Below are 144,179 nucleotides of genomic sequence, written 5' to 3'. Positions count from 1 at the left end.
TGGCAAATCATCCCTGGCCAGTTTCACCCTCAGGGAAAACAAGTACAAGTCCAGATTCCCTCCAGGCAAACAGCAGATTCAGCACAGGCCAAAGTAAGAAAATGCAGAACTTGGCTGATCTGTGCGATTCAGCTATTCACCGGATAATCTCAATGTGATTGAAAATTAGACGGTTCCTTATTTTAATAATATTTACCTCCATGCCAACGATAATGGCCGTTTTAAAAAGGCTGCTACATTATCCAGCAGTCTTTTGCAATATAACCATGCAGACATCAGGGCATAATCATGGATTACAATCATTAGAGCACAGATTTAAACCCATTTTATTATCGGCAAAGTATTTAGTTTTGATTAAAAACCATGAACTAAAATTTAAAATTAGTTGTAGTTCTTAAAGACATTAAAAAAAAATTGCTAAAAATGAGGCAAACCAAGTCAGTGTGCAAAAATTTGCAGCATAACAGCAGGAAAGTTCTGCTAGCACTGGTCAGAAGAAAGAATTACATTGCTCACAGCTGTTTTCTATTTAAAATGCTAAAGGTTATATTCTTTAGTTTTCTAAAAAGCCTTTAAAATACATTCCAAACTTCAGCTCCCGATGAACTAATTTGGTGCTCAATTAATTGGCATGTCTTTAAAAAAATATCATACTCCATTCTTTTAACGCATAGTCTCAGAACTACCATTTTGATGTTTTAATCTCTGCAAAGTCTTTAAACAAGTCTCAGCTGAACTGTTGTTTGCCACTGAGAAAATATAAAAATGGAAAGATGAATGATCAAAGAGTAAACAAAGAAATTTGAGGTATGAATAATGTTGCATTAATCTCACTTCAGCAAGTTGAGACTGCAATTAAATCCACAATTACCCAATTAGATCGTAAATTCTCAGGAAGCAGCCAATAGAAAAAAAAGAAAATACATTTTTAGAAAGACATGGACAGATAGTCCCGGTCATGTTCCTTATGGTTTGTACCACTGTGCTTTGCAGACATTAAACACCTGGAGTATTGCGTACAGTTTTGGTCTCCTAATCTGAGGAAAGACATTCTTGCCATAGAGGGAGTACAGAGAAGGTTCACCAGACTGATTCCTGGGATGTCAGGACTTCCATATGAAGAAAGACTGGATAGACTCGGCTTGTACTTGCTAGAATTTAGAAGATTGAGGGGGGATCTTATAGAAACTTACAAAATTCTTAAGGGGTTGGACAGGCTAGATGCAGAAAGATTGTTCCCAACGTTGAGGAAGTCCAGAACAACAGGTCACAGTTTAAGGATAAGGGGGAAATGTTTTAGGACCGAGATGAGGAAAACATTTTTCACACAGAGAGTGGTGAATCTCTGGAATTCTCTGCCACAGAAGGTAGTTAAGGCCAGTTCATTGGCTATATTTAAGAGGGTTAGATGTGGCCCTTGTGGCTAAAGGGATCAGGAGGTATGGAGAGAAGGCAGGTACAGGATACTGAGTTGGATGATCAGCCATGATCATATTGAATGGCGGTGCAGGCTCGAAGGGCCGAATGGCCTACTCCTGCACCTATTTTCTATGTTTCTAAAGTTATTATGAGATAGTTATTCTTGCAACATAGCAAACACATTAGGCAAGTTGTGCACAGCAGTTTCCCCACAAACATACATGTGATAACATGATTCTCTGTTGTTGTACAAAGCAGTACACGTTTCTTTTTTGAAAGAGTGCCAAGAAATCTTTCATCTCCACCTGAGGAACAAACATCTGTTTAAAGTCTCATTCAGCAGACACCACCAACAGTGCAGGACTGGATAGTCAGCCTAGATTTTTAGTCCATATTTCTGAACTGGGGATTGAACTCCAAATTGTTTAATTCCGATTTATCGAGCTATACAGCATGGAAACAGGCCCTTCAGTTCAACGTGTCCATGCTGACCAAGTTGCCCATTGGCACTAATCCCATTTGCCTACGTTTGGCCTATATTTCTCTACATTGTTATATACACATAAATAAACAGATAAAGTGCAATCGGCTGTTATAGTTCAGAGTTTGTTTTATGGTGAGTTTAATAGCCCGATGGCTGTGGGGAAGAAGCTGTTCAAGAACCTGGATGTACCAGATTTCAGGCTCCTGTACCTTCTACCTGATGGCAGCGGAGAGATGAGTGTGTGACCAGGATGGTGTGGGACCTTTTAGAGGCAGCGACTGCGATAGATCCCTTCGATTGTGGGGAAATCAGAGCCGATGATGGACTGGGCATTGGTCACAACTTTCTGTATTCTTTTCCGCTCCTGGACGCTCAAGTTGCCGAACCAGTCAGCATGCTCTGGGCGCTGCCAACCCACAGCCGTGACAGTGCGGCCCACAGGGAGAGACGAGGCGGAGGGCGGCGCTGACCCCGGGGGGAGAGTGGGTGCTGTCCCAAGGGATGTGCTCCTTCAGCCACTTATACCTTGGTGCTCTGGTTCAGAGCAAACCTTCCCGCTTTCAATGACAGCACCTACAAATATTTATAGCACAAAAAATGACAATTTTGACGGTTTTTAACAGGTAAGAAGGTACGCGTCCTGTGAGTTAACAGTGTGTGCCCTAAGCTGCCATGTCCTCCACATAGATTGAGCTGCTCCGTGCATCACGCCCTTTGACCGCATTACCTTACGTGCAACCCCCCTATAGCAAGCAACGTGCGTGACCTTGGAGTCCCCCATAAGGTTTTACAGCCGTTTAAGTGCTCTTTGAAGTGTAGTCACTGTTGGAATGCAAGGAAGCTCAACACAATTCAAACAGAACAAAGTGGTAATTAACAGATAATATGCTTCAGCAAAATTAATGCATATAAGCAAGTACAGTGGAGAGAAATTCTCATGTATGAGAAAGCATAATCCACTGAATAAAAACGTCACTCCAAAAGTTGCAATACACCCTGGTGCTACACTGGCAAGATTTTGAGTTGATGTTTCTCTTGTGGACTCAGAAGCAATCATGCTATGCCTAAATTCTAGTTGACAGTGTGCAAGTTGCCAGAGTTGGACACATTTGACCCTTAATAGCCAGCAAGTATAACCATATAACTTTTTGATGAAAGGTCATCCACCTGAAATATTAATTCTCTTCACAGATGACGTCTGATCCATTTCTAGAACCTGTTTTTATGAGAGCATTTATTACAACATGTTGAGGATGCATCGATTCGCAATTTCCTCCCCCCCCCCCCCCCCCCCCCCCCCCCCCCCCCCCCCCCCCCCCCCCCCCCCCCCCCCCCCCCCCCCCCCCCCCCCCCCCCCCCCCCCCCCCACCCCCCCCCCCCCCCCCACCCCCCCCCCCCCCCCCCCCCCCCCCCCCCCCCCCCCCCCCCCCCCCCCCCACCCCCCCCCCCCCCCCCCCCCCCCCCCCAGATTTGCTTCCAGCCCACACCTTCATCCCAGCATTTAGAGAGTAACACTCTGGAAAGAACCAGGCAAAAAAAAAAAACACACTGGCGAATTACTTTAAACAGTCTGAATATGAACTAATTCATTTAAAAGCCATTATCAAAGTAAATTTGGTCTGAAAGGTAGGCTAAAAACAGCAAAATACCACAGAGATTACAGAGTTGCATGCAGGTTAAATAAAAGGTGCAGCAGGAAATCATGAATCTTAAGCTTTCTTTTAGATGTTGAATGGATTTGGTGTTCGGCAATTGATGAAGTATATCCAATACCGATAAACAACGATTCTGAGTAAATGCTCTATGACAAAGGATCTGTATCATTTATAACACTCAGACAAAGAAGAAATAATACTGTTGCCAAATCACACATTAATCTCCAACACAAGAATATAATGTTGCATTAATGATTAAAGTACATCTGTCTGTTCAAGGCGCATCTACTTTCATTCCCCGAGTGGGTGCCCACTTCTCCTCCCAGATGATTACCAAATAAATTATAATAATCTACTTCGCGATTAATCACAAACAGGCAAATTGCTACTTCTGCACTCCCACTTTTGAATTAAAACCTTGAGTATTCAATTTACCAAACACTAAAGATTGTAGTTCACAATTATACCATTAATTTACAGTATACCGAGAAAAACAATTCTATAAGAATGCTTTTTTAAAATGCTTTAATTTTCTTCAATCACATTAAATGCATTTGACAGCAACATTGTAACCAGAGCATTAACAGATGTACTTAATTTATTATCTGTCGCAAAGTAATGTCACTAGTTTTCAACTAACCTTTCCTTGCTGAGACCAAGATTCACCTGCATCTCCTCCAACCTCATCTTCTGCATTTGGTGCTCTCAATTTGCTTCCTCCGTATTTACTAAACACCTGCACTTTGTCGGCTGTGGCCATGTGGATCTCTTGGTTACCAACCGTTTTAATTCCCCTTTCCATTCCCACAATTACTTGTCTGCCCTTGGTCACTCCTCCACTGCTAGAGTGAGGCTAAATACAAGCTTGATGAACAGCAACTCATATTTTGCCTGGAAAGTTTGCAAGCCAATGGCATAAATATTGAATTCTCCACTTGCAGATAGGCTGCACCCCCTCTTCTCTCTCTCCTATCTACCCAGGTCCTCTCACACATCTCCTTCTGCATACAATACCCCACAGCTTCCGATCACCACATTTCTTTCTTTACCAGCCCTGTCAATATCTGCCCACCACCCACAATGGATCCCCCTTCCCCACTGCTCGATCCACCCCTCCCTCTGTTCCCAGCTGCCACCATCACTTTTTACTTGGTTCCTTTCTAAAACTCCATTAGAACAGAACAGTACAGCACTAAACAGGGCCTTGAGCCCACAATGTCCGAGCCGAACATGATGCCAAATTAAATTAATCTCCTCTGCCTGCATGTGATCGATTTCCTTCCATCCACTGCATATCTAAGTGCTTATCCAAAATCCTCTTAAATGCCAATATCGCACCTACTTCCATCAGCACCTCTGGCAGCGCATTCCAATCATCCACCACTCTCTGTGTAACCTGCCATGCACATCATCTTTACATTTTTCTGCTCGTACCTTTAAACTATCCCCTCAGGTCTTTGACATATCTGTTCTAGGGAAAAGGTTCTGACCGCCCATACTATCAAAGTTTCTCATTATGTTATATACTTCCATCAGGCCTCCCCTCAACAATTCAGAGGAAAATAATGCTCCAGATGTTGCAGAACCTGCAGCTTTTTGTTCTTCACCTATCACCTTTCTGCTTCCGTCTCCTCCCTCTCCCATCTAAATGTTATCTCCCAATCAACCCCTCACCAATACCTAACTATCATTTGCTCACTCTTGCCCCATCTCTCTCCACCTCCTCTTTATATTGGCAATATCCCATCTACTCTTGCTCCAGATGAAGGATCTGACTTGACACACGGCTGGCCATTTCCATCCACAGATGCTGCCTGAACAGCCGAGTTCCTCCATCAGCCTCTTTTTATGATCCAGATTCTAGCATCTGAAATCTCTTGCGCTTCAATCAACAAATCAATAACACAATTTACTCCCATGAAATGTTATATATGGACTGGCTAAAAAGCAATAGGGATGGGAACAAATAAAAACAATACCAATACTGTTTTGTATGATTAATATTTCAAATTATTAATGGCAGATAAAGTGATGTGAAGATACAAAATGTAGACTCAAATTATCAGGCATAACATATTTCTGCAGAAATAAAGAACTGTAGATTATAGTTTACACTAAAGACAGACACAAAGTGCTGGAGTAAGTCAGCGGTTCAGACAGCGCCTCTGCAGCAAAAGGATAGGTGACATTTTGGGTCATCCTGAAGAAGGGGCCTGACCCGAAACGACACCCATCCTTTTTCTCCAGAGATGTTTCCTGACCCGCTGAGCTACTCCAGCACTTTGTGCCTATCTGCTATAACATATTTCTGTGTTCCAAATGAAATGATACACATCGACTGTGATGGAATTGTGGAATTTGACAGAATTCCAAGAACTAGCCATATAAAACACCTGCTCCTCTGCTGAAGGTAGACAAAAATGCTGGAGAAACTCATAGGTGAGGCAGCATCTATGGAGAAAGGAAGAGGCGGAGACGGTGGGCTGAGGGAGAGCTGGGAAGGGGAGGAGAAAGCAGGGACTACCTGAAATTGGAGAATCCAATGTTCAGACTGCTGGGGTGCAAACGACAAGCAAAATATGAGGTGCTGCTCCTCCAATTTACAGTGGACCTCACTCAGGCCATGGAGGAGGCACAGGACAGAAAGGTTGCATTCGGAATGGGAGAGGGAGTTGAAGTGCTGAGCCACCGGGAGATCAGGTTGGTTATTGCGAGCTGAGCGATGGTGTTGGGTGAAGCGATCGCCAAGCCTACGCTTGGTCTCACCGATGTAGAGCAGTTGACACCTAGAGCAGCGAATGCAATAGATAAGGTTGGAGGAGGTGCAGGTGAACCTCTGCCAAACCTGGAAAGACTGCTTGGGTCTTTGAATGGAGTCAAGGGGGGAGGTAAAGCGACAAGTGTAGCATTTCCTGCGGTTGCAAGGGAAAGTGCCAAGAGAGGGGGTGGTTTGGGTGGGAAGGGACGAATTGCCAAGGGAGTTACGGAGGGAGCGGTCTCTGCGGAAAGTAGACGGGAGAGGAGATGGGAGGAACTCTGCCCTTGTTACGAGTGGGGGGGATGGGGGGTGAGAGCAGTTACGGGGTATAGACGAGACCCTGGTGAGAGCCTCATATATAGTAGAAGAGGGGAACCCCTGTTACCTGAAGAATGAGGACACCCCCGATGTCGCTGGTGTGGAACACCTCATCCTGGGTGCAAATGCGGTGTAGACTGAGGAATTGGGAGTAGGTGGATGGAGTTCTTACAGGAAGCAGGATGGGAAGAAGTGTAGTACCAGATAGCCTCTGTTGAAGTGAGCAGTGCAAGAGTAGAATGTGTATTGACCAAGGTCTAGGTGTGAGAGTGGGGTAATCACTAATCGGGTTCTTGGTTGATTATTTCCTGTTACTTGGCAAGATTATGAAGCCAATGTTCATGTCTTCATACAATTCAAGGTGAGCTCAAATAAGCAAATACACAGTGATGAAATAAGGATCTGGTCAGTGAATGGCCTGCATGTGAATGAAAAGTAACTCACAAAACATGTTACTTTCTCATCAGCTCCTTTTGCTAGTATGATCCCAGAAACTTTTTTTTTTTTTTTAAATCAAAACATTATTGAGTTTATCATACCTTTCAGTAATTAATCAATTCAGCGTTGAGTATATTTAACCATTTTACAGACATGCCACTGCAGAGATTCCAGCTCAGACTACAATAAACCAACTAAGCAGCATACTCCTGTTTCTTCAGCATAAATCTGTATACCTAGTACCAAAGCTAACCTGTCCCTTTCAGCTCAAGGATACTGGATAGTGGAAAAGATAAGAAAAATGCACAACAGTCACATTAATTTAGGAATAGAAGGAGAGGCTGAAGAAAACAAACCAAAGTCACGGTAATTTGGAAACAGATGAATCTTAGTGTCCATGTGTAAGCATCCCCAAAGACAACAGCAGATGTATAAAGGATGGGGGGTTAAGATGGAAATGATGATGCTCACCTTCATTAGATGCGCCACAAAACATAAAAGCGTGGATATAATTATACATTTATATAAAAACATTTGTGAGGAGCAGCTGAAATAATGTGTACAGCTCTTATTGCCAATCTACAATTGCAGTGAAGAGGGTGCAAAGCAGGTTCAAAGCAGGATGCTGCTTAGGGTGCAATATTTCCGCTATGAGGAGAGATTGGGTAAGTTGTGTTCATTTTCTTTGGAACAGAGGAGGGTGAGGGGTAACCAGATTGAAGTATGGAAAATTATGAGTGATATAGATAAGGGGGTTTAAGATAAGGGGGTATAGATAAGAAAAGTTTAAGCAGGAAGCATTGGTTTAAAATAAGGGATAATAGACTTAGAGAGGATTTGATGAAGAATGTGTTCATCCATTGAGTGGTTGAACCAGGAACTCATTGCCTAAGGGGACAGTGGAGGAAAGTGCTTTCACAACATTTAAAATGTATTTAGGTGAGCACTTTAAACACAATGGCATAGAAGGCTTTGGGCCAGGTATTGGGAAATGAGATTAGTATAAAGAAGTACTTAATGCCCTGCATGGACACAGTAGGCGTATGCTCCTGTCCCACTTAGGAAACCTAAACGGAAACCTCTGGAGACTTTGCGCCCCACCCAAGGTTTCCGTGTGGTTCCCGGAGGTTTTTGTCAGTCTCCCTACCTGCTTCCACTACCTGCAACCTCCGGCAACCACCTGCAACCTCCAGGAACTGCACGGAAACCTTAGGTGGGGCGCAAAGTCTCCAGAGGTTTCCGTTCAGGTTTCCTAAGTGGGACAGGGGCATAAGAAGTCATCTCTGAGTTGCACAACTCTTTTCCAATAGTAATTTACAGCCAGAGAAGAATATGACAAACAACTTCCTCACATACCTCAATAAAGGTAAAGACCACCTGTAGAGATTCCCTTGGAAGATAAACATTCAAGCTAAAATTTCATTGCTACATAGACTGCCTTTGATTAGTCAGCCTCAAATAGCGAGGCATACTCCTCGATATAATTTCATTGTAAATAGTTAAGTGGGAAAAGTTTTCCCTCTATTCTATTCTGTAGCACTTTGTAAAGATAATGGAGACAGTATTGGAAAAAATGCTTCCGAAATATAATGATGCTGCAGGTTTTGTTCAAAGTTGCCTAGGATCTCTCTGTTGCAAAATCACAACCAGAACAATATCAATATTTATTGATGGGCATAACAAAGATGTAAATTCTATTCATCCCTTTCATGAAGAACTTGGTTTATGCAGCACATTTAATGCACATGAATATCCAACATTAATTTTATTTTTAAATACGAATCCAGTCAAAAATTTAAGTGGGATTAACTATTTTAAAATATTTAATCTATATTTTACCTATACAATACTGCGTTGATGACCAAGCATGAAGATATTTTGTTGCAAATAGAATTATTCGCATATTTTTATTTTTTAAAACTTTTAATCAGCATACAATACTTTAAACTACACCTGTTGAACATGCTGTCATATTACACTTGCTCAGTAACTAACAGGAATTGGGATAAGAAAAAAACTCAGTAACTGAAACACATGGAATACCAACAACTAATTAATGAACAGTAACAATATTAATAGCTGCTGGCTCAACTTAGTACCAAGTGGACAGACAGTATATTCCTAATGCAATAAATGCAATGTTATACCAATACCGCAATCCATAATGGAAGGCAATAAGAAACAGAAGATCATTCTTGTTAAGTCCTTTAAATTTCTGAAGCAATATCACCAGAAAAAAAACCCACTTGAAATAATTTATATGGAATTCCTATTATTATCTTATTAACAAAATGCAAAGTTTCCCAACCGTACAGTTCACTAAAGAGCCGAGCTTTACACTGTTTTACATTCAAAGAAAGCTGAAGAATTTGATCTTTGATTCCTTGTGTTTGCTGATACAGGCAGTTTGATGGTACAGAGAAAGGAAAACTTCCTTAAGATATATTTTTCTGTTTGCTAATTGGAATTCCATTTACATCTATGTGAAGGATCATACCATGTGCCTTCTTGGTGTGACCATCATTCAATTTGTCCGGCTTGAATCACTGTATTATATCACACTACAAGAATGAGTAACAAGATTCAGAGTCGTTATTAAAAAGCTATTTTAATGATAAATTAAGTAATGATGTATTATGAATACTTGGGCTGATTCACATATCTAGGTAAGGCTTCTCGATGCTGTTCAGAATTTATAAAAGTTTAGCAACTTTACATATCAATGCTATAATGTATCAATTTCCAAAGTCATTGATTATGTATTATAATCAGTGCATCTGTATTATAATTACCATTTTGATCTGCATTCTGAAAATTATAAAATTAAGTCAATCCATTAATTTGAATTTATTTTATTTTTTTCCATTGCTCAATGTCTTAAAATAGAAAAAAGTAATACTTTGAAAGAATAAAAGGGAATAAGCTATAACTTATAAAATGAAAATGTACCATTCCAACAATTACAGTACAGCCAAGTTGTCACGGTATAATGTTGAAGACTACTTCCTAACTGAATTGATCGCACAAATGCATACCTGTTCACATGTGCTAATATGGAGTCTAATGCGCATTTATTACTTCGGCATGTTAGTCCCACTCGGCACCCATAAAAATGATCGCTTCTTTTAATTCTTAAACTTTAAATAAAATTAATGCTTCGCGATAGATATATTATTTGCAGTAACATACGCTTATAGACACCAACATTGTTCACAATGCGTTTCTAGTTACACGTTAATGGAAGAATTGACAGAACGATATTTTACCTTAAATCTGCAAAGTCGTGATGCTACAAGTAAAGTTTTTTCCCCCCCAATCCGTAAACACGTCTTCAAATCCACGAAACTTAATCGAAGCCTTGCTATTTACAACTTACTAAGATGATCTGCTGTACTCTAGCATGACATAGCAATTTCATGATCAAATTTGCAAGCACGACGGATTGATCTATCCTTGTGCAGTAAAAATATCGCATGCAGTTTATTTTATGGCGACTCCGTAAATAGATAATATTTCTGATCTTTACTTGCCTTGCTTATCTTAAAATCAAACGTTAACAACGGTTACATTAAGAACCGACTAAGTATTTCTTTAGATTTAAAATTAATTATTTCAGACTGGAAATTGTAATGTTACAACCTTCTCGAATTAAGATTTATCCACCCAACGGTTTCATAAAGTAATCCAATAAACCAAATATCCATCTCACAAGGGCTGATTGCACTGATCCTCTCTTCCTACTTGCCGGGTGCATTTCCATTACTTTTAGAAAAAAAGTTAAACTTGCACAAACTGTTTACGTCCTTACACGGAGTACACATGGGAGCCGGGGTTCGGGCACGAATCCCTTAACTTCGGCCCAATTATGAGCTATATAGTAAGAGGCTTGATGGATGGAGCAATCGTTTCACAGCCAGCTCCCAGCTCCCAGCTCAGTGGCTGGGCTTTTTTTTTCTGAAGTTCCTTCACTTACCCCATGAGCCAATCCATCGCTGATCCGATGAAGAGCTCCCGCTGCCTCTTTAGGCTTCCTCCACCCCTTCTCCCTCCACAAAACACTCAAGCACCATCAGATTGGAAGCAGTGTCAAGCAAGCGAGGGTCCCGAGGCATTTAAAGCGCCCAGAGGGTCTGTCAAGGGCGGTTGTGTGCCTGTGAGGGATGGAGCCCAGCTGGCGGAACTGTGAGCCCGTCCGGAGACGCTCACACATTAGCGGCGCTGTGCCGCTGCTTACAGCCCGACCGGAAGTAAACACTCAACACCCTCCCCATTCGGGTCACAGCCCACTTCCGCCGGAAACATCCGCCTGCTGGGATCTGTAGTCCAAACATTGCTATCGGTCACCAGGTGGATTTCTGGCTGGAAAACCTTTTCGCGTTGAGAATAGAAAATGGTTTGCAAGCTAACTGTCAGCGATGCTGGAATTCCGAAACGAACATAAGATGCGGGGAATGCCCAGCATGTCTGGAGGTTTCTCGGGAAAGGAGAACAATTCCAAAGTGGACTCTGTGTGATGCACAAAACCGTTCAGTGGTAAATTTGTGACAAAGGGTAATTGCAAAGAGAGGAAGGATTGAACTCGTATAACTTCTCACCAGGATATGTTTGTAAAATATTTAAACCTGTTTCATGTGGTTAGAATTGGCATGTAAGTAATTAAGGAAAACCACCAGATTGGAGAAAGACAGGTTGGATGTAATCTGCGTTAGGAGATACTAGGTGATCTTGGTGGCACAGTAAGTTACTTAAAATAATGTTTGAATGACAACAACCATCAATGCGGATTCCTTTATTATTATGACGAGTTCTCATTCATCCAAGATTGTTTATCCAAGGGAATTGTGACAGGAGGAGGGACTGTCGATTCTGTAGCTTAAATAGAACAGGGAACATGTATTTAACACCTCTTGTTTTAACATTCATATAGATCTTAGTTGATCTGTGATATGACTCCATATTTGTTCTCTGGAGTATTTCTGGTCTTCAATACTGAATAAAATCTTAACTTTAGCTTTAAGTCATTGCAGTATCCATACCTTTTGAAGTTCCTGTTACCACCATGCATAAAAGTAATGCATCCTGGATTTGTTCCTAACTGGCCAAGCTCCAATTTTTAAATAATGTCTTCTTACTCTGGTACGTCCCAGTAAAATGATCTAGTTTAATTAACCACAACATTCTAGTATAATTTTGTATCTTAATTACATCACCCCATGTTCACATTCTAAACATGAAATCAAGTAACTTTAATGTTACCATATAATTAAATTCTTAATTCTTTGTTACAATGCTAATTACGTACTGATTTGGTTACAATTGCAATGTACCCATTCCAAGGTCAAGATGATTCAACACTTGTAAGTATAGGCAGTGCACAAAACAGGATTGGACACAGTCTGTGTACAACTAAAGCAGTAATTACTAGCAGGCATTTCATTATTGATCGCAAGGCAGTTGAAGATTACTGAATTTGATACAAATAAGCCAGTCCACATGGTTGCTTTATTTTGTTCCTTTTATTACAGTTTTAGAACTGTTAACCAACCAAGATGGGATGCACTACACTAAAACAAGCAATTCAACCCAATGGTTCCATTCTTGTGCCTGTGCTCCTCTCAAGCCTTCTCTCACCATTTTTCATCTAAATGCAGGTGTAATGTTTTATTGAGTGCATGTTCAGCCTCTGCCTAAATCGACCCCGTCTACTCCTATGGTGGTGAATTCCACACTCTTATTGCAGTAGTTCCTTCTGAATCCCCTATTGGATGCTTGGTGACCGATGGTTTCGAATTATGTTCTCCCCCAAAGTAGAAATCTTATTGCTATATCCACTCTATCAAAAACCTTTTTAATCTTAAAAACGTCTGTTGCTCATGTCACTCCCATCTTTCTCAAGAGATGGAGAGGAAATGAAAGCTTCTACCTTGCAAATAGAGGTTTATAAAACACTCATTTTGGGAGAGCTGTTTGCAGTGATTTTATTTGAGTTGGGTGGGAACGTTCTTTTATTACTGCAGTTTGCAAAGTCCAAATCAATTACATAATTGGTGCAACTAAAAATGCCTCATAATTTTCTACTCTTAGAAACAGGCAACAATTTACGGAAATAGGTGAACATAAATCAACTTGCATGAACATAACTTGCGGAGTACCTCAAGGGTCTGTGTTAGGCCCAAAGCTTTTCATAATGTACATTAATGACATATGTAAAGTATCAAATATACTGAAATTGATTATATTTGCCGATGATACGAATATTTTTTGTTCCGGTGACAATTTGAAGCAGCTTTTGGAAGTCATCACATCAGAAATGAATAAATTAAAACAGTGGTTTGATGTCAACAAATTGTCTCTAAATTTAAGCAAATCAAAGATTATGCTATTTGGAAAACATAAAATAAACCCTCAAGTACAATTGAAAATAGATAACATAAGTATAGAAAGAGTATATGAAAATAAATTTCTTGGTGTGATCTTAGACCACAAAATCTGCTGGAACCACATATAAACCACGTCAAAGCAAAACTGGCAAAGTCTATAGCAATATTGGGAAAATCAAGACACATTCTGGACCACAAATCATTACATACTTTGTATAATACACTCATATTGCCATATCTGAGTTACTGTGTGGAGATATGGGGTAACACCTACAAAACCAACCTACAGCCATTATGCACATTACAAAAAAGAGCAATAAAAATTATCAATAACGTTGGATATCTTGAACATACCAATTTATTATTCTTAAAGTCACATACACTGAAGTTCACTGATCTGGTTAAATTTAAGACTACGCAAATCATGTACAAAGCAAGTAATAATTTACTTCCAAGAAATATACAAAAACTGTTTATGGAAAGACAGGGTGGGTATAATTTGAGAGGGGAACATAATTTAAAAAAACTCAATGTCAGAACATCTCTTAAAAGTATGTGCATAGCAATCTGTGGTGTGAATTTGTGGAATGGTCTGGAACAGGAGATAAAACTTAGCACAAGCATAATTCAGTTTAAAAAGATGTACAAAAACACTTGTTTAAAAGGATATTGGGATGAGGATAGGTGATTGTGATATTTGTTATACTGATTGTATTGGGAAGGGTGACTATAGAGTGATGGGTTGTAAATATGACTAAGATACTGTATAGTATATGCGGGTTTTTTATTTTATTTTTATTTTTTTATTTTTTGTATGGCTTTGTAAATATTTGATTAGTGTTCAAATGTAAATAATTTGGTGTACATATAGTGGCTGGTGTACATATGGTGTACATATAGCTGCTAAATTTGTATGAGATAATTACAAGCAGTTGAATAAGGGGTGGGAATTAATAAGCTTTGGCTTCTTCCTGCTCCTTTTCGGACACATATGATTTCATTTATTTATAGATATTGTTTATGACACTTTATAAATATTTTTGTTTTGTTTTTTGTATGCTGTTTCACATTTGACTTTTATTCTTTTATTCTGTCCAAAATAAATAACTAATAAATAAATACATTTCAGACTAGTTGGTTCCTATTTCAAGTACTACATTGCATGTAAAACGTTAATTAAAGATGAGCTCAAAAGTACATTATGTTAGTAATATGGTTGTGAATTCTTAAATTGACAATTTGGGTGATCATTAAAAATTAATTAATAGGGATTCCGCATATTGTTCACTCCAAATCAGTTCAATCCAAAATTACAAAACGGCATAGTTTTGTGCTCAGCAGGTTGCCAAGTGATATAAAGGTTAACTTTCAAGATTTTATTGCCAGCCGTAAACCTTTTTGCATTTGCACGCACATTCTGAAGACAGAGTCCAGTAACCTTTTCCTTCTGAGATAAAACAAAATACTAAAGACATTTTGTTCTCTCAGCATTTAATTTTTAAAATGTTTTAAAACTTTTTCTTACTTCTTTGCTGTTTCCATTGTGTCCAATCCAAGGTTTTTTATGAAAGTTTGAATTGTCCACTGTGACAAAAAATGTTATCAACTTTGTTGATTGTAACTCCACTTTCTCCTCCACAGCTCTTTATAAATCTTTCGAGGCATTAATAACCAATGGCTGCATTTACATATTGCAATGGATTTTGCTCTGTTCAATTTTCACTGGCGATAAGATATTATGTGCAATTATACTTTTAACTCTATATCGTTTCTGCACAGAGATGACAAGTGAAGCAAAACATTTTGTACAAATTTTATCGAACGCTCTTAATTTTTTGACCAGATTATTTATTCGGGTGACCTGAATAAATAATCTGGTCAAAACGTTTTATTCATTCATGATCACATTGCATAGGAATAATTATTTGCAACAGCACATTTTTTTTTGAAAACTTTATTCACATGCAGAATATAAGTACATATGCAAGCGACAGTTGGTTTGATTTCTAGTACATAGGAAAACACTGAGTTGTGCTGCTATATTTTAGTGCATATCTGACACACACCCTTTAGTCTGCGTCCACATTATATACAGCACTCAAATAATAACCATAATGTTAATGAGTTTGCAGGTAATGCTACAACACAGACATGGCTTATTTGTTTTTACCTGCCCATTGATTGATTCTGTTATAGTTTCAAATTGGAAGAAGAGTCATTGAAACTATTCATGTCTAAAATAAATATTTATACATTTGTTTATTCAACTCAATGTATCGTACATCCCAATGTTTGTTACAATTTCCTTTAGCTAATGAAGAATGTTAATATTGAGTAGATATTAATGGATTTTTTTGTCCTTCAAATCTAATATAATAAATCTGAAATCTCAAATGTACTTTATAAAAAATCTCATTTGAATACCCAAGTCACTTGCCTTAACCCAAAATGTTGGAAAGCTTTGGCCATTTCCTTTCTCACAAAGGCATACATCACCATCATTTAATGCCAGCCTATTATTTTAAAAGTAGTATTCTCTTTTAAATTTGTGTGTTGTTTACTATGTATTTGTTGCATAGTTATTGTGAAAGGTCACTTGGTGGATCTTGCTTAATGATGCTTGATATCCATGTACATGCTTCCCATTTAGCGATCATAACTGTGATTTAAGTGTATTCAATCTTTGGTAAATGGATGCATTTCCAGTTATATAATAAGTAGGATAATAAGTCCTTGGATTACTATTAGTGATAAAGTGCACTATTACATGTCTAAAATATTTCCCAGCAGGATTGGAGAAAGTGTGCCCATATTGTCCATAGTTAGAATTTGCTATGAGGGGAAACTAAATGAAAATTCAAAAAAATTAAAATGGGGACAAAAATGAAAATAAACTGGAAAATGTACTTCCCATTGAGTGAGCAATGAATCCTGATGAGACACAAAGAGTGTCGAAACAAGACAATCAAAAGCTCCTTGAGTCAAGACATGGGGACTTTGGCAGTATACCTATGACAGTGGTGACTAAAGCTGAGCGAAGGCAAAACAGTGTCAACAGCATTCCATCTAAACAACAAGGAAGCTAAGCGAGAGCTAGCTGTCTTCGTTAACAACAGGCACTTCTGCTTCCTACAAACACCCACATACCTCAGCGTAAAGCTGGACATGTCTCTTACATTCCGTCAACACCTGGCTGGTCTCCGCGACAAGGTCATGGCATGTAGCGGCCTCAACCGACGCCTGGCAGGAACAAGTTGGGGAGCCAGTCCTTCAACTCTTCGCACCTCTGCCTTAGCTCTTGTGTATGCTCCAGCTGAGTACTGCGCTCCCATATGAAGTAGAAGCAGACATACTAGCCTGGTAGACACGAACCTGAACAGCACCTTGCGAACCATCACTGGATGCCTTCAACATACTCCAGTAGAGCAGCTCCCTATACTTGCAGGCATTCCGTCTGCAGGGATCCGAAGGCAAGCAGCAACTCTAGCACTATCTTGTCGTGCCATGGACCCAGATCACCTCCTCCATCCAGCTATCAGCAGAGAGCAGAGGCCACCCCGACTGAAGTCCCGTTACCTCTTTGCTCCACATGGAAAACAACTCCTAGCATCCGTCCAGCCAACTGAGACAAAAGCATACTGGATAGCCACCAAGTGGTCACAGGAGTGGAAGGCAACCTCATCTCCATTACACAGTTACATCTCTTCACCAAGTAAAAGCTGTCCAGGGTCTGACCTCCCCAGAGGAGCATGGGTGAAGCTCAACAGACTTGGTACTGGAGTTGGGCGTTTCAATGCCAGCATGTGGAGATGGGGGCTCCGCCAGAGCCCAGCCTGTGAATGCGGAGCAGAATAACAGACAGCCAACCAGGTCATCTCTGGGTGCCCGCTCTACCACCCACCAAATGGAGCTCAGGGCCTGCCAGACATTGATGCAGAGACAACAACCTGGCTGCTCAACACCCGGCTTGAGATCTAACTATTCCTTTAGTTTATGTTCCATTCGCAAGAAGAAGAAGCAATTAGATAGATAGATAGATAGATAGATAGATAGATAGATAGCCTTTTATTGTCATTTTATTAACAATATAATACTCTACAATAGCCTTATATTAATCATTTTATTAACAATATAATACTCTACAATAATCATATTAGTATATTTTACAATCTTGGTTTATCTGAATAACCAAGGCAGCTGCAAATCTCAGGCTCATTTAAGGGCTTCTTCGCATTGTAGTGGCCTGGTCAAGGTCAGGAAAAGACCAGACTCCAGGCGGGTTAAAACAGTAGTCTTTTAATCCCAACAGCAAGAGTACACCACACACACACCTCGAGAGCACTAAACCCAGGGTCGTCTGGAAACCCTGTGGCAGACCAACGCCCCTGTCCGTCAATCGGCGAGGGGGATGATCCAAGGCGTGGCCTACCCCCCAGGGACCACCATCCCTTAATAACTTCAACCAAACATTATAACTGATGGAGCACAGGTCTTGTGGAAATTTAGATTAGATTAGAGACACAGCGTGGAAACAGGCCCTTCGGCACACTGACACCGCACCGACCAGCGATCCTCATACACTAGCACTATCCTACACACTAGGGACAATTAACAATCTTTATCATAGCCAATTAACCTACAAGCCTGTACGTCTTTGTAGTGTGGGAGGAAACCTGAGCACCCGGGGAAAACCTTCATGGGGTATACAAACATATATAATACATACACATACAAACTCCGTACAGACAGTTTACCAGCACCTGATGAAACAGTTCTTTTCCCCACATAGTTCCAGATTTATTTTTATTTTCACTTTAAGTCAGTTGCATTTGGTATTTGTAACGAAAGCTAACAAGAACAACTTCTCTCCTATTAACAAACCTCAACCCCCTCTCTTTCACATCTGTCCTATTCTCAACCATCCTGCTTATGCACACCTTTCCTTTTATTCCCCCCCGTCATCGTTCATTGTCAGAAATGTGTTCCTGCATCCTTTCTTGGACCATAACATTCTTTCTAAAGTATGGTGAACAGGATTGGATGCAGTTGGCCTAGATGTTCCCACACCAGGTATAGCCTGCGTTATGTTCAACAAGCAGATTATCCTGTTTAATTGAAGAGGAATTTATCATGTTTGTTGTAACCTGCTGTAGTTTAGCCAGAAAGTCACTGGCAGAGGTTGGTCAGCAAGTTCAAGGCATCCACATTTATATGGAATTCATAAACTGCTCAATGATAGTTGATGTTACATAGATGTAATCATAATGCAAGAGAATGCAGAAAGTGATGGGCTCAACTCGGTGCAGTCCTCCCCACAATCTAAAACATCAACAGGAGGCATTGCCACAAGAAGGCAGCATCTACCATCAATATCGCGACCATCTGAGCAGTGCCCTCCACATTGCTACCATAGGGTAACAAGGCCAGAAGCACAAACTTGGACTCCACCAGGTTGAGGAACAGCTACTTTCCTACAACTGTGAGGTGCTTGAATGACATAACCCTGATTCTGCCATGGCATGGGAATGCTCTTGCACTCTTATGGACTTTTCTAATTGTGATTTGCAATGTCATTTTTCTTTTTACTGTCTTGAAGAATTTATATCTAAGACTACAGATTCTTCCTAAATCAGAGAAACTAGATTTACACAGCAATTCAAAAGCTTGAAAAAGGTGTTGATGGAGTACATATGGAGAAAATGTTTCTTGCAGCAGAGTACATAGATTCAAGGAGATGAGCTAAATCAGCAATACAACAACAGTTTTAACACAATGACTGATAGTCAGGGATAGTGTAATACATTTTGTAAAAAAACATGAATATGACTGAATCTACTGCTTCAAAGAAGTTTGAAGCAAGTTCAATAACAGCATTTGAAATACATCAGATAAATACAGGGGGAAAATGTAACTTTACAGGGAAACTAATTGACAAAATTGCCTACCCTTCAATATTCTATGAGTCTATGGTTTCTGGCAGATGGGGCTCGTCAGCCTGGGAAGGCAGTCTATCTAGGAGAGGGAAAACTCTGATTTAAAACCTCCACTGCCTTGTGGCCATATCCAGTCATGGTAAAGGCTCCAGGAGTAAACCTCAAGAAAATCCAGAGTCGGAGTCCCTAAGGCAGTTTGTCGTTGTCTACAACCTCGCTCTGGCAGCTCCTGCGACGGTGTTGGTGCCAAACTGTAATGGCCCTGCTGTTCCTTTGGATCGATCAGCGACGTGGAGTGGGGGGCGTGCTGCATGAGCAACAGCCTGTCCTCCATATGACATCGCCCCGGCTTACATCCGACCAGGATGCATCACCCATGGGTCAGTCATGACCGAGGGGGTCCTACTACTACTATTGTTTCAAAAATTGGCACACCTGCACCTTCAAGACCATCTCTAAGTGACACATTCTGTTACCTAGCATTGGAGATTTATGTCCTCTCCACGATTATCATTGACTGAAAATCCAGAACAACCCACTGCATTCTGAAGCGCATGCGGTACATCCACAGTATGTCTGTCAAAGGCATTCGCCACCACTTTTCAAAAGAGCATTAAAAAAAGATAGTTATATATGCTAACTATTGCTATTAGAATCATGGAGCAGGACATAAACAGGACCGTTGACCTACCTTGACCACACTGACCAACTTGGCTTGTTGGGCTAGTCCTATTTGCCTGCATTTGGCTCATAGCTCTCTAATGTCTTATTATGTATATATCTGTCCTAACGTGTTTTAAAGGCGCCGAACATCATCTCCCATTCAAACAAGTTCTGTGTTATCCCACTTTTTCATCTGCTCGCTACATATTTCGAGCAATTTAAAGAAGTCAATTAACTTACAAACCCGCATATTTTTAGGATGTGGGAAGAAACTGAATTTATCTCATGAACCAACACAACAGCTTAGGATATTCTTGACTACCTCCTCTATCGCGACTACTCTCATATTCTGTTCTATTCTGCTAAATTTGAAAAAAGTTGTACATGAACTGTATTATCTCATTATGTATTAGATACTTATGTACTACATATCGTACTTCTAATAATAAAAAATAATTTAAAAAAAGGAAGAAACTGAAGTTCCTGGAGGAGGCCTACACAGCTGCAGGAAACATGAAAAATAGGTGCAGGTGTAGGCCATTTGGTTTCTCGAGCCAACACCGCCATGCAATTTGGTGTTCCGTTCTTGCTTTTTCCACATATCCCTTGATTCCGTTAGCCTGAAGAGCTAAATCTAACTCTCTCTTGAAACCATCCAGTGAATTGGCCTCCACTGCCTTCTGCGGCAAATAATTCCACAGATTCACAACTTGCCTGCTCTACCTGCATGCTTCTTTTCAGTGACTGATATACAAGGACACCCAAGTCTCGTTACACCTCCCCCTTTCCTAATCTGACACCATTCAGATAATAATCTGCCTTCTTGTTCTTGCCACCAAAGTAGACAACCTCACAGTCATCCACATTATACTGCATCTGCCATGCTTCTGCCCACTTACCCAACCTATCCAAGTCACCCTGCCGCCTCATATACCATCCTGACACTGCCACCCGGCTTTGTGTCATCTGCAAACTTGGAGATGTTACATTTAATTCCCTCGTCTAAATCGTTAATATTTATTGTAAACTAGACCATGTGCAGACCTGATGAGTCTGCTCCCCCATTGCAAGATTCCACCACTCACCCATTCCCCCAATGCAAGCCGTTCCCCCAACGCAATATTGGACCACTCGTGCATAGCCCCCAACTGCGCAGGCGCGGCTCATTTCTCTTCATCCCCCAGCATTCCCTCCTCCTCTTCTTCACCCTCCCTCTTCAATCTCTAGAGGGAGGCAGGCAGGGGGGGGGGGGGCAGGGAGGGAGGGGGGTAGAGAGAGAGAGGAGCAGAGAGGGAGGGGGGTAGAGGGGGTGGAGAGAGGGTAGATAAGGAGATGGTGAGGGAGGGGGGTAGAGAGGGTGGAAGTGAGGGTAGATAGGGAGGGGGGGGGCATCTCACTCCTCCACCCCTCCCCATCTCCCTCCTCCACACCCACCCCCCCATCTCCCTCTACCACCCCCACTCCCCACCCCATCCCCCTCATTTCCCTCCCCATACTCTCATTCCCTGCCCCAGGACCAACCCAGGTTGTAGAGAATGCCAGGGCCTGGATCTCGGCCTGGTTCTCGAACTCGGCCCGGCCCTGGCTGTAGACTCCATCCGTCAGCTCGGCCGCCACCTGGGCTCCAATGCAGGCCCCGACTTCATCTCCGGGCTCATCCCTGATCCCGGACCCAGGCTTGTCCTTGGTTCCAGCGGCGCTTCTTTCTCGGCCCCGATCACGGTCCCATCCCAAGTCCAGGGCTCGGCCTTCACTCCAGCTCCAGCACCACCCTCCCAGTCCTGCCTTGCGAGTGCATTGTGACGTCACTCGGGTGTTTTTTTTTCCGAAATGGGTGTTTTTGGAGCTGCTTTTAAAATTTAAAGGATTAATAACTTCGGAAATATAGATGGGAATGTGACGGGAAGATATTTATCGCCACGACGGGATAAATGTGAGTGGAATATGTGAAAATGGGAAGGCTGTGACCTAGCGTTTGGAAGAAGAAAGGAAAAGCAGATTGACACATCGTGGACAGACACACACAAACAAGACAAGACTTTTAGTTGGATAACTGGTCCCAGCACTGATCCTTGCGGCACCCCACTAGTCACTGCTTGCCATTCTGAAAAGGACCCGTTAATTCCTATTTTTTGCTTCCTGTCTGCCAACCTGTTCTCTATCTGTGTCAATACCCTACCCCCAATACCACGTGCTCTAATTTTGCAGACTATTCTCTTATGTGGGACCTTGTCTCTTATGTGGGACCATCTTGAAGGTCAAGATACACCACATCGACAGGAAGAATGCAAAAGCCACACAGACATCACGCGAGTTCAGGATATAACCCAGGTCTCCTGTGCTATGAAGACGCAGCTACAGTGGCTGTGCTATAGTGCTGCACTGAAAGTCATAATTGCACCTGCCTCTATGGCTTTTAATCATTCTAACCTATGTTCTAACCATTGTTCCTGAAATGAACTTGAGCTATTTAATTTCCCTGAACTAGATGTGGTATTGGTTCCTCCCTTGAGGGGCTGGAAACGCATGAATCAAGAAATTTCCCTTGCATATATTTATGAATTTATAGCCACCCTCCTCCTTTGACTGGTCATTGTCCTGGTCACAAGATAATTGAAGCCTCCTATCATTAGTGTAGCTATTGCAACTTTATGAATTTTGTTCAACAAACCTTCATCTACAGTATCTCTTTTCCAGTTTTGGGTTGCCTACAGAATGCAACAAACTTGGTTGGTTTCAGAAATGCAACACCATAAATTCTGCTTTTAACCTGTCATATGCATAATTCCTCTCCTTTGTCATAGCAGTTTATTTGATCAATACCGCCATCCCTCCTTCCCCCATTTTAATTGAATACCTTGTAGTCCGAAATAATATTCCCCTTCTTTGAGCCCGATCTCTGTTTTAGCCATTGTATCATGGGTCAGGGTGATAGGAGTCTGATGGTCATCAATCTTACTTACATGCATTCATATATATGAACTCAAGCCCTTGCATTTGCTTGGCAGTTCTGAATAATTGTTTAAGATACTGTTGCATGTCTCTTCCACTCCTTTGATAGAACTACTGAACTATAGGACAGGCACCATGTTTATTGATGCCTCTTTGTAGTTTTTGTAACCTGCATGAACACCTTTTGAGCCAACTTCAGAATAGAGGTGATTAGATAGGTAAATGCACAATCTTTTACCCTGAGTAGGGGATTCAAGAACCAGAGGACAGGGGGGGGGAAGATTTAATAGGAACATGAAGGACAATTTTTTTCACAAAGGGTATAGCGAGGTAAAGATGATTAATGTAAATGGGATCGTTTCTGAGCTACACTTGTCTTTTACACATTCTGTCGCCTTTAGCAAACCTAAAGCATGAACCTTTCTCTCTCGTTTATAATATCATACTATGTTTACGTATTCTGTTGTGCTGCAGCAAGTAAGAATTTAATTGTTCTATCTGGGACATATGACAATAAAACACTCTTGACATTCCAGGCCAACATCCCCAGAATTGCGGTACACACATCTGATCCATTGGACACTTCATAGTGTACAGAATCCCAAACAGACACTCTATTCCAAACTCAATCACACAAAGAAATGATCAGAATCAGACCTAATGTTTCCTTGGTAGGAGTAATAGGGTATGTGTTGAATACATTGTGCACGAACATCATGAATGTTTATTGCATTGCATTCATGCATACAAATGATATAAAACAAGAGTAGAGGCTCGGGTATGCAGCAAATCAGTAGAATTGTTCTGGTGAAAAATCATAAATCTGAGAAATTAACTGTCTCCACAATGTGTAGACAATTTATTGTTAAATAAGTTGTATTGATTTGCACCTCTTATTCTATAGTTTATGTAGTTACAGCATTTTTCAATCTGCTTTTGAACAAAGCACCACATATCGGAACCTTAAATAACATGGAAAGAAGGGGAAAAGGCAAAACAACGTTGAATCAACGGAAATCAATAAATCACCCAGGTGTTTTTCAATTTATATTGTAGGTTATTCCACGTCTGTTGAGGAATTACGCAAGAGTTCGGGGAAAATGCTGTTTCACTGGCAGCTGCATGTTGATGTAAGCAGTGATGTGGAGCATTTGCCACTAAATCAGCTGTGTTGTTAGCAATAAAACTTTCCTCATCTGTCCCCAGCATAACTGAAGTGTGCCTACAGTTCCTGGGTGCAAACATCTATAAATCATTACTAAATGATATCTGGTAATACCTCTTCTGTCGGTAATATTTGAAGGGAAGTTTTTCAATGAAGAATAGATGACAATGATGAAAAGATTAAGCAGCAATTGTTCAGTTCATTGCCACCAGAAAGGTAACAAGGAGGACTAGGGAGCGTTTGGAATATCAAACACAATTTGATCATTGTCAACCAACAAAGATTTAGTACCAGAAGTTGTTTATTATAATACTATTAATTTAGCCAGTTAATATGTAAAACTGAATACACCGTTTAAACTGTGCAGAAACTAAATTTATCATGCTGCCATTTATTGTGAAGGTGACTGTACATGCCAAAAATAACAGCAGAAAGATGTGATTAATTTACATTCATTCCACTCTATTTATAAATGCTGATGGCAGATGCAGGCAATCGTGTTGATGTTAAAAATATGAGACTTATGGACATAGAACCAAAATAGCTGTTGCAGTTTGATCCAAAATTATTTTTCTTTGTCTGATTTTTCCCCACCCCCCCATTTTTTACTTGGCTTATTGTGGACATAAATCATTTGTTGATATCTATCATATTTTTACCATTGTTCCTGTCTATGTCCAATTCTCTTGAAATGTCATCACCTTGTGATCTGTAAATATTTGAGCTTTAATTTACTGTAGGCTATTCAATAAATGATAAGTTTTCGTGACTCTAATTTAATGGAAAGGTAAATTGACAATCAACCTTTAGTTTAGTTTAGAGATGCAGCGCGGAAACAGGCCCTTCGGCCCACCGGGTCCGCGCCGACCAACGATCCCCACATTAACACTATCCTACACACACAATACACCAGGGACAATTTTTACATTTATCAAGCCAATTTTCCTACAAACCTGTACGGCTTTGGAGCGTGGGAGGAAACTGAAGATCTCTGAGAAAACACACGCAGGTCACTGGGAGAACGTACAAACTCCGTACAGACAGCACCCGTAGTCAGGATCAAACCCGGGTCTCCGGCGCTGCATTCGCTGTAAGGCAGCAACTCTACCGCTGCGCCGCCGTGCCGCCCCTTTAAAATCAATACCATATGAAACTGTTAAGCTTGACAAAACCAGCTCGACAAAATCTCTGGCAGCGTAAAGACAGTCTCTTCAGCCTAATAAGTAGGAGTAAAACATTTTCAAATGAAGAAGTCTCTCCTAAATTAAATTCATGATTCGTTAATATGACAGACACATGGTTAAGAAAAAATTAAAATAGTGAAACTCCAAATATATCAATCACTTTGCAGTAAATAGCCGGCAGCTGTCCCTATAATTTCCAATGATACATAATTCAAATATAAATACTGTATACTTCACATAAAAATGAATCGTCAGTGAGACAAACCACAGTTTTGTTTTCTCTGCAATTTCCCTTCTCTCTATATCACCATGGTCTAGACTTCGGATGTATTTGTATTATTTTATAGACATGAAATCAGAGTATGACTTAGTGAATTTGTCACGTGTGTATTGTCTCGGTGCTGAAAGTATAACCGCATCGATTCGGATGCATCCACACAGTTCTGAAGCAACTTTTATGCACGGCGGAGTGTTTCTTTGATCTTAATGGGAATTCACATCATAGTTTACTTTATTATTATTGTCATGTGTACTGAGGTCCAGTGAAAAGCTTTTGTTGTGTGCTATCCAGTCAAAGAAAAGATTATACATGATTACAATCAAGCCTTCCACACTGTACAGATACAGGGTAAAGGGTATAACATTTAGTGCAAGATAATGTCCTACAGTACAAAGTCTGATTAATGATAGCTCAAAGGTCTCCAATGATGTAGATGGGAAGTCAAGACTGTGCCTGTTCAGTTGCCCGATAACAGCTCAGAAGAAACTGTCCCTGAATCTGGAGGAATACATTTTTAAACTTCTGTACCCCTTGCTTGATTGGATATGGGAGAAGGGGACGTGACTGGGGTGAGACTGGTCCTTGAAATGCTGGTGGCATTGCCGAGGCAGTGTGAAGTGTAGATGGAGTCAATGTAAGGGAAGTTGGTTTGCATTTAGGCTACGTTCGTAATTTCTTGCTGTCTTGGATGGGAGCTGTTCCCAAACCACTCTGTGCTGCATCCCGATAAATTGCTTTCTACAGTGCATTTGCAGAAGTTGGTGAGGGTTGTTGGGGACATGCTGAACATAGGCAGTGGGCCGAGCATCAAATATGTGTCTAGAAATCAACTTTCGTGACCCATGTCACGGAACTACATGAAATTTTGCACAGATTTAGATAAAATCTAATTGAGAAGGAAGTCATAACTCATCAGTGCCAAAAGCTGCACATTTAATTACTTAAACTAATTAGAAAATGAGATAAAAAAAGGTAAGCGCCATCTAGTGTCCAATGCCCATATTACACCATGGGGACCCTATTTCCCTGTTGCAGTCGATTTAAACATTATTATGATACCATATATTATGTTATGACTTGAGTCATATGTTATGTTATGAGTTATGACTTCCTTCTCAATTATATTTTATCTAAATCTGTGCAAAATTTCATGTAGTTATATATATATATATATGGCTGTGAATATGACTGTAATCATATATAACTATATTATATAAAGTAATGTGGTTTCATTGCATTTTCCACATAATCATCATAAATCAATAGTCAGTTTGATAAACAATTTTACAATGTCTTATTCTTAAAACAAATAAATTAGTTTTGTTTCAATTAATAATTATTTGTGGCCAGCACAAAAGACAATATATCTTAAATTGAATCATTTGCAATCACATAAACCATTTAACTTTATTTATTTAAGTAATAAATGGTTCTGTAGCTAATGAATGTTACCTAATAATTTAATTAAAACTCTTAAGAAGCACCTCTGCTGTGATCTGGACATGGTAATAGTAGTTACCCTTTGGAGTAGAAATCTCATTACATCACAACCTCTGAGAGCTGGGTAAATAATTTGTAAAGTAACTATTTTGGCCATTTGCTCTGAAACTAAATACATATCTGTTTTCCAAACAGCATTTATTATTTCATGTAGTTTACTTTCTTGAAAGAGAGAATTGCGTGAATTTGCAATTACCTAATGAATTCATGCAAATTGATGCAAATGCAGGACATAGTGATCGATGTCAGGAAGTAAAGCAGAGATGGTTGAAAACTTCAAATTCCTAGACGTCAATATCACCAACAACTTCTCCTGGACCACCCATATTGAAGCAACGACCAAGAAACCATACCAACACCTTTACTTCCTGAGAAGGCTCAGGAAGTTTGCAATGTCCCTTACAACTCTTTCCAACTTCTGCACATGCATCAGAGAAAGCATTTTATCAGGATGCATCATAGCTTGGTTTGGAAACAGCTCCATTCAAGACCGCAAGGAATTCCCGGCAAAGGGACCACCAGCTCCTAGATGTTAAATCTGCAGGCTCCTGCAGTTGGAGCTCCCAAGGTCGATCCCCAGCAAGAGGCCACCATCTCCATAATGTTAGGCCGCAGTGCAGACGGAGATATGATAAGGAAAAAGTCGCATCTCTGTCATGGAAAGAGATTTAAAAAGTTTCCCCCACCCCGCACATCATACAAAACTAAAGATACACTAAAACAGCATTTAACTACAGACTAAAAAACAACAAAGAAAGGACGAGACAGACTTGGCGGGGGAGCCATTGTACGGCGCCACCTGGTGGTTGATAAGAAAACAAGTTCCCAGGTTACACCATCCTGAACAGAGGGCAGATTTTAAAATAACTTGTTTTGGCTGCAGGCCAGGTCTTGGCCAGTGCCAGTCTGCCAAATTCAGATTATTGCAATACTGAGCAGACTGCCCTGCTATTCCAATACTCAACGTAGGATCCAGGTGCAAGTGTAGCAGTCATGCAGTGTAGAAACAGGCCCTTCGGCCCAACATACCCACACCAACCAACATGTTCCATCTACACTGTCCCCTTTTGATTTCCTTCTTAGGTTTGCTCCGTAGTTCCGAAACTCCTCTAGGGATACACTTGATCCCAGCTGCCTATACCTGTTCCATTCCTCTTTCTTACTCTTGACCAAAGCCTCAATTTCCCTCATCATCCAGGCTTCCTTGCATTTGCCTGCCTTGCCCTTCACTCTAACAGAGATATGCATGTCCTGAGCTCTGTCAGCACACTTTTAAAAACATCCCACCTTCCTGTCGTTCCTTTACCTTCAAACAACCTACCTTTTTCCTTTCTTCTCCCCGCCTCCCCACCCCCCATCAGTCTGAAGGGGTTTTGGCCCGAAACGTTGCCTATTTCCTTCGCTCCATAGATGCTGCTGCATCCACTGAGTTTCTCCAGCTTTTCTGTGTACCTTCGATTTTCCAGCATCTGCAGTTCCTTCTTAAACCTACTGCAATCAACCTGGGTGAGTCCATTTCTCATACCATCATAGTTGGCCTTACCCCAATTTAGGATTGCAATAAAGTCACTCCTAGATTGTCTTTTTTTGTTTAGGCTCTATTGTCCTGTTACCTATAGGTGGAAGAAATCACAATCTCTATGATCTTGTAAATTTTTGGGGATTTATTTATATGAAAGTGCAGAGGGTGGGAATTTAGCTCCATCTAGTGTAAGTTAATAACACAGCATAAGTAGCAATATATCACCAAATTGTGGGCTATTTTAAAATTGATAAATGTAAATAGTATGTTTTCAAGCAATTCCATTTGAGATTAGGAAGAGCATTGATGAAGCAGATGAAGGTGGTTGAGGCATTGGCAATGGCGATTGAGTTTTTTTCAAAATTCATTTTTTGGGATCTCGTTGTTGCTGAACAGGGCAACATTCATTGTTCATCCCAAACTGCCCCTTGAGAAAGCAGTAATGAGCCATCATCCTGAAGCAGTCAACACTGTGCACTCACATATAAACCAGAAAAGGCAAGAATAGCAAAACATGAGAAAGAGATGGCTTATGATAAGCCATTAAGTCTTGCAGTTACTAAGACCGTTAGTTGCAATTGTACACATTTTGGATTATTAACTAAATTTAAATTTCACAGGTGGGAACTTATGTGTTACAGTATATATCCACATTGTTAGAAGCTGGAAAAGGGTGATTGGTTATGGCCAAGCCTGGCAATGAATGGGGGTGTGTGGGATTTGCTCAATGGTACTTTATTGTCATATGTACCTATCTGTAGATACAGTGAAATTGTTTGTTTTGCATTCAAATCAGTAAATTCGCACTGCACATTAGCACATTCATACATAAATACATGTGCAATGATTGTAGTGGAAGAATTGCAGACTGCACCTCCCAATGTGTAGGAAGAAGGGTCTCGACCCAAAACATCACCCATTCCCTCTCTCCAGAGATGCTGCCAGTCCCACTGAGTTACTATCTTCATTTCCCATTGCCCTGGGGATGGCACTGTCTCGATGTGGTAAAGGTAGGCATAGCCTAGCGATGCTGTCAATGTCTTCCACCGCCACTCCACAACCACTGCAGGCCACATTCATTCTGGATGTTTGTCCTATCTCTGTGGTACCTCCAATAGCGCCTGATCCATGTGTACCCTTGGTTACTGTAGGATCTTCAGCAGCTCGCTCCATTGGCACTGACCCGAGAATACGCCATCCCTTTGCCTCCCGCAGTCACCGCTCAACCTCTGTGAATGCTAGGATGGCTACCGCAACCAACCTCAGAACCCCAGCTTGCCTCCAAGGGTGCAGGAGGCAAGCTCACAGCTTTCTCACTGGCATTGATCCTCTCCTCCATTTGCCAATGTCATCTTAAACCCTAAAGATTCCGGCATCTGAAGTCTTGTATCTATGGAAGAACGCCATTTGACCTATCATCTCATTACCATCCCTCTGGAAGAACAATCTGGCTAGATTCACTCCATTTCTCATTCCTCAAAGCCCTAGAAATTCTTGTTTCAGATACTTATCCAGCTGATTTTCAAAGGCTCAATGTCTCCACCACTTCCCTTTGCAGTGTTTTTCACATCCTAACCACTCTGCGTGCATATTTCAGTTCCTCAGGTTACATTTGGTAATGTTGACAATCACCCTCACTCTATGTCCCCTAGGTCTTGACCCCTTCCCCCTCTACCTTCCCCCTGGAAAAAGCCTCTGTCTACGTTGCATATGCATAATTTTAAGAAATTCTAAGAAGAACCCGTTCTCAGAAGAACTAACTTCTGCAAACATTTTCGTAGAAACATTTTGTTTTCTTGCAAAACATTTTCAATTTTCCTAACATATAGTGCCTAGAAGTGGATTCAATACCCCAGTTATGGCTGAACCAGTGTTTTTAAACTTGTTTGCTCTTGCATTCTATGCCTCTGTTTATTAAGCACAGTATCCAAGATAACATTTCACCACCCAGCTCTGGCATTTAAACAAAAAACTCCCTCTGCAATTCCTTAGTTCACTCACCTCTTCTCACTCAAAAAATCCCCTCCCCAGATACTTTCCCCAGTAACCACAGAAGATGTAACGCCTGTCCCCATACCTCCTCCCTCACTTTCATCCAGGGTCCCAAGTGCTCTCTAGATGAGATAGAGGTTCACGTGCATCTCCTCTAACCTCCTCCACTGCATCCAATGTCCCCAATGTGGCCTCCTGTACATTGATGAGACCAAGTGTAGACATGGCGACCACGGCCTACTGGATCTTCCAGTTGCTAATGATTTTAACTCCACTTCCCATTCTCATTCCTGCCCTGAACATGCTCTATTGCCAGATAGTGAGGCCACACACAAACTAGAGAAACAGCCCCTCATATTCAGCTTGGGTAGCGCACAACCCAAAAGTATGAACATTGAATTCTCCAATTGTAGGTGATTACATACTCCCCTCTCCCCTGGGACCCACCTGCACTTGCACCTATTCCCTCTCCCTCCCCTTCCACCTACATTCCATCCTCTAGTTTCACTCGTCAATACTTAAATCTCAGACCTTCTGTCTTTTTGTCTCTGGCCATTGTCGAACCATCTGCCCATCAAAGCCCACCCTCATTTGTATACACATATGTATATATACACATTGTATACACATTTGTATACACATACCAGGCTTTGTCCTAATCCTCCTCTCTTCCAGCTTTCTTCACCCACCCTACAAACAGTCTGAAGAAGGGTCCCTACCTGAGATGCTGCCTGACCCGCTGAGTTACTCCAGACCTTTATGTCTTTTTTTGAAAACCAGGATCTGCAGTTCCTTGTTTCTACATCAGTGTGACTTTTCAGGCTGTGAAGTTAAAAAGTAATGCTCAATGGCTTAGGAAGCATAAAGGTTCCTAGAAACATTGAAAATAGGTGCAGGAGTAGGCCATTCAGCCCTTCGAGCCTGCACCGCCATTCAATATGATCATCTCAGTATCCTGTACGTGCTTTCTCTCCATACCCCCTGATCCCTTTAGCCACAAGAGCCACATCTAACTCCTTCTTAAATATAGCTAATGAACTGGCCTCAACTACCTTCTGTGGCAGAGAATTCCACAGATTCACCACTCTCTGTGTGAAAAATGTTTTTCACATCTTGGTCCTAAAAGATTTCCCCCTAATCTGTGTAAGAAGGAACTGCAGATGCCGATTTAAACCGAAGATAGACACTCTTCTTCAGACTGAGACCCACCTGACCCTGAGTTTGAAGAAGGGTCTCGACCTGAAACATCACCTATTACTTTTCTCCAGAGATGCTGCCTGACCTGCTGAGTTACTCCAGCTTATTGTTTCTATCTTCAGTTTTTTAAACCAGCATCTACAGTTTCTTCCTACACATAAAGATTTTTATTAACCCTGCTGCTATGATCTGTCTGAATTATTTCTCACAGATGAGAAAATGAGGGAGACCTGACTTTGGCAGGGTGCAGGCAGATGGCTTAGTCAACTGCAAGAACATCTTCCGGCCTTGGGAAGCCTACATTGATTAACTGTTGTTGAGGGATCCAAAGAAGAAAAGCAATTCTGGTTTTAACATAGAAACATAGAAACATAGAAACATAGAAATTAGGTGCAGGAGTAGGCCATTCGGCCCTTCGAGCCTGCACCGCCATTTAATATGATCATGGCTGATCATCCAACTCAGTATCCCGTACCTGCCTTTTCTCCATACCCTCTGATCCCCTTGGCCACAAGGGCCACATCTAACTCCCTCTTAAATATAGCCAATGAACTGGCCTCAACTACCCTCTGTGGCAGAGAGTTCCAGAGATTCACCACTCTCTGTGTGAAAAAAGTTCTCCTCATCTCGGTTTTAAAGGATTTCCCCCTTATCCTTAAGCTGTGACCCCTTGTCCTGGACTTCCCCAACATCGGAAACAATCTTCCTGCATCTAGCCTGTCCAACCCCTTAAGAATTTTGTAAGTTTCTATAAGATCCCCTCTCAATCTCCTAAACTCTAGAGAGTATAAACCAAGTCTATCCAGTCTTTCTTCATAAGACAGTCCTGACATCCCAGGAATCAGTCTGGTGAACCTTCTCTGCACTCCCTCTATGGCAATAATGTCCTTCCTCAGATTTGGAGACCAAAACTGCACGCAATACTCCAGGTGTGGTCTCACCAAGACCCTATACAACTGCAGTAGAACCTCCCTGCTCCTATACTCAAATCCTCTTGCTATGAAAGCCAACATGCCATTCGCTTTCTTTACTGCCTGCTGCACCTGCATGCCTACCTTCAATGACTGGTGTACCATGACACCCCAGGTCTCGCTGCATCTCCCCCTTTCCCAATCGGCCACCGTTTAGATAATAATCTGCTTTCCCGTTTTTGCCACCAAAATGGATAACCTCACATTTATCCACATTAAACTGCATCTGCCAAACATTTGCCCACTCACCCAGCCTATCCAAGTCACCTTGCAGTCTCCTAGCATCCTCCTCACACCTAACACTGCCCCCCAGCTTAGTGTCATCCGCAAACTTGGAGATATTGCCTTCAATTCCCTCATCCAGATCATTAATATATATTGTAAATAGCTGGGGTCCCAGTACTGAGCCTTGCGGTACCCCACTAGTCACTGCCTGCCATTGTGAAAAGGACCCGTTTACTCCTACTCTTTGCTTCCTGTTTGCCAGCCAGTTCTCTATCCACATCAATACTGAACCCCCAATGCCATGTGCTTTAAGTTTGTATACTAATCTCTTATGTGGGACCTTGTCGAAAGCCTTCTGGAAGTCCAGATACACCACATCCACTGGTTTTCCCCTATCCACGCTACTAGTTACATCCTCGAAAAATTCTATAAGATTCGTCAGACATGATTTACCTTTCGTAAATCCATGCTGACTTTGTCCAATGATTTCACCACTTTCTAAATGTGCTGCTATCCCATCTTTAATAACTGACTCTAGCAGTTTCCCCACTACCGGTGTTAGGCTAACTGGTCTGTAATTCCCCGTTTTCTCTCTCCCTCCCTTCTTAAAAAGTGGGGTTACGTTTGCTACCCGCCAATCCTCTGGAACTACTCCAGAATCTAAGGAGTTTTGAAAGATTATTACTAATGCATCCACTATTTCTGGAGCTACTTCCTTAAGTACTCTGGGATGCAGCCTATCTGGCCCTGGGGATTTATCGGCCTTTAATCCATTCAATTTACCCAACACCACTTCCCGACTAACCTGGATTTCACTCAATTCCTCCACCTCCTTTGACCCGCGGGCCCCTGCTATTTCCGGCAGATCATTTATGTCTTCCTTAGTGAAGACGGAACCAAAGTAGTTATTCAATTGGTCCGCCATATCCTGGTTCCCCATGATCAACTCACCTGTTTCTGACTGCAAGGGACCTACATTTGTTTTTACTAATCTCTTTCTTTTCACATATCTATAAAAACTTTTGCAGTCAGATTTTATGTTCACTGCCAGTTTTCTTTCATAATCCATTTTTCCTTTTCTAATTAAGCCCTTCGTCCTCCTCTGCTGGTCTCTGAATTTCTCCCAGTCCTCCGGTATGCTGCTTTTTCTGGCTAGTTTGTACGCATCATCCTTTGCTTTGATACTATCCCTGATTTCCCTTGTTATCCATGGATGCACTACCTTCCCTGATTTATTCTTTTGCCAAACTGGGATGAACAATTTTTGTAGTTCATCCATGCAGTCTTTAAATGCCTTCCATTGCATATCCACCGTCAACCCTTTTAGAATTAATTGCCAGTCAATCTTGGCCAATTCACGTCTCATACCCTCAAAGTTACCTTTCTTTAAGTTCAAAACCATTGTTTCTGAATTAACAATGTCACTCTGCATCCTAATGAAGAACTCAACCATATTATGGTCACTCTTGCCCAAGGGGCCACGCACAACAAGACTACTAACTAACCCTTCCTCATTACTCAATACCCAGTCTAAAATAGCCAGCTCTCTCGTTGGTTCCTCTACATGTTGGTTTAGATAACTATCCCGTATACATTCCAAGAAATCCTCTTCCTCAGCACCCCTGCCAGTTTGATTCACCCAATCTATATGTAGATTGAAGTCACCCATTATAACTGCTTTGCCTTTGTCGCAAGCATTTCTAATTTCCTGTTTGATGCCATCCCCAACTTCACTACTACTGTTAGGTGGCCTGTACACAACACCCACCAGCGTTTTCTGCCCCTTATTGTTTCGCAGCTCTACCCATACCGATTCCACATCCTCCAAACTAATGTCCTTCCTTTCCATTGCGTTAATCTCCTCTCTAACCAGCAACACTACCCCACCTCCTTTTCCTTTCTCTCTATTAACAAGTGGAAAAATACTGCAGTGGGACCAATGAACTTTAAACATTAAAAAAATCACTGCATAACAGTCTATGGTGCTGCAGTCAAAAGAGGAAGTCAGCATTGGTTGATTGCCAATTAAAGATTAACACCTGGGTCACAGGGAAATCAATCACTCCACTAGTGTCTTTAACATATGTTTATTTTGCTTATGATCAATTAGGTTTTGTATGAAACATAAGATAAATTGCAGTCAGATAAAGCACTTGAGTTTAAAGGGATAGCTTTGTACATGCTTTGGAGGTTAGAGGATATACTAGAGAAGTATCAAATTCTAATTTAGCTGATTAAGTGGGAAAATGTATCCAATCTGTAACTCCATGTATGCATGGAATATTGGAATAATTTAAGTAAAGTAAATCTTAGCGTCAAAGTCTTTGACTCATGTTGTTAATATCAAACTAATATTAATATTAAACTAGACTAAATGGTTCCCAGTCACATGGGAGACAATAGCAATAAACAATAGGTGCAAGAGTAGGCCCTTCAAGCCAGCACCGCCATTCAACATGATCATGGCTGATCATCCCCAATCAGTAACCCGTTCCTGCCTTCTCCCCATATCCCCTGACTCCGCTACTTTTAAGAGCCCTATTGAGCTCTCTCTTGAAAGCATCCAAAGAACCTGCCTCCACCTCCCTCTGAGGCAGGGAATTCCACAGGATGTGGGAGGTCTGGTCCCGGGTGGCAGAGAGGGTGTGGGAGGGGGGGCGGGGGTGGGGGGGGGTTGGGAAGGGGGGACTGTGAGGGTGGGGGAGGGGGAACCTTCAAAACCTTTATAACTTTTGTACTATTTCACTGATTGGAACAAAACTTATTTGACTTGAGAGGAGAATGGTGAGTAAGGTGGTGAAAAATTGTAGCGCTGTGAGGGATCATTTTTGTGCAAATTCAATTACAATGCAGACAGGAAATGGTCAAGATGAGAGTTTTAGTAATATATAGAAGATAGAAGATGCCTGTTAATTAAAAACATGTGTTCTTTCTGCACTTTGGATCACAGGTTTTCTGTTGGACTTCAGCCTTTTTCTTTTGCTTGGTGAAGTTTCCATGCTAATAATTTTTATTGTTCGATGTTAATTTGCTTGAGGTTCTCCTGGTCTCTTTCATCAAACCTGTTCTGATATTTTCTGCTAGAGAAGCCAAGTCTCTTTACAACACTTGGTGATATCTCAGTGATGTGTCAGCAAAGACAAATATAGATAATGAATTCAACATCAATGCTCTAGCAGAGGCTTTGGCAGTCTGAGGAAAATGCTGTTTGAAAATCTAGACCTCAAACCGAGTATGAAGCTCAAGGTCTCAGACACCAGTCATCATTGTTAACCCGTATGTCAAGACCTACAAACTCAATAGCCAATATCAACACCTACAATACCCTATCTCCACTCAACTTGTTCCAATAGGCAGGCATGTTGCTTGCATGCCCAAATCCACACTTCCAAACAGATACGCTACTCTGAACTGCACCAAGACAAAAGAATACCAGGAGAATGGAAGAAATGTTCCAACAACACTCTCAAAGTTTCCTTGAGAAAGGATAACATTGACCACCAATTTAAGGGAACACATGGCACATGAACGCTGAAAATGGAGAAAGAACACTCAGGATGGCACTTAGAGTGTTTCACTTACCACTTCACTGCCATATGTTCTGGCTGTTGACGTGGAGAGGTCCTTCATTGGGAGCACACAGTTACCCTAACATAAAACAATGAAAGAAACAAAACTCCTCCAAAACTATGCATTTGGCCATCATGGCAGCACCTGTTGAATCACCAGTGACAGGGTCTGAGGGTCTAATATTGGTCTCATTATCCACCACGGAACTATTGGAATTATAAAGAAAGTCATCATCCTGCCTGAGTATACTTGAAAGACTGCCTGAGGAAAAGTACAACCACATGTTCATGCTCACATGTGTTAGAATTGTAACCTCTCCACCTCAACAGCCAGAACATATGGCAGTAAAGTATGTTTTACAGTAAAGTGGTAAGTGAACCACTTAAAACTAATTCATCCTTGAATTCTTTCCATGGAAAAATAGTTTAAAAATATAGCAAATGACAGTTCACTGTGTACTTTGGACTTTTTCTTAATGCTCATTGAACATGTTTGGAATCAAAGTTAGTTCTTAAAAACTTGTGTTTAGTTGATAGTGATCTCAAAATTGAGTTATAAGACTGTTCTACTTTACATGCATACCAAGGCAACTGCCTGGTTGAGGATGTAAATCCCATTTATTATACAAATTGAGATGCTATGATGTATATTTTTATTAAAGTTCATAATTTGGGGTATGGTTTTCCTGGCTACCAAACCTATTTGTTTTGAGGGGTGGAATGTGTATGGATTTGTTACATTATTGGGAGTATGATATGCAGTGTAAATGGAAGAATACGAGAAGAAATGTTCTGTTAATATTTTCATTAACTTAGATGTAATGGAATCATACAAGTTGGAATAAGTTACCGTAAGCTATAAAAAAAGAATCATCGAATCATTGTTGCACTCGAGGAAACCATTCAGTTTTTCCGAGTCTCCACTGGCTCTCTGTAAGAATAATCTGCTCTGTTGCATTCCATAGATCTTTATCCATTGCCCTTTTTTCCCTTTATGTATCTTTTAGATTCCCTTTGGAAAGTGATTATTGAATGCTTCACCATTCTTTCGGACTAAAAAAAAAACAATAAAGCAAAGCTGGTTACCAAGCTCATGGAACTGAATCTCTGCTCATCCTTCTGCAATTGGATCCTCATCTTCCTCATCCACAGACCAGTCTGTTCGAATTGGCAGAAATACTTCCTCCTCATTAACAATCAGTACGGGAGCACTTCAATGCTGCGTGCTTAGCCTCCTGCCCTGCTCACTCTATACTCATGACTGTGTAGCCGGATACAGAGCAAACTCTGTCTTCAAGTTTGCCGACGACACCACCGTTGTTGGACGAATTACAGATGGTGATGAGAGAGTATAGAAGTGAGATCGACAGATTGACCAAATGGTGCCAGCACAACAACCTGGCTCTCAATATCAGTAAAACCAATTAACTGATTGATTCAACATGGGGGGGCAGAAAATCTACTTAATCACAAGGTTTTGCTTGTGTTTATTCATATTTATTTTCCATTCTAAATTACTCCCAAACTGAGAGTCAAGAAAAAAGGACAGATTTCAATACCTGATCAAAATAGATGTGGTGGAGCTCAAGACGTTGCTGTAGGCATTTTAAACATATTGAGAAAAAGTGTGCCCAGTTGCAACAGTAATCATGGAAATGCAACATCACTAGCATCGACTCCTTTGCAAGCCCAAACTAAATGAGCAGAATAGATGCAAGACAGTACATTGTCTTCAAATTGAATCAAGAATCTAGACCGTTTGCATGGCAAGGGGAAGTTTAATTCCAATCAGAAGTGGTTTACAATCTGGTATGTCGAAATATTAAGTAGAGATAATAACTGACATTCAAAAAAAAAGGTAACCAGAGAAACACGCGAGTTAACTTATGGGCCATGCCCACTTTGGTGAATGTCATAGTCGTAGCAGGTCACCGAAAAAACGGTGACTGGACCCCCCTACGACAATGTCTACAACAACCTATCACCTAGTTGATGTCAACCTACGGCAAGCTACCAACAAACAGCAACCCATTAGGACGTCCACTTCGACCACACCTACGACAACCTACGTCCACCCGCGACAAGCTACGACAAAGTACGACCCTGTCGGTAGACAACTTAAGACAATTCAGTTGCCGGTACCTGTCGCCGGTTGATGTAGGTAATCGCCAATGGAATTCACCAGTCAGCACCGGCGACAACCTACGTCATCCTGGCGACAACCTATGACAGCACCCACGTCAGGAGAAGTCTCCTGGTGGTCTCCACTGTATCAGTGGATGTCTGGGGACTCCCACCCTCGCCTTACTCCCTGCACACCCGTGGCAGAACTGCAGCAACTATGCTGGACTATACTGCTGCAGAAACCAGTCTGAAGAAGGGTGGCCACACGAAACGTCACCTCAAAGCAGCTGCATTTCTCTTGGGCAGCTTACAACCCAGCAGTATGAATTAGTATGAATATTGTTTTCTCTAACTTCAAGTAACTCTGGTTTTCCCTCGCTCTGTCTCCTCCCCGCACTTGTTCCCCGACTAGTTTCACTGTCCTCTTGATTAAATTTTACTGATTGATTGTATGCCTCGTTGACACCTTCCCCGTCGCTGACAATGAACCATTCTACATTTCCTTGACCAACATCTGCCCCGATCTGTCGTTTTCCCACCTTACCCTTCCATATCTTTAGTCTCCCACTCCCCTGACTCTCAGTCTGAAGAAGGGTCTCGACCCGAAATGTCACCCATTCCTTCTCTCCACAGATGCTGCCTGTCCCGCTGAGTTACTCCAACAATGTGCATCTATCTATCTTCTATGTAAACCAGCATCTTTCCTGGCAGTTCCTTCCTACACACACTGCAGCAACTGCAAGGTTGGCCTGAGTTGGCCCCATGTGGAACCTCAAAGCAGCTGCCCCGCTGGGCTGGTGGTTCCGTGATGGTCTGAGTGATACCAAAGAGGAAAGTTTGAAGGTGTGAGGTGAGTTGCTGCGCTGCCAGCCCCTGCCATCGGGGTGTGCTGTCTCTCCCAGCGCCCGCTCTCCCCTCATCTCCCTCACTTTCTCTCGCTCTCTCCACTGGCTCTCATTCGCACAGCAGCAGCCACTGACTGACTGACACGGACCAAAGTTATCCCGGAATAAGGACAGCACGCATGTGCCGTCAACCCGGATGTAAATCACTTGAGCCGAAAGTGTCAGGCGGCCGGGCCGATCCGAACCGATCCGAACCGGGCCAGACCCGGGCCAGACCCTGCTAACTCTGCATTCGCACATTACCAAAGCAAACAAAGGCGACAGGCAGCGCAGGACATCGCAGATCACCGCGTCCATGGCATCAATTGGCCCATAAAACCGCCCAAGCAAGTGGGAGAACCGGGCGGATTTTGGCGAGACAAACCCGGGATAACCGGGATGAAGCAGAGCAGGGCTCGGTGCATCTGCTACTTGGAGATTACTCTGATGACAGCTCTCTCAGGTGATGTACAGGAACGGAATACTTTCCCCACTGAAGTTTCCAAGCACACTTGGATGAAATTAAAATGGAAAAATAAAAATTCAACCAAAATGCAAAGATGTTTAACCATTGCATTTTAAAGAGAGGATGTCCATTGATTTTGTTTGAGGCATGATGACAAGACTATTTTGAAAGATGTTGCTGATCGCGGAGTTGTGTTTTACTGTTGTTGTGGACAGTTATTCTGTTACCGGAAAGGATTTATTATCAAGTTACTGCTCCGCTTCGTGGGTATCAATCGTGCCCAAGGCAACCAACAAGTTTCTCCAATTCACAACAGCCTGAGCTATAGGGAGAAGTTGTTCAGCCGTGGAGCGCAGGACGATGAGGGGTGACCTTATAGAGGTGTATAAGACCAGGAGGGGAATAGATCGGGTAAATACACAGACTTTTTTTACCCAGAGTAGGGGAATCAAGAACCAGGGACTTTAGGTTTAAGATGAGAGGGGAAGATTTAATAGGAACATGAAGGGTACTGATTTTACATGGTGGATATATGGAAAAAGCTGCCAGAGGAGGTAGTTAAGGCAGGTATGGTAACATCATCAAAGGTCATTTGGACAGGTATATGGATGAAAGGTTTAGATGTATATGGGCCAAATGTGGCAGCTGGGACTAGTGTAAATGGTCAGCATAGGCAAGTTGGAACAAAGGTCCTGTTTCCATGATGAATGTGAACAAGGAGAGATGCTTTTGTAAGAACGCCATCAGTTTATAAACAATAATGATGTTACTCTTGAATTGTTTTCATCTAAACAATTTTGATTGTAGCATGATTTATACACTATTTTCGCTCCCATACAGTGTGTGCTTTCCACAATAGTAACACTGGCTTCAGTTAGAATGTATGTTAAATCATGTTTGAAACTGTAATATTAGTGTGGTTTCTTGTTAATCACATGTCTAATCCAATCTATTATGAATATGTTGTTATTTTACCAAACTGCTCCTAGTCACATATCTGAGTAAATATAGCTTTGAAGTTTCCATACAATTAATAAAAGTTCATTCAAGGAGCATAGATTATTTAAACAGTATATTATGACTTTACTGTGAACATGCACGTTTTCAAATAACATTTGCTTAATATGTTTTGCTGGATTGTATAATGATATTGCAAATAAGCATATAAAATATATAATTTTACACTTAATGTCTTCCAGTCTAGTGAGATGAGATGGATTTCCGAGGCAAAAAATATGAGCGAGGAAGTAACTGGTCAGATCCTGAGGTGGTGGAGTTGCTGCAGCTTTGGGCTGATGAATCTGTTCAGATGGAGTTGGAGAGCTGCCTGCGGAATCAGCATGTCTTCAACAGGATAGCTGAAGTCTTGAGGGGAAAAGGTATCCACAGAACTGGAGACCAGTGTAGGGAGAAGATTAAAAAAATGAAACTTGAATACAGAAGAATTAAGGATAACAACAAAATCTGCAGAGGTGGCAGAACCTGGAAGTTCTTTGAGGTGATGGATAGAGTGCTGTCCAACAGACCAAATATTTGTTATAGTACTGTGGGTAACACGGTGATAACACAGCAGATACCACCAGGTATTCTGGCAACAGGAGATGGCTATATTCATCATCATCACCACCATCATCTGACTTCTCCTCCACTTGGTATTTCTCATTCACATCATCCTCAGGAACTAATGGATATAAAATGTGAAGAAGTGGATTCGGATGAACACAGTGAGACTCCTGAACCACCGCCCTCTCTTGTACTCCAGCAGAGTGGAGATGATCACGGAATGGATGGGAGTCTTTTGGAAGGAGGTCAACATGATGGGTCATCAGTTATTAGGGTCGATGTTCCAGCAGAGAATACCATTTCCCCATCAGGTTGGTATGAAAAGAGCTTTTTGCGTTATCTTTTTCAGTCTTTAATTTGTGTCATATTTTCTCTTTCTTATTTCTTATCATATTATTTTATTTTCTACTTTTACCTTCCCTGTCTCCCTTTCTCTATTTCCGGCTCTCATCCACATTCTTAGCTTTGATTTCTTTCTCTTCTCGACCCCCTCTTGTGCCTACCATTTCCCTGCAAAAACTCTTGGGCTCATTTAGTGGCAATGTTAATTAGCCCAACCTTTACCTTGGCACCAACCCAACAAACCTGACTCCCATTCTCTTACTATTAATCATCCATAAATCTAATTTTTGCTCATTTTTTTTTCATTTCACAGTAATGTTGTTTAAAGTATTCAAATCGTTGTTTTGATCTGTTGAAGAAAAAAAGCAATGTGAATTTTACAGAAATACAGTGTTACTAGTGCAATACGACACTTATTATTCTTGACCAGCCAGTGGTGCCAAGAAATCGCAGTCATTTGATGTATGTCACTAGATTTCATGAAGCATTTTATATAAAATTGTGGATGAAAATGGCAGACTTAATATGGTCGTGTTATACCGCTTCTGTTCATTATTTGGCACTTGGGTTAACAAATGTTAGCTTTGTCTTCATAAAGGGGAGAGGTTGAGTAGGCTGAGTCTCTATTCCATGGAGTGCAGGAGTTTGAGGGGAATCACTTGCATAATTCTACGGCTGTCAAGGCCTTGAAAACAGTCTATGCTGTGCATTGTATTAATGTGCATAATAAAAAAATGCAATGTAGTTGATAGAATAGGTAGTTTTCTTCTCAAAATAGGGAAAATGGTAGTCTATGGTGACTATGGCTAAAAGGGTGCGTTATCCTGTCACCAGAACGGATAACAGGTCTTTTCTGACAATTTTTCCAGGCACGTTATATAGAGTCATAGAGTGATACAGTATGGAAACAGGCCCTTTGGCCCAACTCACCCACACTGGCTAACAATGTCCCAGCTACACGTCCCACTTGCCTGTGCTTGGTCCACATCCCTCCAAACCTGTCTAATTGATTCTTAAACGATGGGATAGTCCCAGCCTCAACTACCTCCTCTGGCAGCTTGTTCCATACACCCACTTTTTTATGTGAAAAATGCCTTGGATTCCTATTAAATCTTTTCCCCTTCCCTTTTGAACCTATGTCCTCTGGTCCTTGATTCCCCTACTCTGGGCAAAAGACTCTGCGCATCTACCCGATCTATTCCTCTCATGACTTTGTATACCTCTATAAGATCTCCCCTCAAACTCCTGCACTCCATGGAATAGAGACCCAGCCTACTCAACCTCTCCCCTTTATGAAGACAAAACTAACATTTGTTAACCCAAGTGCCAAATAATGAACAGAAGCGGTATAACACGACCATATTAAGTCTGCCATTTTCATCCACAATTTTATATAAAATGCTTCATGAAATCTAGTGACATACATCAAATGACTGCGATTTCTTGGCACCACTGGCTGGTCAAGAATAATAAGTGTCGTATTGCACTAGTAACACTGTATTTCTGTAAAATTCACATTGTTTTTTTTATTATAGATGTTGTTGAATAAAGGTTTTATTATAGATGTTGCTGAATAAAGGTTTTGTACATGATGAAAATGGTACAGATGTACAGCTGGGCATCCTAATGATTTGCTTTCTAAGTCATTCACCCAATAATTGTCATGGCTTTACAATACTTTGAGTCTTTCAGTTCTGCACCCTTGGGAGGCAAACGTGTTATATGTACTCGTCTAAAGTTAATATCTCTCAAATGGAATTTTCTACATTGAAAAGCATCTTCACCATCGGGGGTGGGAGATTGGAACCTTCACGTGGTCCACCCTGTTTCGATGAATACAAACAACCCAGTGTGCACAATCAAATAAGATCAAATAGAACAAGTTGTCCTACAACTTTAGGCTGTGCACGCCATACGCAAGAAGAAGACCATAAGAGGCAGTTCATTCTTCAGTCTGCATATGCTGTTAGACTTTTTTTTGTAAAGTGTTATTGTCTACCTCTCAGTATGACACTTTCATGGTAAGATGGAGAATTTACGACTACAAATATGCTATTTCGATTGCATATTAGTCATTTGTAACTATTTTCAGTCTGCAGAATATTTGTATATAAACAGTAATATTTGAATATACCTTTTTGTATCATCATTGAAATCTCCTGATACAAGGTCATTTATAAAGATGAAGAAGATTAAGAATTAAATAAGGCAGGGCAGGTAACTGATGTGTTAGTGGAGGAGCACTTTGGGACCAGTGACCGTAACTCTATTAGTTTTTAAATAACTACAGCTAATTGTAGTTAAAGTCCTAAATTGTGGCAAGATCAATTTTGATGATATTAGAGTACCTTTCAGCACTTGATTGGGGGGATGCTGTCTGCAGATAAAGGGATGTCTGGTAAATGGTATGCTTTTAAGTGTAAAGAATAGAGAAAGTTCAGGGCCAGCATGTTCCTGTTAGAGTGAAGTGCAAGGCTGGCTGGAGTAGAAAACTGTGGTTGCTTACAGTATGGCAGCCGCTGGCCTTTTTCAGCCAGTTGCCGGCCCCGGAACGCAACCATAGTACTTTTGGCAGGGAGCTGCTCGCTCTATACCTGGCCATCCGGCATTTACGATACTTTCTGGTGGTGGCTCTGTGTAATCGAACCCTTGCGATTGGCTGGAGAAGTCACATGAGTGCGGGTGTTTTATTTACTGTATTGATTCATTCTAGCGGCACACGTATGGGACCAACATCGTGTATTTGGCCTCTTTAGCGACTCGGGTAATTTCGTTATTTCCGTTCTCAAAATAAAACAATTTTACTTCCCCACCGTCTCGACTTGCCAAAGCAGCAAATTTATATATAGCAAATTTTCTTTTTACAAGCAGCAATTCATTGATGAAAATATAGCCTATTTTGGTAATACTGGTGTTGAAAAACTACTGAGCAGGAAACAGGGAAAATTCCTGTTTGTTGAAGTATTATAGGAATGTTACCTTGCCGAAGTCTCATCCAAAACAAAACATCACCTCTAAATGACAGGATTTCTTGAATACACTCTTCCCTAAATACTGTATTTACATACTCCAGGGATGTGAACACTGCTGCCTGGCCTAACGTTTATTACCCATTTAATCGAAGAATCAGTCATTTATTTGCGTCAGCACAGTACAGGGTAATTGGGAAGTGGTCGTGATCCAATGTGCCATTTGTGCCAGGTGGAAGAGACAATGATTGGCATAAGAAACAGCCAAGATGTATGCAAATCCTGAAGAAGAACATCTCCAAAGGAGGGATGGTGTCACTGAGCTAATACTGATATACAAATTCAACCTTGAATAGTTTCTTTAGATGCATTACTTCATTATTATGACCACAAATAAAAGTGTTGCAGTTTTTGGAACCGTAAGCAATGTATTTTTGGATTAACTCTGTGTTTCTTTATTTCAGACTATGTCAATCAGAATATAGGTGGCACATCTTCAGGAATGCACACCTCAGGACCTGCATTTTCCACCCTCCACAGACTTCGCCGGAAGAGGAAGCCACCCCGGGTGAAGGATCCCTTAGATGACATTCTTCTTAAATTTCTCACAGCGCAGAGGGTAGTGGAGGAACGTTTCCTGCAAATGGAGGAGCGCAGAATGCAACGGGACATGGAACTAGAGGACAGGCGGATGCAACTGGAACAGCGCCGGATGGAGCTGGAACGGGAGCACGAGTACAGAATGTTCACCATCTTTGCTCAGATGGTGAATGCGCTTCGACACGGTGGCTCCGTGCAGAACTTGGGCTTGGACCTCAGCCGAGTCTTCTCACAGTCCTCTGACCAAGCTACTGAAACAGTTGGAAGCCCGAGCTCAGCCTCCACCTCCAAAGATGGTAGCAGTAGAGTGCTCCAGCATCAGAGCAAACCTTTACCAAATGGATTGAGAGATGTTACAACTCATGCAGAATTGAATCCAACATTCCAGCACCTTCAGTCAAGTATTTATTTATCGAAAAGAGGAAACGAAATTAAGAATTTTTTTGGAATATTTCAGAAAGATTCTCCTGCGCATCACGCAGATAAGTACGATGAAGACAAAAACCCGAATGTGAGTCTATTAAGCTGTGTTAAATAACCAAGTGTAGGTCTGAATTACTACTTTAGTTTGGGCATTTGTATTCAATCACTTTCTGTTTGGGATATGTTAGCTACGTAATTTAAATCTATATCCAATTTCAGATTGGTTAATATATTTTACCTGGGTTTTTAAGACACAGTAAGAAGAATCTATTTAAGAGACTTTAGGTCAAAGTGAAAAATTAATCTGCACACATAAAGCTGTCCAAATGTAGCAAAATCTTTAAAATGTTAATATTAAGTGGAGATGGTGGAAAATTGTCACAAAATTGTCTTGAGATATTCATGGGCTTGGGTTAACTTACCTTGCAGTTTGGTACATATGAAAAATGTTGTAGGCTTGATCCTTTTAACATTATGTACATTATGAATATTGTACATTAAGTTTCACGTTTGGTGTGGGAACTACTCTGCACACAGGTTTATTGTCTATACATAGCTTTCTATCCACAGGAGATGAAATGTTGGATTCTGGTGCAAAAAGCAAATTGCTGAAGGAATTCAGTGAGTCAGGCAACCGTTTTTGGTGATGTATGACTGTATCAGGACTGATGCAGGGTTGTGACCCAAAACGTTGACTTTCCCTTTGCCTGTACAGATTCTGCCGGACCCGCTGAGTTCCACCAGCAGTTTGTTATTTGCACCATTCTGGATCACTGCACTTACCCACGGAAAGTTCTTACAGGAGCTTTATTGGTGGTTGTTAAAGTTGCTTCTATTTCTCTGCAGTGTTGATTTTTGATCACTTTGTAATACATTATCAAGCATATTTAATCTTCATTCCAATGCAGTCAATAAGAAAGTTTACAAATCACGTCGATGAAATTTGAGTCAATTTTAATCTTCATTGTACTAAGAAATAATTTCATTATAATCTTCATTATACTAAGAATATCACAGAGAGAGTTGTGAATTTTTGGAATTCACTGCCTCAGAAGGCAGTGGAGGCCGATTCACTGAATGAATTCTAAAGAGAGTTAGATGGAGCTCTTAGGGCTAGCGGAATCAAGGGTTATGGGGAGAAGGCAGGAACGGGGTACTGATTGTGGATGATCAGCCATGATCACATTGAATGGTGGTGCTGGCTCGAAGGGCCGAATGGCCTACTCCTGCACCTATTGTCTATGTATCTATGTAAATATTGATAATTGATGGGATGATTAATATTTTTTTGCTATTTTTAAAACTGAAGTAAACAGACATCTAAAAGCTCTTTCTGACATGCAAGTGTATTAATCAAATGTTTTAATAGGCATGTTAATCTTACATTTACCTAATCTATGGGAGGGTGTTGCCTTTGGTCATTATGTGCCAGGAACAATGTCCTTGGTTTTTCATTTCCTTTGGTCTTCCTGGAAATCATTGTATGATTCATGTTTGCTGCGTGGTTGATGTACAGACGAGAAGAGTATTTTCTCTCCTTTCCATTCTCATAAATCAGCAAAATCTGCGGATTTCAGTAAGCTGGAAAACTCATCTCCAGCAATATCTATGTTGTTTTAAATACAGTTTGTTGGGTGTAAATAATGTAACTATTAATGTTACGAAGCATAGTCAGTGAAGATTCAGAAAGGCCTTCCACATGCTTTAAATTAAATTTGACTTTGATGGTAGAATTGGAGCCACCTAACACTGACATTGTAGGACAAATTGCAAAGTATGTTTGCATATAATTTACTTTTCTTCAGATGTATGTCATTATATTTGATTTACTTTCATCTTTGTTCCAGGGCATTATTAATCTGGGAACCAGTGAAAACAAGCTGTGCTTTGATCTTCTTTCCAAAAGGGTATGTCCATTTGTACACTTTTATATCATTCAAAGAATGATTTAAATGCCCTTCCTAAATATTACTTACAATGTTCAACTTTTTCCTATGCTAATGTTTAAAGCAATTTAAAGCAATAATGTTTGCAAATGAATTTCATGCTTTCGACAAAAGTTCCTATATTCGATTTCTTCAGAAGATTTATGGTTGCCTTTCCGTTTCATGTCCTTAATCTTTCATATAAAACTCTAAATTTCCAAATGAACTCACAACAGAGTTTAAACCATTTTCATAACTGACTTGTAGATTTATAGTTATTAATTGATTAACAGGTTTTAAGCACGCTCAATTGAACGGTTGATTGCTCCTTTTTGCAGGTGATGCAGACTGACATAATACAGATGGACCTGCCACTCTTGGAGTGTCCAGACTGGAATGGACACGAGTTGTAAGTACTGTGTGATTTTAATTAGTAGTTTATTGATATTACATCACTTTAATTTGAATGTGCATCCACGAACATATACTGTCAAAAATCTGACTAAATGTTCTGGGTTAATATTTCAACGCATAACATTAGAGATGTTCTGTTGTTTCAGTTTAGATATTAAAATGAAATCTAGAGCGACCCAAGGAACTGCAGACTCTGGTTTACACAAAAAGACACAAAATGCTGGAGTAACTCAGTGGGCCAGGTAGCATCTTTGGAGAACATAGATAGATCACGTTTCAGGTCAGGACCCTTCCTCAAACTGATTCTGGTGGGGGAGGGAAAGCTCGATGAGAAGTGGGGGAAAGACAAAGCTTGCAGGTGAAGTGAAGGGGGGGGGGAGGTTAACTGGCAGATAGTTGGACAAATACCACAAGTGAAAAGACAAAAAGTGTGAGATCAGGATAGAAGAGTGCAAATTGTGAAGCCAGAGCACGGAATATGAAGCAGGTAGGATCCTCAGACCTCAGTAATGAGAGATTGAAGAGGTCTGCAAAAAAACACCAGCCAGTTGGTCCGCGCATGTTTTGATAAAGGGACCAGATACATCATCAGTTCCAGACACTTTCTGAGGGTTCACCCTCATGAAGGATCTTCTGACATCAACCTTGGTGACTGAGATTACAATATCATCGGGGGGCTATGGGAGCCTTGAGTATTCAATATTCTCCCTATGAAAATGTGCATAGAATACATTGAGCTTGTCCAGGAGTAATGCCTCATTGTCCCTTGAGTTGCCACTTGGTTTTGCCTTGTAGCACGTAATGGTGTACAAGCCACAACTGCTGAATATCTGTCTCATCCTCTAATTTAGAGCAGAAGCCCCTTTTAGCCTTTTTGATGGCCTTATTGAGATCATACCTGGACTCGTATGAATCTACATCAACATGATTGCCCAAGATGTGGTCCTAAGAAGATTGCAGACCTCCCGTTTCATCCAATGCTTCGGGTTTGGGAAACACTTGGATGGTTTTGGTGGGAACACATCCCTACGTACATTTCCTTATGAAGTCAGAAAGGCCTACTGTGGTGTATTTGTTCAGGTCAGTTGCTGTGTCCATAAATATTGTGCAGTCTACCAACTCAAAGCAATCCCACTGTCGTTCCTTTGCCTTCCCTGACCAGCTTAGGGCAGTCCACACATCTGGGGCTGCGCCCTTCAGTCGCATTGTTCCTTTGCCTTCCCTGACCAGCTTGGGGCAGTCCACACATCTGGGGCTGCGGCCTTCAGTCGCTGCCGATATGCAAGAAGAGGTACAGGCCAGGGGTCAGATTTTCCAAAGTGTGGGCAAGGAATGTAGCGATGGCATATCTGATATATCTTGTATACTCTGGAATTTAGAAGGATGAGAGGGTATCTTATTGAAACATACAATTATTAAGGGATTGGACATGCTAGAGGCAGGAAACATGTTCCCAGTTGGGGGAGTCCAGAACCAGGGGCCACAGTTTGAGAATAAGGGGTAGGCCATTTAGAACGGAGATGAGGAAAAACTTTTTCACCCAGAGAGTTGTGAATCTGTGGGATTTACTGCCTCAGAAGGCAGTGGAGGCCAATTCTCTGGATTCTTTCAAGAGAGAGATAGATAGAACTCTTAAAGGATGAATGAATGATTGAATGGATGAATGAATGAATGAATGAATAGTTTTATTTCAGTCATACATTAAAAAGAACAAAACTTTACAATCTGTGTGAATATGAACCAACACTGTGTCCATTTCACACAACGTTCACATAATCAATGACTGAAAAATAGGCTGAAGCCACAAAGCTTATTTTTTCCTATCCTATACAATCCATAAGATAACCCAGAATATCAGCATTACAAAGGAAAGAAAAAAAATAAAATTTACTCTAAATTGTAATCCTTACTTATTTTACATTTTAATCATTTTACATTATAATCCTTAATTATTTTACATTTTAAGGCTTTTTTGAAACTCAACGGAGAGATACAAAATTTCAACTCATCACTAAGCCCGTTCCATAATTTGACTCCCAAAACTGAGACACATCTATATTTTACATTGGTTCTCACTTTACATGCTTGAAAAATACACAACCCCCTTAAATTATAATGTCCTTTTCTTATTTAATTTATTTTTGAATACTAACAGAAAGGCTTTTATTCCTAACTCGGAAAAGTATTTCTAATGTGTTTACATGCACAATATCCAAAAATGTTAAGGTACCAGACTTTATGAATAATGGATTTGTAGTTTCACGGTAAGAAGCTTTATGTATTATTCTAATAGCTCTTTTCTGGAGTTTAATTATAGAGTCTATATTTGTTTTATATACATTTCCCCAAACTTCAACACAATATGATGTATATGGCATTATAAACGAGCAATACAATATTTACAAACACCTTATTCAACAGATCCTTTGTTTTGTAAAGAATAGCAATGGATTTAGATAATTTCCATTTGATGTATTCTATATGTGGCTTCCAACAAAGTTTATGATCTATAATCACTCCCAGGAATTTTATTTGATATACTCTTTCAATTTCAACTCCATTTAAATTCAATTTTATTTCACAATTAACCCTGTCACCACCAAACACCATAAATGTTGTTTTATTTTCATTTAGGGATAACCATATAAACCATATAACAATTATAGCATGGAAACAGGCCAACTCGGCCCTTCTAGTCCGTGCCGAACACTTATTCTCCCCTAATCCCATCTACCTGCACTCAGACCATAACCCTCCATTCCTTTCCCGTCCATATACCTATCCAATTTATTTTTAAATTACTAAATTTCAAACCATTTTTTTAGCACTATCATTTCTCTTTCTACTGTTTTCAATAGTTCTTTTATTATCATTCCCTGAACAAAATACATTTTTATCATCCACAAACGTAACAAACTTCAACGTATTAGATAGTTTACAAATATCATTTAAAGATACCGGAGTCAAGGGATATGGAGAGAAGGCAAGAACGGGGTACTGAATGTGGATGATCAGCCATGATCACAGTGAATGGCGGTACTAGCTCGAAGTGCCGAATGGCCTACTCCTGCACCTATTGTCTATTGTCTAATGATGGTGGAGGAAATGGAATTATAGACCAGTTAGCCTGACATCGGTGGTGGGGAAGATGCTGCAGTCAATTATAAAAGATGAAATAGCGGCACATTTGGATAGCAGTAACAGGATCTGAGTCAGCATGGATTTACGAAGGGGAAATCATGCTTGACTAATCTTCTGGAATTTTTTGAGGATGTAACTAGGAAAATGGACAAGGGAGAGACAGTGGATGTAGTATACCTGGACTTTCAGAAAGCATTTGATAAGCATAGGAGATTAGTGGGCAAAATTAGGGCACATGGAATTGGGGGTAGAGTGCTGACATGGATAGAAAATTGGTTGGCAGACATGAAACAAAGAGTAGGGATTAACAGGTCCCTTTCAGAATGGCAAGCAGTGACTAGTGGGGTATCGCAAGGCTCGGTGCTGGGACCGCAGCTATTTACAATATGCATCAATGATTTAGATGAAGGGATTCAAAGTAACATTAGCAAATTTGCAGATGACACAGAGCTGGGTGGCAGTGTGAACTGTGAGGAGGATCCTATGAGAATGCAGGGTGACTTGGACAGGTTGGGTGAGTGGGCAGATGCATGGCAGATGCAGTTTAATGTGGATAAATTTTGCTATCCACTTTAGTAGCCAAAAACAGGAAGGCAGATTACTATCGAAATGGTGTCAAGTTGGGAAAAGGGGATGTTCAACGAGATCTGGGGGTCCTTGTTCATCAGTCAATGAAAGTAAGCATGCAGGTACAGCAGGCAGTGAAGAAAGCGAATGGCATGTTGGCCTGTCTAACAAGAGGAATTGAGTATAGGAGCAAAGAGGTCCTTCTGTGGTTGTATAGGGCTCTAGTGAGACCACACCTGGAGTATTGTGTGCAGTTTTGGTCCCCTAATTTGTGGAAGGACATTCATGCTATTGAGGGAGTGCAGTGTAGGTTTACAAGGTTAATTCCCGGGATGGCAGGACTGTCATGTGCTGAGAGAATGGAGCGGCTGGGCTTGTATACTCTGGAGTTTAGAAGGATGAGAGGCAATCTTATCGAAACATATAAGATTATTAAGGGTTTGGACACGGTAGAGGCAGGAAACATGTTCCTGATGTTGGGGGAGTCCAGAACCAGGGGCCACAGTTTAAGAATAAGGGGTGAGCCATTTAGAACGGAGATGAGGAAACACTTTTTCTCACAGAGAGTTGTGAGTCTGTGGAATTCTCTGCCTCAGATTGCCTCGGCCGGTTTTCTGGATACTTTCAAGAGAGAGCTAGATAGGGCTCTTAAAGATAACGGAGTCAGGGGATATGGGGAGAAGGCAGGAACGGGATTAAGAAACATCGTGTGGCACTGCGAGCGGCAGCCTGCAGTTTTCCTGTCATTTCACCCTTTTTGTTATTTTTAGTGTGTCAAAAAGTTTAATCTTGTACACATTGAGTTTCAAAGTTTCATTATTTATAAGGTTGACTGAAGTAGATAAACTCAACTGTTAACTTTTTCATTGCTTGACATTTCCTTATCTCTATTAAACCCCGACATTACTCTGGTTCAGAAACTCACCATGTTGCATTTTTCACTCCTTGAAGCCAGCAACAAAGGATCATGTCACAGTGCTCCAATAATACTAAATAGCCTTACATTTATAAGAAAGAAATATAAGCATTTAAGTAATATTGCTGACACTGTTTACTTCTTACTTCTTTTAACCTGATAATATTGTTAACCTGATAATTTTGATAATTATGTTTTGCTTCAAGCCAGAATTTAAACATGAAGAAATGTGAAAGAAAGAGGTATATTTATCTATCACCTTTTGTCTTTTCTTTTTTTCTGTCACCTCAGTCTCAGAGTGGAAGTTGGAAGGTTTTTGACGCATCACTGTAAGGCATCTGTATACATCAAGCCTGACAACGTGAGTAATGGAGTAACCAATATAAAGAAAAAAGGAATATTTGGGCATATTAAATAAATTTTAATAAACTGTATTACAGAGAATGTGAATGGTTAATATCACTTTTATCTCTTCATGACATTTTGTGGCAGATCTTTTAATAAGCCTGGTCCAATAGCCTGGTTGAACCTACAAACTAGGAGGAAGAGAATGCCACTCAGACCCTCAAGTCTACTCTGCGATTTAATAAGATCATGGCTGATCTGTTCTAACACCAACTCTGCATTCCTGTGTACCTGTGGAAATATTTCAATCTACTGCGCCCAGTGTTCCCGATGTGGGCTTCTGTAAATCAGTGAGACCAATTGTAGACTCCGCAACTATTTTGCCAAATGTCACTCTGTCCGCCAATGCCTACTAGATCTTCCGGTTGCTAACCACTTTCACTCCCATTCCCATTCTGATCTTTCTTGCCAGGGCCTCCTCCATTGCCAGAGTGAGGCCAAATGTAAATTGGACGAACACCACCTTGTATCCCAATTTTGTTTACAGATGGAGTTTGAGTAGGTGTTATTTTTCCTTACAAATGTAATACTTTTACATAAAATACTTTGTAACCAAGAATGATGCATTCAATACTTTTGTCATTATTCTAGATAGTGGTGGTTAATGGATGTGGATCTCTCTTTTCCTCATTGTCTGCTGTGCTCTGTGATCCTGGAGGTAGGTGAAGGTCGAAACTGTAGTTGTTTATTTGAACAACAAAATAATTGGTTTTGCTTTTCAGTCGGTTAAAGTTGTACTGTGGATGTGATGTTGTTCCATGACATTTGACATATCAATATTGTAAAATTACCTTTTAAACTACTGTCAGTGTTTGAAATGGACTTGTAAAAATAAATTAAAAACTCGGTCCCTAATCCAGAAATAAATATTAAAACTAAAACATATAACAGGATTGAGAGTAACTGTGCTTGCTACAAACACTATTCAAATGAGTTAGTAACAAAGGGCCATTGAAACCCTTGGTTTCTCCACCTCCCCTTTCTCAACCGGTAAACATGCCCATGATTGTTACAGGCTAATCATTGCAGATTCAGGACATTACTGCTAGTATTCCTTGTTGCCCCAGGATAGCATCTATAGTCCAGTTATCAATAGCTGCTTTATCAATGATCCAGTTGGGAAAGTTGAACTATAGTATAGAGATTCAAGCTGCATGTCTAGGAGGCAGGCCAGACAAGGCTTGGGGCAGAAGAGGGAACATGGATGGTCTGAACAGCTAGTTTGCTTCAAAGCAAGAGGCCTTGCAGATAAGACATAGAAACATAGAAAATAAGTGCAGGAGTAGGCCATTCAGCTCTTCGACCCAGCACCGCCATTCAATATGACCATGGCTGATCATCCAAAATCAGCACCCTGTTCCTGCCTTTTCCCCATACCCCTTGGTTCCGTTAGCCCTAAGAGCTAAATCTAACTCTCTCTTGAAATTATACAGTGAATTGGCCTCCACTGCCTTCTGTGGCAGAGAATTCCACAGATTCATCACTGTCTGAGTGAAAACGTTTTTCCTCATCGCAGTCCTAAATGGCCTACCCCATATTCTCAAACTGTGATCTCTGGTTCTGGACTCCCCGAACATCGGGAACATTTTTCCAGCATCTAGCCTGTCCAATTCCTGAAGAATGTTATATGTTTCTGTAAGCTATCCTCTCATCCTTCTAAATTCCAGTGAATACAAGCCCAGTCGACCCATTATTTCATCATATGTCAGTCCTGCCATAACCTGGTGAACCTATGCTGCACTCCCTCGATAGCAAAAGACATTGGATGAACTTGGAGCATGAATCGGCACATGGGATTATGATATTATAGCTATCACAGAAATGTGATTGAGTGATGGACAGGACTGGCAGCTCAATATTGCAGGAAACTGATGCTTGCAGCGTGAGAGAGATGGAGGTAATTTAGGAGGGATTCCAGCATTGATCAAAGAGAGGATGTGCCGGGAAACATCCAGCAAGGCCATTTGGGTAGACCTTAAAAATACAGAAAGAGTGATCACGTTGATGGAATTATACTGTAACCCTGCCCCCTCCCTCTAATAGTCAGCAGGAATTAGAGGAAATATATACAGGGAGTTTGCAGATGGCTGTAGGAACAACAGTTTTGTGATAGTAGATGAGTTTACCTTATTATTGGTTGGAAGCACTTTGGGTTCGATGACCATAATTCTGTATGTTTCAAGATGGTCATGGAAAATGGTTGGACTGGTTCACAAATTAATGGCCTAAATTGTGGGAAGGCTTATTGAAAACAAAACTTTTCACTGTACCTCATAGCATTTGACAATAATAAACCATTTATCTGCCTGAACTCTTGTCTATAACATTCTATTGTTGAAAGTGCAATTGTGACAGACATGATTGATTAGTATCACAAATTGCACTGTGCAATGAGCACGCATATAGTACATCACATTTCTGGGGAAATTTTGATCTTGTTGAACAATGTTATCATTGACACTAATTTATATCCCATATTTGCACCTAAATCAGGATGCTTAGTAGTAAAATAGAATTTTGAATAAAACCACAAATTTGTCTTGTTTTTAAAAAATGTTTTCATAAACCGGTTTCACTATTCAGCCATAGAACATTGGTTACTTGCAACAAGCGTGCTGATGTTTCATTCATTCAATCATTCATTCATTCATACATTCATTCATTCATAAAATTGCTTTGTTCAATAGTAAAGGACTATTTAAATTCTAAGTTGCTGGCTATTTACTAAAATGACTTTAATGTAACTGTTTTCCTTCTGTGTTGACAGATAGAATTCTTCTACCCACACCATACTATGGTGTTATCAAGGATGATATTTTTCTCTACAGCAAAGTCAAACCATTGCATGTGCATTTGGAGAGCAAAGTAAGAGTAAAAACAACTGAACATTTGACGTTGTGGTTCCTTGTATTTAGTAGCTGCTTATTGTCAAATCTGTCCAGATCTTAAGCTTCTGTTTGGATGAATGCAAAGTATTCAAGCAAGGTAGATCTGTACTGTAATTAAAGAACCAACGTTGTGTTTAGAACTAGTATTTGAGAGAGTATTTTTGTTCAAGATGTGTGTTGAACATATCATTTCAATGTAATTCGCTAAAACACCCTTGAATTGAATAAGAATGCATACATCAGCCTCTTATATGCATAACATGATTCCTTTTCATTTATGGGTCCTGCCACACCCGTCATAATGGGGAAAGTGTATTTTTAAATTCTCGTCATATCCCAATGTTCACAGTTCTCCAACTATGCAAACTGCACATACATATAGTTTTGCCAAAGGAGAGTTGGATGAGCCATTAGTATTGGCTTCAGTTTGCATGTATTGTTAATTATATAGTTGAGAAAGGTGGAAATTGATATCATAGAGAATTATAAGTGTAAACCCAAGTATTGCTGTGTATTTGCCTTGGCCTTGTTTTAGGTGACTGATGGTGACACACGTCCATTTCAACTTACAGTGGGAAAGCTGAAAAAATCAATGGAAGCTGCAAAGCTCCAGGTGAATGATTCAGAAATGTTCATCGTTTTGATCGTAGATAGCAATTTTTCAGTTTCGGTTTCAGTTTAGATTATTGTCATTTGTACCGAGGTACAGTGAAAGGCTTTTGTTGCGATAAATTACAACAATGAAAGAGGAAAATATGTTTAGAAAAACAAACTAATTGAACTGAACCTTTTCTTTCTCAGCTCCAGGTCAGAATCCCCATTGAGCTGAATGGGAATTTCAGTGCTAAGTCAGGTTATTACATTAAGGGTTAGACAATAGCAATCTCATAGTTTATTTAAAATATATTCCACAATTTGGGCAGCACTGTGGCGCAGCAGTAGAGTTGCTGACTTACAGCGCCAGGGGCCTGGGTTCAATCCTAACTACAGGTGCTTGTCTGTACCGAGTTTGTACGTTTTCCTCGTGATCTGCGTGGGTTTTCTCCAAAATCTTTGGTTTCCTCCCATACTCCATAGATGTACAGGTTTGTATGTAAATCGGCTTGGTATAAATGTAAATTGTCCCTAATGTGTGTAGGATAGTGTTAATATGCGGGAATCGCTGGTCGGTGCCGACCCGATGAGTTGAAGAGCCTGTTTCCGAGCTGTATCTCTAAACTATAAATTAAATTTAAGAGTGAAAGCAAGGTGGAAACACTTGTAAATTGAAGTAACTGACACAAAAATAATTACATGTTTAATGATGCACTTTGTTTTTGGGTATTATAATTACCATTGCATGACTCCAAAAATGACTCTTAAAATCTTCACTCTAATTATACTAATCTTTCATTGTAAGGTAGTTTTGCAATAACCCTAATAATTTTTCTGTGTATTCACAGGGTAAGAAGGTCACAGCCATGATTCTAACAAACCCTCACAATCCCCTGGGTGATATTTATTCAGCAACAGAAATGAAAGAATTTCTTGAGTTTGCTAAAAGGTGAGACTTTCGCAGTTCCAGAATGAAAAATTGTATGTTTTTACTTTGTTACATTTCCATGAAAACTTTAAAACTATATGTTCAATAAAACAATCAAATGCTCCTGCTGATGTCCGCTTAGGTGTTCCGATCATCCAATTTAGAAATTAAATGACCTTAAATATCTTTAATATATGACCTTATGTACATCTCATTTCCGTCCTTGTAATTCCACTTGAGACTTAAAGTGGCCTTCGGTCTGAATCTTTATCACAGCTAACATATTTCCTTGGGAGGATGGAATATCATTCATTGTTTGTTTGTGTAGATGTACTTTATTTTGGCATTAAAAATATAATTTCATATTTCTACGCATCCTGTTGAGAAATCACTCTCTTGTTTCTGTGTGTATAGATTATTAAGGCTTGCTGATACAATTGAGGATATATCCTTGTATGTTTGAAGGCAAAATGGATGATTCTGAAGTTTGATTCCAAAGCATGGTTCAAGTTCTTTTATTCTATTTTGTACTACTATATTTTGGATCAATTTAACCAGCAGAAAAATGTAATCAATGACAAGAATACCCAACTGGTACAATTCATTCATTTTAACCTATCCAGTAGCATGGATCAGTAGGATATACTTTGTGCATACACTTTCCATCAGATTTTTTTTAAAGTAGACTATCCCAACATTTAAGAAACAGTTAAACAGGTACATGGATAGGACAGGTTTGGAGGGATATGGACCAAATGCTGGCAGGTCCATAGCTGGGACATGTTGGCCGGTGTGGGCAAGTTGAGCCGAAGGGCTTGTTTCCACACTGTATCACTCTATGATGCTATGAATCTATGACTAGTGTCATAGGATCCAAAAAAGACTGCTGATTCTAATATTTTAGTTGAGGCTACTTTTTCTGCCCAAAGATCATGTTGGTTCTACCATATCGCTATGCTATTAATAAGCAAAACGACTGGTTACCTTGTGGGGGAAAAAATCAGAACCTTTGAATTGATTGAGATTTATGAATAAGTTATTTAGATTCTGTTTTTTGTTCCTCTGGTGATGTAGATACAAATTGCATGTAATTGTGGATGAAGTGTACATGCTTTCGGTATTTGATGACGTAAACTCATTCCAAAGTATCCTCAGCTTTAACAAGTGAGTCTTACTTTAATATTAAATATTGTACGTCTCTTAATTATTTTGCTGCTTTTACAATTATTGGTGTGCTTGAATTTTATATTATCTTCTGTCAGAAACCCATTGTCTTTTTTAAAGAGCCTCTGAGGTGAGTTATTGAGGAACATAGATGCCCACTTGCTCTCTCTACGGGGTGAGGCTGACACACACCCACCTCTGCCATCCACCCTCCCCAAATCCCCACCCCACCTAATCCCAGTAACTGACCCACAACTGTTTCCTCAGTCCTTTCAATTGTTCCTTAAACACGAATTGTCCTGCCTTCACCCCTAACTCCAGCCCTAGCAAATGTCAGGTATCAAGAGGTATTTCTGCTGCAAATTCATCTCCCTCATCTATGTAAGAAATTACGGCTTCAGCATGTAGATCGAAACAAGCACAGGTTTTCAGTACACACTGTTGCCAGTGTGAGTCTTCTTTATTTTGCAAAAGTACACTGCGCATACTCACACATATTCACGAGACTGATAAGATATAGACTATATCACACAAAATAAATCTTACCATGAAAGTACTCAGTTCTTAAAGTTACAGTTATAATTATATACACTACACTGCTCTCCCCTTAGAAAGTAAAATAACTTGTAAATTAGACAAACTAATAAAGAATAATTTTATAAAGTTAATCTGACGACTGGTTTACGCACTCTTTCTGATCTCCTGAGCGCTTTAGGGGGAGTGTCATGTTGTGGTTCTAAAGGAAAGTCAAGTTCAGCATCATTTACCCTTATCTCTACTTTCTTTGGAGATTCTGATTTTATATCCGAACTTGGAATAATGCCACAGATCTACTTCTTCGACAGTGCTTTGCTCTTGCTGGGATCGTATGGTTTATGTGCACATTTCTAACATGTCCTCCAATTTCTACCAACTACCTCCTGGCACCACACACTTCAACTACTATTCCCACATCCCATTTTTTGCATTGTAAGGGGGGGCTGAGAACATGAACCTAATCATGGGTATCAAACCTACATCCTTTTGGACTTCCACCATAATGACGTTTCTGATCAGATTGTTTTCGTTCAACCTTAGGAGATAAGTTAGGTAGAGCCAAACTCTGTCTATTTCTGAGCCTTCTTTTCATTAGTTCAGCTGGCTTATACCTTGCGATAGATTGTGGCATGGTACGATATTTCAGTAAGAAACTAGCTAGCCGCTGTGACATACTGAATTTTGAATTCCCTTCAAGAACTTGTTTCTTGAGAGCTCCTTTGACTATCCTGACTGACCTTTCAGCTGCGCCGTTAGATGCCGGACGGTAGGTTGGCACTAAGGTATGCTTGATACCATTTAGCTACATGAAAGTTTGGAACAGTGCAGCACGAAATTGGGGGCCGTTGTCAGAGACAAGCTCTTCAGGTAATCCATGACAAGCAAAGATAGACCGCAATGTGTATATTGTTCTTTCTGTTGTTGTGTTTGTACCCATATGTACCACCTCAATCCACTTTGAGTGACTATCTACCAAAACAAGAAAATTATTATTCCCGGGTTCACAAAAATCCACATGAATCCTCTGAAGAGGTCAAGTAGGCCAAGACCATGTTTGCAAAGGGGTTTGGGAAGGCCTACCTCTACAACTCTGACAGATTTACATTTGCTTGCCATTGCTTCTCTGTCATTGTCCAATCCTGGCCAATACATGCAACCTCTGGCTGTAGACCTCATTTCCACAGTACCTGTGTGTTCACGATGGAGTTCTTTAAGCAATCTTTGTCTTAACCTATTACTACTCTGTGACCCCCATTTAAAACACCCTTGCTTACATGACAGTTCATGTTGTTTATTGTGATAAGGTTTTAGGTGATTAGTACTTGGTTTTATTTCTGACCATCCACACAAAGTTTGTTCGTATACTGGCTTTAGCACTGTGTCCTTTTGAGTTTCAGCAGCAATTTCAGCTGCTGTGACTGGAAAGGTAGAAATTGGAGGATGTGTTAGAAGTGTGCACATAAACCATATGATCCCAGCTAGGGATGAACCGGTATAAGATCAAATCATAGACAAAGAAGTAGATGTAAGACTTTGCTATTATTCCAAAGTCTGACAGATCGACTTCTTCGTCTATGCTTTGCTCTTGTACCGGTTCATCCTTTGCTGGGATCATATGATTTATGTGCACACTTCTAACACGTCCTCCAATACTTCTCCAGATTACGTTTTCAGTTGAACGCTTGTTTCTGTGATAGGCATATTGCTAAACTTGGACAATATAAGGTGTCTTTGCTTATAATTGTGCAATCAGTAGCGGTATCAATACACATAGTATTGATGTATGGATTGTTCACTTTGACCCTTGTCTGAAAGTCTTCATCTCCAGACCGACCGTTCATAGTATAAATGCCGTACAGTCCAAGTTCATTACTCTCTGGGTGTTCTTCAAGGTTATGAATCCCATGCATGTGGTTTTCTCCAGCCTTTTGTTTAGCTTTATCATGTGATGGCACTCTACATGCTGCTGCAATATGGTCTTTCTTTTGATAGTTGTGGCACTTTGATAGTGAACTGCCACTTATTTGCTTTATGTTGGCCATTGCATCAATAGCACATAGCTGCGCATTTCCCAGAACTTTCCTGTGAAGGCCTTTTCCCAGTCTTGTCATGCTTGTGTTTTGGAACTACTTTTTGACTGTTGACTGTGCCAGCATGTGTTGGTCAAAACTCATGTGCACTTTGACATGCCATCTCCATGGCCAAAGCAGTTTTGCATGCTAAATCAAAGGTAAGGGTTGGTGTGTCATTAATTTTGATTGGATTCGCTCATCCAGCATTCCACATACAAATCTATCATGCAAAGCTCGATCCAGAAATGTCTCAAAATTGCAGTGTAGAGACAACTTCTTCAGTGAGATAATGTTCTCACCCACAGTCTCACCAGACTTCTGATTTCTTGTGTGAAATTTGTAACTTTCTGCAATCTCTTGGGGTTGAAGTGAGCATCAGGTTTTGCAAGAACAGTCTCAAATGAAACATTCCTTGCTTTCTCTGGGGCTAGGATGTTAGTGAGAGCTTCATAATATTGGCTTTATTTTGTTCTTGGATGGCCTTGTTTTGTGCTCTTACCTGCACTTGATCATCATCCTCTGCTTCTTCAGCTTCAATAATGTAATTTGCAAAAAAACCTTTCCATTCGCTCACAGTACGAGGTAAAGGTTTCACAGTTCTTGTCGAAAGTCCCTAGTCGGCCTATGTGTCCCGAGGATGCCATCTTGCCCCCTGGGCACAAGACAAAGATAGCCTGACAAACTCTAGACGATTTGTACAGCTGCTGTTTTAAACTACAGTCCCTTGCATAGAAGGATCTGTGGCCTCTCGTGTCCAGTTCACAAACAACTGCGACACAGCTTCATATTTGCTGTTTAAAACGTTAAACAATGCTGCATATTGCAAAACAATCCTGCATTGTATTCGGAGGTTGAGTTCACAAACTCTATCTGATCATCGTCACCATCGTAAGATACTGAATTACGGTTTCAGCATGTAGATAGAAACAAGCACAGGTTTTCAGTACACACTGTTGCCAGTGTAGGTCTTCCTTATTTTGCAAAAGTGCACTGTGCATACTCACACATATTCACGAGACTGATAAGATATAGAATATTTTACATGACACAAATAATACCATTATAGTACTCAGTTCTTAAAGTTATAGTTACCTTTATATACATTACAATCTAAGAAGAGGAGAATGTGCCAGGGACATAGGTGTGATAATCATTACACTCAGTAAAGAACCATCTGATTTTGTAATTGTCTCCCTGTCAGCTGCCAGAGGGTAATGCCCCTGTCCCACTTAGAAAACCTGAACGAAAACCTCTGGAGACTTTGCGCCCCATGTGGTTCCCGGAGGTTTTTGTCAGTCTCCCTAATGGTCGAAAGTGGTTTCCGCTTCTTCTATGTTCCGGCGATTATTTCAAAAAATTCAATACTTGCTGCGACTAAAAATAGGTTGCCGTTTTAAAGATCAGTAATTTTTTAGTCGAAGCCCGGTTGCAATGCTAGTTGAAGATGGATGCCGGAGGTTGCAGGTAGTGCAAGGTAAGCACTAAAATGCATAGTCAACCTACAAGTTCAGTAATAGCAGCCTTTGTTTTTTTCACCTGATAATTCAAAACACATTTATGTTATAGAAACATAGAAATTAGGTGCAGGAGTAGGCTTGCATAATATGATCATGGCTGATCATGGTTATCTTGCATAATTTTACCTTGTCCACATTAGTATACATTGTGTGAGCTTTTTAAAATATTTATATGTACAATATTGATGGTTGTCTGGTATTGTTTTTCAGGCTCCCTGATCCACAGAGAACTCATGTTATGTGGGGAATTAGAAAGGTAAATGCATCCACCGTGGCATCTGCGTCAACGCGAGAGATAATGTGATGTTAAAGTTCAGAGGTCATAGGAGCAGAATTAGGCCATTCGTCCCATTGAGTCTATCCCACCATTCATTCATCTGATGTGCATTTCCCTCTCAATCCCATTCTCCTGCCTTCTCTCTGTAACCTTTAACACCCTTACTAATCAAAAATATGTCAATCTCTGCTTTAAAAATGCCCAAAGCCTTGGCCTCCACAGCCATCTGAGGCAATGATTTACCACCCTCTAAATAAATACATTTCTAATAAAGAAATTCCTCATCATCTAATGGTACGTCCTTCTATTCTGATGCTGTGCCTTCTGGTCCTAGACTCTCCCACTAGTAGAAACATATTCTCACATCCACTCTCTGCATGCCTTTCATTAAAACAGCAACGTAGAATGTGTTAAAGTAGCAAAATGAAACAGTGAATTGGCACTTTTACATGTTGTGCCGGAAAATGGTAACATGCTGGTTTGCATCTCCCATGATGAGCCTTGTCACTTCTGAATTAATCTGGGGATATATTAAGGAGGGCCATTCGACTGAACTGCTGTGGCGCTGCCCAGAGCTAATACCTTACTATATTTTGTAGGAGGTGCAGGGGACTTGATGGATTCCTAAATATCTTAATCCAGAAGGAGGCATTTAGCCTTGTGGTTATATCAGTTTAAAATCAAACTTTTGATGTTATTCCTAGTTTTCATTTTCTTGGTTCCTTTTATAAATCCACTCATGATTTCTGTCTTCATAATTCTTTCAGACACACAATTCCAAGTCCTTACCACTCTTTGGGTAAATAGTTTTTCCTCAGCTCTCCTCTAATCCTTCTACCCACAACCTATGCTTCCTTGTAATTAGTCTCTCAGCTAAGGGAATAGGTCCTTCCTTTTCGCACAAGCTAAGCCTCTCATGCGTTTATATCTAAAGCTACAGGAGAATCATTTTAACAAAAATAGAAACTCTGTTCAATTTATCTCTGTACTATTTAGTTTATTCCAGGAAGGAAGGAATTTGTGAAAAATCCTCTAATCAAGAAGTGATTAGTACTGAAATAGAAGGTTGAGCTATAGGAAAATATTGTAAAGCATGAACACTTATCTTGAAGTTAGCTGAATGACTCAGTTGATGCTATAATTCACTGATGTTACCTTCCTTTGATGGTCATAAGCCCTGATCAATGAATGTTTAAAATAAAGAATAGCTAAAACTTTCTTAATAGTAGCATTCTTTCTATCAAATGTGATTAAAGCAGAATTTGTTAACTCCCTTCTGTGGGAATCAGTTAAATACTTGCAAAGAGATAGATACTGGAAAACACAAAGGAAACAGATGTTAAATCATTTCCAAAAAGAAGTGAGCCAAATTGGCTTATTAGGCTGTTTTATTGTTGTGATCCTTTTATGAAGTTCTGCAGTAAAGGCTACATAATCTTGATGATTATCATGCATTTCCGAGTAGCAGTGAAAATATTGTGAGAACTGGAGGACAGGGTCCCTGCTGACTAAAGTGCTGCAAGGTAATCCAAGGCCAACATTGAATCTTTAAAGGATTGATAACAAGGCCAGCATTTGAAGCTCAGCCTTGAGTTCTTGAGTGGAGATAGTGATTATTGTGCTATGTGAAGCAAGCTGGTGAAATTTCTGAATGTTAAACGCCACAGAATGTTGATGGTGGGGAAACTGGCAATGGTAATTCCATTGAATGTCAGGAGTATGTGACCAGACTTTTTTGTTTAACGTAATTATTTGCTACTGCTGTGGCGTGAATGTGTCCTGCTGCTTATCCATGCCTGGATGTTGTCTAGGTCTTGCTGATGCAAGCATGGACTTCTTCATGTGGTGAGGAATTGTGGATGCAATTGGACATTACGAAATCATTAGTGAATGTCCCCCACTTCCAACCTGTAGAAGGAAGGTGATTGATGAAGCAGCTGAAGATAGTTGGGCCTTAGACACTGCCTCAAGGAACTCCTACAGTATCCATGGGCCTTGGGATGAGATGATTGACTTCCAACAACCACAGTCATCTTTGATGCAAGGTTTGCTCAGCAGTTATCAATGGCTTAGTATGTCGTCATCAAAAATTTGCTTGGCCTTCACGTCAAAACTTGCAGGGTATTCTACAGTGCGGATAAATCTAAAGTGGTTTAACTTCAGATATCCTTTGATTCTGTTGAAGAAAGCAACAAAAACGAAGCCTGTAGTAAGACATTGAATCAGTAAAAAGTTCAAATTTTGCATAGCACAAAACCATGATCAGTGTCGGTTTCATAGATTAATGAAGGAAAATGTTGGTGATTTCACCATTATCACCAATTATGCAAAATCTGGACCATTCAGTCATAAGAATCTGCCTGAGCTTCAGATCACTGATATTTTATGTATCTAAAATAGCATATACTGATCATCAGAGGCGGAATAACCCTTAAATTTACCATTGTGTAACTATTGTCTTTGTAATCTGAAATTGCAGATAAACTTGTTCCAAGCCACCAGCAACACATTACAGTGAATGTACACTGCGGATTATGTTGCATGAGCAAAATCTATTTCATCAGGTCAAGAGTATTTAATTGTCATATGTACTGACAAGGAACTGGACTGGCAAACTGGCAAGGAACAAGTACTGGCAACTTTACAGGTGCCTTAATGCAACAACACATAGATATACAAGAATCAGTTATACAATAAATTTCATTATTAGTAATACAAAGTAACAAACCACAATAGAGCAAAACCAAAGTACATAATACAAACAAAATAAAGTCCATAATGCATCATAGTTACTGAGAAAGGATTGCGTTTAGGGTGCTGCGGCGTTCAAGAGCTAGATTATTGCTAGGAAAAAGTTGTTCTTGAACCTGAAGGTCACGGTTTTTAGACTCCTGTACTTTCCTCCAGATGGAAGTAGTGAGATGAGAGTGTTACCAGGGTTCTGTGGGTCTTTCGTGATATGAGCTATCTTTTTGAGACAGTGCTCTTGAGATCCCTTCGATGGTGGAGAGGTCAGTGCCCATGATGAACTGGGAATGTCCACCACTTTCTGCAGCTTCCTTTGTTCCTGGGCATTCGAAATATCAAACCGGTGATGTCTCGGATTTGTATCTGATTTCCAGGGACCGTGTTGCTTGGCCTTGCTTGCTTGACAATTTGGGATAAAAAATTGCATGCCAAAAACAAATTGAGAAGCAGTGAGCAATATCAGGAGATAATTAAATGAATCATGTTTTTTTGTTGTCTAGGATTTTACAGCCAGTGGACTTCACGTCGGTACTCTACACACTGAGAATGCTGATGTTATTAATGCCCTTGGCCAACTGTCACACTTCCATGGTGTTCCAGCTGCCACACAACATATGGTAGCACAGTTACTGAGAGACCAAGGTAAGAATGCATTGTGGAGAAAGCCCCATGTTCCAACAGTACATAGAATGTATATGTCCATTAATCAATGAATTGGTAGTGCTTCACATGAAATACATTGCTTTGCCTGGATTGGAAAGCTAGGCTGATTGCAATAGAGGTGACCATTTCACCAAACACATGCTCAGTCTCGCAAGGTTTGCTGGATCTCCCAGTTGTTTACCATTTTAACTCCCCTTCCCAGTCATATACCATCTTTTCTGTTCTGGGACTCCCCAATTCCAGAGCGAGGTCACTTGCAAACCAGAGGAACAACACCTCGTATTCCATGAAAAGCTTACAACCCAACGGAATGGATATTGCATTATCCAAATTTTTAGTAACACCACATTTTCCCCATCTCACTTTCCTGGGCCTGCCCCACACCTGGTGTGTACCCATTTCTCCCATTATCCTACCCCTCTTTCCCCCCTTACCCCTGTCCCTTTCAACCTTTATCCCTTTCTCTGGATTTACATTTCACTCCTCTCATTAACCAATACCCTTTTATCTCAAGCCCTTGTCACTAATTCCACTCATCTGCCGATCAAAACCCCCCTCACCTGTATCCACGTATCAATTGCCAGATTTTGCCCCACCCTCCACCTCTTTTCCCCCTACTACAATCGGTCTGAAGGTCTTGATCTGGAGTTGCTTATCCATCCCTTCCACAGATGCTGCATGGCCTGCTGAGTTCCTCCAGTACTTTGTCTTTGTTCATGATTTCAGCATTTGCAGTTCCTAGTGTCTACGTATGATAAAGAGCTTTTTAAAAAGTTACTCGTATAGGCAATGGGTATTACATCATCTTTTACATTAAACCATGGTGTAACTAGGATGTCAACAAGTAGTTATCAAAGATTGCCAATCCAATACAAAAAATCCCAATCTTTGGACTTCTGTCTCGCCTGGTTCTGTTTCACACATTCCCTATTAACTCAGCATTGGCAAGTTGGGCCAAATGCTTTCCTCGCTATACGACTCTATAACTCACCGAAAACCATACTACCTTTAAATTCACCAGGCCCTGCTCCTGTACTCCTTCAAACTCACGTGGATCAATGGAGAATTTATTATGCTATTATGTGACACAAAAAAAAAGCAAATCAAAAGTGTGTTGGGTATTAATAGGAATAACACCTGATGGTCTGGAAAATCTGCCAGCCCGCATCCATCAAATTCAAGGTGGCAGATTATCAGTTTTATTGTGTTACCTTTTGTTTTAACTGATTTAAGGGTATTCTCCTCACACTTTCCTGAAGGTACACTTTTACAGACCAGGTTTGGAGGCTGAACCAAATATGTTAAATAAAAATCTGACTCAGCAAGTTAGATTTTGAAGGGTTTTATAGTTAAGCTAAATTCTTCTCTTTTCCAAACACAACCATGCACGTCCATTTTTTTTCAACACATGACTGAATACTGAACTGCCATAAGAATAACAGCCTTTAGTTTTCCTTTTCTAGATTAGTTTTGCTTAAACCAGTTGAAACACCTTCTGAGTATCATCATGCCACTGAGATGAGCTAGCCCAGCACCCTTGTAGAGTCAAAACTTCATTCATTGGCTAAGTATCAATCAAAAGGAGAGTGGGGAGGGATGAGATATAAAAAATGAATAAGGTATCATATCTTTCTTTAGTAACGTATTAGTCAATACAAAATAGGCTATATTTAATAATCAAAATGTAACGGAGTATATTTTCTTTAACTTAAAATTAGTGGGTCCTGTTTACATTTTTATATTCTCTGTAAGAGACTGAGACTGAATTATGATCTGTTATGTTTACCTACAGTATTTTGATTTATATTTATAGATTGGAAATTAGTCCTGTAAAAAGTCCTGCAAAAAGGATATCTAATTATACGATTTTTACATGCGATTTATATGTTATATAAAAAGACGTCCTTCTATTGTCCAAGTGGTCCAGTGCAGAGCGGAAAGCCAGCGAGTTGAACTTACATAAAATTAATACTGAATTCCAGCATTCCAGTTATAAAAGTAATGTGATAAAATAGTACTGTTTTAATTGTTTGATGTAAAAATGCTTCTCTATAAATTGGATAACAGATTTTCTTTTACAAGATTAGGACATGCCGTCTGTGTAAATTTTTTTTTCTATTTCTCTGTAGATTGGTTCAATCGTGTTTTTTTACCAACAAATCGAGCCAGATTAAAAACTGCCCACAAGTGTATGACAAATGAATTAATAGCAATGGACATTCCTTTCTTGAACCCGCAGGCAGGCCATCACATCTGGGCTGATTTTAGAAAGGTATTCACTGCACAGTAGACGGATATAAAGGAATCTTTCATTTCTGTACCAGAAATTTATTTAGGATTCTTTTCAGTTGTTTCAATATATTCCTTCTATAATGTAATAAAATTGTTTAAAAATAATGTTTTTTCATATTTTGAATCTTCTGATTTCAGACCAAGGGACTTTGTAGGATCTCATTCATGTGGGAGGGACTCAAGATGGAAGGTGATGGTATGGTTATGCAGCCATAGAAATCTATCATCATAATGCATTGAGAAGCAAGAGTGACGGGCATATTTTAGAATATCTAGTCGAGTTTATTGTCATATGCACAAGTACGGTGAGGTACAGGTGTAATGAAAAATCTTGCTTGCAACCACATCATGGGTACATCAATTCAAACAACATGCAAGGAGGAACATTGCATAGAAAATAAAAATAGAAAATAAAAACTAAGTCATTGGTACTGCCATAGTGTTCTGTTGTTGAAGTAGGATTAGGGTTGTGTTAGTTCATGGGGTGCAATGTATTCTATTTGTGCATTTGGACTGTGCTGTGTAACATAGTGTTTGGTAAAAGTAAGTCTTTCAACATATCGGACTTTCCTTACTATCACTACCATGAAGTTTCAAGAACATAAGATTAATTTAGGTCATTTTTGCTTTATATGCTATATGTATGAACAATACAGAGGATTTAAGCTCTCAGGGTAATTATACATGATTTAGGCATCCTGCCAATTGTTGAGAGCAGAGATGACAAATGCAGAGATGACAATTTGAACAGCAAATGAATTGAAGTAGAGATAAAAAATTGTGGAGAGATCATGCAGAGGAAAACTACACACAGCAACAGTATAGGGCAGGGGTTCCCAACCTTTTTCGTCCCGTTTACCCCAGGCAACTTTAATAGCACATAACAATGTTATTTAACATATTTATGAACAAGTAATGATGAACAGATACCGGTATACCAGAACCAAACACAGTCAGTCAATGAGAAAAAAATATGTACAAATCCAGAATCAACAAACTTACCCCAGGTTGGGAAACTTTGGTATAAGGGATTTTGTATGGGGCTGTTTTACTGCTTAGCAAAGACAGACACCTGTTCAGGGAGATGTTGAAAGGAAATAGTGAGAAAAGGAGAACAAACTTGAGGCAACAGGAGTGTTGGCCTGAGGATGAGATGGTGATTCAGAACAAAGTACAGTATGCTGACAGGACCGTAAATCTCAAGGCTGGAGGGTAAAGGATGGGTTTTAGAGAAGGGATTAATAATAATTATGGTGATTGAGTATTTTGTAAGTCTTACTAATTTATTATTCTTAAACAATTGGATCCTCTTATGTTTTATTGAATTGAAGTCTTTCATTGCAGAATCATATTTTCCAGTTTGTGTCCAGGCATATCTCCAGTTTTGAGACCTAGTATGTTGGCAACGGTTAGATAAGAACTTGTGTTCCATGATTCAGCAATGAAAATTACAAATGTAATGTGTGCGCATCTTTCTATCCAGTATTTAAGGAATCCGACATTTGAAGAAGAAACAAAACTATGGAAGCGATTTCTTAAAAATAAAATCCTTCTCAGCAGTGGGAAATCATTTGGGTGCTGTGAACCTGGATGGTTCAGCATTGTGTTTGCTGACAAAACCAGTAGACTACAACTAGGTGAGTACAGTTACAATAACTTTCATCTACTTGGTTCCATTTGGAGTTTTCTTCTTTGTTAGCCTCTCTATCCCATCTAAATATGCATTTGCCACAAGTGCTTTTGTAGCTAATGAGCAGAACACTTAAGTACAATTCAGATGTTCCAGTTTCAGTTATTACAGAAAATCAATAGATAGATGGAAGGTAGTTTGAGTTCAAACATACAAATCACAATATTATAAAATATTTTTTCTAATGATTTGAAATCATTGCAATGATTCTTATTGCAAACCAACTGTCATCTACTTTGTTCCAATATTGATGCTGGGAATCAATTACCCATCGTCTTGTCCACCGTGACCCGGCAACAACCCACCAAAGTCATTTGACTTGTTGCCATTCAGTTGGTGGTTAAGTTGCAATTATACTTGGGAACAATTGCAACTCTTGGGAATTCTCAGTATTTGGAAGGAGAAAACTGATTTGATTACATTGCCCTAAAAACAAGTATGGTGCCCTCTTGGTTGAAAATAACCAGGTATTTCATGAGTACAAGATTGCATGGTGCAGACCCATATGTTCTTTCCCATAGTATAAAGTGTAGATTTTTTATATTTAATCAGAGACATGGTGTAATTTATTGGGACAGAACTACCCAGGTAAAGATAAGCTTGTACTTGTCATTTCTGGCATCACCAACCTGGTGTGATCATCCTGTGTTATGCAACCTCCCAGCTCCAGGGCTTGCAGGTCCTGTACTCAGGGGATGGAATGTCCAGTTCTGCCACAACTGAGTTATGTACCAAGAACATACCTGGCAAACCCCACCCTCCAAATCCTCCCAGATCCTTGGTGGTCTTTGCTACATTCACTTACTTCACTCACAGTCATTTGGGCTACGTCGACCATCTTCTTATCCCAGTTGCAATCCGATGGAAGTCCGGATGTCCCTGGATCCAAATGTTCCAGGTTTATGAAAATTGTGCTATCGTGCCCATCTTTGATTTATCCTCTTGATTCCTCTAGCCGCATATCCTTAACTTTACGAGTACAGATAGCAAATGTGCACCTTTGCTGTCTTAAATATGTAGAAATTAAACCCCTTCTAATTCAATCTTACCTATTATTTTCCCTTCATCCTTCATACAACATCACTCTTGTGTAAACAGAAGTCTCCAAATTAGAAGTCACATTGGAATGGGGCAAATCAATGCTGCAGAACCCAGTACACCAGTGTGAACATCTTAGGTCAGTGATGGGTGTCAGGTTGCTACAAATTACCAGTTCATCATGTTTTTTCTAGATTTATTTAGCTAACATGATTACATTCTGAGCATTCGTTCAAGTAAATTTTTTTACGTAGTTGTGTGCGGACTCAAACTAATCCTATGGTTTATATTTTTAATGTGATAAATAGACCAGCCATTTTTTTGCCACTTTCCTAAATAATGACATTTGAATTTTGTTCTGTTAGGAATGCACAGAATTAGGAAAGTCCTGGAAGAGCAAGATTCAGTAATCCAATCTCTTGATAAAGAGCCAAATTCTGATTCTGAGAGTAGGACCAAAATTGCCGAAGAAGTCATAGAAATTGGTGTCCAGCCATCTCTACCAGATCCTGCTCTTGATGGTCTGATTGGACTTCTCCGTGAACAGATTCGAACAACTGACTGGTTACAGAGAAACACAGCTGAACAGTTTGCTCAAGAGAATCCCGAAGTCCATGAAGTTTTCTGCAAGCTCGCAGAGAAATAATCAGTCCTGCAATTTACAAAAATGTGTAAACTGAATGAATTAGTCATTCATTACAGGGACTCATGGGCTGGAAACATGACACTGAAATGGTACTGTAGAACACTGCTTGGACTTTTAACTTGTTATTTTACTTGTTTATAGCTTTACCTGTACGCAGAGCCCCCTGCCCATTCTAAGGACATTTAGCGACGATGCATTGAGAAATGTCACCTTCACAGGATTGTCAAGCATTGTCAGCACTTGAGGTTTCATTAAATGACTAAATCGGGGCAGCAGTGAACAGTGCTAGAACAAGGACACCATTATATTCCTATCCTTCTATCACAACATTAAAAAAATAATGTTAAATACACTGCATTACTCTCCTAATAATGAGGAATTATGATTTCTTTATATTTCAAGCTGGTTGCTAATAAACTAAATCAACTTTTATTGTGAATGAAACAATTTATAGGTCACATTTTGGGTTTTTTAAATGTTGTTTAAAATATTGTTAACTGCTTTCCATGCAGTATTCTTCATGACAACTAGGAATCACTGTTGATTTATTTTTCATTACTTGTGATATATTTGTGTACTTTAAGGGTGGAGGAAGGACAATACGGTTTTATTCGTCACATTGCACATTTCACTTGCTCATGAATGCAAGACAGATGTTTTTAAATCTCAGCAAATGTAAAATAAAACTTTCGGATGTCCAATCCATTTAGACTAATATGTGTTTACGACAATAACATAGTGAAGCTGAAAAGAGCAGATAATTGTGTAAATATAAAAATAATCTGCAACAAGCTAAGAAGCACTTGAAAAATAAAGAACAGATGAGTGAGACTATGCTACCAAAAACTATGGTTGCGACTGAGGGTTACACCTGAATCAATTCTGTCTTTGTTGCAGATTGTGCATTTCTGCTATCTTCTGATTTTGTTTAAATTTCTGGTACTTTTAACTGCACAAGAGAACCCACACCGATTGTTCAAGGAACTATCAAAGCTGCAACTTTGTCCAGAGCTTTGATTAACTCATTTATATTTTGCAAATGTACTCGACAAATTAAATTCCTGATATAGGATATAATTGATAAAGGACTTGGAAGGTCAAAGCTCTCATCAGTGAACAAGTAATAAGATAAACAATGAAATCTGACATATAATACTAATGTGGAAATGATTATACACAATCGATGAGTTCCAGAGAATGCTGTTCTTGTGAGTGAAATAAAAGGCTGGCTCCAGTGAATTTGTTTTAATTTTACATGTGCTTTCCATTTGCTTTGAATGAGAAGAAATTATCGATGGAAAAGGATGACCTTACTAAATGGGAATAAACAGCACACATGGGCATTGGGAGCATTTTTAACTCTTTCACCTAAACCACAGTAAAAGAAAGAGGATGCTGTAAAAGGAATCCTACATTATTCAAATATTTGGATTATGTTTCAGCAAATCGGCAGTATGATTGAAAAATCTTTTTGGTAGTTGAAATTCATTATGTTGTTATGTTCATTTTGAATGTTAAGATTGTGTGTAACTTCTTCAGAAGATATTCTTACCACAATAAAAAAAATGTTGCTTTTACATTGAAATTGTTAATTGCAAAGAATGCCATATAGTACTGTCGCTTAAGATCTTGTACGTCCTATTTATTAATTTTACATACCTTTTAATTGCCTTTAGTGCCAAATTAATTTAAATATATAGGAATGTTTGTACATTCTAGTTGTCTTTTCTCATGGCAACTCACTTTGAGGAGGAATTTGGTTTTCCCATTGGAATGTAACTTGTTGCTCTTCAGAGGGAACTATCAAGGCGAAAAACTTTGTCCAGAGCTTTGATTAACTAATTTATATTTCGCAAATTTACTCGCCAAATTAAATTCCTGATAAATGAGATAAAGGACTTGGAAGGTCAAAGCTCTCATCAGTGGGGAGTTTTTAACTTGGAGTTCAATACTCTTACATTGGGAAGGATTTCTATATTTTGACTGCCATTGTTCATGATTTTTGAGATCTTAAAGTAAAATTGTTCTGTTGAAGATCTGAAGGCTAGATTGTATCCCAGTTAAAGAACCTTCCTAAACTGTTATAACTATTGGAAAAAAGTAAATGTCATCATTAATAATCACTGTTTTTTCCCTCTACAGTTTGGTAAAAGATTTATGTAAACGAAAAGTTAGGCATTTTGTCATTGGCTTATCAAAAACCTTCACAAGCATCAGTTTTTTAGGGGAAGAGAGCTTGTTAATTGCAGTCTCTGCATAAATATTACAGACTTGCTGTGAAATAGAAATAGGACTAATGGAATAAATGAGCCAAATAACTGGCATTTATATGATGGGCCAAATCACCTCTTTGCCGCATCATTTCCATGATCAATTTTTATTTCAGATTTTGGCTGTTAACACAAATTGTTTTTATTGGTTTAATTGGTCTCCAATGTAGGATTTATCAAGGTTTAGTGACAAAATGTGACTGAAAAGTTTAGTTCAAGAGCTCGAACTTCTAAATTCATCCTGGTATCTTAGTAAATTGTGCGCTAACTCTAAATTGCAGTAGTGTGCAAAAGAGCGCCAGTGTTTTGATGGAATACTTTTTACAGTATTTGGACTGGGTCCAGTTGTATTGTTATTTGGCAGTGTGCCTTGTGAAGGTGGTTTTGTGGAGATAATTATATACAGTGTGTGGTGGAAATCATTTTCATGGAAACTGTTTTAGGGAATATTTTGTGTCTTAATGTCACTAAAATGAAACGTGCATCTTATCTATCTGATTTTGTGCATAAGATTGTGTTCCCGCTTTCCAGAAAGAATGGGGAACTGTGGGTGATTTCAAGGGAAGTCAATTAAAAGGAGAATGAACATAATTTCAAACAAAAGTATTATATAATTCCTTATTGAAAAACATTTATCATTTTTCACTTTAAGCTGATATGGATAGTATTTCCCTGCCTAGTTCACCCCTAAGTTTTAACAATTGATTACATTGTTAGAAAAGTAAAATTGCACCAATGCTGGAAATTTCTAATAAAATTTGAGAAAAATGCTGAAAATAGCAAGTCAAGTAGCATCCACGAAGAGAGAATTGTGAGGTAATTGATCTGAACTTTTAACTCTATTTCTCTCTCCACAGAGTCTGCTAACCTGAGTATTCCCAGGTATTTCTGGTTTAGTTTAAACCACTAAAACCTTCATTGCTTTCATCACTGAAAGTAACGTGGAATTCTGTTAAATGAGTACTTTCTGCCTTTAATTTTGCTTTCTTTCACTAATGTTCTGTTGAGTACTGTAAATGGCTGTGAAACACAAATGTAATTTGTCATGTTATGTTAACATTGTCCCAAGGACAGAATCACTATTTGGACTATTTGCCTAAAACTAATGTATGTAGCTGTGGAGTAAGATATAATTGTCTGTGTTACGATACCCACATGGGATAGGGAAAGAAAATGAATTTCATATAAAATGTTTTGGATCCAGTAATGATTCAATGTGATAGCGATTTAACGTTAACACAATTTCAAACATGCCACTTGTTAATACGTTAATTATTGTAAAATATTTTTTTTTTTGAGCTCTGTATTCATTTGCCCAGTAAAATTATGTTATTGACACTTACACTTTGACTCTGCATTTTATGTAACTGCTTTCATGTCTTCCTTTTACAACACTCCCTTGGGGTGGAGAGTGATTTGCTTCCGTGCTTCCTAAGTTAACTTAAGTGTGATAAGTTGGAACCACAAGGTTCATGGTTGTATGATTTATGTACGTACCATTCCATGTTTATGTATGGGCTCTACATACTCTTATCACAACATATATACTGTTGTTTACCACCTTTATGGATGTTCATTGAAAAGGAAAAAAAGGTGCAGATACTAAAAATTTGAAATAATAGCAAAAAATACTGGAAATACACAGATCAGTTAGTGTCAGTAACAAAGTAACGGAGTTAATGTCTTGGGGGAATGATTTTTCATCAGGATTGGGAAAATTAAAAATCAAACTTGTTAAGTTGTAGACAAAGGGGTGGGGGTGGAGACGTTGGAAATAGACACATTAGGTGGCGGTGCTGACTGAGAAAAAGAAATGTGTGTACTTCATTCCAGTTAATATATCTGGTGGACATGCCTTTTGGGGGGGAAAAGGAGAGAAGGAACCTGAAATAAACAATGTTCAAATTAGTACGTTGTCTGCATAGAGGGGAAAATGTACAATTTCAAAAAAAGTGGAAAAAATTGAAAATGTGCTGTTTTCAAATAGCTCGTTCTACAAGTTTGCAGATGTGGTGGGCAGGATCATGAACAAAGATGAGATGAAGTACAGGAAGGAGATAGAGAGCTTAGGCTTCCTCTTGCGTATGGCGTGCACAGCCTAAAGTTGTAGGACAACTTGTTCTATTTGATCTTATTTGGTTGATTGCATTCGTCGAAACAGGGTGAACCACAGTGAAGGTTGCAATCTTCCACCCCAGAGAGCTTAGCAATGTGGTGTCAGGAAAACAGCCACTTCCTCAATTTCAGCAAAGCAAAGGAGCTAGTTATCGATTTCAGGAAACATGAGCGGAAATCCTGGGGGGGGGGGACATGCCCCTCCCATATCTTGAGAGGTGGGGGACAATCCCTCCCATGTTTTGTCATCCGGATTTTGAAATTCGGTGGAAAAAAACCTAGTAAAATCTCCGCTTTCTGCGAGACAGTGGGGGTGTCACTGTTAAGCGCTTGTTAAATGTCTCAATTAACATCGTATTAACACGATGTGTTGCCAATTGTGTTTTGACCAAATATTACTGAACGTATTCAAGGAGAATTTCTTAAAACTCTGATGCGGGTACAATTACCATTTGAGGTAATTGGATGTATTGGTGGATGGGAAAGATTTAAACGAGTATCGGATTTAAACGAGTCAGGTCATTAAGTGCTCCGGTTGAACGTGTTTCCTGGCGGGCTTGCAGGTAAATCCCTCATTCACGGTCACTCACGTTATTTAGTATGTTTTCCCCATCTCTCTCTCCCCCCTCCAAGGTTGATTCTTCTGTTTGGCTTTATTTGCTTCAGTTTTATTTGTTTAAGTGTTATCTCATTGTGATCCATTGTATCTTTTGAAAGATTCAAGCGGGTATCAGACGCTTTCTAAGGGCTGAATCGGCCCATTCCCAGGGTCTTTCATTGCCCGGCGCTGCTTAAACTCAATCTGCTGCGTCGAGGTGATCGAGGCTCCCGACGCTGGACGATTTTAAGCCACTCTGGGTGATGAAAGGCCCCGCAAACAGGCCGATTCAAGCCCCACGATTCGGGCGGACGAAGCTGCTGTTGCTAGAGTTCAGAGTCGGTCACCAACCAAGTCAGCTCCCAATGTTAGCGTCCACAGGCCCCACAGCCAAAGCCTCCGGATCCTCGTGTGTGTGTGTGTGCGCGTGGCCACCAAGAAATTGTGTACCCTGCCATGTTTTGACAGTGATTTCCACCCCTGAACTAGCATCCACTGAAGTACATGCCCCAATCAGCATCAGTGGTACCAAAGTGGAAATGGTTGAGAGCTTCAAGTTCCTAGGTGAAAACATGACCAAATATCTGTTGTGGACCAACCAGTCCTGAACTACTATCTACCTGTTTGGTGATCCTCAGACTATCCTTGCTCGGACTTTGCTGGCTTTACCTTGCACTAAATGTTATCCCCTTATCATGCATCTATACACTGTAAATGGCTCAACTGTAATAATGTATTGTCTTTCTGCTGACTGCTTTGCATGCAACAATAGCTTTTCACTGTACCTCGGTACACGTGACAATACCACTCTGAAGCTAAAAAAGCACATCAATGTCTGTATTCCTCAGGACACTGAGGAAATTCAGCAAATCTTCAACAATTCTTTTGAACCTGCAGGTACTTCTACAATCACAGTTTGGTTTGGGAACAGCTCTGCCCAAGACCATAAAAAATTACAGAGAATTGTAAATGTAGCCCAGTCTATCACACAGACCGATCCCTACAATTGACTCCATCTACACACCACGCTGCTTTGGGAAAGCAGTCAACATAATGATTTACCTTTCCCACCCCAGTCATTCTTCTTCCCACTCCCATCGGACAGAAGATACAGAAGCGTGAAAGCATGTATCACCAGATTCTGGTGGCATACACTTTCTACTCCTCTCTTATTGGACTTTGGATCGTCCTTCCATGAGCTCTGGTACAATCCTGATTCACCAAACTACATCATTGTGGAAATGGGACTTTTTCTCTGGAACTCCTATGCTACAATGCTGAGAACGATATTCTGCCCTCTTGTATCTTTGTCTCTTCTCTAACTTTTGTACGTATTCAGTTATAGTAATATCTGATTTGATTGGATAACATGCAAACAAAAGCTTTCACTGGTACTTGCACCTTGGTACAAGTAACAATGATAAACATAAAGGTAGACAAAAATGCTGGAGAAACTCAAAGGGGGTGGCAGCATCTATGGAGCGAAGGAAATGGGCAACGTTTCAGCCAAAACCCTTCTTCAGACTGATGTAGGGTGGGGGGGGGGCAGGAAGAAGGAAGGAAGAGGAGGAGCCAGAGGGCTGAGGGAGAGCTGAGAAGGGGAGGAGATATTGAGGGCTAACTGAAATTGGAGAAGTCAATGTTCATACCGCTGGGGTATAAACTGCCCAAGCGATATATGACGTGCTGCTCCTCCAAATTCTGGTGGTCCTCACTCTGGCCACGGAGGAGGCCCAGGACAGAAAGGTTGGATTCAGAATGGGAGGGGGAGTTGAAGCGCTGAGTCACCGGGAGATCAAGTTGGTTATTGCGGACCGAGCGGGGGTGTTCGGCGAAGTGATCGCCAAGCCTACGCTTGGTCTCACTGATGTAGATCAGCTGACATCTAGAGCAGCGGATGCAATAGATGAGGTTGGAGGAGGTGCAGGTGAGCCTCTGTCGCACCTGTAACGACTGCTTGGGTCCTTGAATGGAGTCAAGGGGGGAGGTAAAGGACAAGTGTAGCATTTCTTGCGGTTGCAAGGGAAAGTGCCCGGGGGGGGTGTGGTACGGGTGGGAAGGGACGAATTGACCAGGGAGTTACGGAGGGAGCGGTCTTTGTGGAAAGCAGACAGGGGAGGAGATGGGAAGATGTGGCGAGCGGTGGGGTCACGTTGGAGTTGGCGAAAATGACGGAGGATTATTTGTTGTATGTGACGGCTAGTGGGGTGGAAGGTGAGGACTAGGGGGACTCTGCCCTTGTTACGAGTGGGGGGATGAGGAGAGAGAGCAGTGTTACGGGGTATGGAAGAAACCCTGGTGAGAGCCTCATCTATAGAGTCCCCCTAGTCTTCACTGCTGAGTTTCTCCAGCACTTTTGTCTACCTTCAATTTTCCAGCATCTGCAGTTCATTCTTAAACATGATATACCATGCTTTTTCACTGTTCTGAGCATTTCTTAGATTCATTCTCTCTCTCCTGATCAAGTGTGAAACCATTGTTCTATGTAAAGCATTCTTTTAACTTTGGTTCTATGTTTCTATACAAATTTCTCTGAACTGAACACCATTTCCCCAATTACTTAAACCACTGAAATACCTTTGGAATCATATTGAGTGTTTCCTTCTCGGTTGCTCTACTTCCTATTTCAATTGTCTGTAAATGCTCTGTGGTTTAAATTTGCTCACAGTGCTACATCCTGCAGTATTACATTGCATAGGACCTGCACCAATAATCAGTCCATATAGCAAATGACTCCATACGAAGCAGGAATAGTTCAAATTTAACCCATCTAAACAAAACAGACAGGAAAATACATAGTGCTTCAGTTTACCATAATATTTCAGCATAAGAGGAGAAAAATTGATAAAGTTTTTGTACTTGTTATTTAGTAACTACTATCACTGAGAGAGAGTGTGTGTGTGTGTGTGTGTGTACGTATGCAAGAGCTGGAGTTAGGACAAGGTAAGTGATTACCTCACCTTTGATAACCACATTGGTAGAATAATCTGCTGAGAACGTGCTGTTACAAGATTCAATTGTTAATAATGCACAATATTGTCTAAAAACCTTGAGGAACAGAGGGGAGAGATGATATGGGTTGGTGGGAAGAACACAAATCACGTTTGCACCCCACTAGAGGAAAACATGAATTTCAGCAAGAATGTATTTACACATTCTGTGCTAGTGCAGTTAAGCAAATTACAGTTGGTTTCTGGTATTTTTGCTCCTATGCACAGGAAGACCTTGTGGCTTTTTAGTATTTCGTTTCCTCTTGTTTTTCTCTGTTCATGCACCATTAGTCGCCTTATTTCAACCTGCACGGCATCTTGTTTGTAACAAAGATTGTTACATTGTGGTTTTAAAATAGAAGCCTGTGAGAAATAGTTGCATGAGATTGTGAACCACTGCACATTGTAACATACATCATTTCCATTATTACAAATGCGTTAGAAAAGTCCATGGCAAAACAGTAGTATTATATTAGGGAGTAAATATTGAGAAATTATTATTTTCAAAGAAAAATTCAGGATTCAATAGTTTTCTAATGAAATTGACAATTATAAATTGGTAATTCAAGATGTGAGTGAGAGAGTACGTCCATCCGTCCCAGAATACGAATTCCCAGTTTAATTAAATCCAGAATACGAGTAAAAAAACAAAGAAAAGAAAATACAACAGAAACTTACATTAGAAAAAAATACAAAAATTGGGTAAAATAAATAAAATCTTTAATCAAAGGTAATACTTGTTTGAGGTTACTTAGCAAGTAGGATGATGGTGTAAAACATTGGGAGGGATGAAAGTGGTTGAAGGGAAGGTGATGATTTTGCATCTTAACTGTTAAAGTTCAAATAATATTGGTAATTGCTGTCTTTCCAACTACATTTCCACATAATAACATCTTCACTTACAATGGCCTTTTTTGTTCATAATATAGTTCAGTAAGTTTCAAGGTCGTTGCAATGAAAAATATTTTTAATATAATGTCACTTTTCTGAATTCTAAAGGAGAGTCTTTCAGAGTTAGAGTCCTTTATTTCCTAAAATAGTTCTGAATATAATCACTGCCTCTTTTGGCTGCGGGATCCCAAAAGTTGTGAAAACTTCATTTAGGTTTTCCTGATCCAAATATTTATATGTTCTCTTGAAATTCTGAGCTCCTCTTCAGATTAGTCTCTGGTTCTGAAAGTGCGCACTCTTTCGTGAAGTGTATAATTGGCAAGATAACTAACAAAGTGAGACAAGAACAGATTCCCGCCCAATATGCAGAGCCAAGTTTTGTGATATCACTCCTGATTTGTTCCTTGTAACGACTGGTGTATGAACACCATGAGATAAAATACAATAGAGCTGAAAATAAAAGAAAGAAAATGTTATTGTGATCAGTCAAGCAATTATGATGTTATATGTTGATAGTGAATTTTGACAACTGAAAAATAGCTCATGAAACAAAGTTACAGCATAACAGTTTTATCCGATCTATCTTGATGTGATATTTTCCAGGGGCCTTTTAACTTCCACTTAGATAAATCAGTTGATCCACTCACATTTCCTTCAAAGAAATGAAGAGGGTAAGAAGGCTCGTCGGTACACAAAACTACAAAGCAAAATACATCTTACTCAGTAAGTTGCATTATGTCAAATGTAATTGTGCAATTAGCCATCCATTGCACTAAATCACATACATTTTATTGACTTCTCCACTAGTCAATACAAAAAGCTGAGTTTGATAACATTTTGTGCTTTATAAACATATCAAAATGAATCTATTCTATTTCAGTGTGTTTCAGACTGTTCCATCAGCAATGTAACAGGTTTGATCAAAATATAGCTGTGCTGAGAGATCCGAGGTAGAATTGTTTCACTGTCTTGACCGGAGAAAAGATGGTAAGATTCACTTAATCGACACGTGCTAAACAGCTATAAATCAAGTATGGACTACGTCAGGTACACCGTATATGTACTAATTATACATCCTGTCAAGTAGAGAATTTCAGTTATTTTCTGCATGTTTGTATATTATTTCAAAATATTTTTCTGAAGGTTAGTAGATCACTGGGCAATAGTACAGAAACAGGCCCTTCAGCCAACTTGTCAAGCTGCCGATTTAAACTAATTTGCCCATTTGCCTCCGTTTGACCCATATCCCTCTAAATTTTTCCTATTCAAGTACCTGTACAAATATCCTTTAAATATAATTATGCCTGTCTCAATCATTTACTCTGGCAGCTCGTTCCATATACGGACCACCCTCTGTGTGCAGATGTTGCCCCTCAGGTCTCTTTTAACACTTTCCCCTCATACCTCAAACCTGTGCCTTCTCATTTTTGATTCCCCTATCCAGGGGGAAAATCTGTTTTAAAAAAAAAAAAACTTATTTATGCCCCTCTATTATTTTATACACCACCATAAGGTCACCCCCTCAGTCCCCTACCATCCAAGGATAAACTCTAGGCCTGCCCAACCTCTCCGTTTAGCTCAGTCTGGTGAATTATGACACTTTCATAAATCTTCTTTGCACTCATTCCAGCTAAATTAGGTCTTTGGTATAGCAGGGTAAATAAACCTGGACACAATACTCCACAAACAGCCTCACCAAGACCTCACAATAGAACATCACATCTCATTTACACAACATCCTCACTAATGACGACCAGCATGCCAAAAGCCTTCTTTGTCACCCTTGAACATTCTCATCCAAATGACGAACAACAATGAGCCCACCATCAATCCCTGAAGCACACCACTAGTCACAAGCCCCCAGTCTGTAAAACAACCTTGCACTATCATCCTCTGCTTATACCATCAAGCTAATTATGGAACCAATAAGCTAACTCACCCTCGATCTTATGCAATTTAACCTTCCAGACCAGCCTACTTTGTGTAACCTAGTCAAATGCCTTCCTGCAGTTCATGTAGACAACATCCACCACCTTGCACTCTTGCTAACCTCTTGCTGAAGCAATGGCATTTCAAACATTTCCACCACTTTCCCACATTCCCACCACTTGTCACATCTTCCCATCCCCATTTCTTTCCGCTCTCCATAGAGACCACTCCCTCTGCAACTCCTTTGTTCACTCATTCCTTCCCACCCAACATGCCCCCTCTGCAGGTACATTCCCTAGTCACTGCTTTATTAAGATAATTAATCGATTGTGATTCTCTTACCAGTTGGCATCAGTACTGTAAGTAACAATTTTTCTGGATGGCGAATTCGTCCAGGATTCATCTTGGATTCACTGTAAGTGTATGGATCCCAGCAAAAGCTAAACAGCAAACAGAGACAGATGGCGATGACGGCCATCATACTCGCAATCACACCAAGCACACGTTCTGTTTCCACAGCTGAAAAGGAAACCCAAGATTGACTAAGCAAAAGTACACACAGCACTTCATGTTTCCCATTCGTAAAAAATCCGTATTGCTTGTCCTTCAGATCTTTTGCTGCTAATAAAAATAATATTATCATACGAGACCTGGCAGATTCTCTGGTCGTTTACTGCATAAATTCTCATCAGGAGAAACATGGCTTTAGAATTTGTGAAAATGTCACAATATTTGGTCATTGGAAAGACATTTGAATGTTCCATCTCAATTCACCCTGCCCAGACAGCTTGTGTGGCCAGTGGTTTGAATGTAGATTGATAGCCTACCAACCAATGTTAGTGGAAAATAGAACATTTTAATTGGCAGTTAAATGCTTTCCAAATATTTACATCAAATATTCCAACAAGAAATATTGTGAATGCCACTTTATCCACTTAATATCTGCTTCAGAATTTTACTTCAAATATAATTTTATTACAGCAATAGTTGTCAAAATACAAACAGCTCAATAAAGCATCAATTGATAGCACTGTGGATGGTGTGCAAAGCTTGAATCTGCAAAGCACAAATTATCAAAGCTAAATCAGAAAATCAGTAGGATTATACTTAAGCATCAAAGAAAAGTACAACATGGTCATCTGCAGATGGGTATAAAGGAGGGGAGGTATTAGGGTGATTCAGTTGTAAATTTGAAATTGTTGTTGGAAGTGATTTGTGGAAGAGTTTTTCCAGGATGGACAGAGAAGAAAGTAAATTGGAAACGAGATTGGGGGATCTGAGTAGAAGAAGATGCAAAAAAATAATGAGAGATGGTATTTACTGTGATTCATGCAGAAAGATAAGGGGGTGTCTAAAGCAGGTTTCAGAGGGAGATCTTGGATATCTGCAAGTGGGTAGGTGTAGGGAGAGATTATAGGAATTTAGAAGGGCAATTAACTTAAAATGTGATGGGCTGAGATGAAAAGTAATGTTGCCAAGGATGAAAAGTAATTTCGGCCTTGGTCCAAACAAGTAACCCACCCTACATCAGGTTGAAGGCTTTTGGCCCGAAACGTTGCCTATTTCCTTCGCTCCTTAGATGCTGCTGCACCCGCTGAGTTTCTCCAGCACTTTTGTCTACCTTTGTTTTTCCAGCATCTGCAGTTCCTTCTTAAAGAATAACGTTAGTTTTCAGAGGTGAGGTAAAAGTAACACCATTGACCTCAAAGCTACATTGAGCCCAGTGTGGCATCAACGATAACTGGAAAAACTGGTCAATGGGCATCAACGGAAAAAAAATTCAGTGGTTGAAATTATGCCTCATGTGAAAGAGGATGGGTGTGGTCAATGGAGGTTATTCAAACTTTTCACTGTACACTCAGTGTGACATTAATAAACCTAAAACTGAAAATCTGAATGCAGTGTGAGCAGAACATTGAGAATCACCGGGATTCCTTCCGATGCTGTCAATGTAACATTAACTTTACGCTCATGATGTGTAAAAGTTTGTTCAAACGAGTAAACATCGTGGATGGAGAGCAATGGTGACAGCTGATGTCCTGCGAGTCTTTGGAGATCGCAGGGAGACGGAGCGGTGTGAAATTGTGGCAATTTAGCCCACAGTTTAGGAGAGGGAGGGGTGGGTCTGCCAGGATGGTTCTGTCAAACGGCAGGCAGACGTACAGTGGGCCGAGTGGCCTCAGTCTGAAGAAGACTCTCGACGCGGAATTCCTTTTTCTCCAGAGATGCTGCCTGTCCCGCCGAGTTACTCCATCATTTCCCGCAAGTGACCACGTTGCGCCCCTTCCCACGGGGGGAGAGCAGAGACAGGCACAAAGTGAGCTGCCGCCACGGAATCTCTTACCTCGGCTGAGCTGGTTCGCCGGCTGCGTGATGCTGTCCTTGTACCACAGCCCTCTCCCCGCGTACCAATCTCGGCTGCAAACCGAGTAGATCAAGGCGACGGAGCCGACTGTTCCCGAGATGGTCAGCAGCAACCGGTATCCCAGCTCGTCGCCCCTCATCTTGCCGCCGGCTCTGCACCGAGTGAGTGATGTGATGCCCTTAAACGGCGCTTCGTCCTTTCGCTGCCCTGCTCGGCACTGACTGACTGACTGACTGGGGACCAGCCCGGCGATGCGTTGGCGCGGCTGGAAAGCCCCGGGGCTCCGGCAGGCGGGGCGGGGTGGGGGGTCCAACGACCCCGGGGTCACAGCCAGGTCCGGGGCACGGGTTCTGGGGGCGAATCTTCAGACTGGGCAGAGCGGAGGGGGGGGGGGGGGGGGGAGTGAGGCGGAGAATCGCGTCGGAGTGCGGGAGAGGGGGTGGTCGTGTGATCAAACCCGCTGCAGATCGCGGGACACTCGCACTCGACACAAACACACCGTTGTGCAACCTGGCGGATTTAACAGGGAATTTATTTCTCAATGTTATTTCTGGATCAACTTTTCATGTTAGCCGGAAATCAGCTGAACTTTTCCGTCGGAAAAAAAACCCGTTTCTGGTAAATAGCTCGTTGATTACTAATCAAGCAAACAAAACCAAGGCAGCCGAGGATCTTGTTGGTTGGCACGCTCCCCCTCCCCCCAAATATACTCTATTCAGAGTGAAACATGTATACAAAACATTTACAAGAACCTCTTCCTACATTCACAGCGTCTAAACAGTGTTAGATGTGGTGGCGTTCACAAACTATCCTTAAACCAAGGACCCTTGCCTTTCTTGTGGCCTCCTGGGGGTGATGTCTCTTCCCTTGTTTGAGGGGTGTCTCCACTAGACCCTACCCCTCAATGTCTCTAGGCTGTGGTCCTCTCCCACAGAGCCTTGTCCTTGGCTGCACCAAGCTTCAGTGCGCTCCTTAGCAGGTAACTCCTACAGTCTGGAATGGGCAACATTCCCTGAACGATATCTCTTTGCCCTCGATATCTCGCTCTGCTGGGAGGCCAACAAGTTTTCGGCAGACCAAAGAGCTGATGATCTCTTCTGAGCACAGCATATTGATGTAACCACAAATAAAGGTCACCAACACTTGTACTTCCTCGGATGTTTGAGAAGATTCGGCATGCCACTGAATACTCAATCAAAAATCAACAGGTGTATGTTTCAAGAGTGTAGGGCTGGTTGTATTACAGCCTGGTTGGGTAATGCCAGTGCTCAGGAGTGAAGAAGGCTGCAGAAAGTGATGGAAGTTGTGGGTACATCATGGGCGTACCTCCCCACCATTGAAGGGAGCTACATGATGTATAATCATGAAAGAGCCACAACACCATGGCCACGGGCTCTTCTTGTTGCTACTGTTGGTGAGAAAGTACAAGAACCTGAAAACTGATACCTCCAAATGTGAGAACAGCTTCTTCCCATGGTTCTTGAACCCGCCCTGCACAACCCTAATCATAACCCTACCCGAGCACTAAACTACAATGGATTTTCACTACTATGTATGCTCCATGTACTTTGTTTTTGGCACTATCATTGTCTGGATTACATAGAAAAACTGATAATTTATTGGTTGCTTTGAAAGTGCCAGTAAAAGCTACAGCGGGTAAGATTTTTGTTACATGGTTCAAATCTGGTGCAAATGCAAATAAACACTCTTGATACGCTCATGAAACATCTCTATCTTTGTTGCAGGTGACTCATATTTTAAATTGCCCGATATATATACCATGTAGCTGCAACTTACTTAAATAAACGAGTTCGGTATTCCGACTGCGCATGCCCAGGTCATAGGTCACTCGCCATAAACATTGTTGGTGGCTGAGCAGCTGAACCTTCGTTTCATCCGTATTTTCCAGCTTTGATTTGTCCAGGTAAGAAAATATTGCTTTCAAACTATGAACTAGTTGTATTTATTGTTCCTTTGTACAAAGCTACGATGATTCTGTCGTTTTTATTGCTTTATGCTTCGGTGAGTGAGCGAGATCGCGCTGCTCCGTGGGGTCGGGATCGGGTCCTGGGTCTCCGGTGCTGTGGGTGCTGTTAAGTTGCTGCTAGGCCGTCCCTTCCCTGTCCGGGGGTGACCGGAGGTGTCCGGGTGGCCCTGGGTTGGCGCGGTGCCGGTCCGGGTTTGCAGCCGGCGCTGGCTCCAGCTCTGCTCTGCTCCGTCTCCCGGGGGGGCCATTGGCCGGTGGGCCGGGGACCGTCGGCTGCGCCACTCTCCTTGTCCAGTGGCTGACTGTTGGCCCCCTCAGTGCCGGCGGGGCTGGGCGCCGGTCATCGGCTGGGATGCACACGGGGTGCTGCGGTGGCTCGGCAGGTCAGGCAACATCTCTGGACCTGAAACGTCGCCCGTTCCATTTCTCCGGGGATGCTGCCAGTCCAGCTGATGTGCTGCAGAGCTTTGTGTGTATCCCCGTTGATGGCTGGTGTTCAGCTTTCACCGGTAGTGGGGGCCGGCAGCTGCTCGGTGGGGCAGCGGGTGCGGCTGGCGATCCCCGGCCCGTCAGGGAGCGGGTTCCTCGGCAGTTGGAGCGGGTTGGGCTGGGGTTGGCGCTCCTTCTCCGTGCTGGCTGTGGGCCTGTGGGCCGCTGCTCCGGGCCGGTATCCCGTCGGTCCAGGGTTGCCCCGGACGTCACCAGCCGCCCTCCGAATCCTCAAGACGTGAATAGATTTTACAAATGATAAACATTACATGACACCCATCTGAAAGTACTGTAAACATGTAGGCTGCCTGCCATGATTCACCGCTGTGGCCTCTTTTAGAAGTAAGTTACTATTGCTGATATGGAGTGATATAATTATTTCCAATCTGTGAGGTCCTTCCCTCGTCAATGGTCAATGATCCACATCCAGGAAAATTGCAGGTAGATACAGAATCCTCAGCAAAATGTGAACTACTCCAATTCTCAAGAACAAGCAGTCTTCTTCATATTTATCAAAAGCAGGGAAGTGTGCTTTAATACAATGTTCTTCCTGTTTAATTGATTTCCGCTCTGAGCATCATTGATCCTTGATGCCTTCTCTCCACTTCTTCTCGAAGAACCTCAATGAAGTAAAGATGAAGTGTAGGGCATGTCTTTATTAGGACCGTGTTAGTACAGCAGACCACAGACATGCCTAGCGTTGCTGTGGTTTGGGGGACTTGAGCTGTTTTGAGGGCCAGAAGCTTGATGTCATTTGGGATATGAATTGCCAACAGAGGTGGATATAACAGCACTAATGATTATTTGTATCTAATTACCATTGGAAGTAGAGTATTGGGGGCTCAAAATGCACAGATAAAATATTCATCAATGGAGTCTGAAGAAGGTATCCGTCCCAAAATGTCAACTATTCATGTTCTCCAGAGATGCTGCTCAACCTGCTGCATTACTCCAGCACTTTGTGTCATTTTTTTGTAAACCAACATCTGCAGTTTCTTATTTCTTTGCAGATGTACTGTATCCAAGCAGTACCAACATGAAGAGAACACTGTGCAGCATGGATCTAGTGCTTTTATTCTGGTGAAAATCTATTTCTAGGCTGTGATGTTCAGCATTTTTTTCAGCAACCTCTTGGCTCCTGTGTTGTACAGGAAATGCTGTGACCTGAAGCAGCATTCCATTTCGTTGAGCTACTTTGTAATTCAGCTTATGATGAAAGCAGTGGTCGTGAATAATTGATGAAAGCACAGGAACATTAAGTGAGTTTACATGCTGACAAGCACTCAAAATCACAGACTCCTCTCCATTGTAACAGTAGTATTGAAGCCAATTATTTCTATTGCTTCTTCACTCTGCTCATTTGGCAGTAGTCAGAAATTCCTTGGCACCGTGACTGAAGGAGTTTCCAGAATCTCCATTCAGAGTCAGTCCTAATTCCTATAATGGATATTAGTAATGGTATAGGTCAGAAGAACTCAAAGGCATGGAATTTGATGCTGAATTGTACCAAGTGACTAATTCTGGACACGTTTAAAAAAAAAAATGTTTTTCCTTGCATCATAGGAGGTTATTCAGTCCATCAAGTTGATGCTATCTTCCAGAGTAATCTCATCAATTCCATATCTCCTGTTATTTTCCTGTAACTTACTCTCTTACACAGAGAGCGGCGAATCTCTGGAATTCTCTGCTACAGAAGGTAGTTGAGGCCAGTTCATTGGGTATATTTAAGAGGGAGTTAGATGTTGCCCTTGTGGCTAAGGGGATCAGGGGGTATAGAGAGAAGGCAGGTACGGGATACTGAGTTGGATGATCAGCCATGATCATATTGAATGGCGGTGCAGTCTCGAAGGGCTGAATGGCCTACTCCTGCACCTAATTTCTATGTTTCTATGTTACACGTCCATCAAATCCACCCACATCCATAGGAACAATTCACAGCATCCAATGAACAGATCTGCCAGCATGTCATTACTGACCTGCCAGGTCTGAAGAAGGGTCTCAACCCAAAACATCACTCATTCAGAGATTCTGCCTGTCCCGCTGAGTTACTCCAGCTTTTTGTGTCTATCTTTGGTTTAAACCAGCATCTGCAGTTCCTTCCTGCACAGCATGTCTTTGTGATGTGGTAGGAAAACAGAGTACTCAAGGTGAACCCATACAATCACAGGGAAAATGTGCAAACCCACAGACAGAACTGGAAGTCAGGAGCATGGAGCATGTGCCACTGCAACTCTAGGTTGCACTATTGTGCTGTCTTATGGAACAATTTGATTTCTCAAAGGTTCAAGGATCAGGGACAGGTCACTTGGTTTACAAAGTCTTCACTGCCATTCACTAATATCCAATCATGCCCACAATATTATTTACCCACTCTTCCCCTCTACATTTTGACTCCATTGTAGTTCAAATATCAGTCAGTCTCTGCCTAAAATATATTCCATGATTTTTCCTTCACAGCTCTCTAGGGTAGGGAATTCATCTTATATTCATTTTAAATGGTAGACCTCTAATTTTGAAACTAGTTCTAGATAAACCACCCTCTTAGCATCCATCCTGTCAATCCCCTCAGAATTGCATGTTCTTATGAATTCTTATGAACACCACCTCTTATTATATCAAACATCCATCGAGTGTCGGTACAACCTGCCCAACCTTGCACATGTGTCAACCCCTTCATCCCAGGAATCAACTCAGTGAACCTTCTCTGCTCAGTCTTCAATACAAGTACAGTATATCCATCTGTCCCTTAACAGCAAGACCAAGAAATTATTATTGACTGAAGGAAGTGATAGGTTGAGCACAACCCTGTCCTCATCAACAGAGCAGTTGTAGAGATGGTCAACAACTTCAAATTGCTAGGCATCCATATCGGTAGCAACCTAACCTGGTATCTTCACATTGATGCAATGATGAAGATAGTGCATCAATGTATTTACTTTCTTAGACACGTGCGAAGATTCAGCATGTACTTGTTGACTCTCTCAAACATCGACAGATATACTATAGAAAGCATTCCAATGTATGCATCTCAGCCTGGTTTTGCTACTGCTCTTCTCTTGCCTACTTGAACCTGTAGAATGTGAACACAGGCCTGTCCATCACAGGCTGATGACATCCTTCAATCCAGTCCATCTTCACGGTGCATTGCTTCTAGAAGGTTGGAAATATCATCAAAGTTCTCTGGCCATTCCTTTTCTCCCTTCTACTTTCTGGGAGAAGATACAGGGGTTTGAAAGCTTCGATATCCAATGTTAAAAACAGCTTCTTCCCCACTGCCATCCAATTGAGGGGAAACCTCATAGAAGTGTATAAAATTATGAGGTGCATTGATAAGGTAAACAATCAGAACTTTTTTCCTAGGGTGGAAATGGCAGATACTACAGGGAATAGCTTTAAGATGAGAGGCACAATGTTTAAAGGAGATGGTTGTGGCAAGTTATTTTATGCAGAATGATGGGTGCCTGGAATATACTGCCAATGGTGGTGGTGAAGGCTGATATAGTAGTTGCATTTAAGAAACATTTAGATAAGCTCGTGGTTCAGATGGGAATGGAGGGATATGGATCACGTGCAGGCAGAGTAGATTAATTTAACTTGGCATCATGGGTGGTACGGACATTGTGGGCTACTGTGCTGTACTGTTCTACGAGTCCAGAACCAATCACCTCTTGTTCACCCCATTCCCAGAGGTGATGTCATGGACTCTTACTCTTAATTCTCATTTGGTTATTTCATTGTTTTGCTGTGAATTTGCACTACATCAGATTACATTACAATCTAGCACTATTCTCCTATTTTGCAACTAATATTATGCTTAGTGTTGTATTTATCATCACTATATGAATACTGTTTACTCTCTGCACTGCCTGTAAACAAGGAATTTCTTTGCACCCTGGTGTGCATGACAATAACCAACTGAGTTCTGAAATCTGAAATGTAAATTAGTGGTGACAAGAACAGCTCAAAGACAAGCTATGCTGTAGCAAATGACTCATGTCTGCCTCATCAAAGCCAAAATCGCTTGTCAGAAATTGAATGGGATATTCTTCAATTGCTGGGATGAATAACACTCAAATAAGTCCAGGAAACTCACTTAATTGGTACCCAGTCCACCAGTCAATTCATTAGAAACAATGAACTGCAGATGCTAGCTTGCAAAAAAAGACACAAAGTGCTGGAGTAACTCCAAAGTGCTGGAGTGGGTCATGGAGCGTCCCTGGAGAACAGGGATAAGTGATGTTTCGGGTCAGGACCTTTCTTCAGACCACCAGTTGTGTCGTTCCGTCCCTCTGTTACTAGCATCCAGTCAGTTCATACTGCCTACAAAATATACTTCAGGTCTGTGTTTATGTCACCTCAACAACACTTCCAAATGTGTGTCTGCCATCAAAAAGATCAAAGGCAGCAGGGACATGGGAACACCAAGTCAAACATCTTCTTCATTTGGAACTATGTAATCATTCCTTCATCGGCTCATGGTGTTAATCCAGGTACTCCTGACCCCATCAGCACTATGGGAGTATCATCAGCAGAGGGGCTGCAGCTGTTCAAGAAAACATATTACCATCACCTTCTCATATGCAAGTAAGGGCAAGAATTCCAACTCCAGTGATGCACAGAGGGAACATTGGCTAGTTGGAAGTGCAGACATTTTAGTTTAATCTGCTTTTAAACAAAAGTCCTGTGTGTTCTCATAAAAGTTCCCATTGCGTTTTTCTTGAAGGAAAGCAGATACAGTGTCTCCAGTAACCCGATTAATATTATGCCTTATTCAGCACAATAAAATAATCGTCATTATTTCATTGTAGCTGATAGACATGTTCTGTGCACAGAACAAAGTAACAACTATTCTTCCTACAACTGCACTGCAAAGGTATTTTTTGGGCTGAGAAGTTCTTTTGAGTGTACATAGGTTGTGAATGACACCAAGTAGAAGTGTTTCATTTCTAACAATTGCTTCTGGAGGAACAGAGAGTAATCAACAGAAATTGTTGTCCCTTGTTGGCCTCTCTAATAAATTATACATGCAAACTCCACCTAATGATTAAGTCTTTAAATTATAACTCATCCATGTTTGGAAAGAAGCAAGACCAACAACACTGAGGCAGTCAAGAGGTTAAAAAAATATTAAAGTTGTGCATCTTTCACTAGACATACTTGACTCAGCCTGCACTGCAGGCATAGGGATGATATCTAAAAGAAGGCATGACTACCTTTTCAGAACCTTTTACTAGTTTTTTTTTAAAATATTACATCAAACAAACATATGGCCTTTCATTACCAACATTTTAATAAATGTGGTGAAAATATAATCCAGTAACAGGGGTGTCAATGAGCCAGAGATAGACACAAAAAGCTGGAGTAACTCAACGGGACAGGCAGCATCTCGAGAGAGAAGGAATGGGTGACATTTTGGGTCGAGACCCTTCTTCAGAAGTGTCAATTAGCCAGTCTGCTTCTGCAGGTCCAGCTACATATGCAAGTGAATTTTCCATCAAAATCTTGGCCTTAACCTGGCCATCCAACAGTTCTCAGCAGGTAAACAGCTGTTGCTGCATCTCGCCTTTATACCCGTCTTGCTGAGATAACCATGTGTTAACATGGCAGATGCAACTGAGTTGGCCAGCAGCAACTTTAAATTAGACTGTTGTACCATTGATTATTTAGTTAGACCTCGTTTGTACTTCTATGGTGTTAACAGACTCGTTATCCCAAGCCTGGATGCTGTCCAGGTTGCATGCGGTTTCATTAACAGAAAGGCTGTGAATAGAGCTACACTGTGAAATCAACAGAAAAAAAACATTATTCTGGAGTTTACAATGAAGGAAGTTAATTAATGAAGCTGCTACACACAGCTAGATTGGGTATGCTGCCTGCACAGAACTCATTGGTTGCCAATAATTGCCGACCGACAGCCATAGTCCACCTTATTTATGGTGGGGAGGGGTTGCAAAGGTTGATGTGAGGGGGTGCTGTAGATGATGGCAGGGAGAGGGGTTCTCCTTGACACTGTTGACATTTTTCACTCGGGTTAACACATTGTACTCTGGCTTGATACTGTACCATAGCACATTGTGCGCTGACTTGATACTGGGGATAATTATTCAGATCTCCATTGGGTTTTTCAATCCTTATATCCATGTCTGTTTTTGAAGGCTATGAGGAGGTTTGGAACAAAATTATTCCGTCAAAACCCAAACTAAGGAATTCTTCAATATAATTATGCAGTGCTTTTTTTCCCCCAATAAATACGAAGATATTAAATTTCACTCTCTTTAATAAAGCTGTAGAAGTTAATAGCTCGCAGTAAATCACGTATAACGTCACAGCTTATATTGATAAAATATCTGTACAAGTTCTTAACATTTACAGTCTCTTACAAATGCATAAATTCACATATACACAGTGATTACAAAACTCAGCATTGAAGGATATCTGGAGTAATTCTAGATCATCCCATTGAGTTTAGTCCATTCATAAATATCTTGTTCACAGACAATGTCTGAGTTGATGAGTAGGTATCTATCTCCCACACAGAAATGTTTTTGACATGCAGCACATTTGAAACACTCCAGGTGATAAACCTTATCCTTTACTCGCATTGTCATTTCATAGGCTCTGATTCGTTTATCACAGGCAGAGCAAAGTCCATCTTGGCCAAATAACCTAAGGTGGAGAGATAAGATGTTAGTATAAAGCAGAAGTAACGGTGAAGAATACAAATTAAACTCATGCTCCGTCAAGTATATACCTATCGATCAACGTTGTTTAACAGGGTTAAAGGAGCACAGTAGGTTTCTCACTAAAGCACACAGGCTGCAAGAGTCCCAAGTTAAGCCAAGGATTCTAGGCTGCAGAATGGACATTGGATCTGGCGATAGTTTCTGTACATCAGGAGTATCTAGGCCTTGGGTCACTTGGAAAAGTTCAATTCATATTTCCAAGAATTTGCCTCTCTCTCATTCTGCAGCTATCTGAGGCTGTGATTTTGGATTTATCAATAGATGAGACCACAGCACAAAACACCCTGACCAAATTTCCAGGCCACATTTCCAGCACAGGTAAGGTGGCAAAAATGGGAGAAGTTCAAATGCAAAACCTAGTTAGTTTACTCACATACTTTATACATCTTGATTTAAGATCATAAGAAAAAAAAACATGGAATCGCACCCTCTGATGAACAAAATTCAGAATATATTCTGTGATTGCTTGAAAGATACAGCATGGAACCAGGCCCTTCAGCCCACTGAGTCCATGCCGACCATCATTCCCACTGAGTCCATGCCAACCATCATTCACCCATTCATACTAGTTCTACATCCACACACCACACACACACACCACACACATCCCTACACACACACACACAGAGTGGGTGCAATTTACAGAGACCAGTTAACATGCAAACCTGCATGCCTTTGGGATGTGAGAAGTAACTAGAGCACTTGGAGGAAACCCATGCTGTCACAGGGAGAACATGCAGACCCTGCATAGACAACATCCAAGATCACGATCAAATCTGGTTTTCTGGCTTTGTGAGTCAACGGCACCGCCAATTGTGCCACTGTGCTTAGTGGGGCTTTGGATGTAGATGCCAACATTTAATGAGCTACATGAAAATAAGCCTCAGATGCGTTGGAAGTAATTTCAGAGACCCGAAAAGTGATAAAAGCTCTAGGATGAAAAATGGCCTATACATCACCTGGATTCAAAAAGGAGAAGAAAGCTAATTCAGAACATTGGCCAGTTCAAATGTGATAGATAACATTTTGCAATTGATGACAAGATGGTGAAGTGATCAAGATCCCCAAAAAGATGCATTTTTCAGAAAGGGACATTGTGCTTGACAAGAATTCCCAGGGAAGGTGATGGATATTGTGGGAAATTTTAAGAAAGATTCAGTGAAGAAAGATTCACTCAAGGCATCAATGATCAAGACTAAAGGTTATGGAATTGAAGATAATTCCATGTATTGAAAAAGCCAAAAAGTTAGAAAAGAAGACAAAGGAACAAGAGTGACATGTAACTTCTCTCTATTGTGATTTGAGTGATTTGGAAGTGGATAAAGTTATTTTTGGATGTAAATTCTATTCATCCATTTTTTGAATAAGAGTTAGAGTGTTCAACAAAGATACAGACCAAACTGGAATAGGCAACTCTGACGACCAATGGAAGTTACTGAAAATATTGGTAAGCTCCAGCACCATTCAGATGGCTCCGATACTGAACTGTACTGTACTGTACTGAACTGATACTGTAAATCATTCACAACAGGAACAATGTTGGACAATGTTGATGCTTAGAATGAAAGGGAAACGGAATGTTAATAACTGCATTGGTCCAGGAATGAAAACTCAACCATTTAATGCTTATACCATTTCCAATGACCCCACTATGGTCAACATCATGAGGATCACACTGACCACAAACTCACAAATTGCACATACCAGATGCAGAGTTTTCACTCCTGAAGAGGTGTAGGCACTCCAATCATCAGACTGTGCCAGCATAACTCAAAATGTAATTTATTTGGCCTTTTATAGGAATGACGATCACCACACGAGTTTAAACCTTCAAGGGTTTGCATGTTTTTTTTATTCAGCAGCAAAGAAAATGAAAAGTCCCTTTGCTATCGGCACAGAAGCGTAAATATATTAAGAATTAAAATTCAAAGAGAGCTGCATACCTGAGATAATCCCTGCGGCAAAGCTTTCTGCCAAGTTTGTAGTACAGTCTCCTCCCCACTTCTCCCAGTCTACACCCGCACAGGTCACAGCTCAGACAGTCTTCATGCCAATACAGATCAATGGCTTTCAGGAAATAACGATCTCCAATATTCTGCTGACAACCGCCACATGTTAATAACGATGGAGGCATCTGCAGCACCTCATCCACTGTTTCCCTGTAAAGAAGCAATTGATATTTGGTAACGTTTATATTAATTTACAATAATATTTGTACAATATATCTATTTTTCTCCAATTTATTTTCTCAGGAAGTGACTTCTGAATATTTTAGGGTTTCTTTGCTCTGCATTTACCCCACATAGGTGGTGGTGGGAAAGAAATTCCAAATAATGAGAGGGAAAAACAAAATGCCGGCAGTCCCCGGGTTTTGAAAAGGTTCCTTTCCTAAGAACTGTTTGTAACCCAGATTTCATGATGAACATAAACAGAGTCTGAGAGAGTGCCATAGAAACAGCAGGCATGGGAAGAGCAGTCACCAGCCAGACAGCCTCACTGACTCAGTGAGTGAGCGAGTATCTGTTCAGCTCAAACCACCCCTCAAATTAAGCAGCTCGTCAATATGTACATTTGTGCATAGGTCGGCCATTTGCAACCAGAGGAGGGCTTGTATGTACACGGCTAATCATCCCAATTTATGGGGGGGGGGGGGGGTAGAAAACTTAAGAGAAATAGCAGCGTAACACCTGAAGGCATTCATTGCAGAATGGTTGTGCAGTTGGTAAATGCCAAGATAACAATCGTGACGTTCACTTTTTAAGAAGAAAGGACTTTTAATGCTCAGATATTAAAGTGGTAGGAATGTGTTTTTAATGGTCAACACTACATGTATGTTGTTCTATTATTGGCTGCCCAGTATTTTGATACATTAACTTTTTGGAGGAATATAAGAGATATTATTTCCACAGAAACTTAAAAGGAAATGCTAGAAGAATATTTCACATAGTAGTTGAAATAACCTGACACAAGAATAAGCTGAGACAACAATGTATATACAATGTAAATATGTCTGAAGAAGGGTCTTGACCCGAAACATCGCCCTTTCCTTCTCTCCAGGGATGCTGCTTGTCCCGCTGAATTACTCCAGCTTTTTGTGTCTATCTTCAATGTAAATACATAAGGAGGAAAGATATAACAACTAGATGAAGAGGGAAAAGGAAAACTAAGGCGGATCAGATTAAGGCGTGATCAGTAAATCAAATAACCTGCGAAATGGAGTCTGCAGAAGAATCCCAACCCAAAATACCATCAATCTATTTCCCTTCACAACCAAGTTCCTCTCGCACTTTTCTTTTTCCTCAAGATTCCAGCGTCTGCAGTCTTTTGTGTCTCCATTTTACTATTCCACTGCAAAATCTTCTCAAAGTATATCTACTTAGAAAAGGTTCCCTCGAGACAGGAGTTCTGAAATCCTTTCTTACTGCCCACCCCCCTCCCCACGAGTCTGAAGAAGGGTCCTGACTCGACGTCTTCTGTCCCTTTCCCCACACCGACACAGCCTGACCTGCCCAGTTCCTCCAGCACTTTGCAAATCGACCGGTAGTCATGTTCCTGTAAAGGATTCAACTCTCTAGCCTTTCATTCTGCATTTTAAGTTAATATGCTGCTGCTGCTTGTAGTTCACCAAGAAAGGTAATTGCAATGTCGCCCTCTAATCTCAGCCAAGGTAGTTGTTAATGAGTCCAGCATTTGGAGGGCAGAGGGGGAATGTGAACTGTGATGGTGAGATTGAGGAGGCAAAAAGAATAAAAATTGGAAGGAGATGAAGATTGACCAGGCAGGAAGATCTCTTAGTGTTCACGGCAGTAATTTTCTCACAATCACGCATTGGCCAAATTAGATTAAACTGTGGCGGCTCCTAAGGGTCGTGCCATTATACTGCCGAACCCCTCGGCACAGGAGTGGTGCAGTCCGGAGGCGGTCCTTAGCCGGAGGGTTTAAAAGGCAGGGTTTGGGTGCCATCTTTTCCTGGTTTCGTCTTCCCTTGAACTGGGAGGAATTAAAGTAAAGTGCTTCCCAAACTTCGGACTACTTGCCTCATTTTGAGACCCACGCACTACAAAACTACCATTTATTTTATTTATTGTTTTGCAGAACTGCACATCAATACAGTTAAATGGCTACATCCTCTCCAGGGTGTGAGTGGCAATAAAAATGCAAATTCTTATTTCAGTGTGCAATGATGAAACAGCTGTATATGCATGGGCCATTCATTCCAGATGATGAATAACTGCTATCATTTTTGTTTCTGTCATTAATAATGAACTGTGAAGTCAGTTCAAATCTCTACTAAATTTAACAACAAAAAGCATTTTCTGTTTAAATTCATAATTTTTGATTGAGCAAAAGAGCACTGTGACATTTGTATCAATACTTCTTGTTACCCTGCATTATGGTCACCTTAATTATGCTAGATTGAAAAATGTACGATGGAAGTTGCTTCAAATAGTGTTTCAACTTCACTGTTACCCAACATTCATAACTGCCTTCAGCAAGTGCATAGTGCTACAACTACAGTATCCCCACTATTCCAACAATGGTGACCTGCTGTGGCAAGAGGTTAGAGCACCATTTTCTTCAATTTATTTATTAGATGGAACCTGCAATTCAAATAACCCAATGCACTAAATTGGTAAGAGTAGACCGGCCATGGTACTGATAACCCCATCCTCCAGGCACTGAAAATGTTAAATTCCCAAAACCATATTTTGTTGCATGATAACATTTTCAGCAGCAGAGATTGTAAATAGCTCGTGCTGGGCAAGATGTAGCCATCATTTGGGGAAAGAGCCTCATGTCCTGAGGTGCATTTGACTTGAAATATTGAGTTCTTACAGTATTCGGTTCAACTGATACAGCAGACCAATTTGGTCTTATTCCCCTTTTATTTCTCTGTTCCGGTGTCTCTTTCTCACATTTCCATCAACTCCTCTATGGTGGGAGGAAACAAGCATCCAACAAATACCTACACTCTCACTGAGAGAACATGCAAACTCCACACTGGCAGCACACAAGGCCTGGATCAAACCTGGTCGTTGGAACCGAGGCAGCAGCAGTCAACGATATATCACCTTGCCACATGTGCAAAATAGAAAATAGAAAGTTTATAATACTGGAAGAGGCTATTTGGCCCACCATGTGTGTGCCAGGTGACAAATGCTACTGAGCCTAATCCAACTCTCCAGCGTTTGTGTCATAACCCTGGTACAATATCAGGGCACTTTAATGCAGTGAGAGTTCTGTCTTACTAGCCGTTCAAATTCCTACCATCCCCTGGGTATAAAGAGGTTTCCTCACCTTCCCTCTACTCTTTCTATCTGTTCCTTTAAATCTATACTGCCTGGATTTTGACACCTTGGTCAACAAAAAACAGTGTCTCCTGTTTATCAATGTTCCTTGATAAATTCTCCTCATAGCCTCCTCTTTCCAAACAAAACTATCTCCAACTAGCGAATGTACCAACTATAACTTTCCATACTTGTGCAGTCACATCTGTCCTGTAATAGGGTGACAGAAATACCATGCAGTTCATGGTTGACCTTTTCTGATAACTTCATCTTGGCCTCCCAACCTCTGTAAGCTTTGGCTAACAAAGGAAGGCATTCCATATGTATTTTCAAAATGCTGCCCTGCTATTTAATGACCTAGTCACAAATGTTCCAATATCTGTCCATTTCTCCATAGTACATGGAAAAGTGCAGCACTGGAACAGACCCTGCAGCCCACAATATCTGTGCTGAACATGATACCAAGCTAACATCCTCCCAATCCATTGCCTCTCCCCAAATGTACTCCCTCATTTCATTATATCAAATTCCATTTTTACTTTTTCTAACCAACTAAATGATTTACACCAACCTGTAATCTAATGCTTTCCTCCTTTCCCTGTCAATCAAGCAGACAATTTTTGTATCATCCTGAAAATTCTTCATCATACCCCTTACATTTAAGTCCAACTTGCTTTGAATTATAAGAAAACTCAAGACACTAAATAATGAGCTATTTGGAACCTCGGACTTGTTCTCTAAATCACCTGCTAATCTTTGCTGTTTGCTTCCTGCCACAGCCAGTTTGCCACACTGCCTTTGATCCCATGGGCTTATACTTCTGTAAAACTCAACATGTGGGTTCTTGCCAAAGAGCTTTGCTAAAATCCACAAAGACAAGATCAAATATACTGCCCATATCAAACCTCCACGTTACCTCATGAAAAATTCTATTGCTAGTTAAACCTAAGATGGCTGTCCAATTAATCTATGCCCTTCTGAATGGAAGTTTCCACTGTCTCTTAGAATTGGTTCCAATAAATTGTGCCCCACTGAAGTTAAACCAACACGGCTATAATTAGGCAATTTATCTCTTTCTTCTTAAACAATTGTACAACCTATATAATCCTCTGCTCTGGCAACACCTGCAGCCTGGAAGTTGAACAATGATGATCAGAAACTACAATTTCCTCCCTTGCTCCTTTAAACAAACTGGGATATATTTCATCCAAGCTTTTTTATTTATTTTCAATTACACTAAATGTCTTAATTCTTTGTCTGTTAATATGTTTATCCATAAATTATTTCACATTTTCCCTCCTAAGCATCAGTTGACGTCAATCCTCTTGTGATAATAGCTCAAGTATTCATTTACCTTCCTCATTTCTTCTGCCTTCACATTAATTGTCAGATTACATTTTATGCACGTCTAAAAAAACATTCAACTTACCTTCACCTTAATTGCCAGTGTTCATTCATGCCATCTTTGTCTTGTTAAAATGTTCTTTTTTATTTAACCCCTGTAGTTTCTACATTCTTCTCGGTTTCCTGTTGTTTTTAACACCTCATTGCCCGATAACTTATTTTGTTTTATCTTGCCCTCTATGCACCTTCTCAACCAGGGGCTCCAGATTTGGTGGCCTACCCCTTCTCCTTGCGGGAACACGTTTATCCTGAACCCCTTGAATCCCATTGCTGATACAAAAGGAGCAGCGCTGTATGTTTTATGTTTCAAAACTCTATGTTTTAAAGGCAAGATTAGAATCCTAGAACTACATGTACAAGCACTGATATCCCTATCCATTCCCTTAACTATATAATGGCCCTTCACTTTAGTTTTAACATGCGAGAAATGATCAGGGATTGTCTAATCTGTTACATTGAGCTATGCAGCATGGCACCACTCTTGACAATTCTGCTCCAATCCTGTACAGCAGAGCCATCTTCTGTGCTATAAACTTTACTCTGGTTACACTACCCAGGAGAGTCTTCTTCCACCACCAAACACAATGCAGTTTAGAAAGCAAGATGAACCCAAGTGTCTCCAGCATAATCTTCCTTTCCCATTTTGCCCATCTGGCAGTGTCCAAGTCCTTCCTGAGGTGTTGGACCACTACCTTCTGAAATGTGCTGTCCACCGTGACATCAACTATTGGCCAAGCTCCAAAACCTGGAGCTCACACTGCAACTGACAACACTTCCTGCAACCACAATCCCCATGTCCACGATGTGGGAATTCTAACACAAGGCCTAGAGTGTCCTGTCATGACTCTATTTCTTAGATTAATTCACTTAGCACAAACAAATAGCTTAAAAACGAAAGTACTGGCTATGGACCCTCCAACTGACTGTTTTTGCTTGCTAACAAACCCCTCCTTTCCACTTTTTCACTCTTTTTGAACAATCGTTCCTTAATCCATGCTAATAGCCTTTAACCCCTGCTCTCTATTCCTCTCTCTCAGACTGTACCAGGTTTTTTAATAAAAATACACCTTTTATCTTCCTCCACCAAACCCCCCTATCTAAAAAGTCCTAAGTTTTGTACTCTGCAGAAGTAGTGGTGCATGGATCTGAACTCTGTGCCACTTTCTTGACTGTACAAATCAGGAAAGTACACTGGACAGATTTGACTGTGCATTACAGGCACATCGGGTGCCTTTTGACTTACATCAACAGCATATGAGCAAAGCACACTTAAGCAGGACCCTTGCTTTTGCTGAACCTGTCTCATTAAAGAAACAGGAAAAAGCCTAGAAACAACCAAGTGATCTGATATAATGGTTCTAAGTAATGTGAGTCTACTACTTCATCATCAGAAATGGAAACCATACTGCTAAGGCCCAATAGAAGCACTGGTGGTAATTGATAATGCTGGCTTCCATTAATCTACCACAACCAGCTGCAATTAAAGATGCCATCTCACATTCACTCTATTCATCCTGTAGTTAAAGGAAATGCAGCACCATCCCCGTCCCTAGATTCATGTTATTGTCATTGATAAACAAAACGCAAGTTTGAAGTCATTACATTCAGTGAAGAGATAGTGGCCAGCTTGGTATGAGAGAGTCACCCCTCAATTGGTAACGGGAAGAGTAAGATTCTGGAAAGCCTGTCTTAAAGGCTGGACCTTGTGGAAAGCACCAAAGATAAAGAGGATTGTGGTCAGTGCGGTGCTTTGAGGGAACTATTCCCCCCTCCTCCCTTCCCCAATATAAAAAAAGGATTCAGAATTTTAAAGTAGCACAAGAATCATCCCAATGTCTACTGAAATTAATATTTTAAAAATCCCTCTAATAATGGTTTTGAAAGGAAGGGCATTCATGCCCCCTACATAGGACCATCTAAAACATCTTGCAATGCCTCCATTTCTCTTGCAAAGTGGAGGATGCTCCGCTTAAAATTCCATGGGTTCTGATGCAGCCGAAGAGTTCTGTGCAGAGTCTGCAAATTCTACCATCGGAAGGAGAAGTGGAGCTTGACTAGGCAGGTGAATGCTCACTGCTTGTACTTGACCTCCATGTGTTCAGCAACTCCCCAGATACTTCACCATTTGGAGCCATTTTCAGAGAGATTCTCATGAGCCAAGAACATTGCTCAAGATTCTTCTCTGTTCTCCTGTGATAAGAAAATAAATCACTACCTAAAGGGAGAACTTGTACAGAGTACTTACTTAAGGATCTTTAGTTGAGGCCCAATCTCTGGTACAGCTCAGCAAAGGAATATGTGATAGTCTGGTGCCCTGTGGAGCCCGGCCTCATGTACACAAACTTTGCCTGTGGACTAAACCTCAGTGACTGATTCTGTTGTGATCTAGAGTAGAGAAGATGAAAGTTGGACAATTTTCTGGTTTTTGATTGAGATCTCAGTGGCCAGCTATTGCTGCTCGACCTGCTTAGATCCTCCAGCAATTTGTTCATTATCTTGCCATGTGTCCCATTCATTCACTCGTCCTATCCATTTCCACAAAAAGCATGTCGAAGAGGATGACATATTGCAGCGAGGGAGATTAAACAAGTTTTTGGCTTGGTACAGCCTTGCTAGACATCATCTGGACTGGAATTGTGTTTCTGTTGGATCCATTGGTTAGAATCACTGCCTGCATGATAAGAGAGCACTGTAGTTCCAGGAACTTCCTCAGTGCTGACACAACCATCTTGGTCCAAGCATTCAAGGACCCACTGCTTAAAAAAAACACAGACCGAGGAGAGCTTTTCAAAGTTAGTTAAACAGCCAGTGCTTACTCACTTCCTCAACCAAATTCCAGACTTTGTTGGAAGTCCCCTGGACTCCTTTACACAAATGCCTATCGGCTACAATCTCTGCACTATCTCCTGCTACAGAGGTGTTGAAAAGCCCACCCCATAACTGCTTGCTGTTTGGGAGTTAATTTGCCATATGTCAACTAATGTGGCCGATCACGTACAACCTTTAGATTAAATACCTTTTAGATTAAAAAATGAAGAATTAAATATTGAATGTTATTTTGTACTGCATCTCTATAGTTTCAACAAGAAAATTGCTCAAATAAATTAAAACAATCCTTTGCAATAATACAGCAAATAGGCCTTCCTATTAAAAATGATCACACTTTAATAATTGTTATTGAATTGTGTCTACTCTAGTAAAATTAGTCCCACCAAATCATGTCTCCCTACTACCAAAGGAACATTAAAAAAATGTATCAGGCCAACCAGTTTCATTCACCATTCAATGAGATGACGGCTAATTGGCATCTCAACCCCATTTTTTCCTTGTTGCTGCATATCTCTTGATAATCTCACCTAACAAAAATTTAGGTACCGTGAATCTGAAATCTCCAAATATTCCTAGATCTTCAACCTACTGCACCATTTGCTTGAAGCATGGTCTGCCCAATATTTAGTTCCATTCACTTCCATAGAACTAAATATTTATTGTGTGGTACTTTGTAAAGTAGATAGAGTACTGTACACTAAATATCCCTGTCTTGTGCAATGTTATCTCTGAGCTATTAGTAAATGAGCAAAGTCACAATGTTTAATTGATGTGATTTTTTGAATTATTTACAGCCCAAGTTATCAAAGCTTAAAACCAATCAGATTGAATAATATTTGAAAAATATTTGAAAATATATGACTCCTACAATCAATTGGAGTACAATATTTTTGGCAGAAGCGACGATTCTGTACAAGAAAAAATGTTTTTTTCAGCATTCACATCTTTTATTAAATATTTATTTAAGTAACCTATCAAATTGCATGTGTGCAGCATGGTAAATCCTCAGATATCATGGATTATTGTTAAGTAGAAAGGGCATTAGTAGAACCTCGCAAAAGGTATTTAGATAAGTGACAAAATAATCTGTTTTGCTGATGGACAAGAGGAACAATTTTATGGAGAACTAACTTTTCAGGCTACAAAATAAAACCTATATAGAGAGAGTACAGAGGAGATTTACTAGAATGTTGCCTGGGTTTCGGCAACTAAGTTACAGAAAAAGGTTGAACAAGTTAGGGCTTTATTCTTTGGAGCGCAGAAGGTTAAGGGGGGACTTGATAGAGGTCTTTAAAATGATGAGAGGGATAGACAGAGTTGACGTGGATAAGCTTTTCCCACTGAGAGTAGGGAAGATTCAAACAAGGGGACATGACTTGAGAATTAAGGGACTGAAGTTTAGGGGTAACATGAGGGGGAACTTCTTTACTCAGAGAGTGGTGGCTGTGTGGAATGAGCTTCAAGTGAAGGTGGTGGAGGCAGGTTCATTTTTATCATTTAAAAATAAATTGGATAGTTATATGGAAGGGAAAGGAATGGAGGGTTATGGTCTGAGCACAGGTATATGGGACCAGGGGAGAATACGTGTTCAGCACAGACTAGAATGATGGAGATGGCCTGTTTCCATGCTGTAATTGTTATATGGTTATATGGTTATATGGTCTGCAAGACACTACTTCTGATAAAACAGTATTCCAGCCATTCTGTGGTGGCGCCAGTCCAGATCAAGCCATTGGAAGTGCTTGGACCACCATGACGTCAGACAGCACACTGCACCTGAAGCTTAGCTGAGGAAATATTTTACTTGGTTGGAACGTTACAAATGTTCATGATGCTAACTTCTTGCAAGAGCTGATTGTCCTGTGAGTACAAAATTAGACTAGGCCTTGCTCTCGAGTTTAAAAGAAAGAACGAGAATAATCACATGAATAAATTGTGATAAAATTCCTGGGGATATTGGTAAGGTAGATGGTGGAAGGATATTTATTCTGGCTAGGAATCTAGAAAGAAGCGGTGAGGTCCATGAAGGCCATTTGGGACTACGAAGATAAATTTCTTGAAATGGGTATAAATCATTGCTATGTTTCCCCGTAAAATGTCACATGTTTAGTTGCTGAATATATTGCAGATAGATTGATGGAGTTTTGCTCATGAGAAAGAGAAGAAAGGGTTATGTGGGTGTTAGAGGAAAGCAGAGCAGATCAGATAAATATGTCATGATTTGAAAAACTGACTAGCCTACCTGCTCATATATATAGCAACCTATGCAGCAGTAGAAACAAAGAAATGCAGATGCAGGTTCATACCAAAGAGAGGCGCAAAGTGCTAGCGTAGCTCAGCGGGTCAGGCAGCATGTCTTGAGAAAAAGAATGGGTGATGTTTTGGGTCGTGATCCTTCTTCAGATTGAAAGTAGTGGGGGGGGGGGTCAGAAATGTTAATACAGTAGTTAATTTGCCTTTGGATTAGTAATAGTAAGTTATATAATTCAGGAGTGCTGTTCTATGTAGTACAATAATAGTAAGATGTAACACATATCCAGTTAAGTATATAAAACTAAACTAAAGTCATTCTAAACCAAACTAAAGCCATTCTAAAAATTAATTTCTGTAGTTTGACAATTACTGAGGCTCATCAGATGTATGCAATGTTATTGTTTCATAACAAATAAAATGTAACATTTTAAATGTATATACATGTTTAATATGAATTCTGTTACTTCAATGTGTTTAAAATTAATTTATCAATAATTTCAGCAATCTGTCCGTCATGGTTTTTCAGTAAAATATGCAAAGTTTAAAAGTTGAAGTAAAAATGGCTTTAAGTTTAATGAAGTCGGACCTTTCTGAAGGGGAAGTTCAGTTTAAGATATCTCAGAATCCCCCAGAATGACTACAAAATATTAATATGTAGGTCATGGGTTCATCTGATAACAAACATGTTTATCAGATAAGCGTCAGATAAGATGGTGGGATCTATCTCCTGCAGAATTTTGTTCCACCTTCCTTCCAGATTCAGCAGTATTTTTTTTAAAGATACGTAGTGTAGGAATAGGAAGGGTTCCACAACGCCGTGCCAAACATCAAAGGGTTGAAAGTCACAACAGCTGCTCAGATCAAATAAAATACCATATCTCAGAAATCAAGACTATAATTATAAATGTACTGCTTCCAAAAAGATTCACAAAAAGTTGGCATGAAAATAAATGTATTTCACAAATTGTTACCATCATCAGTCAGAACCCCCGTGTGTGTTTTCGTTTCTTTTTCATTACTCGTTGGGCCACTATGCTGCTTGAAGATTTCGGAGATGATTGACATTGACATCGACTGTGTCCATTTGCTTTGACTATTTGGGGTTCCTGCCGCATTAGACCCTTGTCTGAAGAAACAGCTGAACCCCTGATCCGTGCCACCGGTCCAGCACAATCTCTACCCCCTTCCCACCAGCTGAGAATTGAAATGAGAAGGGCTCACTTACTCCGCATTCTCCAGCGATTTCCTCTCGATTGCCGCTGACATTTGGTCGGGGAGCCGATCGGGGTCGCTGGCTGTGGGCTGCTGAACGCCTGGGCTACACACAGCAGCTCGGCAAGGCCGCTGGCTTTTTTATATCGAGCTTAGCCCCTGATCACACGTTTCCTTTTCCTCATCACGATTCGGACAATACACGGAAATTCGTGTTAAAGCCGCAGCTTTGAAGCGTCGCCAAGGGACTGCTTCCTCCAAAACAAGACTCATCACTTTTAAAGAGGCAGTGCCCCGCTACTGTTAAAGGCACTCTGCACATTGAGCTGATAAATAGCTGCATCATTACTGTTTGAGAACAGCCACCATGTATTGTCGAGCACCCAATTTTGTATCAAATATCCGAACCTGAAATTTGCATTGTGGATATTTTATGATGGAGATCGAGTTGATTTTTAGAAAAAATATTTGGATTTGAATACTTTAATATTAGATGACAAAGTAGTGAATGTGATCATCCCACTAAAATAATCTAAACACAGAGAACTATTCCTTTGCCACCAAAGTGATTAAATGAACAAACTTGGTCTTGCCAAAGCTGGATCCATCATCTAAATGTCCTTTAAGAAGGAATTGCAGATGCTGGAAAATCGAAGGTACACAAAAATGCTGGAGAAACTCAGTGGGTGCAGCAGCATCTATGGAACGAAGGAAATAGGCAACGTTTCGGGCCGAAACCTGAAGAAGGGTTTCAGCCCGAAACGTTGCCTATTTCCTTCGCTCCATAGATGCTGCTGCACCCGCTGAGTTTCTCCAGCATTTTTGTGTACCTTCTAAATGTCCTTCGCTTATTGGAGGTAAACAGAAATGCTGGAGAAACTCAGTGGGTGAGGCAGCATCTATGGAGCAAAGGAATAGGTGACGATTCGGGTCGGGTCCCTTCTTCACTTATTGGAGTAGTTTATAACGATGGTCATGGAGTCCATCAATTGCTTTCTCGAATAAATGAATGGAAAGTCTTGAAGGATCTATCCCAAATATGTTATTGGTACCGTCAGATCTTCAATTACATCTTGTTTTATTTTCGGTGTTTTTTCCAACTCTCTGGATAAGAGAGTAACATTAGTAGCTTGTCTTCCTGTGTTTACATTATGCAATCTACTAGGACTACTCAGCAAGAGACTCATAAAGATCAGGGTCAACAAGTCAGTTGACAGGATAAGGGTGAGGAACGAGTCAATGCTCTATGCGATTAGCTATCAAATTAAAAAAAAAGCATGGTGCGTGATTCACTTCCTGTAGTGAATGTTAATCAACATTAATTGGGAATGGAAACAGGAAGAGAAAATGGAAGGATGACCAGAGATCAAAGGTACTTGATGACCATTTCCTGTGTCTGAATGATTAGGATCATGTGCAGGCAGAGAGATTAGATTCATTTGGTATCATGTTCATTTGGTATCATGGTCAACACAGACCTTGTGGGCTAAATGGCCTATTTCTATGCTGTACTGTTTTATATCCTGTTCTTTGATGCCAATTTAAGAAGAATCCTGACCTGAAATGCCATCTGTCCATTTCAATTCCCAGATGTTGCCTGACCCGCTGAGTTCCTCCAGCAGTTTGCTTTGTTTTACTGAAGCATATGAATATGAGTTACAAATCCTGGTGGAAGTAGTGGGGAGTTATGGATGGGATGTTTGCAGAATGTGTTTAAAGAAATGAGGCTTCCACTGCAGTTGATGGTATATGATATTTGAAAATCTATTCACAGAGTCTGAAGTCGTTAGACTTGTGGTGTCACAGACACGTTCTCAGTCTAACATGTTGATTGACTACTATCTGTTCATTTCTCAATATCTGTCAGGAGAATCATTTGTGCCATGATTCCTCCCTCAACACCATAGATGCGGAACACTCCTGCCTTTTCTAGTTCTTTCACCAAGAACTCTATCGCGGAGCTGTAGGAAGATGAGGTGCCCAGTCTCTCCCAAGCTCAGTCATTGTTGGTTGCACAGCATTATTCAGAATAATCCCAGCTACTCCAACACCACAATGCACCTTCCCTTTAAGAGTTGCAGAATAGTTTGAAGCAGAATAAAGATGCCTTACAGGGCAGTAATGTTAATTGGGCTTCCCATTGAAGTGTAGAGTTAATGAATGTCAGAGCTGGGTATGAAGGAACTACAGATGCTGGTGTAAACCGAAGATAGACACAAAAGTATGATTATGGTTAAGGAGATGCTGGAGCAACTCGGTCTCAACCCAAAACCTCACCCATTCCTTCTATCCAGAGATGCTGCCTGTCCCGCTGAGTTACTCCAGCATTTTATGACTATCTAATGTCAGAGCTGGTGCAGTATAAAATGAATGGACCGCATAAAGTTAGGGTGCTGCCCTGACCATTTTGAACAATTACACTGAGGCAATTGCAATACACTGGGGCAATTGCATCATGATCTGCAGGATCAATTTCAAAGCTGTCCACTTTACTCGCCTTTGCCTTTTTACTGATCATCAAAGCAAATTTGTCTGCCATTTTTGATTTGTCGGAAACTAAGCAATATAAATCATATCAGGAAAGGTTCCAAAAGGGCATTTTTTCAGATGTCTCTCAAAAGACGGAGAATAGGTGCAGTTTAGGGAGAAAATATAAATGAATACATGTTTATGCCATGCTGTATGATTAACTGGTCTTCCTAAATCTCTGGGTAAAAGTCTTTTGACTTTGTCCAAAGAATATTGTCTCTTTATCTAAATTAGCATTTGTCTTATGGTTAATTGAATTCAGTTGAGATTTCAGGTTCCAGCGGAAGATGCTACCCTCGCCCTCCCCCCCTCTTCCCTCCCCCCCCCCTCCCCCCCCCCCCCCCCCCCCCCCCCCCCCCCCTTGCAAATGGAAACTTTTGATGGCGGAAGCGGAGGGAGCAGAAGATGGATGAAGAATGTAACATAAACAATTGCTGCCTTCTGGAGAATCAGCTTTGAGACAGGAACTCAGGAGCATGCTGCTCAGAAATAGGTGCATGAACCCATTTCAGATAGGATAACTTTGATGATAACCATGCAACTTAGTTGCCTTGAAATTAAACCCCAGTCAGAGCGATACATTCATGTTTTATCCGATTTGTATTTTATCATTCCTTTAATTTCTTAGCACCTATGTTTTGAATTCCGCACAAACAAAAATAATTCCTTAAGGTTCCATAAAGGTGTCTGTATCCAAATCAATTGTTACAATTGGTCACATAATGTTATGGAAAATTAATGAAACTGCAGTTCATTTAGAACAGACTTTAGATATGCAAAGAAAATGTTTCTCCTTTCAGTTATATTATTTTTTTCCACCTCTTGGAAAGTTTATGTCTAACAAATAATGCGTATGGGAACCATGATACAGGAATAATTTATTCCCATTACTACTGATGCAAACCATGCTGTCTGCTCGCATGAATGATTGTTGCACTGTTGATTTGTGGCATGTTTCAGCAGGGGAACAATGTCAGGAGAGGTTTTACAAGCCTGTCTCTTTAAAAGGCTGAGAGTTGTGGTGGGATTTTTACACACTTCTGGTCTGTAATTCTTTGAACAAAGAAACAACGTGGAAGATAGAAGGCTCTTACATTACATAAACGATACGGTGGCATTGTTGATTTAACCCCTTTGTTATGATTGCGTCAGCCACTTTCTTATCACACTGGCCTATATCAGCTTACTTTAAATTCTGCTTAAAGCCTATGTGTGATGTCAAGTAGTAAAAGGAAGCCTGCAACAACATTGGCACTGGGCTTTATTTGAATACAAAAACTGCTCCATTCCCTGCAAAAAATTGCTACTTTAAGAAAATTCAGAAAGTATTAAACACTTTTGGGAGAGTAACAACAATCAAAAAATAATTAACAATTTACTTGAAAATAGTTAATAATTTTGTTTATACAAATAGCAGATGATGGAAAGACTGTGTTCTGCTGTGGAATGTTTGTTAACTGGAACTGGAACGCCAATATTCAAATGCAAGTTAAAAGTTCAATGCTTTGAATTTAGCAAAATGCCCCAATATACTGTACTTCACAGGAATGTTAACAGACAAAATTTAATTGTGAGCCGCCTAAGGGAATATGAAGGAAGTTGATCAAAAGCTTGGTCAAAGTGCTGGTTTAAAGGATCTTCTTCAAAGAAGAGTGAGTGGGGTAGAGTTAAGATTTAGGCAGGGAATCCTGGTATCTGAGGACATATAGATGAAGCCGCAGTCAACAAAATAGAACAAATTATGCTGGAAACATTAAAGAGATAGAGGTGGAGGACTCTTGTAATAGTTGAATCGACAATTTGCTTACAGCTGCGTCCAGGCTCGGGTATCAAGAGTTTATCAAGGGTGTAGGAAAGAACTGTAGATACTGGTTTAAACCAATATTTCGAGCTCCAAAGTCATCTTGCTGAGGTCAGAGTGAGGCCAAACGCAAATTGGAGGAACAGGACCTCATATTTCTCTTGGGCAGCTTACAAACCAGTGGCATGAATATTGATTTCTCTAACTTCAAGTAAACCCTTGCATCCCTCTCATAGAAACATAGAAATTAGGTGCAGGAGTAGGCCATTCGGCCCTTCAAGCCTGCACCGCCATTCAATATGATCATGGCTGATCATCTCTCTCTGTCCCTCCCCCACCCAAGTCATTGTTCTAGCTTCAGTCTTGTTGAGTCGCATTGTCTATAAATTGTTTTTACCTAGCCCACAGCTAATAATGGCCTGTTTCCTTTACCATCATTACTTTTTTTCATATCTTTCATTCATTTGTTCTATATCTCTCTACATCACCATCTGTATCTCTCGTTTCCTTTTCCCCTGACTCTCAGTCTGAAGAAGGGTCTCGACCCGAAACGTCACCTATTCCTTTTCTTCAGTGATGCTGTCAGACTCTGCTGAGTTACTCCAGTTTTTTGTGTCTATCTTGAGTTTATCAAGGATGCCAGGTGTTTAATGCATTCTATTGCAGGCACTAAACTGAAAGATGGATAGGCAAAGCATTAGTCATTTGAAATGTGGAAAGTTATAGGCAGAATCTTTGTCCATCAGATGTATTAAAATGGAGGGTGGTTTTGAGGACGCAGCAGAATAGTCAACATGGTAATTTTAATATGTCATTGAAACCCAATTCATCATTCTCCTCTCCTTAGTGTTAGTGCACATTTCGACAAGAAATATTATAAGGTTCTTCCAGGCTCAAAAAATACAATAAAAGACAATGTTTAATTAAATGTTGAAGTGATATATTGCACAAAGTGCTGAGAAGTGCACTGTCATTCATGTTCCTACACAGTCAATTTGTGATTCCTGGGATGGGTTCAATCAGAGACATCTACACCACTTACAACACAGCAACTCTGACAGCTTCTTTGATCAAGATACTGAACATTAATATCCCTTTATGCTTTAGACCAGTGGTTCCCAACCTTTTTTTGGCCATGCCCCACCTAATCACCTCTAAAATCCTGATGCCCCCCCCTTGCTTTCCCTTGAGAGAAAACGGAGGAAATAGATATTATAAGGGTAACTTAGCAAAAGCTCTTTGAATCGCATTTCTAAATCCAATTCAATAAATAAGGTTCTCCCATGACCTCGCGCGCTTCGTGCGACGTGCATGAAGAGCGATGGCGCGGTGATTATGTAATAACTACACAATAAAGACCTTTTTTACCCCCAAAAAATTATTTACTCAAAATAACATCTGAAACATAAACTACATATGTTTACCTGATGGAAAATCCAAAAAAATAAAAATCGAAAATTTGGACCCAGACCTCCTCAGTCGCGCTCAATTGCCCCCCTTAAAAATCAAATTGCCCCCCTGTGGGGCGTACGCCCCACGTTGGGAACCACTGCTTTAGACATACAGAAAGTGGCACCTCTGGCCCACCAGGTCTGCACAGACCAGTGACCACCCTGTACACTAGCATTATCCTACACTCTGGGGACAATTTTCACAATGTCTCTGAAACCAAATAACTTACAAACCATTACATCTTTGGAGTGTGGGAGGAAACCAGAGCACCCAGAGAAAACCCACGTGGTCACAGGGAGAATGTACAAGCTCCACACTGACAGCACCCGTAGTCAGGATTGAACAACTCCTGAGATGGACGACAACAGAAAGGAGGAGGAGGACGTGGTCAACCGTGCAGGATGGGAGGAGGGCACAGAATCGTGGTTGTGGACAGAGTCTGTCACTTGTTATCCAAAACTGAAATACTGTAGATGCTAGAACTCTGAAATGGAACGGAAAATGTTGGGAATGCTCAGTGGGTCGGGCAACACCCACGGGGAGAGAAATGGAGATGATATTTAAGGGGGTATTTTTTTAATCACAACTTGAAAATGTTTGCAATAAATCAAATTTTAAGCTGGAATGAAAGGGGTGATGAGCAGAGAGACCAGAACGGATGCTCTGTGATAGGCAAGAGACCAGAAGAGATTGCATGATGTAAGTGGTGGTGGTGCAAATTGGTAAAGTGTGGTAAAGGCTGTTGAATAAAAACACAATGCTTAGAGGAGGTATGAATAGTAGAATTGTAAAATCCTAGTTAAAGCCATGTTAAAGCTTGGCTGGTGATATTTCATTAGATTCGTACGAATGGTGAACAAACATTCGGGAGGCCATAACACTTTAGGGAGAAAGTGTGGTTAGAAATAGAGCAATAGTTTCCGAGGATATAGTTGGCACGAGTACATTTTGAATGATCTCTTATCCTTGAAAGGGAACATAACAGTAGCTGTATGATGAGATATGCTGATAGTGGCCTTAGGAAGGCAGGACAAAAGTTGCCCGGTCAGCTATTTATTGCAGATAGGTTCATGACAGAAGGAAATGATCGCCATGGCTTATCTCGGAGAGGTGCGATGGAGATAGTGGGGAGAGACTCAGGTTCAGGGCCAGTTCTTGTGGAGACAGGAAGGGGAAGAAAGGGAAAACACATGGGGGTCTTGTCTTAATTACTTTCCAACTGATGATGGTAAAGCCACAGGGTAAATTCTTAAATTAGCACTTGTTCTTGGTTCTCTGATGTGCTTCAGGCATAATTCATAATGACTCTTTTCAATTCTCATTTACTTTCAGCGACTGATAAGTGACAGCAGGTTTATTATCCATTCCTTATTTTTCCATTGTGTTGTTCACCCTTGACTAACAATGTGGGGCTAGTGGATTATGCATTATTTTAGATGAAAACAGAAAATGCACAAAGTAATTGAAATTAAATACAGGTTAGCACAGTGTCCATTATTCATAAGCAGAATATAATTGATCACCCTGCAAAATCCAATACAGGATTGTTAAAACCAAATGAAAACGGATATAAAAGCACAAAGAAAGGCTGAATGAATAGGTAGCAGCCAAAAGTTCAAACGTTTAAAATAGTTCATACCAAGGCAGGTTTCTTCGGCAGTCAATTCATACACTTTAGCTGCACAGGATTGAACTTCAGAAAACTGTTAATTGAATTTTAAATCTGACAATGATGTCCTCAAAATTGTTTGCAACTTAAAAAATTCAAGTTGCTTTTTGACAAAACACATTATTTAAAAGAATTAAACCAAACCTGACACTGGATGGTTAAATGGAGAAATGGTAAAGACTGAAAGATCATTAATTAATTTTTGTTTAGTAGCAAGCGACTAAAATAATTCAGTGTTTTTCAACAGCGAAGCATAATAACAGGAAGTTTGCATGAAAGGGTGTAGCTGGGCTACTGGGAGTTTAGTCTTTAGCTTTTAATGCAGACAGAAATAAACACAGTACATGCTGCAAATACACATCAATCTCCTCTGTAAAATGATGAGTAGACAAAGATTAAAATATATGGAATAAATTTTAGAAGTACAATGTTGCTAATGCAACTACCATACAATGTGCTTAGCTTCACCAATTGGACAGATTTCTAGGCACATGTGTTATGTTCCCGACTGGCCCATTTCAGACTGCAGGAGTACGTGCTGAGAGATGCACTGAAGCTTTGGTGCAGCCAAAGCCAAGACCCTGGGGGGTGCAATGGAAGGGGGGGGGGGGGGGGGGGGGGGGGGGGGGGGGGGGGGGGGGGGGGGGGGAGGACGACTACAGTTTAGGGTCTTTCTGCTGCTGAACACTGAGAGTCCAATGGGAACAATCCTCAAACAAGGGAAGGATGTTGACCACAATGTTGACTGAGATGGCGCAGTTCAATTATGAAAAGGGACTGGAGAAGCTAAGTCTGGTTTCCCTGAAGTGGAGCAGAATACAGGGGACATGACTGGTACATAAAATTACGAAGGGGTTTCTTTCCTATATTTAGGGTAGAAACCTTTCCAAATTCAGAGGTGGATAAAACATGCGGACGCCAGTTTAGGGTTAGGGGGAAGAGGTTAAGAGGAGATATGAGGATGGTTTGGTTGCACTACGAACTTCAGATTTGTACAATTATGGTCTGGTTACCTACTATTATGATTATTAATGTATTGTATTATTGATTTTTAAAATATTTGTTTGTGTGTTTTGCATTAATGGGCATGTAAAAATACGGCAAGAAAGAATTTAATTGTTCTACTACTGGTAAATATGACGATTAAACACTCCTCACGCGGAAACAGGCACTTTGTCCCATCGAGTCTGCACTGACCAACAATTCCCGCACATTAACATTATCCAACATCTAGGGACAATTTTTACATTTATTCCGAGCCAATTAACCTTTCAACCTGTACGTCTTTGGAGTGTGGGAGGAGTATGAATGAGGAGCCGAGAAGAAATGAGTGAATCTCTGGAATATTCTCAGCACGAGCTCTGTGGAGGATCAATCATTCAGTATATTCATCAGATATCAATAAATGTGCAAATATTAAGGACATTGTGGATATGGGATTAGTGTGGGAAAGAGGAGCTGAGCAAACACAAGGGTTCAAGTCCCTTTCTCCTGCTTCGATTTCTCATGTTCTTATTCTGCATTTCTGCATAATAATAATCTTCCACAGTCCAGGGGGTGTTACCCACTCTGCCTTGTTTCCACCCAGGGTTGTCATCGTTTTAGCTATATATCACACTAGGATCCTGTGCTGCTGTGGCTGTTTATCTGCACTCCTACCAACTTGCGCCTGAAAATTCCACGAACTGCAGTGAGAAGGCCAGCGAGTGCGCATTGATAAAACATATGCTGGTTGATGATAGTATGTTATTTTTGGGAGGGGAGTTGGTGAATGATAAGACCAGCCTTTTGCATTAAAGTAATCAGTCTTTTTACTGCTCATTGTATTTTTTTGAAGGATGATTTTGCAAAAAAAATCTTTAGTGTTAGCAAGGTTATACTCAAAAAATATTTTACCCTGTCTCATCTAGTGAGGCTGACTTTAACAATGGCAGTAAATTCTACCTAACTGCCCACGTTGTCATCTGATTAGAGAATGGAATTAGAAGACAATGAAAGATTATACAAGTCACAACGTTTTTTTCTCAGAACAATAAACTATGAAAACTTTGTTCATAAAATAGAGTTAACACAAACTAGAAAAAAACCAATAACATAAGTGGTGTCATTTTTTGCCAAGAGAAAGACAAAATATTTCATAGCAACTTCCGTGAATGAAATAGTTGACAAATTTACACACAACTTACAGGCAACAAGTCAAAATTAATTTCAACAATCGCCATCTGTAATTTGTGTTTCTTGTTTTTACCCATAGGTAAATGCTTCATTCCATGACTGGTGGGCCTCCAAGGTTTGGGATGAGCCCGTTCTCGTTCAGCTTGCTCCTTTACTCTGCAGTCTTTGTGCTCTGGTGACAAGATGCAGACAAAACAGTGAAGAATTGTTAGGTTCAAACTCACATTTTAACAACAGCAGCTTGCACTGCTCTGTAACTGAGTGGAATGAATACCTGAACTCTCAGTGTTGTGCTCTGAATTTGCACGACAGGCACGACATTTTGGAATGGAATTAAGTTTTGAATTCAGTTTTAACAGTGTTTATTTGAAAAGTCACTACTTCAATCCAGTCTTTTTCAACAAGCTGATATACGTACAAGTCGTTGGGGGAAATAATGACTTTATCTGAAAATTATCAAAGGTTTAAATGAAACCATTTCTCACCATTTATTTTTTAAGCTATTGGGGGGATTTTCAACCCCAATCACACATCTCTTGCTTGGAAAACAAGGGGTTGGAAATTTAAAATATGAGTGAGGCAGGGTGAGGCACGGAGGGCTGGGGAGAAGGGCATTGCAAACATGTGGTCAGAAGGGCAATTAGGGATGGCCAATAACTAACTACTGGTCCCGCTACCAATGCTCGTATGCCAAAAAAAATGAAATTAAAAAGCAAGGTTGTTGACCGTCATTTTTACTGCTGTTGCATTTTGTGGGATCTTCCTGAGTATGCTCTGTCCCGAATCCACAATACCCTGACATTTACATTTCTCATATTGCTATTTACTGTTATCTCTCAAATTCAAGCTTTTACTTCTTGTTAAAATAATTCCCTTACTATTTCCTACTCCAGCTAATAAAACACATTTTATTAACTGCAGTAGGAAACAGCAAGGAAAATGTTTTTATGACTTCTTGGCAGTAGACTCTAAAAGGATCCTAATCTTACGAGTAAATCTGAGGTAAATGGAGGAAGGAGCAACTAACAGTCATGACAGGTAAACTGGGAGCCAAATTAATGAGATTAAAAGCTTAGATCAGTTACTTTAAAAATATATCAGGTCATGGTGGTTTGTGACTTCATATGATTTACCAAGAGACTTGAGTGGTTTTGTAAAAGGATTTTCCTTTGGTATAGATTTACTTCTGTATAGATTTAATTATAAGTAGACTGCATCCTATTTGTGATTATAATAAATAAAACAGTGGGATCTTTACGTTATATAAAGCTCCATTTATTCACACCAACTAATTCTAGTTTGTAATTCTACATTGGTTTTGTTTGTATAATATTTCTGTCAGATCTTGCTTTTTCCTGTATCTATCCTTCCTATTAGGAAAATTGCTTCCTTAAAGGTAGACTATTCATAGTAGCAGACTAGCATGAAGAGACAGCATCTGTGCTGGAAAAATCTAAGGTTTAAAACTAATGTAATCTCAGCTAGAGGAAAAGTTTAATATGTTTTCAAGAGAGAGTTAGATTCAGCTCTTAGGGCTAACAGAATTAAGGGATAGGGGGAAAAAGCAGGAACGGGTACTGATTTTGGATGATCAGTCATGATCATATTGAATGGCGGTGCTGGCTTGAAGGGTCGAATGGCCAACTCCTGCACCTATTTTCTATGTTTCTATGTTTCTAATACAGAGATGTAGGTGGAAAATGGAAAGGGGATTAGTGTATCCAAAAAAATCTGCATTTATTAAGTGCGTCAGGGGAATTGAAAAAACCCATCAAACTTATATGACCTTAACTGTAGTTTTGGATGCCGGTTGTAACTTTCACTGTATTCTTCTGTGTGGTTGCAGATTATATCAATGAGTCAGTTGCTAAATGCGCCTTATAATTGAATTATTTAGTTCACAAATATCAGTTTTAGTTTTGGCCATTCTGTGCTAAAATAAACCCAGCTGAAGCAGAAGCGAACTAAAGTTGAGAGCTCTGTACTAGGGAGTTACAATCAAGGGGAAAACAACAATTACTTTAAGGCTTGGGTTTAACATTCTTAATGTGATTGTGCATTACTGTGCCAAAGTTATCACTACTAAAACTTTTCGGATGAATAGACTGAGCAAACCATTCGATAACCGTACACATGAGTAATTACTTTGCACCAGATGGTTGCCTAAACTGACATTGAACTGCTGTAATGCTATGAATAGCGCAACTTCCTGCTACTGCTTGCAGCAGTAAGGGTTGTCAGCAGACCTTCTTTGGCATTTTACAAATCTTTTAGCAAACCACTGGGATATGCAATTCTCCCAGTTGTATTTTGTGCGATTTTTAATCAATTCAGTATATTCCATATGGAAATCTAAGGCTGTCTTTAGGGATCATATATTTGTACCATTGAATATGCACCAATTGCTGAAAACCAAATTTAGAGCAGGGTAGTAGTTAAGGTTTGGCAATCTTGAGCATGCATGGGAATATAGCCGCAGTTTAATTGACTGAATACAAAACATTGTACAGGGTACCAGCAAAGAACTTACACAAATTGCTATAGATGATAAATTTTCAGCACACAAAATACAGCACTCAGATATTATTTTCTTACAAAAAATGGAATGTATCTGCACACTCTTTGTGTTTTAATATAGAACATAGAACAGTACAGCACAGGAACAAGCGTTTTGGCCCATGATATATATGCTGGACATGATGCCAAATTAAACCAATCCCTTCAATCTGCAGTTGATCCATATCCCTCCATTCCCTGCATATCCATGTGCCAATCTAAGAGCCCCTTATATGACATTATTTTACCTGCTACTACCCTCGCCCAGGCAGGACATTCCAGGCATGTACCATCCTCTGCGTAAACACAACTTGTCCTGTGCAGCTTCTAGCACAAGATGACTATAGATTTTAGTTGTGGATCTTAGATAGGACTTCCTCCCACCCTCTCAGCCCACTACAGTGGGTACTGAACGGCCAGCAGCAGCATCAGTAAAGAAAATGACTGAGATAAAACAGCACACCTTTGCAAGAATATACATTTATCAATGAATATTCAGGAATTTGAACAAGAAAGTTTGATAAGCAAATATATTATTTAATCTCTGATACTTGTGATGAAATAAGGACATCACAAATGTACAATTGTTTTTTTTAAGGTGATGCCTATTGCAATTTGGTGGCCATTTAAGCACTGCAAGATCTCAGGATCACCTGATATCCCTGGTTATGATTTGGTTAGCTGCAGCAGAAAGACAAGAAAGATTTTGAAAATTAGTGCTTGATCACTTTGAAAGTCAGCCCAGAGAAAGACTATAGTGATCTTTCACGAATCACTGTATTCAGGAATGATTCCAGAAGACTGGAATATTGCAAAGGTGACTCCACTGTTTAAGAAGGGAACCAGGCAAAATATAGGAAATTATAGGCCAGTTATATTTTCTGTGTTGGGTAAAATTTTAGTCCATTAATAAGGATGAGGGTTTGGGGTGCTTGGTAGCTCATAACAAAATAGGCAAAAGTTAACATGGTTTTGTAAAGGGGACATCTTGCCAAACAAATCTGTTGGAGTTTTTGGAGGAGATAACACGCAGGATAGACAAAAGAGTGGATGTAGTATTTTCAGAAGGTCTTTGTTAAGATACCACATATGAGGAAGCAAAACAAGATAGGACCACGTGGCATTGTAGGTAAGGTGGAGAGGGAACAGATGAGGTTTATGAGAATGATGCCGGGGATGATTGGATTAATGTATGAAGAGAAGAGTATATGAAGACTCTGGGCCTGTACTCAATGTGGTTAGAATGATGAGGGGGGATCTCATTGAAACGTATCAGATAATGAAATGCCTAGATAGAGTGGACATGGAAAGAATATTTCGGCAATGGGAGAGTCTAGAACCAGAGCTTCAGAATAAAAGGACGCATCTTCAATATTGAGATGAGAAGGAATTTCTTTAGCCAGAGAGTGGTGAATGTATTGAATTCATTGACATGGCTGTGGAGGGAAAATTATTGGGTATTTTTATGGCCAAGATTGAGAGGTTCTTGATTCAGGAAGGGCGTCTAAGATTACAGGAAAAAGGCAGGAGAAAGGAGACAAGAGAGAAAAATAGATCAGCCACGATTGAATGGCGAAAAATAGATCAGCTACGACTCAATGGGCTGAATGGCCTATTTCTACTCTGTGTCTTACTATCTTATGGTCTTAATACAATTAAACAGGAATGCATATGTACCTATGATTTGGTCATGGCACTCAAAAGGCGAGAGAAAAAGGATACGTGCTGAAAGATAATTTTTACGAGGCTTGAACATTAGAACCTCTGTGTTTAAGGCAAGAATTGCTTACAATTGATTCCAATCCTAGCAGAAAAAAATTATTTCACTTCTGGCCTCGTATCAACATGCAAGACATACTCAAAATCATAATGCACTATGCTGACCTCAAAGCTAATTCGCAGCTCACTTTATCGTATGTTGAGTAAGCTGGACCCAAAATATGCCTTCACAAACTCAGAAATCATGAGTATGTTCCTGTCATGACCATTTCAAGCAGTAGAAATGTTGTTTATTCTGAAGAACTGCAATTCAACACAATATTTTATCAGTACGAAGAAATGCCCCTGATCTTTCCAATTTGGTCTCTGAGAATTAAAACAAAAATCTAACTGGTTCAAACAAAAACATTCAAGCTCTAAAGATGCATAGGAAGGAACTGCAGATGCTGGTTATTCACCAAGGATAGACACAAAATGCTGGAGTAACTCAGCGGGACAGGCAGCATCTCTGGAGATGATGATTCTTTCACCTTTTTCCACTTTAACATAATTTCCTCTCAAAAATTGCTTCCTTCTTTCTGTAGTTCCATGTGTGTAGTCCCATACACGTACATGTTAGTGTATGTTATCAGATAAAATAGATAACATTAGTGTATGTTATCTATTTTATCTGTTAACTGCAGCGAGTTTCTTTACTTTTTCTACGTGGGGGAGGGGGGTAGGGTAAGGGGGAACGCTTCCCAGTCGTTTCCTGGCGAGGATGCGACTATTCTCCGAGCGGCCTGCCAACTGGATTGCCTGCCGGGGACCGGACCAAGCTTCAGTGACGGAATCGCAGCGCTGAATTCACGGCAGAGCGATACATACCCGGATCACCGTTTGAAGTTGCGGAGTGCTGAGCCCGCTGTTCCAACATCGTGGAGCTGAGGTTTGAAGAGCTCCCAACGCGGGCGGCGCTGACCTCAACATCGCGGAGTCCCTGGGACCCTTTTCCGAGGGCCGCCAGCGTGACTCACCGCCCAGCGCTGCCTGTGGACTCCGGGAGCCGCGGACTCTGGTAGGGGGCCAATTCGGAGGTACAGGCCACGGAGATTGTTCTCCCGTTTCGACGTCGGAGTTCCATCATCACGGCGAACGGGCCTGAATACCGGGCCACCCATAGTGGCGACTGCGGAGGGCTAGGGAGGCCCCGACCACGGGTGAACATTAAGAACAACAGAGGAAGAGGACTGGTACCTTCCCTCACAGTGGGAAACTTTGATTCTGCTGTGTCGGGATGTTTTATGTTGGACTCTATCATGTGTTGTGTTCTTTATTTCATTGTATGGCTGTATAGTGAACACACATTTCACTGTGTCAACTGGCACATGTGACGAATAAATGTATCTTGTATCTTGTCAATCAATATAACAAGTTATAACTATAGTAAAATGTAGCCCGTGTGTAGGAATGAATCTGTTTGGAAGTGGAATGTTCCAGCTGGAACTGTTTGCTGTGTTTACTTCCTTTATGTTCAGTTACTGTTGCATGTTAGGTTCTGATAGGTTTCTGAAATCCAGCTGTCTTCCTGTGGAAGGTCAGATATGTCACTGAGGGGTATTAACCACAAACCTGCAATGGTGCAAAGTACATAAAGGAGCCTAAGCTGTCAAACCCATGGTATAAATAATTTGATTTGCACATCTCTCATATTCCTTCTCATATTAAAGTATTAGTTTATTAAAGCAGGAAAATTGGGTTAGGAGGGAGAGACAGATTAGTGATTGAATGGTGATGTAGACTTGATGGGCTGAAAGGGTTTAATTCTACTCACTTAAAGCACACGGCATTGGGGGTTCAGTATTGATGTGGATAGAGAACTGGCTGGCAAACAGGAAGCAAAGAGTAGGAGTAAACGGGTCCTTTTCACAATGGCAGGCAGTGACTAGTGGGGTACCGCAAGGCTCAGTGCTGGGACCCCAGCTATTTACAATATATATTAATGATCTGGATGAGGGAATTGAAGGCAATATCTCCAAGTTTGCGGATGACACTAAGCTGGGGGGCAGTGTTAGCTGTGAGGAGGATGCTAGGAGACTGCAAGGTGACTTGGATAGGCTGGGTGAGTGGGCCAATGTTTGGCAGATGCAGAATAATGTGGATAAATGTGAGGTTATCCATTTTGGTGGCAAAAACGGGAAAGCAGACTATTATCTAAATGGTGGCCGATTGGGAAAGGGGGAGATGCAGCGAGACCTGGGTGTCATGGTACACCAGTCATTGAAGGTAGGCATGCAGGTGCAGCAGGCAGTAAAGAAAGCGAATGGTATGTTAGCATTCATTGCAAAAGGATTTCAGTATAGGAGCAGGGAGGTTCTACTGCAGTTGTACAGGGTCTTGGTGAGACCACACCTGGAGTATTGCGTACAGTTTTGGTCTCCAAATCTGAGGAAGGACATTATTGCCATAGAGGGAGTGCAGGGAAGGTTCACCAGACTGATTCCTGGGATGTCAGGACTGTCTTATGAAGAAAGACTGGATAGACTTGGTTTATATTCTCTAGAATTTAGGAGATTGAGAGGGAGATCTTATAGAAACTTACAAAATTCTTAAGGGGTTGGACAGGCTAGATGCAGGAAGATTGTTCCCGATGTTAGGGAAGTCCAGGACAAGGGGTCACAGCTTAAGGATAAGGGGAAATCCTTTAAAACCGAGATGAGAAGAACTTTTTTCACACAGAGAGTGGTGAATCTCTGGAACTCTCTGCCGCAGAGGGAGTCGAGGCCAGTTCATTGGCTATATTTAAGAAGGAGTTAGATGTGGCCCTTGTGGCTAAGGGGATCGGGGGTATGGAGAGAAGGCAGGTACGGGATACTGAGTTGGATGATCAGCCATGATCATATTGAATGGCGGTGCAGGCTCGAAGGGCCGAATGGCCTACTCCTGCACCTAATTTCTATGTTTCTATGTTTACTCCTATCACTTATGAACATACAATTCCACATGGTAAAGTGAGAGGAGACAGAAGATGGCAAAGACTGCAAAGAGAGTGGAAGAATGGTATTAAAGAGACCTTTAGCTTGTTTGCAGCAGCTTTGGGCTTGAATCAGTGTTGGTTGTCTTAGAGTCTGCTGGACAGGCGGCAGCTGGCTGACAAATGGCACCTGATTGACTCTCTTCAGATGCTCATTTCCTCAGATACTATTTTTTATCACCAAAATGCAATAAAATTGTTGGATACATTTGAAAACAACAGTAATTACCAGATAATTATGTAATTTGAGCAATGTGGGCTATCTTAGTTCTAATATCAAAATTAAATTAATTATGTTCTGCACATATGCAATGAACTTAGACAATGGTCATGTTATTAAAATAATCAAGGGATGACATACTTACAAATATAATGATGAGAAACATATGATTTAACCTATAACAAAATTATTGGAAGATGCTTTCACATTTCTAGGTATAATTCTACAGTTGGATGTTGTGATACAGCAGTTCACAATCCTGCTACTTTTCAAAAGAAAATAGAGTACACTTTGTTAAGAACAATTGTTGAAGGTTTCCATTAAGTTATTTTTCTGCTAAGAGGTTTGTTTAAGTTATCATTAGGTTTTAAAGTATTCTTTGCTTATTCCCAACTCCAGACAAAACATGCCATTGCATGTAATCGTAACACGCCAATGGACTGTGCAAAGTCAGTTCCTCAATTACTTATTTTCCTTCCGCAGTCTACCAAGTAATGGCCTGTTTATCTTTTAGGATCAAGCTCCTTATGTTATTAAATGTAAGCTTTGCTTTTAAAAAAAAAAATCCTTTGCCCTTTTTGAGACTGACTTATGCTGTGGGATAATGTTTTAGCGCCATCAGTGTTCACTACCTCAGTGAAGCAATTTTTCCTGATATCCAGGATTCTCATTACTGCACCACACAGAAATTAGTGAATTTAATGTAAACCAGACTTCTGGCTATAAACATGTCTGTTGTTTTATATAGTAATGAGTTTTATTGCACCATATCCTTTCATTCCCTCAATGATGTTTATCTATTCTACATTTCACAAGCTTCTTTATGGAACCAAGTTTTTTTTTTTAATTTGAGGGCAGTATTTAATGCACTAATCAGTAAAATAAAAGCAGGCATATACCAAGTGCTTATAATTTGGTGGAAGTTGTAAAAGGTCTTACCGAAAAAGAGGGCTCAATTCCCCATCCGCCCTTTTTTTGTAATTTATCATTTTCATTGATAGGGCAAACTGAAAAACATCTTGTTCGTATATTTCATTTGAACTGTTAAATTGTGACGTTTCTGGTCTCGACCCCGAAACATGGATCGAACCCGGGTCTCTGGCACTATAAATAGCAACTCACCGCTGCATCACTGTGCCGCCCAGTTAGATCATTAAATTGTGTGAGCGGAATTAGCAATACACATTCATACACAGTGCAACAACACATCCTCCCTTGGGTCTGCTCTGATCCCTGTTTCCGGCAGACAGACCAGATGAAGCCTACAAACAATACCTAGCTACCAGAAAACACCAACACTCAGGACTAAGCTGAGGCCTCAATCAAATGAGCCACAGCTTGATCCAATTAGTGATTATTGGATCAACTCACCTACATCTTGTCAGCCCCGCTCCTTATAAACCCAGGAGGATGGAAAAGAAGATCATTTCTTAATTGTGCCACCTCAGTGACAATGAAAGACAATGGCCTGTGTGGACAGGAACCTTCTCGTCACTATAATTACTTGAGCTCACCATACTGTGAGTGTTAGTGTAGTCATTGTCAACCTGGCATCATGACCAATGCCACAACAATTATATATATATATGTATTTAGCAGACCTCAAGCAAGGGCCAAAGTTGAGAATTAGTTTTCCCACAAAATACTGAATGTGCTGCAAATACTGAGAGCAGTTGTTGCTATTTTAATAAATATTTAAAAGAGGAAATATAGATACTAGAAATGTAGGTGCAGGAGGAGGCTATTCGGCCCTTCGAGCCAGCACCACCATTCATTGTGATCATGGCTGATCATCCCCAATCAATAACCCGTGCCTGCCTTCTCCCCATATCCCTTGATTCCACTAGCCCCTAGAGCTCTATCTAACTCTCTTAAATCCATCCAGTCAGTGACTTGGCCTCCACTGCCCTCTGTGGCAGGGAATTCCACAAATTCACAACTCTCTGGGTGAAAAAGTTATTTCTCACCTCACCAAGTCTTAAATGCCTTTATTCTGTGGCCCTGGTTCTGGACTCGCCCAACATTGGGAACATTTTTCCTGCATCTAGCTTGTCCTTTTATAATTTTATATGTTTGTATAAGATGCACCCTCATCCTTCTAAACTCCAGTGAATACAAGCCTAGTCTTTTCAATGTTTCCTCATATGATTGATCCCAGGGATCAATCTCATGAACCTACGCTGCATTGCCTCAATCACAAGGATGTCCTTCCTCAAATTAGGAGACCAAAACTGTACACAATACTCCAGATGTGGTCTCACCAGAGGCCTATGCAAGTGCAGAAGGACCTCTTAAAGTCCTATACTGAAATCCTCTTGTTATGAAGACCAACATTCCATTAGCTTTCTTCACTGCCTGCTGTACCTGCACGCCAACATTCAGTGACTGGTGTACAAGGATGCCCAGGTCTCGCTGCACCCCCTCCTTACCTAACCTAACCCCATTGAGATAATAATCTGCCCCCTTGTATTTGCTGCCAAAGTGGATAACCTCACATTTATCTATATTATACTGCATCTGCCATGCATTTGCCACTCACTCAACCTGTCCATGTCACCCTGCAAGCTCCTAACATCCTCTTCACAGTTCACACTGCCACGCAGCTTTGTGTCATCCGCAAACGTGCTAGTGTTGCTCCTAATTCCCTTCCAAATCATTAATATATATGGTGAACAGTTGCGGGCCCAACACCGAGCCTTGCGGCACTCCATTCGCCATTGCCTGCCATTCTGAAAAGAACCCGTTCACTCCTACTCTTTGCTTCCTGTCTGCCAACCAATTTTCTATCCGTGTCAACACCCTACCCCCAATACCATGTGCAATAATTTTAGTCACCAGTCTCCCATGCGGGGCCATATCAAAGGCTTTCTGAAAGTCTTGATACACTATATCTACTGGCACCCCTTCATCCATTTTACTAGACACATCCTCAAAAAATTCCAGAAGATTAGTCAAGTATGATTTCCCTTTCATAAATCCATGTTGACTTGGACTAATCCTTTTACTGCTATCCAAATAAACCATTATTACCTCTTTAATAATTGACTCCAGCATCTTTCCCACCACCATAGTCTAACTAGCTAACAGGCTAACTAGTCTGTAATTCCCCGTTTTCTCTCTCCTTTCTTGAAAAGTGGGATAACATTAGCTATCCTCCAATCCACAGGAACTGATCCTGAATCTATTGAACATTGGAAAATGATCACCAATGCGTCCACCATTTCTAGAGCCACCTCCCTGAGGACCCTGGGATGCAGACCGTCCTGCCCAGAGGATTTATCATCCTTCAGTCCCATTAGCCTACCCAATACTATTTCTCGCCTAATGAAGATTTATTTCAGTTCCTCTACCCCCTTAGATCCTCTGTCCTCTGGGAGATTGTGTGTGCCTTCCTTAGTGAAGACAGATCCAAAGTACCTGTTCAACTCTTCTGCCATTTCCTTGTTCCCCATAATAATTGTGTCTGCCTTCAAAGGACCCACATTTGACTTTGCTACTCTTTTTCCCTTAACATATCTATTGAAGCTTTTACTGTCCTTCTTTATATTCCTGGCCAGCTTCCCTTCGTACTTCATCTTTTCAGCTCGTATTGCCCGTTCTGTTTCCATCAGTTGTCCTGTGAAAGTTTCCCAATCCTCTGGCTTCCGGCTACTCTTTGCTGTGTTATACATCTTTTCTTTTAGTTTTATTCTATCCCTAACTTCTCTTGTCCGCCACGGTTGCCCCCTACTCCCCTCAGAATCTTTCTTCCTTTTTGGAATGAAATGATCCTGCGTCTTCCGGATTATGCCCAGAAATTACTGCCATTGTTGTTCCACCGTCATTCCTGCTTGGATCCCTTTCCAGTCTACCTTGGCCAGCTCCCCTCTCATGCCTTCATAGTCCCCTTTGTTCAATTGCATCACTGACACTTCCGATTTAACCTTCTCCTTCTCAAATTGCAGATTAAAACTAATCATATTATGATCACTACCTCCAAGTGGTTCCTTTACCTCGAGTTCTCTTCTCATATCTGGTTCATTGGACAACACTAAATCCAGAATTGCCTTTTCTCTGGTCGGCTCCATTACAAGCTGCTCTAAGAATCCATCTCGGAGGCACTCTCCAAACTCTCTTTCTTGGGGTCCTGAACCAACCTGATTTTCCCAGTCTACCTGTATATTGAAATCCCCCATCACCACAGTGGCATTACCTTTGCTACATGCCAGTTTTAACTCCAGCTGCAACTTATACCCTTCATCCGGGCTACTATTTGGGGGTCTGTAGATAACACCAATTAGTGTCTTCTTGCCTTTGCAATTCCTCAACTCAATCCACAGTGACTCTACCTCGTCAGTCCCTATGTCTTCCCTCGCAAGGGTCTGAATTCCATCCTTCACCAGCAACCCCCCCCCCCTCCTCTGCCCACCTGCCTGTCCTTTCTATAGGATGTATATTAAGAATATTAAGTTCCCAGGCCTGATCCTCCTGCAGCCACGTCTTAGTAATCCCCACAATGTCATATCTACCAACCTCTAACTGAGACTCAAGTTCATCTACTTTACTTCTTATACTTCACGCATTCATATACTTTTAATTCCTTACGCATCTCACCTTTCACATCGATCCCTATTACACTTGGCCATACTCTCCTATCCCTTTGTGAGCTTTCTTTCCCGTTAATTCTGGGGTCATTAACTATCCCTTTAGTGTCTTTCCCTTTAACTCCGTCCTTGACTATCCCATTTGACACCCCATAATGAGAACCAAATTAATTTTAGCTGGCAGTGGTTTCTAAAACATGAAAACGCCATGCATGGAAAGGGTGAGTATTGTACATGCTTGTCAAATAACATATATTGGAATTTTGTTTAAGGACGAGAAATCATTAAAATCAGGAACGCAAGTGTTTTATTGACCGTCGATCTTCCTGTCTTGTAATCCTGCAATTGCTCATCGTGTCCAATAGAAGCTAAACCATACAAATACAGCAGAGACAAAAGTTACAACTTTGCACACAATTACACAAAACAAACTGTGGACTGACTAATTTCCAGTGACTAAAAACTCATCCATGCTTCTATTTGTCGAAGTAGTAATGATAAAAGCTGGTTGAACAAATAAACAAAAATCTTAAAAATATCCAATTCTCAGCAAATGATGGGGAAGAGCTTCTGCCTGTACTATATTCAGGATTAACCTAACAAAATGAAAGATAACAAACTGCATTATGTCCCAAAGGAGTGGACCTGACATCCCTGTTCTTTGTCTGGTGTTTTTTTTTTTGGGGTTACATGTCCTTGTTGAAACATAACAGTTTCCTTTTTTTGATAGTAAATTTGTTGCCTTTTTTTATTAGAATGGCTCAGCAAAATATTTTCATCTTCTCTGGGGCATATTCTTTCTTTTTCTTTTATTACTGGCATTCACAATGGCAGAATGACCTTTATAAGTGTGAATATCGCAGAACATGCTGGATATTTTCTTTATTTATTTTTTCCCAAATGGCAGGAAAATGGTTCCATAAACAAAGTCTCAATCTAAAGAGCTGTTTGTTAGCTGTAAACTCAACAACAATAGTTAGAAAATAAAAATCACAAGATCATTACCTGATTTGTGACAAAACATAAACTTCAGGAAAGATAGAATAATCTGAGGGTTTTCACAAAAGTGAGTTTTAAAAAGAGAACCTTTATAGATCTTCAAATTATAGAAGTGTAGAATATGAAAGATGTAGAGAAACAGTGAAGAGACCTATTTATAAAATAGCTACATTATCAAACACCATTGACAACATTTCCTTCTCAAGGTGTATCATATTAAACTAGCACAGACACCAGGGTTCTGATAGACTGTGCACAACAAAATAAACACCACTCTATAATGTTATCCTTTTAAAGGTCTATATAGATATGCTGCAGAATTTGGGTGATACCCAAATCCAAAGTTAGTAAAAGACAATGGAGCTCAAGGGGATTGGCAACAAAGGGCAGGATCTGGACTGCTGTGAGAACCAGCTTTTGAAAGAATACTTTCTGGGCATTAAAGGTTAAACAGTCACTGGAGTCTCTGCCAAGCAATGTGTCGCCAGTGATGAGTGGAGGCTGTTATCTTCCCATCTGCTTATGCTTCATGTAATAAACAATCTGTGGACATCAGAAAGCTTATAGCAATCCAGGGAAGCAATTCGCCCTCAACTCCATCACTCCTCTCTACCCCATTCCACCCAGTTCCACCCACCCTCCTCCACTGGAAAGTTGCAAAGCTGTTACCATTGAGTTTAGAGGGTTCACAATCCAGCACGCCCTGGGATTAAACTAATCCTATTGTTGGCCAGTTAACACATTCACTCATTACTTGAGTGTGACACAGAGATCAGTGGGCATGGTGAGACTAAATAGTAAATGTCACATGCGATTTCTTAGAAACCTGTGATTTGAAAGAGCATCTTGTGCCCAGTGACGTACTTATTTAGACTATTCCAGGGCCCTGGGTTACTCTGTCAATGAAGAGGTTAGTGAACATTTTCTAAGATTCTCATAATATCTCCTCTCTGAAAACTATTTTAAATTCTAATTTATTTCACATGGTCAAAAAGTAATAAATTAATTTACAAGTAAATGAATTGCAGAAATAAAGACAGAGACACATACTGACTTGGCAAATTGTGATGAGAGGTTAACTTACCGTCTTAAAATATCTGATTAGTATTAGATAGATACAGGCGGTCCAAAAACAACATTATTTGTGTCTTTTGGTAGAAAGTTATTCATATGTTCATAAGTGAAAGAAGAATTAGACCATTCGGCCCATCAAGTCTACTCCACTATTCAATCAATGGTTGATTTATCTCTCCCTCTCAACCTTATTCTGAGGTACCCCCTCATCCTTTTAAACTCCAGCGAGTATAGGCTTGACGCCGTCAAACGCTCATCATTTGTTAACCCACTCATTTCTGGGATCATTCCCGTAAACCTCCTTTGGACCCTCTTCGGCTCCAGCACATCCTTCCTCAGATATGGTGTCCAAAATTGCTCACATACTCCAAATGCGTTCTGACCAGTACCTTCTAAAGCCTCAGCATTACATCCCTGTTTTTGTATTCTAGTCCTCTCAACATAAATGCTAGCATTGCATTTGCCTTCCTTACTAACGATTGGCAAATTAATCTTTTGGGAATCTTGCACCAGCACTCCAAGTCTCTTTGCACCTCCGATTTCTGAATTCTAACCCAATTTAGAAAATAGTCTACGCTTTTATTCCTGCTAAAATGCATAACTCCACACTAAAATGCATACTAAAATGCATAACTCCACACTTTGCTACGCTGTATTCCATCTGCCACTTCTCTGTCCACTCTCCTACATTGTCCAAGTCCTCCTGCAGAGTCTCTGCATTCTTTACACTACACTATCTACTCCTTCATTGTTTTATTAAAAAATGCAAAACATAAATTTCTACCCTCTCATAGTTTTGTTATTCTGTTATTTATTGGATGGAAGTTAGAATTAACCTGAATTTTAACATGAACCTGAATTTTGGATAGAATCATTTGGTCATAGGCAACCAATCATTATTATCTAAATGGTCATAGGCAACCAATCATTATTATCTAAATGGTGGCCGATTGGGAATGGGGGAGATGCAGCGAGACCTGGGTGTCATGGTACACCAGTCATTGAAGGTAGGCATGCAGGTGCAGCAGGCAGTAAAGAAAGCGAATGGTATGTTAGCTTTCATTGCAAAAGGATTTCAGTATAGGAGCAGGGAGGTTCTACTGCAGTTGTACAGGGTCTTGGTGAGACCACACCTGGAGTATTGCGTACAGTTTTGGTCTCCAAATCTGAGGAAGGACATTATTGCCTTAGAGGGAGTGCAGAGACGGTTCACACAGACTGATTCCTGGGATGTCAGGACTGTCTTATGAAGAAAGACTGGATAGACTTGGTTTATACTCTCTAGAATTTAGGAGATTGAGAGGGGATCTTATAGAAACTTACAAAATTCTTAAGGGGTTGGACAGGCTAGATGCAGGAAGATTGTTCCCGATGTTAGGGAAGTCCAGGACAAGGGGTCACAGCTTAAGGATAAGGGGGAAATCCTTTAAAACCGAGATGAGAAGAACTTTTTTCACACAGAGAGTGGTGAATCTCTGGAACTCTCTGCCACAGAGGGTAGTTGAGGCCAGTTCATTGGCTATATTTAAGAGGGAGTTAGATGTGGCCCTTGTGGCTAAGGGGATTAGGGGGTATGGAGTGAAGGCAAGTACGGGATACTGAGTTGGATGATCAGCCATGATCATATTGAATGGCGGTGCAGGCTCGAAGGGCCGAGTGGCCTACTCCTGCACCTAATTTCTATGTTTCTATGTTTCTATCAGTTTATTTATCAACTGTGCAACTGAAACCCAGAATTATTTGGTCAGAGTCTGAGATTGTCTTAAACTTTGTTATTTTTTTAGGGAAACGCATTATTTTACATACTTAACTTTCCGCTTAATTATTTTGAAGGAACATCAACAATTTACTATAAATTTGCATGCTTTTATTCCTTGAGGAAAGGATACCTATCCTTTTTCTGGGCATTTTTACAAAGTCAATGTGATATTAGTCATGCCTGTGTGATTTGTGATGGAAATGGTAAATATTTTCTCAACTCCTCTGGGGTACATGACTCTACTGGAGTGAGACAGCTTTATCAGTTAATTCAACTGCTTCAGGGAGATCATGAATTCACTAGGTACCAAATGAAGATAAAGTTCGCTTACAGACTTTTTTCCCTTTTTACATGCCAATTTTCTCCCTTTTCCACTTCTCCTGAAAGTAATGATGCTTTGCAGGCTAACCAGACACACTCCAGTAATATTGACTCAATGATCGGTCTCTTTCTGAAAGTTAACTGTATTTGTTAACAGAGTGGTTGCTCACAGAAGCATTAGGTCAAAGTTTAACCCAATCCTCATTTTAAATGCATATAAATGCACACCCAATTTTAGCAGGTACACCAATTAAGAACATAATAATGATCTATGTGTTGTTTCTCTACCCAGCTGAAGGGAAAATGTCTGTCATTGTGTGCTTGATGTCAGCTGTAACACAATAGGTGCACTTTTGCCTCCGAGTCAAATGGTTCTGGATTCAAGTCTCCCAGCAGCGACTTAGGATATACTAACATAAGAAATAAAAGCAGTGTTTGGCCAATCAGTCCCCCATGCCTGACTACAATTTAATACGATCATGACTAATCCAATCCTGGTGGCAACGTTACTTTCCTTGTCTCTCCCCATACCAAGTTCAAATGTGGGCAATAAAGAGAAAGGAAAGAATACGAAGTTTGAGACTACATTGATTGGAGCGTAGAAGAATAAGAAGTAATCCTTTTGAAACATACATTCTTGAGGGCAGAGTGGATGGATGCTGGGAAGAATCTGGAGGCTGAAAGAAGCTCTCCCCCAGTGCGGTTATCCAAACACAAGATGTTGTTTCAGATCACCCATTTAAGCACAAAAGAAAATGGTTGGAAGTCAATCTGCATAACTGATGAACAAAACATGTGTCTAGCCAACATTATTTAGCTCATGAAGATTTCTTTAAGTCTGACAGCCCTGTGTTAATGAAAACATTTGACTGTCTTATTATGAGGAAATTTCCTAATTTGCTTTTTAAAACTAAATTATGCAAAATACTAAATCTGCTGAAAACTGCAAGAGATCAAATGAAAGGCATAAATACAAATTATATTGGTGCCACAGATAGTTTCAGTTCAGCTTCACATTTCTTGTGTATTAATGCCAGTTGATTTTTGACAAAAAAAAAACCACATCCTGAGATCCTTTGTTGATGTGAAATCATAAGATAAAGCAGGTTTTTGTTTCAAAATGTACAATAAAATAAAAACTCTCTTTTCTCCACCGTTGAAGTAGTGCAAAGCTCAGAAAAGTTAATTTGCCAGACTACACAGTCAACGTCACGTGTTAGCTATACGAGCCAATTGAATTAATATGCTTTTGATTGCTCAGGATTTTCTTCCTGTGAAGACAGAGTCTGATGTGTTATTTTTTGATAACATAGACTGAGATAGAGCAATAGTGCTGTTGGAGTTTCCTGTCTAATCTAAAACTAATTGCTGCACTGCTATCGAGAAAGCTTTTAGCAGTGCACAATTTAAACTTTGGACAGTAAAAGGAATGTTTCCAACAGCAACACAGAAGTTTGAATTTTTTCACCGTAAGATTTGCCAATAACCAAAGCCTCACTTGAGGGCACAACTTTTTAATCCAACTTTCATTGCTTTTAAACAAAAATATCAAGAAATAGCCTGTTCTTTCTCTCCTCAAGGCTCAGTTAATAAATACTCCATCTGACACGCTACCGAGTCATTCAGATTGGAAAATAATTGACTTCAATGCCTGTTATCGGATCAAATCAGTCAGTGGAGTGGATGTAATAATTAGCCTTAGATTGAGTAAAATAAGTAAGCAGCCAGAATCATAGTTCTACATTTCTTTGTGATTTGCAGGGGAGTTTAGATTTATGATCAGTCTAACAAATTTATTTAATTTCATTGTTTGTGTAGATGAGATATGGCAGCAATGTATGTGCCCAAATTAACTGCATTAGGCATTCTTAATTAACTGAATAATTCTATATAATTTAATTGTAATAGACATATAACACCATAATAATGCACAATATACATCTGTACAGATGTATGTTTTGGAAGCAAACCACTGATATCAACAAGCATTGTGAAGACGTAGACCAAAGGCAGAATCCAGATAATTTGAAGTTTATTGCTTTTGTTTTCCTACAAATCTTCATGGGTGCTTATTCAAGCCTTTTTCTCTGGACTCCAAAATGCTATTGACACTGTTTTTCATTATGCCCAAATTCCTTGCAAATTTAGAATACTTGCATTTAAATATTCCCACAGCAATTTCCCTGGCTAGGTTTGCAACCATGCAAGAGTCTTGTGTATTGTGTAAGAGTTACACAACACACAATACACAGTTTTAACACACATTGAAATAGCAAGGAGTCTTGCCTGCTGCACATTTTAGGAAATCACAGCAGTCTTGCTTGTGAATATTTGATAAGGGGTATACGGGCAAAATTGTTGATATTTACAAAATAGTGGAAGTGTGGTAAGTAGTGAGGTGAATGATTATAGGCTTCCAAGAGGGCATAGGCTGAATGTTGGAATGAGTGGATGCCAGGTGAAACTTAATGCACTGAACTACAAAGTAATATAGGGTAGAATGAGAAAAGGATAGTATAATAAAGAGGGTAGACAAAAATGCTGGAGAAACTCAGCGGGTGAGGCAGCATCTATGTTTCTATGAAATAGGCAACGTTTCGAGCCGAAACCCTTCTCCAGACTGTTTCAGGCCGAAACCCGTCTTCAGACATTTGGTTCTATAGAGGGTACAGTAGGAAACAGATCTGGATGTATCTGCACATGGAAGATTGAGAAGGTAGTTAAAAAGATTTCTGCGATCCTGGGCTTTGTACAAGAGAACCATAAGAGTGAGAAGATTATGTCAAATCTCTATAAAACTGGTTACAATGTCAATGGGGTATTGTGCTAAATCCCAAATGGAATCTCATGTTGCAGTGAGAGAACCAAAGGCTACAAAGGAGAAATAACTTAATGCAGAGATTAGCTATCTTACATGTGTCTGAACGTATTGTCCGAAAGGGTAGTGGGACCAGATTGAGGCATGGCATTCAAAAGGAATTACGTGTTCTCTCCATCCCTCCCACTCTCTGAAACTTAGTGTATGCTTGCTTACCACTGTTCCTGTTCTGATGAAGGGTCCATGACCCAAAATGTTGACTATTTAACTCTCCACTGATCCTGCAGAGAATAGGGTTCTCTGTTTTTTGTTTTGATACACCACTTTACTGTTCTAAATGCCTTATTCTGATGCTCCCATATGCTTCACAGAACCACAGACCTGAGATGGGACTACAATGCCAATTCTCTCCTGGTGTTTCTTTCCAGATGTGATAAATTACCTCCCACATACTTCAATGTAGCATTTCTAATGGATGCCAAAATTAGAAAAAGCATTCTGTAACTGAAAAAGAAATGGAAAATTTGAGGATTTATTACTTCTTCCTGGAATTTATTTTATTCTTTGTCATGTTAGATTCACCTTCATTCAATAAAAAAAATGGCTCTCAACTTCACTATCATCACGTACAAAATTGATCAGTTATGTTGCCACAGCTCCATCCTACACACAACCATTAAAAACACAATGTGCAGCGATCATAAATCCAAGCTCAAAGGTTAGCTGTACTTCAAAGCTGCTGCTGCATTCCCATCACTTTTCCGATCGAAAACAATGTGCTATTCATTACCTATGTTTGGCAATGCAATGGTTTATAATCAGCATTTTTTCCATTAAATATTTTCTACCTTCTCACTGGTACTGAACTGAAAGCAATAACACCAGTTCCATTAGCGTATTAATTTGACCACAGAAGATGCTGCATAATTGATTTCCGTTTCCTGTATAATTGAATTGTCATGAATTTTGAGAGGAAATCAGTGGAAAGAAACAATAAAGATATCTCTGCACTGCAACTTAACATTTTCAATATATTTCTCTTTAAATTTGAGTTTGTATGTTATGAAACTTTGAAATAGTCTTTGAAATTGATTTTTCATTACTTACTACCACCTGGTGCAACAATTTATTATCTACACATGCAAAAATATAATGGGCATTCATCATATGGTAAATTTCAAGTCTCAGGAAATATGAGGAACCTCCATACCAGAGTTAAAAGCTTGGGGTAAGATGTGTGGAACATATCAGATTTACTGTTCAATTGCAGTTTCTTCTGCTACAGATCGCATCAGTCATGTTTGGAACATCAACTTCTACAGTGAATAATTTTATAAACATGTCCTAAAGAGTAAAATGAATTGGATTTTAATAACTGGTCTCAGTCTCTGCCATGGTACACAGTTGCTTTGAATCGTATGGGTGAATGCCATTTGATGCCTAATCTATCATATAGCTTAGTTGGGGCATGGCTAAAGACCCTTGGCATGCTAAATTTTTCCATCTGATGACTGTACATGGACATTAGCCTGCTGGATAAGAAACACACAAGCTTCAGAGAGGCATTACTGCCATCAACTCCATGAGCTATTCAAAATACAGATGAGGAGCTATTTCTTTATCCAGATGGTACTGAATCTCTAAAATTATTTTCCAAAGAGGCTGTGGTTAAATATATTCAGGACAGAGATTGACAGGGATTTTCTTTAGAAATCAACAGATATGGGATTAGAACAGTAAGGTAACACTGAGTAAAAGATCAGCCACAATCTCATTGAATGGTGAAGAAGGCATGAGGGCCCAAATAGTCTACTAGGTGTGAAAGAGCCAATAGTCAAATCTAATAGTCAAATCTAAAATGGAGTCGTTCAAAAGCATGGACTAGTAGAACAAAGAATGGCTCGGTGCCAAGTCTGAATGACTTTGTAAATTATATGGTACACAATATGGTGGACAGATTGTCTTTTCAATAATGACATTAAGATGGCATTTTGCAGTAATAACATGTGCTTCTTCAAGGCCATAAAGAAGCCAAGATTTAAAAAATTGCTCATGCTCCAGAGATAAGTAATAACTTGTCATTGGAGGAGCTCGATTTGGACCCAGCTTTCCTATATTGTGAAAGGCTACAGAATCTTTCAGTCATGTCATATTTAGACTTGGTAGGAGTGTTTTCCTGATAAGAAATATGTATAATTGTGCTAACTCACCTTTGTTCTGCGAGTGGGAGCCTGAGAAGAACTGAGCAACGATGGTGCTCATTGTATCTTGCCACTTCCGTCTGACGATTTAATTAAAGATTGCCATGGTCTACCTTCAACGGTTGTTGCCGTCTGCTTTTGAAGAAACAAAATTTCACAGGTGCTTCCATTTCTTATTTAGTTTAAAGATACAGCATGGAAACTGGCCCTTTCGCCCACCATGTCCATGCTAACCATCAATCAACTATTCATACTAGTTCTATGTTATTCCACTACCTCCGCACTAATGACAATTTTCCAAGGCCAATTATCCTACATGTATGTCGTCGGGATATGGGAGGAAAGTGAAGCACTTGGAGGAAACCCATGCGGTCATAGGGGGAAGTGGAAACTCCAGATGGACAACATCTGTCAGGATTGAATTTCGCTCACTGGCGCCATGAGGCAACAGCTCTACCAGCTAGCTGCACCACTGTGCCGTCCAATTATGTTAGTTCAGCCTTTAACACAATCATCCCGGACATCCTCATTGGTAAACTGGTCACTCTCGGCCTCCCCACTGTCACATGTGCCTGGATTAAGGATTTCCTCACAAACCGGTTCCAGACTGTGAGGACTTGGCCCCCACCTCTACCTCCACTGCGCAGAGCACACTTAGTACCGGTTCCCCCTTCAGGGCTGTGTGCTAAGCCCCCTCTTTTAGAGTCTCTACACCTACGACTTGTAGTCCGGCCCACAACAACACAACATCGCATCGTCAAATTTGCAAACGACACTACTGTGGTTGGACTTATTTCAAAGGGAGACGAGGCAGCCTACAGAGAGGAAGTCCTGAAGTTGACAACCTGGTGCTCAGAAAACAATCTGGCTCTGAACACCAGGAAAACAAAAGAGCTCATTGTCGACTTCAGGAGGCACAGCACCGACTTAGTCCCCCTACACATTAACGGCGAGTGTGTGGAGAGGGTCAACACCTTCCGGTTTCTCGGCGTCCATATCGCGGCTGACATCTCCTGGACGGACAACACGACAGCGGTCATCAAGAAGGCTCAGCAGCGGCTGCACTTCCTGAGGGTCCTCAGGAAGCACAACCTAGACTCTAACCTGCTGCTGACCTTCTACCGCTCGTCCATCGAGAGCCTGCTGACATACTGCATTACAGCATGGTATGGCAGCTGCACCATGGCAGACAGGGAGAGGCTTCAGAGGGTAACCAGGACAGCGCAGAGGATCATTGGTTGCCCTCTCCCCTCCCTGATTGACATCTACACCTCCCGATGCCTTAGCAGGGCAAAGAAGAACACCAAAGACAGCACCCATCCTGCGTTTGGACTGTTCGACCTGCTGCCCTCTGGAAGCCGCTATAGGTGCATCAAATCCAGGACAAACAGACTAAGGAATAGCTGCTTCCCGAGAATTATATCTACCATAAATTCAAATCCACACATGCACTGACTACACCACCCAACACGGACTTCCATCTGTATATATGTATATATGTATGTAGCGCCGTAGAATTTGTGCACCTATTCCCCCCCCCCATCTCCCTTCTGTTTTGTTTTTCTGTTTCTTGTTTTTTTGTGTAAAATTGTATGTATGCACTGAGTACGAGCAGCTTTCAGTTTCACTGTACATGTATAGTGACAATAAATGGCATATCTATATCTATCTATCTATGTTCCAATTGAAACAAAAAAGATTGTGTCATTTGGCCACAATATTGACGGACTGCCATTCAAGATATTGACGGGTGAGGGTTCAATCAATGGTTGTTGTAAAGTTTGGTTCCATCTTGAATAATCTCAGGATGTTCTTTCAGAAATACTACTCCCTGCTGAGAGCACACTTAATAAATAGTGCCACCTTCAGGTGGGGAGACTGTGGGGATCTTTTAGAGGCAGTAATAATACTTGTAAAACTGTATTTATCTGGTACAACATCAAATTGATCAATGCGCAAAAGAGATCAGTTCTTGTTCAATTTTACTTGAGAAATTTGTGGCTGTTGGTGTGATTTTGTCAAGAGATAGACTGGGTGAGCAACATTGGGTGAGAAAATGCTGCCAGCTGTGGGACAGGGATGCTCGCCGCTGGTCAACAGTGATAAATACACAATCACCTTGAGCAGATCTTGTAGTGTTGACTAATTTTCACATGGTGCCCAGCCTCATTGGCAGGGCTTTGCATGATCTAATGCTTAAATTTAGATGGATTAAAAGAGCCTTTCCAGTGGATTAGATGGATTAAAAGAGCCTTTCCAAATGCAAAACTTATCAACGAATTGCAATGTTCACAAATGTCCCTAACATTAAAAAATATCAAAAACTAAATGTCAATGAAGAAACTGAACACTTTAAATTAAAAAAAGATGTAAACAAAACATTAAAAAATTTAAAATGGTCTATTAATTTAAAATGTAACCACACTTAATCCCACAAGTTATTTTCTTCAAGTTCACAATTGTACCATTTCAATTCATACAATTTGCAAGTGTACAAGATTTTGGTTTATCATCTGCTGCTGCAGAAACAAGGTCTGATTTATCTGATAAGGTAGAAACAATCCCCAAATAACTTGTGGGATAAATTTGCATATTATAAAATCTTACTATTACTTTTGCCTTATACCAAGATTTTATAATACAATTTGCAAGTGTACAACCTTCCATTAACTTCATTCTGTTCAGAGACAGGATTTGCAACATAGCCTTGATATCAATTTTTCTTCCACATACAGCCATGAATAATAAATTTAATATTGACATGTTCCAGCCTCTCAGCACAGAATAGGGTGGCACTTGAAACTGTGGGCATTCCTCAAGGGAGTTTTATGGTGGCTGCAGCTGGCTAACTTCAGTGGGCATCTGAGAACTGGTTTTGGATCTTGGTAATAGCCTATCTGCAAATTTGGTTGTTGTCAGTGCTCTGCACCGATTTATTGGTATGTTTGGGCAGACTACTGAATTGATCATTTTCCAGCAGCTATTGGTTTTTGTCTCAAAGTACAGCCCTGTGAAGCATGATTATGTATTACATATTTGTACAGGAGGAGCCACAAAAACCAGCACATCTCTTAGCAAACACGCATTCTAGAAGGAGGTGGATGATGGTCTCACTCCCACTATGGTTATCTCAGGATAGCCTATAGTGACGCTGAGAATGTGGTAGAACATCATAGATTTGACACAAGTATCAGTCAGGCAAATTCTTGCTGCTATTTTGGAAGCTCTGTTGATGAGGCATCATGCCTGTAGTGGCCATTTGGCCTGTTTTGCATGTCATTGATGATGGCATGTGCCTTTAAATTTTAGACTGCCCGTTATTTTGTGGGTGGGATTTATGACGTGTTTTTGGGCATGTTTGGAGCTAAGATGCTTGCACAGAAGTTTAGATTAGTTTGGAGAGACTAGAGAAGGTACCCTTCTACCATGTGAGATCATGCAGGATCATGCGGGCTATGCGGGGTCCATGGGAGATCTAAAGGAGATCATGCCAGATCTTGCCAGTGTTACGGAGACACGAGGAGTTTTCTAATGTCTAAAGTAATAAGCTGGAGTTCGAAGAAGATTGTAGTAACGAGTCGGAAGAAATTTAGATGTATCTCACTGCTTTCTATCACCAATAATGCATTTATTCAACAAAATTTTGAAGCCATATCTGAGAAGAAGCTCTGAAGATCTCTGTGAGTGAGCTTGCGTGCGTTTAGAAGACACCCCCTTCAACCATTCTCATCCAAATAGCGGCTAGGGTGCTAATTACCTGAAAGATTTGAAAATCTGCCGTTACAATGCCAAATGATTTTTGTCTATAGAACCATATGACAAGGCCCACCATCTTCTTTTCCCACAGCACCTCGAGGTAATCCCAAACTACTGCTTGATTAACTTGATAACGGATGATCTTTGGCACAGACTTTTCAATAAAGGACAGGTGGAATGGTGCCGTCTAATGAATGGAAGGTTTTGTGACATGGTCAGCCTATTTTGGCAACACTGAACTGTAGAGCTTCAGCAAATAGTGACACTTGAGGTTTATATGCCGAAGATATTGGCACAATTTGATACCACGACACAAACATACCCATCAGGATGAGAGCCACATTGCGTTTATTTTATTCCTCTGGAGATTTGTACATTTCATCACTGCCGGAAGTGGCCGGGCAGCGAAACGGCTGCGGCTCGCCTGCAGTCTGTTTGTACTTTTTTTGTGTTGTTTTTTTTGTCTTGTTCAGTTAAACTTTTGGTTATTGGGTTGTGTTATGTGGGGGGGGTGCTGAAACAGGGCTTTCTGTCTCTCCCTTCGGGGGAATGCGACTTTCTTGTCATATCCTTCTCTTCCCCCGTCTGAGCTGAGGTCTAATGGCGGAGCTGGCGGCCTCCAACCTGCGACCGACCTCGAGGCTCCGGAGGTAGAGCCAGCCATGACTTACCAACGCGAGGCTGGCCGTCTTCGAGCTGCAGCGGCGTTCGGGCAGCGGCACGACTCGACGCTCCGGTGAGGGCGTTGGCGCGGGGCTGAGACACTCCTGTGAGTGCAGCCCGGCTCCCGGCTGGAAGGCGCTCCCGTGTGGGCAGCCCGGCTCCCAGCTGAAAGGCGCTCCTGTGTGGGTGGCCCGGCTCTCGGCTGGAAGGCGCTCCCGTGTGGGCGGCCCGGTGCAGGGCTGAGACGCTCCCGTGTGGGCGGTCCGGTGCAGGACGGAGACGGTGCACTGGTGGCTGAGGCGGCGTTCTGGTGGCGGCGACCTGATTCCGGGGCTCGACCGCGGGCCAGTGGACGACATCGTCGGGAGCTCGCAGGTCACAGGCTGGTGCCTGTTTTCCGGAGCTCCCATGGCAACAGCTGCGTCCGCTGGACTGGAGGGCGGCAGCTTCGACCACCCCCGGGCCGCGGAGCTTGAACCGCGGGATTGACTTACCATCGCCCGGTGGGGTATTGCCTCCGCGCAGAGGAAGGAGGGAAGAGACAGTAACCCTAAGACTTTTGCCTCCATCACAGTGAGGAGGTGCTTGGTGAACTCACTGTGGGGGATGTTAATTTGTGTTTATTGTGTGTTGTTTATTATTACATGTATGGCTGCAGGCAACGACATTTCATTCAGACCGAAAGGTCTGAATGACAAATAAAGGATTCAATGCATGGGGTATTTTCCCCTGCAATCACAGGAGATGTAACATCTGTCTCTATACCTCTTCTCTTACCTCCAACCAGGAACCATAGGAGTCTTTCCAGGTGAGACAGAGGTTCATGCCCACCTCCTCTTGCCTCAACTACTTCATCTAGTGTTCCGAATGTGCCCTCCTGTACATTGGCGAGAGCAAGTCCAGATTTGGTGACCGTTTTCGGCAAACAAGTTCAGTCTGCCAAGGTCTACTGGTTGCTGACTATTATAACTCTCCTTCCCAATCCCATACTGGCCTTTCTCTTGGGCCTCCTCCGTTGCTGGAGCAAGGCTATGTACAAACTAGAAGAACAGCACCTCATATTCTACTTTGTTAGCTTGCAACCCATTGAATGAACATATGAACATTGAA

At 40.6% G+C, this 144,179-nt stretch overlaps 4 protein-coding genes and 1 long non-coding RNA gene across 5 annotated transcripts in view; 2 read left to right on the top strand and 3 right to left on the bottom strand.

Moving 5' to 3' along the window:
* The window catches only part of LOC129705700 (MOB kinase activator 2-like), a 140,309-nt gene extending 129,020 nt beyond the window's left edge, over nucleotides 1–11,289 (bottom strand). The window contains exon 1 of the mRNA XM_055649412.1: nucleotides 11,046–11,289. Within this exon, the coding sequence (XP_055505387.1) occupies nucleotides 11,046–11,062 (17 nt within the window). The 5' untranslated portion in view covers nucleotides 11,063–11,289. The remainder of the gene's footprint in view (nucleotides 1–11,045) is intronic.
* Nucleotides 11,290–39,744: 28,455 nt separating this feature from the next.
* On the top strand, nucleotides 39,745–76,012 carry accs (1-aminocyclopropane-1-carboxylate synthase homolog (Arabidopsis)(non-functional)). The gene is made up of 16 exons (XM_055649406.1): nucleotides 39,745–40,076; nucleotides 41,279–41,953; nucleotides 45,418–46,064; nucleotides 47,824–47,883; nucleotides 48,240–48,310; nucleotides 53,231–53,300; nucleotides 53,936–54,002; nucleotides 56,112–56,209; nucleotides 56,768–56,845; nucleotides 57,675–57,775; nucleotides 58,829–58,918; nucleotides 63,255–63,300; nucleotides 66,570–66,711; nucleotides 68,862–69,004; nucleotides 70,508–70,661; nucleotides 72,118–76,012. The coding sequence occupies exons 2-16, from the start codon at nucleotides 41,293–41,295 to the stop codon at nucleotides 72,396–72,398; spliced, it is 2,709 nt and encodes a 902-aa protein (XP_055505381.1). The 5' UTR covers nucleotides 39,745–40,076; nucleotides 41,279–41,292; the 3' UTR covers nucleotides 72,399–76,012.
* A 3,840-nt stretch (nucleotides 76,013–79,852) lies between these two features.
* On the bottom strand, nucleotides 79,853–85,920 carry si:ch211-256a21.4 (uncharacterized). The gene is made up of 3 exons (XM_055649404.1): nucleotides 85,536–85,920; nucleotides 83,534–83,710; nucleotides 79,853–81,712 (listed from the first exon to the last, which is right to left on the bottom strand). The coding sequence occupies exons 1-3, from the start codon at nucleotides 85,693–85,695 to the stop codon at nucleotides 81,495–81,497; spliced, it is 555 nt and encodes a 184-aa protein (XP_055505379.1). The 5' UTR covers nucleotides 85,696–85,920; the 3' UTR covers nucleotides 79,853–81,494.
* LOC129705698 (uncharacterized) lies at nucleotides 85,589–118,697 on the top strand. The gene is made up of 3 exons (XR_008724943.1): nucleotides 85,589–85,717; nucleotides 87,302–87,480; nucleotides 117,467–118,697. It is a non-coding gene; the product is annotated as an uncharacterized LOC129705698 (long non-coding RNA).
* Nucleotides 94,292–108,032, bottom strand: lmo2 (LIM domain only 2 (rhombotin-like 1)). The gene is made up of 3 exons (XM_055649405.1): nucleotides 107,775–108,032; nucleotides 96,719–96,934; nucleotides 94,292–94,698 (listed from the first exon to the last, which is right to left on the bottom strand). Exons 1-3 carry the CDS (start codon nucleotides 107,813–107,815, stop codon nucleotides 94,479–94,481), a joined length of 477 nt encoding a protein of 158 aa, XP_055505380.1. The 5' UTR covers nucleotides 107,816–108,032; the 3' UTR covers nucleotides 94,292–94,478.
* Nucleotides 118,698–144,179: the final 25,482 nt, after the last annotated feature.

This window comes from Leucoraja erinacea, chromosome 18 (genome assembly GCF_028641065.1).
Source record: "Leucoraja erinacea ecotype New England chromosome 18, Leri_hhj_1, whole genome shotgun sequence".
NCBI lineage: Eukaryota > Metazoa > Chordata > Chondrichthyes > Rajiformes > Rajidae > Leucoraja > Leucoraja erinaceus.
The sequence above is the reverse complement of the archived record's forward strand: the minus strand, read 5'-3'. Positions and strand labels throughout refer to the sequence as shown.

Bases quoted from the DNA above. Each gene is read 5' to 3' on its own strand.
- accs (XM_055649406.1), top strand. From the start codon at position 41,293: ATGGATTTCCGAGGCAAAAAATATGAGCGAGGAAGTAACTGGTCAGAT. The intron at 56,846-57,674 runs GTGAATGATTCA...GTGTATTCACAG, and splicing joins TGGAAGCTGCAAAGCTCCAG to GGTAAGAAGGTCACAGCCAT. The intron at 58,919-63,254 runs GTGAGTCTTACT...ATTGTTTTTCAG, and splicing joins AGTATCCTCAGCTTTAACAA to GCTCCCTGATCCACAGAGAA.
- si:ch211-256a21.4 (XM_055649404.1), bottom strand. From the start codon at position 85,695: ATGAGGGGCGACGAGCTGGGATACCGGTTGCTGCTGACCATCTCGGGA. The intron at 83,711-85,535 runs GTAAGAGATTCC...TTTCCTTTTCAG, and splicing joins GGCGAACCAGCTCAGCCGAG to CTGTGGAAACAGAACGTGTG. The intron at 81,713-83,533 runs GTAAGAGAATCA...TTTTATTTTCAG, and splicing joins TACAGTACTGATGCCAACTG to CTCTATTGTATTTTATCTCA.
- lmo2 (XM_055649405.1), bottom strand. From the start codon at position 107,815: ATGTCAGCGGCAATCGAGAGGAAATCGCTGGAGAATGCGGA. The intron at 96,935-107,774 runs GTAAGTGAGCCC...GCTTCTTTACAG, and splicing joins AAATCGCTGGAGAATGCGGA to GGAAACAGTGGATGAGGTGC. The intron at 94,699-96,718 runs GTATGCAGCTCT...TCTCCACCTTAG, and splicing joins TGCCGCAGGGATTATCTCAG to GTTATTTGGCCAAGATGGAC.